The sequence below is a fragment of the Aplidium turbinatum genome, chromosome 4 (genome assembly GCF_918807975.1).
Source record: "Aplidium turbinatum chromosome 4, kaAplTurb1.1, whole genome shotgun sequence".
Classification (NCBI taxonomy): domain Eukaryota; kingdom Metazoa; phylum Chordata; class Ascidiacea; order Aplousobranchia; family Polyclinidae; genus Aplidium; species Aplidium turbinatum.
This window is the reverse complement of record NC_137475.1, coordinates 27885544-28029722: the sequence shown is the minus strand read 5'-3', so window position 1 is coordinate 28029722 and position 144179 is coordinate 27885544. Positions and strand designations below refer to the sequence as shown.

At 37.2% G+C, this 144179-nt stretch overlaps 4 protein-coding genes and 1 non-coding gene across 8 annotated transcripts; 2 read left to right on the top strand and 3 right to left on the bottom strand.

Moving 5' to 3' along the window:
* The first annotated feature begins 4234 nt into the window (after positions 1–4234).
* On the top strand, positions 4235–29229 carry LOC145768463 (autophagy-related protein 16-1-like). Of its 2 annotated transcripts, XM_082579959.1 has the most exons (17): positions 4235–4505; positions 12610–12724; positions 14645–14711; positions 14847–14956; positions 15551–15632; positions 15951–16120; positions 17024–17089; positions 17705–17788; positions 19865–19885; positions 20627–20729; positions 21410–21515; positions 22018–22160; positions 22868–22963; positions 23478–23614; positions 24076–24228; positions 25744–25890; positions 26619–29229. In XM_082579959.1, the coding sequence occupies exons 1-17, from the start codon at positions 4409–4411 to the stop codon at positions 26704–26706; spliced, it is 1785 nt and encodes a 594-aa protein (XP_082436085.1). In that variant the 5' UTR covers positions 4235–4408; the 3' UTR covers positions 26707–29229. The 2 variants fall into 2 exon arrangements, with proteins under 2 accessions (XP_082436085.1, XP_082436086.1); XM_082579960.1 differs by lacking the exon at positions 17024–17089.
* Positions 19001–19106, bottom strand: LOC145769770 (U6 spliceosomal RNA). The gene has a single exon (XR_014289085.1). It is a non-coding gene; the product is annotated as a U6 spliceosomal RNA (small nuclear RNA).
* Positions 29230–30053: 824 nt separating the features above from the next.
* Positions 30054–38248, bottom strand: LOC145768462 (homeobox protein Hox-A5-like). Of its 2 annotated transcripts, XR_014288941.1 has the most exons (4): positions 37910–38248; positions 35723–35981; positions 31661–31992; positions 30054–30703 (listed from the first exon to the last, which is right to left on the bottom strand). XR_014288941.1 is itself a non-coding variant. In XM_082579958.1 (3 exons), exons 1-3 carry the CDS (start codon positions 37955–37957, stop codon positions 31739–31741), a joined length of 561 nt encoding a protein of 186 aa, XP_082436084.1. In that variant the 5' UTR covers positions 37958–38248; the 3' UTR covers positions 30054–31738. The 2 variants fall into 2 exon arrangements, 1 of the variants encoding a protein (XP_082436084.1); XM_082579958.1 differs by having other exon boundaries at positions 30054–31992.
* An 11749-nt stretch (positions 38249–49997) lies between these two features.
* On the bottom strand, positions 49998–53013 carry LOC145769325 (homeobox protein Hox-B7-A-like). Its single transcript, XM_082580925.1, has 4 exons — positions 52699–53013; positions 52208–52254; positions 51345–51705; positions 49998–50904 (listed from the first exon to the last, which is right to left on the bottom strand). Exons 1-4 carry the CDS (start codon positions 52886–52888, stop codon positions 50600–50602), a joined length of 903 nt encoding a protein of 300 aa, XP_082437051.1. The 5' UTR covers positions 52889–53013; the 3' UTR covers positions 49998–50599.
* A 24270-nt stretch (positions 53014–77283) lies between these two features.
* LOC145769552 (uncharacterized) lies at positions 77284–140699 on the top strand. 2 transcript variants are annotated; one of them, XM_082581204.1, is made up of 36 exons: positions 77284–77845; positions 84066–84245; positions 85259–85450; positions 86185–86297; positions 88031–88201; positions 89886–90032; positions 90873–91050; positions 95097–95199; positions 97444–97631; positions 99774–99928; positions 100251–100410; positions 101549–101750; positions 102477–102634; positions 104224–104554; positions 104916–105050; positions 105534–105720; positions 106054–106314; positions 107492–107608; positions 107873–108078; positions 109626–109875; positions 110491–110787; positions 111075–111224; positions 111713–112120; positions 113204–113439; positions 113825–113942; positions 115228–115371; positions 118057–118185; positions 120373–120527; positions 120777–121055; positions 121436–121572; positions 122018–122262; positions 123595–123728; positions 126643–126790; positions 127392–127526; positions 132017–132208; positions 140327–140699. In XM_082581204.1, the coding sequence occupies exons 1-35, from the start codon at positions 77284–77286 to the stop codon at positions 132167–132169; spliced, it is 6864 nt and encodes a 2287-aa protein (XP_082437330.1). In that variant the 3' UTR covers positions 132170–132208; positions 140327–140699. The 2 variants fall into 2 exon arrangements, with proteins under 2 accessions (XP_082437330.1, XP_082437331.1); XM_082581205.1 differs by lacking the exons at positions 77284–77845; positions 84066–84245 and having other exon boundaries at positions 85366–85450; positions 86139–86297.
* Positions 140700–144179: the final 3480 nt, after the last annotated feature.

Genomic DNA, 144179 nt, shown 5'->3' with positions numbered 1-144179 from the left:
TAAAGCATGTGCAAATTAAGAATTACCGAAATGAAAAAGTGAACTTGTTATTACTATCAGGTTTCGATCAAATAGGTTGAGTTTACTTTTATCAAACAGCATCTCAATTCAATTGAAATTGCAGTTTCATAAGGCTACAATTTTCATACTTTTTTATTTGTCCTAATCTGGCTATAGCCATTTGCAGTGTAACAACAGTATCTCACAAACAGTACGGTACCTTTAATTTATGGTTGAGGCAATGCCTACAAATTGCTGTTTATGTGACATTGTCAGTGACAAAGATCGTGTGCTTTCTTTTCCCACTTTCCCACAAAACAAGGTAGCCGGCTGAGAAGAAAATGGGTCAAAGTTTTCTTCAAGTGTTCGAAAGTGGGATGGGCTATACAAAACTAGTCGTATATGTTCACTTCACTGAAGATGATTTTGTTAATACCACTCAAGTAAAAAGGCCTACAGGCATGTGTTGGAGTGTATACTACAAGGTGATGCTCTCGGAAGCAACAATCGGATTGTGATGCCGTCATGCATTGTTTGGCGAATCCGAAACAATTTTCCAGATCCAGATGGCCGTTACACAGGTTTTCAATGGCCAACTGAAGGCACATTATGAGAGAGAGATAGAACTTTTATTTATTTTTGAATAGTGATGATGAATTAAATATGAATGATTGATTCGTACGATTTCTTTATTTTTCACTTCAAGTATATTTTAGGTTTTGTAGGAACGTATCCAGTACAGTTTTATTAAACTGCAAAAAACAATAAATCTTCGAAAAAAGCAACCGCTTGTACCAACTCCGACCAAACTGTGATCCACCAATTACATCTAAGAATTAGCGTTTGTTTCATCCGTTGCTAACGACATACACTTAGGATGACGTAATACCACCAAAGTCGTCCCAGAGCAGTGAAATATGGAGTTTCGCCTGTGGTGGCGCTGCGGAGTAGTCGTTTGATTAAATTACGCCCTAACCAGTCGAGCTACGAGGTTAAGATTAAAAAGTTCGCTAAGTGTAATTCTGCGCTAGGAAATGCTTTAAAAAGTTACTATACTTGGATCCAACCTGTCAAGGGCACTTTAAGTTGTCTCCGATCATTATTTTTTTCCCTTCCAGATTTTTCAGATACGGAAGCGCAATGCTCACAAACCAGTCCTCAAAGGTTTGCATTTCGAACCATCCTGAACTAGAGCGATTATATCGAGCACCGGATGGCCCTCCAACTGTCCACGATTCATACAAATGAACTGCTTTGTAGCAAACGTATGGCGGAAGCAAAGTGCCGTCTGCACAGCCAGCGTACATTATCGATATTGATGATTTGCTATGATCCATGATTCTTTCTGGATATTTGATGCCTCGCTTAGTGATGACCTTTTTTCTCCCTGGGTCATTGCTTAAGTTGGTCTCATCGTAATTCACGATGTTGGCTGGTGGAATGCCAGCAATCGACACTGCAAGATTAGAAAAATATGTCTTGACAATGGCAGGCGACAACGATGCTCTTGAAGGCTTTATGTTTTGACAAATCCGATAAGACACAATCTCACGATTTCTTTTAACAAATGAATCGGCCCAATCTTTGCTTGGCAAATTGTTTTGAAACGTGGAATAGAAATACCACGTCTGTCTAGATGTCCTTTTACCATGAATCTGATGTCGAAATTGTCCAAAGGAAAGCCCCATGTAGCACACGTAGCTACTTTTTGTGCCATATATGTCTCCAACTCTTGATCTAAGGCAGTTTGCCCCCCTTGAGTCTTCATTTTGGGATTGTTCGCTCTTCTGCAAAGGACTGCAATCGGAATCCCATATTTTTTTGAGCATGAGCGAAAGGACATTCCACGACGGTGATCTGCCAGAGCTTGATTGATTGCTTCTGGAGTATGTTTCTTGTATGTTTTTCCTCGAGGATCCGATTTATATGTTCGTGGCATGTTCTTTTGGCGTGTTCCTATTTTCCCCGAAAATTTCGAAAATTTGTCTGAAAAAAATGAAATCCATGAGCACAAAATTTTGTTAGGATTTTAATTGAAAATTACCATGAAGCGTAAACTACTTAGGCTACTATGGCCGAGGTCTTTGGCAATATGAAAGTTCTCCACCTCTGCTCAACGTCGTCAGGGAATAGAAGTTTTTCACGGTTGCAAAAAACACTCCAAAAAGTTTCAAGAAAAAATCTCTGCTCAGCAGTAAGTCTGTCGAAGTAGCCTACAGATCAAACACTTATGCTATTCTACACTCTATATAATGCCTAACCAAAATAACATGCGAGCCTGCAAAAATATATAAACAGATATAAGGAAATATGCAAAATATTCTAAGTCTAAAATTTGTTCCTATTCACCCCCATGTTCCTATTCCCCCTGTTTTACGGTACCTAATAAATTAACATTTTAACCCATCGCTTAACATTCTCACGCGTAAAATAGGTATAACTACAACCTGACCAGTGAACCGTATGGTCGTTTCGTTGTTTCCCCATTAATAACAATACTTAAATATTGTATGTATTATTGTTTCATGTCTCTTCTGTTGTTTGAAACACGCAATATGTACCGGTACTATTATTTTTCATTTTTTCAGGTAGGCTAAACGGTAATTTTACAAAGCTACAGTGCATCGTAACATTCGTAAGTGATATGTTATGGAAACCAACTTGTTAGTTTCTTCGGAAACTTGATTATTCTCTGCTTGCTTCACGGAATTTTGTGTTTAGGCCTACGTTATCATCAATATGTTTTTTTTGTGCCTATGTTGTTGTTGAAGCGCGGGAACGTTTCAATTATTTTATTTTTTCTCTTGTAAGCTTATTTTAAATGGCAAAATCGTAATTTCCGTAGGGTGGCAATTGACTAGTAGACCGTATGGTCGTCTCGTTGTCTCCCTGTCGGTATGGGAACTTGTGTAACTTTTGTATTGTGTATATTGCATATTTCAAACATGTACCTATGTTCCTGTTACTGACAAATAAAACATTGATTGATTGAGGCTACATTTGGCATTTTTTGAACTTTGTATGTGGCAACACCGGTTCCAGTCAGTCAGCCGGCCAGATCCCAGGTTGAAGGAAAACTGATTTCATTCTGCACGTCCAAATGTATACTCTTGTTTTGCCTGCTTTATTGCCTGTGTCAGTGCAAAAAAAAAACAAGTATACCCTACAAATCTGCCAAAAGTAAGCACGTGACTGAGTCTTAAAATAAATTGATTTGAATTGTCTTAGGCAAGACACTTGACATGTCGGTTGTGGAGTGGTACGGTACCCCTTCGAATATACTGCCTTGATTTTTTTTCATGGTTTATTGGTTATGTACAGTAAGCTGCTCGAGTGAAATCCTACAGCTTTTCAGAGCTGGTATACAAGTCCCCCCCCCCCCCCCCTGGTAACTCATAATGACAAAGACAGGACTCCACCAAACATATAGGGTGAAACTACTTTACCTTTGCTTTCCTGTTCACACACTTCAGTCCACATGTTTTGGTCAATTCCTCTTTGTCATGAATTACCAAAGGGGGGGGGGGGGGGGGGGGACTTGTATACCAGGTTCAGCTTTTCTTACGGCCATAGCTTAGGCTACTGAACTAAGGATAATGATTTCCACATAGCCAAATGGTGCAATCAAAGCCTTACAGTGCCTGATAAAAAGCTACAGTCATAAAATAGTTTTTTGAAGTAGCCTAGACTAAGCAACAATCTTCAATTTAACATAGGTTCATAAAAATGCTACAAATATACATCTAAAAAGTATGGTTGAGCTGTAGATATAGGTAGATACCACTGCGATAGACTAAGTACCGGGGTACCGTAGCCTACTGCAGCAGCTAATAAAAAGAAGGCTGTGGCTATATTTACATTATTTAGTTTAATAATAGCCTCAACAGTGTTACCAGATAAAGAATTTTGCCCTAATTTGAGAAAAGTTTAAAGCTGTTAAAGTAAAAACTTGTATTTTGGAAGTTTTTTTAGTCCTGGGCAAAACCCTAATCTTATTCTTAACTCTTAACCTTTAGCCTACCTTAACCCTTCCTAACTTTAATCCTAATTCTGGCAACACCTGATTGTAACCATGGCCACAAGTGTGGAAAAATAGCCACTTCCTAAAAAGAAACTGAGCTATGGTTGTTCTCTAACTCATGTAACCATGCTATAGTCTTGAATTGAACTAACGCAGTTATGCGAGCACTGTTTGCACTTTGTAAATGTGTCAATTATAGGTTCCCGTTTGTAGGATGAACGTACATAAAATTGAAATATGAAATCTACTATGAAACTGGATGATTAGGCCTAAAAGCTCAGACAACTTGTAAACTGGATTAGACTTTGCTGCTGCAACAAGTCAACTACCGGTATCTGTTGCCTTGGTGTTGGCTATAGTTTTATCAAAAATTTCATCTAAGCAAGCATGAATAAGTCAAATTTAAATTTTCAAGAAGTAATTTTACAGCAAATAGAAGAAAGAAATATAAGTTATGGCAAATTTTCAGAATTAATTTATTCACGTAAGTTATAGGCTATTTCTTTGTAGAAACTACAAGTTTACATCTGACATAACAGGGTTGCATGCTAAAATATAACATAAAGAAATAAATTATTTTTTGCCAAATTGAAAAATAAATTTCGGTGCTGGTGTACAAGTCTCTGTCCTGGTCCAAAACACTATAACGTTATAGATTAAAATTGACCAAAAATACAGAGTGGAGTGTGTGAATTCTGAATAGCACCTTCACAACTTTACTTATTGCTTTGCTATTTTCTAATCTAAAGCCATGACAGGTTAAGTTTTATTGTGAGAAAATGGCAAAAGAAAGGTGAAGCAGTGAGGCATAAAACAGGTTTCACTTGGTTAAATGCTATTCACACACTTCACTCTACATTTCTTGGTTGATTTCAATCTGTGATGTCATAGCATTTTTGACCAGGGTGGAGACTTGTACACCATCAGCTTTTTTTTTTCGCTTGTTCTACTTTTTTTTATTAGTGCCAATTTTGGGTTCCAAAGATAACGTAAAGGGACAATAGGCTTAAGTACCATACCCTCTGTAGTTATTGTTACTATATGCGGTAGGCCTAGTCAGGAACCTAGCCTCAGTTGTAATTAAAACATGAAATGATTGGCATTATCATTCTTCTGTATAAAAATAAATTTATCCTACACTTATATATATATATATGTCTTGATTTAAAATAGGCAATCGCTTGTTTTAAATTAAACCATTGTTGCCATAAGCACTAGACAGGGTATGGGATGGAATGGAAGACGTTTTTTTTCCTTCTGCCATCCTGACATTTTCTTCCATTCTATCTTTATTCCATCATAGAAATCTACTCTATCTCAAAAATTTCCTCCATCTTCTATTTCATCTTGCATCTGCAAATTTTGTAGCTAAATTTCAGCTACAAATTTTACAATCATATTTTTTGAGGATTATGCACCGTTTGGTGTAAGAAGTTAGCTTACAACTATAAGAAGAATCCAGGGCTGTGGAGTCGGAAAACAAATATATGACTCTAACTTCTCGGTTTATAACTGGACACGCCAAAATCCTGCCGACTGCACAGCCCTGGAAGAATCTATGGTCTTGTTTTGGCTCGACTTCAACGCATGTTGTGCAGGGAGCACAGCTAGGTGGAATGCATTGGAGTGGCTCTCTTGCTTGTTTTATTTTAAGTCAACTGGGGAATCACTTTGACTTAGAAAACTTATGCTTTAGTTTTGTGACTCTACGGTGCAGCTTCCATCCATATGGACAAAAGTTATGAGTTTGATGTAGTAATTTTCTGCCATGTACCGCACCGGTATATGAAGTTATACTGAAATAAACTTCATTAATTGATTTATTTTTATTATCACAGTTTGCGTTTTAGTTTTCAAAGCACTTTGCATGCTGCCACATAATGTCATTGTTTGATTAATTGTTCAAATGTTTACTATTACACTAAATAAAATCATTCAAGAGCAAGGTTTTTCAACATATAGTGCATTTAAATGTCTAAACTTAAGGACAATCGGAAGACAATCAGTGAAAGTATGTCATTGTCATACTTACACAGTGAGAATATTGTTGACTTCACTTCCTTGAACAATCATCAGCCAACAGCTGCGTTGGTTCAATACGAAAAAATTTCACATATATACCTATTTTGGAATACTGAAAAGTTTGGGTGTTCATCAGGACAATTATCGTTTCTAGCACTAGTTGCTACGTTCATCTGATGAAATTGAAAGTAAAATTAACAACAAACAAGATGGTTTATTGTCATGGTGCGCAAAACGTCAGTGAAGCAATAAACCATCTTGTTTGTTGTTAATTTTACTTTCAATTTCATCAGATGAACGTAGCAACTAGTGCTAGAAACGGCTGTCTTTAAATGTAGCAAACCTAGCAAACCTCGCAAACCTAGCAAACCTAGCAAACGTAGCAAACCTCGCAAACCTAGCAAACCTCGCAAATCACAAAGTTGCCAGATGGTATTTTTTCTAATTGTATTTTTTTTTATTTCTTGGCGTTTTATTTATCGAGTGCATTTTTTTTAAAACCCTTTTGATTATGTTATTTGTTTAGTGTTGATGTCTTATTTTTATCAGTAAAAAGATATCAAAATCTCTGCTTTGTTGATTATGGTTAGTTTTGATATAAATACGTTTAAAGCAATGCCTTTGCGATCAACATTTGTGAGATGTTGAAACTTGAAAGGTAATATTAACGCAATTTATATTTGGTAGTCAGACATTCGAGAATCAGTACTTAATCCCTTAGACCATGGTTGGGTGAGTTCACTAATCAGTGGTTCTCTAAAAACCGGGCTGCAGACGATAAATAAAACTTAACTTTTGCAGGTGACCGTAGTTCCTGGGCTACGCCGTGTGACACAAAAGGAAGAAGTTCCTAATGACAAGTTTTTGTGTGTGTTTAGAATGTAAGGCATATTTTGTAAACGAAACCGGTTTTTCCAAAAGTTTTGGTCATTTGAAGTGTGTTTAAAATGCCTATATGCTTTGGCTCCTTTTTGGGCTACGGTACTTGCAAAAAAAATTGGTTTGAAACGTGTTTTTAGCTGGGTAATTTTGTGGAATCTGGCAACTTTACAAAGTTTGCTTCTTTAAAATAGCAAACCTAGCAAACCTCGCAAATCTTGAGAAAGGTTTCTACAATTGATGGCCGATGAGGTTTTCAACTGTTCATAGTTTGCACCAAATAGATAGGCCTAGACTACAGACAACCTTATCATTACTTGCTGCTAGTCTAAATCTATCATCTTTAGGGAGACTATGAAAACCTATTGCGGTAGGCTTTCAAATGAAGAAACCTTCTCAAGCTTTGCGAGGAATTCGGAGTTCGCGACATTTAAAGACGCCCGCTGAGAAAACCTCATAACACAAAAAATGTTTTCCCGTAATTGTACAAATGTACAAACCTTGTGAGGTTTGCGAGGTTTGCTAGGTTTGCTACATTTAAAGAAGCAAACCTTGCAGAGTTGCCAGATTCCACGAAATTACCCAACCAAAACACGTTTCAAACCAATCCCAAAAACAAACCATTTTTTTGCAAGTAGCCCAAAAAAGAGCCAAAGCATATAGGTATTTTAAACACACTTCAAATGACCAAACCTTGGAAAAACCGGTTTCGTTTACAAAATATGCCTTACATTCTAAACACACACAAAAACTTGTCATTAGGCACTTAGGCTATTCGTTTTGTATCACACTGCGTAGCCCAGGGCTGGACGTACGGTCGTCTGCAAAAGTTAAGTTTTATTTATCGTCTGCAGCCCGGTTTTTAGAAAACCAGTAATTAGTGAACTCACACAACCATGCTAATTAAGGGATGGAGTACTGATTCCCGAATGTCTGACTACTAAATATTGCGTTAATATTAACTTGCAATAGGCTATCTCACAAATGTTGATCGCAAAGGCATTGCTTTAAATGTATTTATATCAAAACTAACCATACCCAACAAAGCAGAGATTTTGATATCTTTTTATAGATGAGAATAGAACTTCTGCAACATCAACACTAAACAAGTAACTTGTTCAAAAGGGTTTTAAAAAACATGCACCCGATAAATAAAAAGCCAAGAAATTTAAAAGAATACAATAAAAAATACCATCTGGCAACCTTGTGGTTTGCGAGGTTTGCTACGTTTGCTAGGTTTGCGACGTTTGCGAGGTTTGCTACGTTTGCTAGGTTTGCGAGGTTTGCTAGGTTTGCTACATTTAAAGACGGCCCTAGAAACGATACCTATTTTTGTTTAAATAATTAATCAAACGAAAAGTTTTAGTCAATTTATTTTACAACTAAGTTTGTATCTCTTGATATGTTGGTGCAAACTTAATGATGGAAGATTGTCTTCCATACCATCATCCAAGTCTTCCATCTCCAATCTCCATCCTTGACATTTTCCATCTTCCACCCCAAGATTCAAGATGTGCCTTCCATTCCCTGACCATAAGGCAATAATAGGGCATAGTTCCAAAATTATTTGATTCGGTGCTGTCGATTCAGATATATCCCAATTTGAAGATGACCAATTCGGCGCATATATGCTGTAAAAGAGCGTTTCATGATTAAAATATAATTGACTGTAATGAGATGGCAGTTCTTTAAAATCCCATGGTGGTATCTGTATGTTTTAAAGTATATATAATTATAAGACAGGTTAGGGCTATTCAGGGGAGTGATCAACTTAGTTAATCACCTAGTTTCATTATATCGCTGATGCAGGCCTAATTATCTGTGTAATGTGTATGGACACAGTATCAAAAATCCAAAGTGGCATCTGTGTATTTAGAGCAGTGGTTCTCAAACTTTTTCAGCTTGTGGCACATTAGAAAAAATATAAAACGCACGCGGCACACTTGCAAAAGAAGGAAAGTTGCTTTAAAAAAAATTATTTTCACGTGTCAATGCGATGGATGTGCTTGTTTATACCAATATAAGCTTCGACTAAAACGAGGTTGCATTGTTGACAAACATATACCCGAATTTCATCGTCAATTTTAAGCAGTCTCTCTCGTTTACAGCTTTTAATTTCAGTCAAAACAGAAAAGCCATGTTCACATAGCCATGAAGATGCAAATGGCAATATAATTTTGATTGGTCTTGCACGGGATCATGAAATAGAATTTGGAAGCAGACAGCCAAAACGCATCTAAGTTTTTTTGTGGAAACAGCGTTTAAAAAAATGGGTCGTTTTGTAAATCAATGAGCTGTTCTTCTTCTGCAGAAAGATTGCTTGATTCATTGCTTCCAAATGGTGGGAAGTAATGTTAGCAATAGCTAACATAGCAGCCCAATAGTGACGTGGCAATTACCCTGCTGTATCGGCAATGCCATAATTGGTTTCATCGTCACATGTGCTTATTTATCAGCTATTGAAGGAGTTAAAGCGCTTTTAATTAAGTCGCATGCTTGTCTGAATGGCTTATTTTAATAAATACTTATACAGTTCTTTTCCAAAATTTCAAAAAGATTTGCGGCACACTTGAGAATCTGTTGCGGCACACTAGTGTGCCGCGGCACACAGTTTGAGAATCACTGATTTAGAGAATTGTAGAGATTATTCAGGAGAGTGATATGCATTCTAACCAATCATTTCCAAGTTGAAACCTAGTTGTACAGAAAAGAACAGTTTCAAGTTAATGTGAAGTGTTGCATTTTGTCCCTTTATAAATTATCGTTTTGCAACATATAAGGCACGCAATAACAACACAAGGTACAGATGGCGCTGACACAATATAAATCACTTTTACCTCACCGTGAAATGAAACAATTACAGCATAAACTGTTTCATTTCAATGAGAATGGAAAGTTAAACATGAAAACTGCGCGCCTAAATGTCCATACAATTTTTTTTTAAGTTAACAAAAAGAATTGCAAAATTTTCAATAATGCACCGAATTGGTTGTCTCTGGAAAGGGCCATTATTTGCAGAAGCAAAGTTCTGCATCCAATTGTTGCAGATTGGTATATATAGTTTGTTGGTTTTTCAAGCATGAAGTTAGTGGTCAATATATGCTATAATATTAAGTTTTACCATCTTTGGTTATTAAAATGTTTCATTTCTTACCATATATATATTAGGGTGTGACAGCCGCCCCGACTTTTTCAGAATTTGCCTACCTTTTTTTTGGTGGTGAGGTTTTACCTGTATAAGATTCCTGTAAAGTTTCAAAAATATTGGTCAAGGTTTAGAGGTGGCCCGTGGCCACTAAAGTTTTTAGGGGGTGCGCGATGCATTTTTAGGGGTGCTTTTGCTATATCTCGGCTTCTAGACATGATAGAAGGTCCTGCTATAGCTCAATCGATGCAGAATAAGCAAATTTGTATTAAACTTGTGAAGAAACTATTTGCCTAAAATGTGTAGTTTGCGAGTTATTTGAGAAAAACCCATTTTTTGCACAAATTTTGTGAAAAATTGTTACATATGAATTGAATATTTTATCATTTTCACTTTTTTTTCTTCTTAGGAACACCTGGAGAAGTACAGAAGCTGTAACTCTTCAAAGTTTAAACCTAAGTTACCTCATGTTTTGTTTTGTTAGAAGCATAGAAACTGAACACTAACATTATGTTTACTGTTAAGGCAATTTTTATGGTGGTAAGTGCTAATTTATATCACATGCTATTGCTATGTCACAGTTTAAAAATCATCATCATCATCAACCAATTTTGATTATACTATACAGGCCATGAATTAATCCTCATGTCGAGGGTGTGGTCAGTCTGTCAAGAACGAAGTCTTCCCCTCCACACCTCATTTATTGGGTTGGCAGAGTCCATGTTCAGGGCTACAAGGTCATGTTTTACAAGTTCTTCCCAAGAAAGTTTTGGTCTACCTTGACCCCACTGTGCTGCGATGTTAACACATCTGACCTGTGAGATCCAGCTTGATCTGCGCTCAACGAGGCCAAGCCATCTCAGTCTGCCTAATTAGAGGACTTCACTGATGTCTTTTATTTTGAGCTTTGATAGAAGAGTCTCAAACTGGATGTTGTCTTCAGGCTTGACTAGGCGAGTCCATCTTACCATCAGAGCGATGGCCAGCAGATATGAGGATCAAGAAGGAAATGATTGTGAAGATCTGCTATGAAGCCCTAGCACAGGGATTTGTGAGGGGTGATTTTGAGGAGCTAGTCAAACTAGTGCTTTTGTATCTTGGTGAGGGAGCTGAGACCTTTGGAGGTTTTCTACATCCGGGTGCTTGTCACAAAGCCAGATGGATGGCCAAGATTTTATACTGCATTAAGATCGTTCTTCTCACTAAAGTTATTACTAGAGATCTTCCTGCAGGTTTTATATGTTCAAAGCAACAGCTAAAGAAAATTCAAAAATTTGTTCCGCTTGTTGTATATTCCTATGTGCCATGGTGGCTAACCGCTTTTGTGTCAACTTCTGCTCCTTGCAACGGACCTAGAACTTATCAACGTCAACGAGTATTAAGAAATCGAAAGCAGTATGGTCAAAGCAGCTCTTAAAGCTCTAAAGGGGCACATGTGGTATCTTAGTAAAGAACTTATACCCCTTACTCTTTTCGATAGCAGTGTGTCTGACGGGACAAGCAAAAAAATGTTCAAAAGCTGACAAGCTTCGAAGATCCTGGACATTCTTTAAAAAGAGAAGGAAGTAATTTTGGCAAACCCTCCTTTTCTTTCGTTGCTACAAAACCAACAGATGACTTGAGCTCTTTAGTTGGAGAAGATTCTTGGAGCTTCTTCAAAATCTTGAGGATTGACACGACCTTTTTAAGTGTTGGTGTTGCCGATTGGTGCCAGAACGGCAGCTACTGTGAAGCAAAGAAACGGGTTTCAAATCTTTGTGTTGTGAATGATGCAGCAGAAAGGGGTGTCAAACTGTGCCAAGACTTTATTGACACTACTAGTAAGACAGAAGTTTCATTTCAAAATATTCTTCAAGTAGTTGAAAACAGCGGAAATTCTATGCCCAATCAGCGTAAACAATACTTACATCCATCTCGGTGTTGGTTTCTTACATTGTGATTTTTATCATCGCTGTTCCTCGCTCTCAAATGCATTTTGTGATTTCGTTTAACATTAAGTAAACATGTGAATTCATCATCTCATTAATTTTCCATGTGTTTTAACCCAAGAAGAAAAGGTGCAAAGAACATTTTTCTCACGAATATGCAAAAAACGGGTTTTTTTCAAATAATTCAAAAACTAAACATTTTAGACTGAACATTTGTTCACAAGTTCAATATAAACTTGCCTTTACTGCATCGATTGAGCTATAGCATGACCTTCTATCATGTCTACGTGCTGAGATATAGCAAAAACACCCCTAAAAATGCATCGTGCACCCCCCAAAAACTTTAGTGGCCACGGGCCACCTCTAAACCTTGACCAATTTTTTTGAAACTTTACACGAATCTTATACAGGTAAAACCTCACCACCAAAAAAAAGGTAGGCTCTGTGAAACCAAGTTTCAAAAATCATGGGGCGGCTGTCACACCCTAATATATATCCTAAATATATTCGTAGTTGAAAGGTTTGCAACAAATGCATACAATTAGTGCATACCATGAGCAATTTACCATAAATCAATAATTCCTTTTTAAACAAAAAAATTGTCTTGTCTTTAGATGCAAAGCTATATGAAGCTAACAAAGAGTTGCATGAATCAAACTTGAAATATCAAGAAGAGATTGAAACACTGAAGCAAGAAAAACATGATATTTCTTCCAAAGTACATTCAAGGTATGTTAACCAAAACATCTATCTAAATAGGCTAATCATTTGAAAACAGTTTTGCAAGATGCAGATATGTTAATGCAACACATCTTTTGCCTAGAAAGTGTTTCTCATCAGAATTTCAAAGACATTTTGTGAATAGAAATAGTTTTAACATTTTTTTTCTCTCTTGCCTTATTGCATTGATCTATACAAAGTAACAAATTAAACTACTGTATATATATGTTCGTTTTTATAAGCTTACAACGTAAAGGTAAATGAATGTAAATTATGGCTGCTGATTTTGAATCTTCCATTTTTGCATTTCGTATGTGTCATGTCATGATTTTGGTAAATATTGCAATTTTAAAATGTAGTCTTTGTTTTTTGCATGGACTCATTGACATGCATTTTTTTCTTTAAATTTTGCCCACGATTATAAGCATGCGAGTCTTGGCAAGCCTCATGAAATTTGTCACTCATTTTTTTCCTTGAAATCCGATAAAAATTCGGCATAAGCTTTAAGATTGTATAATGTATATATATTCAGGCTAACCCATCATGAAACTTTTTTGGTTTTATGTGCAACTCCAACTGCCTCCCAAATGGTATATGATCATTATTAAACGGATTGCTTACAAACCAAAAGTCAGGCACGTAGGCTTGTCTGTGTTATTTTGACTTGTTGGTCTTGCAGGCAATAAAAGCTCTTTATTTTGTATTGGGCTACAAGTTTTGGAAATTATGCCGCTTGAACACAAAAATAACAAAGTGTGGGAAATTCGTGCACAAGTAGCCTGGCTTATGGGCCCAGACGTGGCCGCAGATATTGTTCATATGGACCGAATTTCTGGCACCTTTGGGCTACACACAGGGTTGAGAAAAACCCAGGTTTTTTTAAAAAAGCCCAACCCGCCCGGGTTTTTTTTAAAAAACCCGGGTTTTTTTGGGTTTTATTGGGTTTTTTTAAAAAAGATGCAAAAAAGTAGATTCATGCTTATTTCACCTCAAAACTACTTTTTACGAGTGAAGTGCCTTTCACTCACAGTACATGCTTGCATAACTCAATAAAATAATGCACTAGGGCTGTTGTTGCTTGAATGTTGCATCATCCATTAGTTTCAAGATCAAGTTGGATGTTGCATCATCCACTGATTTCTATACCAAGTTGATGCTACTGTGGTAGAAATCACATTATTGCATCATTTGTTTAGATTTGAAGGCAAGGAGCATTTATGCCATCATGTTTAAATATTTTTTATCATTTATATATATATTATATATAGTAATGGATGAGCAATTGAGCGATTGCGTGGCCAATTAGGCAAATGCTCTGAAACAGCCATGCGTTAGAATCCAGAATCTGTAATTGGTAAATAGCCTCCTAAATTGCATTTCACATCATATATACAGACTACAGTAGAGTAGTACTTTCACCAATTTAACTATAAGGCCTTCTTGCATAAATGAGTTTTAGTGTAGTATACACAAAGTGACATTACTTGATTTTTGTGTACTGTGCAATATCCACTACGTTTTCAGTTTATTCTTGGAAATTACTTCACAATCACATCCTTAAGTCCTAATTTAAAGTTTGTTGTAAGTGCCTTGTTGTGTTTTTGTAAATTTTTTTAATTTTCCAATAAAAACTGGACAAATATGATGCTCTGGGTTTTTTTATGGGTTTTTTTGGGTTTTTTTAAGTGGGTTTTATTAAAAAAAACCACCCGGTTTTTTTTGGGTCGGGTAGAATACCAACAACCCTGGCTACACAGGGCCAGGGGCAGTCTTTGCTTGATATAGTTGAAAAAATTATTTTATGTCTAAATGATAAAGCACCACAATTAATGAATTTGAAAGCTATTACATTCAATATCTTATGTTAGTTAATGCACATAGGCCAAAACAATGTTTCATACTTTAAGTTTAAACTATCATTTTTAACAGTCATCCTACGGTTGAACGCAACGATAAACACTCGGCAGCACTGGAACAGAAGCTCTTGAAGCAGCAGGTATTTTGTTCTCGTTGAATGTATTTATTACAACTTCAATAGAAAGTGGAATCGACGAAAACAATTTTAGTAGCATGGTGCTGATCTTGATGACTTAAGGTGATGGATTCATCAACTCAGAAAATTTTATTTCAGGAGGAGTTAACAGAACTTCATCGAAATAAAGGAGCAAGAGCTCAACAAATCATTGATCTAAATGTTGCTCTGCAGGAGAAGGAACGTGAAGTTACAGTTGCTAATCAATTGTAGGTAGTTTTTTGTAATTGAGTCTTAAATTAAATTAATAAATTTTTTAATTTGCACCCGAGGTTTATTGCACACAAATCAGTGTAGGCTATACTGTATAATTGTGAGGAATATACTAAAATGCCTCGATAGTATGAACTTTCAAAAACAAACTCATTTACCATGTTTTCACCATGGTCTCATTCACCAATAAAAAAGCAAACATTTATCGGAACGGTTTACGACAATGACCTGAATGGCTCATTAACGTCATCCCCCTTGATTGTAAGTAACTTTAAACATCTGCAAACGTTTAAACTGTCCAAACAACAAACTTGTTTGGTACACTACTGAGAAACGCCTTATTTCCGATGAAAAATTTTTCATTTGAAATTATAACTTTTTGTAAGACTTTCTACTCGACATCACCACAGATTTTTTTCAATAGTGGACGCTAGGCGCCTCCTGTTTAGTGTATTTTGTGTTCGTTAGAGATTTGTCAAAAATGTCAAGCTTTACCTTTCCTCGTATTGACACCTGTTTAAGTCTTGCTGCCAGCAAAGAAACAGACCCAACTTGTAACTAGCGTTTACTCTTTGCTGTAATTTTTGTAGATGGAAGGAAAAGGATGTCAAGTTGAAAACGATAACAAAAGAATTTTTAGAAATGGAACAAAAAAACGTCGACTTGAAACAGGTTGGTTGGTGCAGAACGAAGTATTGATTTAAAAAAAAAAAGACTTACGACAAATTAAACAACTAATTCCCATAAAGGCGTAAAACTATCAGACCATTTTGTCAAATCTTAAATTTTCACTGCTGGAGGTGGAGGTTTCACTCCTTGACGGTTGCGGCCTAAGGTGATGTTTCGATCGCACGTGGTCGTGTTGTTGTGGAAAGAAATAGGAGTCTCATTTTGTGGACTTACTCTAACTCACAATGCAACGTGAAGTACGTTTTTTTAAAGGCAGTCACGACGTACACATCGATTTGGATCGTTGTGATTGTTTTGCAGGCAAATCAAACTGTGAACGACGAATACCAAGCACTGCTGATAGCGTATGAAGCTAACGACGTGAAGTTGCGAGACTGTCAAGTGGAGAATACGCAGTTGATCAAACGCTTGGAGCACCACGAACGGAATCTTGCAGATGCTGTCAATTCCGCAAACGCTGAACTCGAAAGGTAAAAAATCTTCACAAGCTTTGTTCGTTCTATTTTCCTCTAAACGAAACTTGGAAAACTTAATCCTGTTTCATTGCATAAACCAACAGTCCAATCACGCCGCTTAATCCACGTAACCCGAATTTTGAATTTATGTCCTAGAAAAACTTGATATAGTTGCAATTGTTTTTTAATTTTAAGTGAAACTACACAGAAATAACAAAATCCTCTCATAGGTCACTTCTCCAGCATACATTGATTATGCCTGCAAAATTTCATACCATTTTGACAAGAAATAAATGAGTAGTTGTACATTGAGTAGTTGAAAACATTAATAAATGGCTTTCGAAGAAAACAGTGTTTGAAAAACACTCATTAAAACACAAGCTACATTACTCACATTTTATCACTGGAAGTTTTGACACACAAAGACATTGAATAGTCAAAATTTTGCTATATTTAGAATCCTGAAGAAATTTACTGTTTTTTAGATGCAAAAAAAGTTTTTGATTCAAAAATTATTTCCAACTGGAGTGTCCCCTTAAGGAACATTAACTCATGCTTTATGCACTGAAAGAAATAAACAAACTAATAAACGAAATTAAGACAAACATCAAAGGAAGATTGACTGTTAACATGGTCACTACTTTCAAATGATATCTCAACTATCATTTCTATATCATCATAACCACTTGCTGAGCATGCGGCCACACTTCTGACTTACACAACCAAGTCAAGGCTGCAGTAAACTAATTTATAATAAGTTATTCAGCAGATACAGTTTTTCAGTTCTTTATTATGGTTAAAAAAACACAGTTGTTACTTGAAAAAATGTATGAAGCGATTGGATATAGTACAAAAAACAATAACAGAAAACGATTATAAAAACAACAACTATGAAGCGTTTTTAATATTTCTACTTAGGATGCTCAGAGAAAAAGCGAACCCTGTTGTTACGAATGAAATTAAAAAAGAAGAAGACAAAAAAGGGTTCGTATTGCTGGCAGTAAAAGTTTCCAACAAAATGTTATTCTTACCTTAGTACTATAGTGAAGCGCGAAGGAGCGACCTATTTTCATCAACACAAGACAGATAGGGTCGCAACTCCACCGGCTGGTCAGTGGTCACTATTGTGGCTAATCTCTAAATAATGTGTCTTTACTGCTTCATAGACTACTAAATTGACATCCGCAACCCTAAGGCAAGCTAATTCTCAATTTATTTGATTATTTTTTTAAGAAATTGCGTGATAACACGAAAAATAAAGATTAAAAAAACTACTAGTAGTCTTATTTGATCATGTAATCTTGCACTTATGCGCTCACTCGGCAAAATATAGTAGAATGAGAACGTTGTTTAACTTAATGTACAAAAACTTTAGTTCCACAACAATGAGCTTCTGCCATTACCAGAGTTGCATTTTTCGAACCTCAAAGTCTGAACCTTCACTGTACACTTGTATAGTGTACGCATTTTAGCACTTTACAGTCACACTTCGCTGAACAGTTCACGTTGCGATAGAAAGTTAATTTTGTTTTAATTTTGTCGGAAAGTTTATGGTTGGTGCAGAGTGTATCATTATGCCGGTTTGTTGATTGATTTCAGGGAGGAAAGTTCTGGTTCGGCCTCCAAAACAAGCCAGCCCGCTGGTTCGCTTTCCCCTCCTGCAAACGTAACCATTCTGGACAAGTAAGATATTGATTTGTGGGTTGATTCTTTATGATTTCTTGACTTTTCAAACTTTCCATAGTTGCTCAATCGGTGGAAACAGATTCTTGTTGTACCTTTTGCGAAGCGTTGTGCTGTAGCTAGTACAGGAGGCCAAACGTATCCCATTTCAGACATATACCCCCACCAGCCACTGACAGGGGAAAGTAAGAGATGAACAACAGGAGAGATGGATATGCGCAGAAAATATGTAACTTAAAGTGCACCAAACTGTTTAAGTTCAAGACGGCAGTCACAGTTATTTGTGCATGTGTAACGTATTCTCCAATTAGGAAATACGTTATTATTTCAATGTTGCCAGATCGTAATGAATACTTGGAGGCAAACTTTTAAAAAGAAAAAGACTAAGGTCGGAAGCATATGCAGAAAACTTTAGCCATGTCAGAGTTTATAATATTTTAGTAAAAACAACTTTCCCAATTCCATGAAATACTTTTTTTACTTGGGCATGTCAAAGAGATAAAAAGAAAGCTTAATAATATATAAAATGCTGTGCAACATCGATGTGTCAACTGTCCACATAAACTGCTTGATTCAAGGGGCGTGAAACAACGAGCCTGTGCTTCGATTCCTTCGAATGTTTATTTAAATTAGAAAATTCCACCCACTGATGCTGTAGCTTTTTAACATCATCCTCTATAGCAGGGGTCACCAAATGGCGGCCCGCGGGCCGCATGCGGCCCGCCACGCTGCATCGCTGCGGCCCGCGGAAGGTATCAGCGTACAAGTATAACAAAAAATACTTTTCTTGAGGAGTTAATGAGCACGAAGGCAAAAAATACTTTCCGGGAAGCATATTTTCGCTTTGCATACGATTCCACCGACCGACCAATCAGATTATAGTTTTAGGTGGGGGTTGCTTAAAGTTATTCCAATGCGATGTCCAGCCATACTGTCCCAGTGGTTGATTAAAACGTTTCTTTTCGAATTTGTCTGTGAGCATAGGGTTGCTTATTTTAAGTTTGCAAACGTCATGTAAACACTAGTGTGCGTTTCACCGTTATTGTGTTTCATGAGCAGTATTCCCTGTATGCAAGTTTTTGTTGGCAAAATAGGTCGGTGTGCCAACTCAATTTATAACAAATTGGCAAAATATTATACATAGATTTAAAGACTTTTTCTGATTGTATTATGAAAATATTTAGCTTAGTACTGCAAAACGTTTTTTTTTTAAGAAGTATGGAACGTTTCACGATTTTGCGTGTCACCCTTGCGCGGGGCCATGCTAATCTTCTCTGTATCGTTCCAATTTTAGTATATGTTCTGCCGAAGCAAGTACTGCAAAATGTTGTTAATCAACAATTCTTGCCATGCTGATAAGCACCGTAAGTGAGAGTTGTCAATAATAAAATAAAGACGGTTTTATTGACTCTCACAAAAAGGATGAAAAACCAACTCATTGCTTTTTTAGAGGGAAGACTGTTCATGAATTACGATTTTTTGGTGATTTCCACAAGCGTTTGTTTCATGGTACCTGGTTTCTTTTTCCCTGTTATTGGAGCCTATTTTTCGCTGATATGTTTGCAGGTCACTATTGTTGCCTGTATTGCGATGTGTCAAACATTTCCTTTTTCACTGAAAGTCTGAAACTGTTAATTGCAAGATATCTTTTGCGAAGTAAAGTAACAACACCACTCTTGCTTGGCGATGAATATTCCGATGAAACCGCTCGCCTCGCTATAAGTGCACAAAACAAGTGGCCTCGTTTATTAGGCATTGTTAAAAAAGTCAAAAGTGTTGTAAAAGGAGCTTGGCCTGGCAGTAGCGTTGTTCGATTAATTTTGTTGAGCTGCGGTATTCGAACATAAGTATGAACAACATGTAATGCTGGATACTGGGTACAAAATGCGTTCTTTTCTAGCATACGAGTCAACCTACCTATCATTTTATTAGTGCGGCCCGCCACAGCTCTCCTTAGTGCCAAAGTGGCCCGCATGCAAAAAAGGTTGGTGACCCCTGCTCTATAGGGTTTTAGCCGCATTACTTGTTGAAATGTAGGTTTCATTAAGTAATCTACACGACTATTATTGTTTGCAGAATCTCAACATTGTTGTTCAGGTGAGCTTTTATATAGAGTTGGAATAATATGCTTTAAATTTCAAACGCTTTCACATAAAATTAGTTTATACTGTGAAAAGAAATACCGTAAGTGAAACCAAAAATCGTGTCAAATCGCCATGTTGCACAAACGTCCAGTTGTTTATCAAAAGTGTGATCTGTGTGTTGTATGCTGAAGTGGGGTCCACAAGGATTCAATAATATCGTTACTGGCTCGCTTTCGTTGGTAACTGTTTTCCGCGAAACATTTACTTCAAAGTTGAAACGGCACTTGACCGCTGAGACATCAGAAATTCCCATCAATTTGTATTCGCTTAACTTGCATGCATCGCAAGAATGAGGTTTTCTGTTTTGTTGAATTTTGTCATGTTTCTTATGTAATTTAATTGTAACCATGTAACAACTCATAAGTAGCCATGGTAACTCCTTTATTATTACATAACATTTGATCTCTTTATTTCACATAATGGTCGGCCACATAGCCAAGTGGTGAGAGCCCCTGTGCATCGGATAGGGACCGCTCAAGAGCATACGGCTATGTCTTTGGCAGGACACTTAATTGCATACCTTAAGATGGATTGATTGGCTTCTTTGTCTTTCCATCCCCTTGATCTTCACCACCAGGTGTACGCTTGGGAACGACAAACAATATTAGTTTTTCCATTTTGTTGATCGTAGGCCCGCTTATGACACTGCACCATCGTGTGCTACGCTGTAGTAACGTTTTTCTTTTCACTTCAGGAGTAAAAAAGGCGCTAGTGAAGAAGAGCCACCACGTCCACATCGCTTCATGGGGGCATGTTCGTCGATCGTCCGTTTGCCCCAAGAAGTTGTATGCAAATGGGTTGGTTTGTGTTTTTATTGTTCTTTTAAATTAACAAATCTATACAAAGTATAGTTTCAGCTGTGGAAGTCGCATGACATTGCTATTAGGAAGTTTTATGGAGCAGTTTTTGAAAAACAATAGTTGGAATTTTTAGTGTGTAGGCAAATCAGGCGTGAGCTTTGCGTCGCGACATGTCCTATGCATATGTCGTCGCTCAGAATGGAGCTATTTTCGAGGTATCATCAAGATTCTTCAGCTAGAAAGCGAATATCCTTGGTTAAACTTGATATACGTAACTCTTTGAAGAAGTAATATGCAAAGGCCGGCTAATAGTATTTAGTGATGCACCGGAGGCAACTTTTTGGCAGGAGGCAGAATGTTCCGAGATGATTTATCTGGTCTTGTCTATGGCTGGAAGGGTTTACGTTTTATTGTGACTTTTTTTCAACTCAACATTACGGCGTTATTTGCACTTGGAATAGAAAATTCAATGGTTTGTAACTCGCTTCTTTGAGCGGTGTGTATGTGTTGACTAGTGTCGCCGAAATCCGTTTTCAGCCACTGCTCAATACTAACAAAGGCGATGTAAGATTCATTTCCGAACACTGCATACATGAAATGAGATCACCTACTTGTTGACTCATCATGAGAGCTGTCGTGTCCTTAAGTTACATGCAATTTGTATATTTCTCCACCAGAATGCTCATGAAACAGAAGTGACATCGACCAAGTTCTCGTTGTCTGGCGGACGCCTGGCCACCGGTGGCACCGATACGTTTATTTATATGTGGAATTTTGTCGGAGGTTTGTAAAACATTACTTTGTAAATTGCGTCGGATCTACAAACAATATGTACAACTTAAGTTGTGATTTTTTACCTTTTGTTTAATTCAGTTTTATTATGAAACGGATTTTAAATAAGTAAATTTTTTAAATCGTGTTGCTTTCAACGATTCTGCAGTCAATATCCACTGAGAACTCAAAAAAGACTTTGCACCCGGGAGGGAGGCTCTTCCAGCTTAGGTTGCCAGGGTCAGTCTAGTGAGTTTTTTTTTTTTCGAGTGAGTCGAGATGCCTGTCTTTACCTCGGCGTTATCCACCATTAACCACACTCTTACAAATAGTTTGTTTCATTTTTTCAACTTGTGGTTCTTTTATGCAGGTGGTACTGCTATTTTGCATTCATCAAATGCTGGCATTTGCACAACAATCTAACCTCTTCCAGTTTCATTTTTAGTTTCACCTTTCCTACCTTCCATTGCTTCTTTATTTATTTTTCAACCGATCACTCGTACTTCTCATTCAGACAAACCCACACTTCACTCCACTTTCCGAGGTTGCAGCAAAGGTGTCACCAGCGTAGATTTTGATCCGCAAGAGCAATATATTGCCGCCAGCTCCACTGACCTTGCCTCAAGAATATGGGCAATTGATTCCCAAAGAGTAAAGGTGCGTTTCTTCTGGATGTGCCCAGACAGTAAATCTGTCGTTTTTTACCTGGATCCAACAGCTGCAGGTGTTGAATCAATGTAAAAAACAACAGATTTTCTATCTGGGTACCTGATCGTGTCCTTTCTTCGTGTACAGTTCCGGCACTTTATTATCTGAGTTATCTCAGTTTATCAATAGAAAAAGGTAGTTTATTCAAATAATTGTAGATTTTGTTTATCAAACGCCTCAATTTTCTCGATAAAAGAGCTTTCTCGGTAAAGCCCACGTCCATGCAAACTTACAGAATCGCATTAACTGAAGTGAAGATCGATTGGTCAAACCTAGCATTTTTTGCCGGTCTGGATATAGCCCGAAAACAGCATCACCTGCGCAAACGGATTAAATTTGAAAGGCGAGCTGAAAATAGATTTTAAGTCAATGATCCTACGTTTCACAGAGAAAAATATTTGCCTTGTTGATGCAAATAAATAAATATGATAGCCTGATAGGGCACGTTGGAAGTGAAGACAAAAATATTTTTATGTAGAAGCTCTGATGGTATCCTTCACAATCGGTTCAGTGATGTGTGCAACAGCAGTTAGTGGAGTGACAATTCCAATCTAGCTGCCTATTTTGTTTTGTTGCTGAACCCCACATGCAGTGAGTTTGATAACATAACTTTTGTGCCGGGTTTGCCAAACATTAAGGGTTGTCTTTGATTGCAGCTCACACTGACAGGTCATAGAAGCAAAGTCTTTTGCAATTGCTTTCTTGGATCGTCACAGAGACTAGCCTCTGGAGGTGCAGATCGCACCGTTAAGGTGAGAATGTCGCAAACAGCAGTCAAGCGTGACGCTGAAAACAATTGCTTTGAAGTTAAAAGTAATCGTTTCATCGTACTTGCTTGCTTCAACGTGGTAACCGACGTGCAACTTAAACGGTTTTATTGAATCACGACGTCGATCAGTTGCGACACATTGATCTAAGTAGAGCATGATGCGAAGGAAGCATGATGACTACTTTAGAGGTTGTATGTGTTCGAATTGTTCAATGTATTTTCTTCTGCTGAATTATATGCTGGTGTGACCAATAGTTACAAAACAGCGACTAAAGGCCAACTCTTGAGTTGTGCATTGATGCAATTTATGCTAAAGTTTTCTTCTAATATAGTCGTGAACACTTACAGAAATCGATTTTTATACCAGTGTGAGCTAAACATGCTATTGTTGGCATGATGAGTCACCGATTTTGTAATTTTTACATCATTCGAATGCGGTCAAATCAAACGCTCGTCACTCAAATGTAAACTGGTCATTCACTGAATGAACATTGCAGGTGTGGGATGTCAATTCTGGCGCTTGCAAGCAAACCTTCATGGCCGGCTCGACATGTAACGACATAGTCGCCGTTGACTCGGTCGAATGCTTGGCAAGCGGTCACTTCGATGAAAAAATAAGGATCTGGGATCCCAGGTGACGAATTAGATAGTCTTAATGGCTACGGGTGGAGGCTACATAGTTATAGTTAGCGAATCGCAATCGCTCGCTGTTTTAGTAAATACTCAGCCTTGTGCTGAATGCCAGTGAGATCGCTCGTTTCTACATGGAGATGTCAAAATCAGTGATATAATCACCTGACCACACAAGTCAAATTGATCTTAGCCCGTGTGAAATCACGAAACGGTGGTTTTTACGAGGTCTTTCATGTTATCTTGATGTTAAATGTATCGAAATCTCATCTCAGTACCTTTATTAGATGGTTATACCTGTGATCCTAGAGATTACGCGATAATATCTAGCTGAGGGGTCAGGGTTGACTTTGCGATGCTTTCTCGGTCCGAACACAAGTGTTTTGTTCGCTCGTTACCAATTTCAAGATGTAAACATTTGAATTGTGAAAATGAGCCTTTCAATGCGTGGATATGTTCTAACAGATCGGGCAGCCAAGCTCAAAGCGTGATTAAGGTTGGAGGAAGAATAACATCCCTGGACATGCCTGCTGACAAGTCCATGCTGGTGTGCTGTACGAAGAATCACACTCTGGAGCTGGTAGATATCAGAAAGGCCTCAGTGCCGTCTGTCTTCGGGTGATTTGTTTACTGTTAAAATGTTACCTCATATCTAACAAATGTAAAAGTGGACAAAGGTTTTTGTACTGAATTTACCAGTGTTGTATTTTGTTTACAGTGATTAACCTTTCATCACTAACAATATAAAGTTAGCTTTAAATCAAACCCCTGTATTTGAAAATATTATGGAATATTTATCGGTTAATAGTATACTGCTTAAACGTATCAGTCGTTTATTAGAATCAAAACCTGAAATCCCAAACCAAATCCAATCTGATGTTAAGTAAAAACATCGGTTAAGCGCATACCGCTTAAAAGAATAAGTCGGATAAAAGCATCTGGATTTGCTTCTAGTATGCATACTTGATTCATTTAATCGTATAATTATACCTGTTAGAGAATGTCTCTTTTTTGCTTCGCATTATTGTCTGCAATGTTCAAAGGCGAAATGGAGCAATTAGGTGAAACAGACGCATGCGCTCAAAACAAAGACAAGTGTCTGTAATCCCAGGCCATAATCTTATGTGCTAGACATCGCACTACAAAGAACCAATTTTCGCACAGCTGGGCTCCATTAAAACAGAAGAGCACACAAAAGGAATAATCACACTAAAGAAGTTTAAATGCTTTTGATGTCATTCGTCGGCGACTGGCCTTTCAAGGAATGGACATGGACAAAGTATTTCGGCTTAAGAGGGAAGTGTTGGAAAGCATGTCCAAAAGTTTTTACCAGAAAACTTTGGAGAATTTTTTTTAAATTGCTGAAAAAAAGTAGCCTACTGTTGTGAAATGCAGTGCATAATTTCATTTGTGCAGTTTCATTCAGTTGAAGAACATTGCAAATTAATTATTTTACCAGACAGCGCAAAAGACTTGAAAAAAAAACTTTGTGACTTCAAAACAATGTGTGTGAGCCGTGTTTTTCTACCATACCAGTATTTTCGTAGGCCACGTTCCACACTCAAAACTACACAGCTGGTACGAGCTAAAAATAGCACGCTTGAATCAAAAACTTCAACGTCAAAGTTCGCGTTGTGACGTCACAAAGATCGGTGAGATTAAAAGAAGTCCGATTGCCGCATTTTGCAGAAAAATGCTTTGATCATACCTGCTCAGCCAAGTCAGCAAAGCTGGTCTTTTTTACATTGTTTCAACGTCTGCAGACAATAAATCAATGTAAAAGGACCAGTTTTGCTGGCTGGAACATACAGCATAGTGTTATGTAACACAGAACTAGTAAACTCTTTAAAGTTTAACCAGAATTTATTGTAAACAGTTGTAGGAAGCATCAGTTGTAATGTGCGTTGCAGCCTAGTCAGCACAGACATCTTCCCAACAATTACGCCCATTCACAATAAACCTTTTTTTTAGTAAATTGGTTAAACGAATCAATCGTATCAAAACGTCTGGCAAATAGGTGATTCGATTAACCGATTTCGTCTGTATATCAAAAAGCTTTAAACTCAATACCAACACATCACTACCATCCATGATAACTCGCTATATATAAATCCAATTTAACGTTTGGTTTAGAAATGACTCGTTTAGAGTTGCGACGGACACATCAAGGTGCGCTTTCAGTCCCAATGGTTTGTACGTAAGCGCCGGTTCTAGTGATGGGTCCGTTTTCACATGGAATGTTAAGACCGGCAGTCTAGAAGCGATTGCCAAAGAACACAGGTAGCTAATGAATGCTTTCCTGCGTTGATAAAGTTAGATTTTCTTATATTCTATACTGTATATAAAAAAATTCAATCATTTGTTTGATGCTGCCTGCCCCATGTGCAATGTGAGTGAGTGCATTGCTAATCCCAGCATCGGTGATACGCTTAGTTCAATTTTTAGCCTCATGATCGCCGACAACATAATTGAGTTTCCTTGATGTGTTGCTGGTTCGACGCCCACTGAGAACACGGGGTTGTGTTATGACACGGCGATGATGAAAGTGGATATTTAGATTAGCTTTCTTGTCCTCCCACTCCCTTGTCGAGTCTCTACTTTGTGTTGTATAGTGCCATGCACCCCACCACTAGATGCTATTAGTGTTGGTTCATTCAATTTACTGGAAAAAGTAGCAGTCGAGAGCTTTGTGGTGAATGAATTAGTGGTGCGATACCGATGAGCCCAACCTCATGGTCGAAACACGTGTTTAGCTTTGTCAATTCTTGCTACACTCGACTGCCGAGAAACGAATTTTGACTTACTATACGGAAGTTTATGTACAACAAAATAACAGCTTGCCAAGTATATGGCATAACGATGATACGATTGTAGCAGCTTCCTAACAACATTATGCTGCACTTAAACCGAATCTGAAGGCAGACAGGGCAGCAACACCATCTTCGTATCGGCCAGTTTCAGGAGAGCTAGCCTACAATCCCCCTAACCTCCGTTTGAACTTTCTTCAGCGATCCTGTGATTTCCTGCAACTGGACAGGCGGCAGGCTGGTCTCCGGGGACAAAAAGGGGATTTCTATTGTCTGGACCGAATCCTGACGCTACGACTACGTCATCGTTGACATGCCACAAGCCACGGAAACTGGGTAGAAGTCCATGCTGATTCTTTTCTACGAATGCATCATGGATTAACGTTGGACCAATATAATGATGTTGTATTGGTTGGAATGGAATAACTAATTGTTATGCGGCACCCTACGATGCAGCAGCGTAGCTGATCCGTGGCTTGAAAAAGCACCCGCACTTACAGCCACCAACCATTTATTAAAATGTTTAGTGGTGTTGCGGTATTGTATCCAGTGTTGCCAGTTGACTTCAGCGATTTTAATTTGATTTGTATTTATTCAAACTTTACCTTTTTTGACTGCCCCTTTAAACTGCTTTTCCCAAAACAAGTCAATTTATCGTTATCAGAACTCTAATGGCGACTGGTTAACGAAGCTGTGAAGTGGCATGTTTACTTATGACTCGCTCGTGGATAAGCTGAGAAAAACGTCTCAGTTTCTAACTTCCTTAGCTTTATGCAAAAACTTTTCGTTATTTCAAAGTGTTTTACTTCAAGTGATTCTAAATTTGGGTGTCAACCACCCCACCAGCCATCTATGTCATGAAGGATCTAACCCCCCCCCCCCCCCGAGTCCCCCCCTTATCAAAGGTTTTTCTTGGAGAATTATTCTAAGTTACACCGACTTGTACTTCTGTGTGTTCAATTCATCAATAAATCCACTGATGCTTATGTTTTAGCAAAACTGTGTACCCCCACACCATTTAACGTATTCTTCCTATTTAAAACGATGCATAAATGTCTTGGCCATGTTCTGTTTCATATAATTAATCACATGAAATGTTTAGTGGAAATACTTCATTAAATATTGAACTGACCAACAAGACTGGTATTTATCACTTGTGATTGTCACACATTTTTCTGCTTTTGTTTTGTTTCAATGAAACGTTTTTAAACCGTGCTGAACTAACTTAACAACATACATTATTAATTTTTTGTTGATTTACTAACATTAAACCGTATTTAAGCCGGTGATGTACTATCCCGGATGTGAAAACTTTGAAGGTTATTTTGTCTTGCCATCAAATTATGTTGACCGGAAAAAAACTACAATGTTTAATTGTGTTATATGATTTATCCATCGCCGTTGTAGGTTGAATCAATGTAAGGCTGCTGTTTCCGTCTACTAGTAAGTTAGGAAAAGTTGCCATTTTTGCATCATTCTGATTGAAATTTTTTTTCTCACGACGTGACAGCAAATCAGTCGTTTTTTGTAATTGAATCAACGTCCACCGATGTTGAATCAAAGTAAAAAGACGACTGATTTGCTGTTTGGGAAGCTGCTTAGTTTGTTGTGTTTGTCGAAGCAGAATTATGTGACAACTATTTGAATTGCATGAACTGGTTCAATTGTGTATCGATCTGTAATCAAGTGGCGGTTCAAGCTACCATTGCGAACCCACAGGCGTGTTTTAGATTAAAAATCTTCAGGCTATTATTAAAAATGAAAGACAAAGTGATAGCAGGTTATGTGCATTTGTTGTGATGTCAGCACAAAGCGATGGGGCTCACAAGGTACCTGTATTAGTGGAACCCAGCTTACAGAATCCGATTTTTTGCATATTGCACAAAGTGAATCAATGTAAAACTAGACGGAGTTTGGTGGCATTTACACCACGAGCACAACTTATCTATGGAAAGCTGGGGGAATATCGGCTGGTGGCAATTGTCGTCTACTCGTTCTGTTCTGTAGAGAAAGTTCATTTATATATTTGCACTTTTAGATGTTTAAGAGCAACTTCAAATATTTTCCCGTCTGATTCCAAGCAAAACACACGCGCAAATTTAATGTTTGATTTTCGCAACGCCACTAACTCGCCACATGGCTATCGCATACGTTGATGAAGCATTCGGTGATGTTTGTTTGATTACAATCACTCGGTTATATTATTATTGCATGTCCCGATTTTACCCAGAGACAAAGTCTCCACTCACCGATTGTATAAGTTTGGACAGAATTGGGCTAACTAAGAAACAAAATTGAATTTTGCATTTGGAAGATTTTGGGAATCTTCACTACAGGATTCAGTTCCCATGACTGGTATTCCTTGTTGAGGAGGAGCGAACTACCTGGCGTTAGCACTACCTGAGTCTTCACCATTAAACAGCGAGCGTCTTGTGGCGCCCATGCACCAATATCGACTAACAATGATGTCCATTCTTGTATTTTCAACCAGAAAATCGTCCTTTTTTACGTTGATTCAGCGTCTGCAGACGCAAAAAATCAACGTAATTAAGCCTGATTGGTTGATTTGATTAGAACTCATTCCACCACCAACCAGTAAAATGCTGGATGTCGAGGGCCGTTTAACTATCATAATGTGACGTAAAACTGACATAAACTAACGTATCTTTGTTTTCATTGCACAGTGCTATTGTGTTAAGACCCTGCAACAGAACAGACAGTGTTCTTTAATGTATGAAGCAATTCGTGTAATCTGGCATCACTATTCACACTTTCATTTGCATATTACTATATTACAAAACCTGTCGTCAATTCAGTCGTGGTTTCAAATGTGCTTGTTTAATGTTTAGCCATGAAGCTTCAGGCAACTGCCTTCATATTAAATCTAAAGGTTCACGAACAGTGCTTTTCACGTTTCTTTTTCTACACAAACATTGGGCGGAACATGGCTAGTTGGCTACCTAAAGATACGGCCTGATTTGTTACATTTTGCAGAAATTTCCAGAACACAATTTGATTTCGAAGATTTTAGTCAGACTTAATTTTTCAATAACAGTCGGATTGAGCGTTTTTCAACTTATTTTTTCTTATTTGCTACTGCTTCCCCAAGCCAGCAAAAAGCCTTTTTCTCATTAAGAGACAGCAAAAAGTCAAAACATGTCAGAAAATGTCAGTCAAACACTAGCAGTAGCTGTAATCAAAATCTACAAAATGTGACAAATCAGGCCGCATCTCCAGATAGCCATGGGCGGAAATATTTAGTCGGAGTTTGTCGTGTTCTGTTTGTGTTGCGTTGTACGATTCAACACACGGCGAAGAAAAGCAAGAAACTGTGTCGTTTGGATTTTGAAAAACCCTTGGGCCCTGAGAGTTGTTCAAAGATCATACGACACATTTTTTTTCTTCTAAAGATTAGGGTAACTTTTCGCGGCTGTAGAGAATACGGATCCAGGGGGCGTTTGGCTACCTACCCGGCACAAAAACACTTACGGTAATTGTTTCTGTTGTTGCAAAATTTTCTAGCTTTTGCTCCAAAATGTGTTGCTCAAGCATACACCCCAAGAGTTTAAACCGAGCTATTGCGGGTGACCAAATGTCAAATATATTTGCACAACATGTCGAATAAGTATGGGCCACGTTTATTGCTACGAGGCTACAAACACGGGATAAATACTGCACATGGTGTTAAGACAATTTGATTAAAAGTTTTTAAACCACACGCTTTGTCACAACCGAGCTTAGGCTAGTTCAGTTTATTTTAATTGCTGGCGTATAGGCTACATGCGGCTCAACAGTTTTGGTTGCCTTACTCCTGTGTCTCTAACACAACAGGGTTAAGTAAAAATATATTCGAACTCTCCTCACAGCCTTGTTATCTCACCAAGTAATAAAAATGTAAGCCTGATTGTACAACCTGCAGGCTACTTTTACGGGGCAAGACTTGCTGTGGGATGCTTAAAACACAAAATTACTTGCACAAAAGAGATTTTTATCGACAAACGCAACTATAGGCTAAGTTCAATACACTTTTCAATTTTTTTCAGCACTAAAAACACATCAATCACCGCAGAACTGAACAAATAAAAGATAAACTACACGTAGGAATGTAGCTGAAACCCCCCCAGAATGACAGCATAATGTAAACGTTTATGTTCAACATTTCAATTGGAAATTCCAATTCGCCCACCTTTGCTACGGCAATCCTCCCACCTACAAACTTCGAACAGGAATGTCGAGTTTTCCATCATGCGCCCGGTTCAGAAGCGATCACAAAGATGTTGATCAATCTAACCAGTTTGATAAATCAATCAAATGAACAATCAATTGTGGAGTCATAGGCTACGTCGGAAAGCACAGGTGGACAGGCTTTAACACAAATGATGTCATCACTGCGTCAGCATCTTTACAAAACTGCAGGATATTCTCGGCCATTTTGATTTTTATACAGTTAGCCAATTTGGAAAAAAAACTGACGCCATTTCGCTTTCATCGAATACGAAAAAGTTACAAAATATTTACGAAGTTATCTATCACCAGCCATAAATCAAAAGGTGGAATGGGAAACGCTCAGTTTCAACCACAACGCGTAGTTTTTCATTATGTTGTATCACGAGGAAGATGGATTCTATCACAGCCTAGTCATAAAGATGATTGAAATCAGCACCACTGCACGTGCCGAATACTTGTATCTAATTAATCTTTTTTGTTCACACATCCTACTTATCCATGCTAACTTTCAAATTTCTATGTCAAGAAATGATTTTGTTTGTAGCTTTCGTTTAGTAGCCTACGACCCCACGAAATTATTTTGTTGTCATGTGCGCACTTTACCATTTTGTTTATTCGGACGTAGCCTACTATCGTTAAGCTACACGTTAAAGACATTATACACACAAAAACCACCCGGACATACTAGTTACACCGAAATGTTCCAATGGGTATTGCAACGTGAAACTATAATAATTACTGACAACACGTTTTTTAACGCCTTATTCTAAGTATAGGGCAGGCCTGTCAGTGAATATATCAGACATGGGCCCCACTTGATGTCAGCAGTTGGACACAAGGTTAGCGTCTTTTGGGGAATAACACAGAAAATAAAACAATATTTAAAAAAAATCAGACTAGAGTAATCACAAATATAGATCCTACTTCCATATTGTTTTGTACCAAGTAAGCTTAATCGTTTATTAAGCTACGAAGGGTTATTCTATCTTATTTAGGAGAGCAAAGCTATATCTAACCTTGTTTCAATGTATTTTTAACGTCATTGCAGATCACACAATACTAGTTTTTCAGTTGCAAAAATTCATCTTATTGGATTATTTTTGGAAGGGTTCTTTATCTTCAGAACAATTCGGATGCAAGGACGTATGCTTGTTTTCTTTTTTCCACTTCATTCGCCTGTTTTGGAACCAAATTTTAATCTGTCTTTCAGTAAGATTAAGAGTTTGGGCGATTTCAATACGACGTCTTCTGGTCAGGTAACGATTGAAATGGAATTCTTTCTCCAATTCCAGCGTCTGGTAACGCGAGTATGCAGTTCTGGTTCGTTTACAAGGATCCATGGATTCACCTGAAGTAAATTAAGGATTTAGGCAGATGTATTATAGGATACCTAATATTAAATTGTAAGTAAAATAAAAAGTAGTTTTACAAACTTAATGAAAAGCCTACATCAAATATATTTAGCTACTATTAATCTACACTTTAATATATTTCAGTATGACATGTAAATTTTGGGTGGTGGCGAAAAAGGGTTTGAGAAACAATATTAGATCGAAAAGTGGGCAGTGGGCACCTTCAACTCATTTTCGAAATTTGGATATTGCGTGAACATCAAGTAGGCCTAAAGCACAGAAGTTTTGTGTTCATGTGTTGTAAATGTAATATTATAGTGCAATGTAACCAGGAAAATATTGTGTTTCTTCGCAGTCAAATGTAGCTATAGAGTTGACAGCGATTAACACATATTTCTCCCATGAGACTGGGCTCATCAGCATCGCACCAGTAATTCATGCATCAGTATCGCACGCACCAGTAATCTCAACCGCTGGTTTTGTCAGTCAACTGAACCTTTACCTTTGTGGAAGAAAACAACTAAACTAACTGTTGCCAAGGATATGCACAGTTGAGAAGAATTGATCCTTACTGGCGTCAGCACTACCTGACTACTCATTATAGAGCAGCGAACATGTTTTTGGAAAAATCTTGATGGCTAGCGTGAAGGTTACACCGGTATGGTTAGCGAAACACAATGCTCGCTGTTCTATAGTGAGTAGTCAGGTAGTGCTGACACCAGGAAGATCGCTCCTTCTCAACAGGAGAATAATTGCGGTTTTTACCGCAAATTTTATATGCAAAAATAGATGGATACGTCATGTCATGTATCCGACGTCTCACTACGTTTGAACGTTAGGCCAATGTATCTTTCTCATTAGGCTACCATATTAAGGTTATTTAAAACTTTTAAAAAACAAAAATTATTAAAATTCTCATGTCGTCATCATCAACAAAACAATTTAAAATTAAACTTCAAAGTTAAATCAAAACATTTAATTCTAACTGCTACAAAAATGAGCAACAGAATACGCATTTATAAGCGACCAAAACGTAGTTAAATTTTTCAAAGGTTTTTTGGGGCAAGCCCCTATTGGCTACCTCCTACTGCATTATTTTGTACCTTAAACCTCAAATTTTGCATTTTTACATTTTTATGAAAATTTTTTGACTTGTCAGATCTTTAGTGTTCTCACAACTTTTTTTTTCTACATCAGCCACAGCTTTAGAGGCTTATCCCTACGCGTTATAATCGCTCTATCGCAGTGGTTCCCAACCTTTTTGTTGTCACGGACCCCTTTAGACAAATTATTAATTCTGCGGACCCCTACTTAAATTTTGCCTGAAACTCAATTAACATACTATTAAGTATTGTAATAATTATGCTACTCAACTACTGTACTGTGTCATATTGCATTGCCGCTATGACTCCTGCGGTAAATATCAGATTAAACAGTTGCTCAAATAAGAAAATGAATGAATTGTTCAAGAAATGTTAGCAGTATTTGAATATCAAGATGACCCAAAGTGCCATGCCGAAACTTTTTCAACGTAAGCAAATTTAATGAGGGCTGGTGTTGCCTTTCCTGAACTAAACGACTGAACTGTGGTTGAGTCTTTGACAATGCAACACGCATGTCATCTTCAACGTTCAGGCGATTTCGATGTTTAGTTTTTATTGTAACAAGATCTGAGAATCCTGCCTCGCAAAGGTAAGTGGTTATGAATGGTAACAAAACAATAATCGCCTGCTTTGTCAAGAATGGGTACGTTTGCAGTTGTGAACACTAAAATTCTTCCATAGTTTTTGAATGAAATTCAATGCGTAATAACTCTTTTGATCTCAAATCAATTAGGTCATCTTTACTGAGATCGTCATCACTAATATTGTTCAAGTCAAAAAGAAAAGGATTTCAAATCCATGTTTCAACTCCGTTCGGCAGGTGTTCTTAAATTAAAATAACGTTGAAATGAGATTTGCTAGGTTTCCAAGTGTGCGCAAAATTTTTCTTTCATAGAGATCAAAAGAGTACATTCTCTTTGAGTTTCATCCATCAAGATAAGATCTTCTAACATTGGAACTTTGGCGTAATTACCTGCTTCCAATCTACATTTCCAAACCGGCAACTTGGCTAAAAACGCTTTCAGTTTTTCAACTGCATCAATTATTGTCACACCTGATTCTTGAATGCCACGATTACATTGTTAATATGACCGAAAATATCGGCTAGGTAGGCCATGCCGTATAGAAAACTTTTACTCTCAACAATTTTGAGAGGAGACTTCCTTTGGCTTTCAAAAGAGTTGATACCTCATTTTTTAGCTGCTGCAGTCGTTTTAAAACTTCTCTAGATAACGAACGTACCTCAGAATGATACAAAAGCAATTCGTAATCTGACCCCACTTTTTGACAGAGCGCTTTAAAAGTACGGTGGTTTACAGCTCTGCTTTTGATGAAATTAACGACTTTCACGCAATTCGTCAGAATTTCTTTGAGACTTGCTGGTAAAGTTTTTGCTGCTAAGGCGTACCTGTGCAAGAAGCAATGGGTAACAACCACACGAGGAGCTTCGTTTTTTACTAAAGCAGCAAATCCGGATTTGTTCCCAAGCATAGCTGGTGTTCCATCCGTGCATATAGAACAAAGTTTTTTTTCCAAATTCAACAAGGTTATCACGGACCCCCAAATGCTTTCTCACGGACCCCCAAGGGGTCCGCGAACCCCAGGTTGGGAACCACTGCTCTATCGCATGAAGAAATCGAAAGCATCACTTGATCTTCTATCGCCTTGCTTCATTGACCAGCCACCAACCACCATTCCCAGCCACTACGTAGTTAACGCCAGAATTCTAAAAAAATTTTGTCGGTTCTAAACACTGTCCAGTACCAATTTTTTCGATTTAATTTTAAATTTTCTGTTTGTGCAGAATTCTTATTTTGTAGATGACAAACTTGATTTTAAAAAAATAGCTCTAAATTTAATTTCAGCAAAAGCTTTCAAGTAATAGGCTAGTTACAAACATATTTTGATATGTAAATCGTAATTTATATTTTAGTTTATTTATCATTTATAATAATAAAACCCTTGTCTGTAATCTTAACCTTGCATTCCTGAGCTGTTTACTATTTTTACCGCAGTTTCACTTTTATCAGATAAAATTGAATTGTGATTGACAATTCTAGAAGGGCAATATGTACCTTTCAGTCCTGAAAACTTCGTTCCATTTGCTGGATAATTAATTTTTAAAAACAACAAGTGTTTTATGAAGTATTGCATGGTGACAACAACAATTTCTGGCTCTCCTAAGTCCTAACTCCCATCGAGAAGTGTTGCCAAATCATCCATTTTTTTCGTTAAATCAAATAAGAATAAAGTCATAAACAAAGCAATGTATAGTTCATAGATCACGCGCATCAGTCATATAGTAGCCGAGTAATGAAAAACTTTTGACAGAAATTATAATTAATGATGTGCAGCTTTCAATTCCACAACAGAAAGTTTGAGATGATGAATGGTCAGCTTGGGAAAGAAATAGTTATCTTCTTAATCAGTGTCGAAACACTTTGTACGACTAACAAAATGGCGTGTAGCCTATTTAGTTAGAAAACCTTAGAAAACTGTAAGTTTTCAAGTACCGTACCATATAGCCTGGATACCATAAAAAGCTCTTTCTTTATTAAGCGTGGCAGAATTGGACATTCTGTTGTCTAGTATTGCTCTGAAAGTTTTAAAAACATTAACTTACTGTGATGACTGTTATGTATTCTCTTCATCCATGGATAAATGATGGCATTGTGTTCCAGGCTTCTGGATCCATTTTTTGTTTGAGAATCACATGGTTCATTTATGTAAGAAGATGGTGAAGTTGAGGATGCAGACGGAAGGGAGGGATTAGAATAGGGCGATACATGGGTTACATCGTTGCTTCTGGGAAGACCAAGGATTGTGCAAGACTCCCTTAAATTGGTTTGCCAGGGCACATTGAATCTTCCGCTCTGGTCCATCTAAACGTAGCCTATATTAGTGTGATGACACTTTAAGCAAATTTATTTTAAAGCAATAAGTAGACCTGAAGGATTGTACGCGAAACCAGTAAATCAATTTCAACAAAAAGCTTTTCAACAAAAAGCAATTTCAACAAAAAAGCAAACTGAAATCAAGACACCCATTCGTGCCAACCGCTCAACTTCTTATCAACGAAGCTGATGTACAAGACATCTCTGCGGCTATTTGGGCGGACCATAAATGGAGTTCTGAATGGAAGTCAAACGCCACCAGACTCCCTTCGTTCATCCCCGACGCCGACACACGCTCCATCGGCCTAACACTACCTAAACAGGCATGGGTGAGCCTCAACCGTCTTCGTACGGGCGTCGGGCTTTTCCGCTCAACCATGCACCAATGGAGAATGGCCTCTTCCTCCTCCTGTGAATGTGGTGCCGAGGAACAGACCGCAGACCACATTATCAATGACTGTTCCATCTTCAAGTCACCTAACGGAGTGGAAGGTCTGCGTGTCATGGATGATGAAACCAAAGACTGGCTGCTCTCTAGTAGCCTTCCAGTGTAGTCCGGAAACATCGTGAATCTGGGGTAGTAAAAGAATAGACCCTCGGCCCCAGAGGCTCACACGACGACGAACAAAAAGCTTCTGTCACGGATTATTACTACACTTATGGCAGAAGTGTACAGGAACCGTATCCGGACCCGGATCTTGCAGTTTTTTCCTGGATCCGTATCGGATCTGGATCATGTTTTTTTAAAGGGAAACAGGATCCAGATCCTTACAGTTTATGAATGTTTGTAAAATTTTGCTCCTGGCAACATTTGTCAGGAAGGATGCTTGTTATGTAGGGACCAAAAGTGTTATACGTGGTTGTCAGCCAGTATGATGTACGCCTACGGTAGTGGTCTAAGTAGGCTACCACGCACTTAGCCTACTACGTTGTAAGCTACTGAATTTCATGAATCCATTTTGTAAACTGCTTTTACAAAAGTGTGAAACTGGCGTGTGGTGAAACACTTTTATAATAAAATTTCAAACATAAAATTACCTCGGATCTGTTTCGAATCCGGACCTTAGATATCTACAAATTGCCGGGTCCGGATCTTAAAAAGCAAACACAGGATAGGATCAGGATCTAAAAATCTTGGATCCGTACACCTCTGACTTAGCCTATGGGTAGAAATGATTATTGATAAAGCAATAAAGTTATTGGGCAAATGTGATTGCATAAATAACAAGTTTGCAATATTGTGCCACGGGCTGAAGAACAGTTACGGAAGCCTTATCAAGGGGTCACCAAACTTTTTTCTCTGAGGGCCAGATTGCTGCGAGATTAACAGCTGCGGGCCGGATTGCGAAAAGACATACAACTATTTAAAATCTCCATTGACTTGAATTGAGCGCAATAAATAACAAAGTCAGAGGTGGAATAGCAAAGTTGTGATGAAACTCGAATGGTTGCTAGAAAAGTTATCCCCTGCTGTGATAGGCCTACACCACAGGGCAATCGTGCTCTTGAAAAAACATTACATCTTTTCAAATTTGGCCTGGGCTGTTCCCATTTGTGGTGGCCTAATGATGAACAGCAACGTCAGTCCTTTACTAAAAGTTTGGTAACTTTTTTCCTTAACAGCTGTTATTTCCGCAGCACGTGGCGGGCCGGATGAAATCAGTTTGCGGGCAGTAGTTTGGTGACCCCTGGCCTAATCTATAGTATCATCTTCCTCAGTCTTGGCATTGGCAATAAATTCTGAACATTGTTTTGCTACCACTGAAACAAAAGAGTCTCTTTCAACATGAAAGAATCTCTTGTTTTTTATCTAACACAAACACTACATTACGCCTACCATGTAACAATTCATTTTGCCAAACGGCTTTAGGGTGACAACGCTTTGAAACAAGTCGTGCGTTCTGATGTGTACTTACTTCTTGAGTTCTTAAAAGCTCTGTTTGTTCCGAGGGTTGATAAAACATATTTAACGGTTTTGAAAAGTCTTTATATCCTGCTTGGTTGGAGTCAAATCCTATTGTTGTAAACAGGTCACGGGTCGGGGCTTCTGGTGAAGGACAGACTATTGGCTCACGAATTGATCGTTGAGAACCTTGGTGCTTCAGTGGAGCCACATGAACAGAAGAAGGAAAAAATCCGTTTAAATCCAGATTGCTGGTTTTCTTGCTGCTGAACTATTTTTAAACTGAACTTTGCAATACCGTAACTTTAAAGTCTTAAATTTTGCTGCACTACTTGATAGTTTTTTTTTATAAATAAGCCTGCAAACAGAAATTATTGTTTAACAAATGCGCAACTTGAAGAAATATAATGCAATGAGCCTGCAGTGAAATCAAGGATGAGTGAAATAGTCTGCTATGGAACAGGAGCGGATGTAGCTACGCTAGTAGCCTTAAGTAGGGTGATTTCAACAAAACACAATAATGTGTAGCCTACATTAATCCGACCTTACAAGTACACGGTAAATAAAATTACTTTTCTGTGTTTTAGGAGGGAGGGGCAAGAAACCGAACTGAAATCGTTTAAAAATCAAGCAACTTAAACTGATGAGTTTGGAAAATTATCGTTTAAGTTTGAAACTATTTTTTTTAGTAAAATTTGTCTTTAAAATTTAACCATTTATCTATAAAAAGTTAACGGTTGTTTCAAAGAAAAGATTGTGCTAGTTTCATTGTGCAATGTGCATGTAGTACAGGGGTGTCCAAAACTTTTTCTAAGCGGGCCAGATTTGATAGTGTGGAAGTTCCCGCTGGTCAACAGTCTTTGGCAATCTTGTTTTGCGTAATATAATGTCATTTTCATACAACAAATCAACGATAACATGCAGGTATACATACAGTATATGCAGATTTAACTATTTTGTTGTAGCCTATACATATCACTGGATATGATAAGTTAGGCTGTATAAGTATCTGCTAATAAAACTTTACTAATAAAACAAAAGAAAAACTAGCCTACTAAGTTTACAAGTTCAAGTCTAATTCCCTGCCGCATGGTCCTTTTCAGTAGCCTCTACTTCAAGATTGCAGAATATACTTGGAACTTCTGTAGATTCACTTATCAACTGTTATTCAAATTTTATGCAGAGAAATGATAGGCTATACAACATATTTTTGACATCAGTAGGCTATTTTTGAAGTGTAAGTTTTCCAAGGGTTAGGTTATAGCAGGTTTTCTTAACCTTTTTCCTGTTAAGTACCTCCTGTGTTGTAAAACAATCAACTCGAACCTCCAATAAGCTGACATTAAATTAATGGTCCTTTGAATTAATACTTCATTATTAAGTGATAAGAATATTGACTAACAGTTATTATCAAATTTTAATGGCAGTTATTATCAAATATTAACAAATTTTAATGGCATTGCAAAGGATATTGGTCGAAATACTTACTTCAAGCGCTTTATCCTGAACTGCGTAAAGAGTAAACTGCTCGCATCTCGTGAGCAATCCTTGAGCCTTGACAGGCGTCTGAGACATAACAATACCACTAGGATTGTACCACGAAGAGAGGCGAAACATACGCACTATTTTCAATCAACACATTTTTCTCTAGCATAGGATGTTAAACAATTAGCAACACATGAAAACTTAACTGCCATCCAAGTACCGTAGAAATTTCCTTGTGAACCCTTGGGTTATAGTGCTACTGCGATCTTTATCCCAATCCTTGTGCGAGGCTTAAAAGCAATATTTTGCTCTATCCAGAAACTTGAGCTAAGCATTTCTTCTGTAAAGTTAAAGATTTAAAATACTCGATATAACTCAAATTTTTTGTCTCTTTTTGAAGCTGTAGCTATATTTTAATAGCCTACTCATCTTGCGATCTGTAAGGCACGACAAGAAATTTGGGTGGTATTAATTTCCTGGCGAACTTTTTAAGCATTGATGTTCTTATTTCAAAAGTGGGAAATTATAGATAAGTATAACACCAATCAATGGATTTTAAACTATTTTTGAATTTAGTTCATCACCACTATTACTTCATAACGGCAAAGAATACTTTGATACTTCTTGATTTAAGTGAACATCGCTCATAATTTCAATGGAAAAAATAATACTTCTTTCAACATAACTTTGAGGCCACCAAAGTACGAAGCTTTGATGAGTTACCGTATCTTGAATGATTTACATCAAACTGTCATCATCACACGCCATTTTGTTTCTACTTTAGTAGAACTTTTTTTCATAAAGCGTCTGCTGTATTGTAAAAGCACTGAGCTGGCAACCAAGTACTTCATCAATGGGTCAGCTAAACATTGAGGATGTCAATTAACTGTGGAGGTCTGTTACCAAACTTTTTTCTTTCCTTTGTCATTGTCTTCTTCGATTCATGTTTTATCACAATGTGAAGACTACAATCACTATCTTGTCTGATGTTAGCTTCGAATAATCTAAACGTGAAGAAACTCCACACAACCTCGAAGCGACAACAATTGCATAGGATCATAGGCAACCGTTCTCATCCAGCAGTGGATGTTGCGCAGAGCCGAGAGCCGAGGCAAGACCTCACAACAATATCGTATCTCTTAGAAGTACAAAGGCAACTGAATGAATAAGTTGAAGTAATGGACACTACCCTGAAAATCCATCACTCTCTACACTGCTTCTACTGCTGCCGTTGTGGAATAAAAGAAGCCACTTTCCTTGTCTCATTTGCACCTACGCTTTACAGCTTAGTCTATAATTTTATCAAACACTATGCACCAAATTGTGCTTATTTTGAGTAGAGCAACAAGTTTATGCATATCAAGCATGATATAGATCTCCTAACTTCTTTGCCAAGTAAGACGAGCACCAACACCGAATCCAAAATTAAACTTGGAGAAAGGAATAAAAACACACAATTTCTTTTTAATTTTAAATAGCCTTGAAGTAGTCACAATACAAATAATTACACTAAAATATATTGCTTGAATTTTTTTCACTAGTTAGCTTAATTCACGTTTGTACCTTTAAAAATCTCTGCTCTTAAAAAGCTTTTTTATAAACTATTACGTCTTATTTTCTCCTACGTGCAGCATGCGCATCAACTATTTTGGAACACAAGATTTCGTTTGAGTTACAGTAGAAAATAACTTAATTTCAACACTACTGTAATTATTGACCGCGAAATCTAATCTGCTTCAATATTATCTACCCCCTTGATTCGGGTTATCGAATTATCAGATAGAAACAAAATTAATCTTTTCTGCAACGGTTTCCTTTGCAGAATAATCCCGATGAACCAACAACTGACTAACAAATGATGATGTTTGTTGCAGGCTAATTTTTCTACTAATTAAATGCCACTTCACTAAAATGTTACTTTTCTGAAAAAAAGTTGTTATCTAAAATCAATCAAATTTCTTCATGCAGTATATTGACAAAACAATTAAGCTTCTTTGAACTCCTTCAACCTGGAAATCTTGTAAAAATCACATGCACATTTTAAAGCCTCAAAAGTTACAATTTTTCTCCGAATAGAATATAATAAGCTGTAAGCCTACACACTAAAATAAAATCAAAAAAGCTGAGTAGGCCTACTACATCGAATTGACAAATTCATGTGTATTGTGAAGCTTTTGTTACACAGGTGTAGCATGGTGTACTATAGCTTCGTCAGTACATATAATTCTTGTTCAAATAGAACAAAATACACTTTTTTCTTATTCAAATTTGATTCTACTTTAATAAGCATGATATGTACTGACAAAGATGCACTTATGTGGCGAAAGCTCTACAATACACTGTCAATTTGTCAATTTAATGTGGAACTCAGCTTTTTTGATTATTTTTTATCGCACTACTGCCCTTTATATCATAGGTAAGTTTAAATGAAGATTTTTTATAAAATTAGTGATGAAGTTTTATGTTGGAAATCTACAAAAACATTAACACGCTAAGACAAATTTTCAAGCAGTCAAGGTTAAAAGTTCAGATTGTTACGTATTGGTGTCTCTTTGCTAGACTTGGCACTTTTACGACTCTCTTGACTATTCGAAAGAACAATTACAACTGCAGCATTAAGCAAATTCTTTCCTCGTCTAATTGCATGGCATCGGTTAATGCTCGGCACTGGATGAATTGCAATTAAACTGAACGATTTTCTAAAACATCAGCGCTTTTGTTGGTAAAACAAATTGAAGAAAATTTCAAAAATCTGTTGTTTTAATTATCCCTTTTAAAATAACGTTTCAGATCAATGATGATTGAACACCTTCATTAATCTACGACGCACTTCATTCTGCTGCAAGATGCGAAGGCTTTACGACGAAGGCCTGTCTAAAGCACCGTCTCAAAATCTTGATCTCAGCGTCTTGTTCGAGCTTCTTTGTGTACCATGCTTGTTCTAGACTCAGGCGTTCATGCATAGTTCTTTCCATTTATCCCAGTATTTGATTGTATTAAAAATTGTTGTGGTTGTAACGTGAATATACCTCAAGATGATCCTTGGGGTAACTGCAGGAAGTGAAACGCTAAAAACCAACCGGTTTAATATCCAAACATCTCAATCAATCCGTGCAAACAACTTATTGCACTTGTTATAACACACCTGAACATAACAACTACGTAAAAGCAATAAATCAATTATTACCAACTTATTGTAGTTTTCTTAGAAAATTATTAGCAGAAAGACTGCAAAACTTAATCCTATTTTGTTCGAGTTATTCAATTTTCATGTTGTTTATTTGAATTTTTAAAAGTTTGTATTTGGTCATTTTGTCGGGAAGATCTACCAGTGGGACACTGGCATTTTTTGAACCGCGGTGAACGTAGACTGAAATTAGTACGTAGAGTCGAAATACTGATCAATGTTGTTTAGCATAGTTTGATGGCAAAATTTTTTGTAGTTCAAGAAGAACATCAAAAAGAATGCTTTTCAGTTGTTGATATGAACAAGAGTGGTCAGATTTCTTTTGCATTTTTCAACAGTAACTTTGCATGAACTAGTTTTTAGATTGAATAAATCCTTACTTGCACTTCTATTGAGAAAAAACTGCAAAGTTATTTATTTCAACGTTTCTTTAGTGTAAAGTGTCGAAACAATGCCTTGTAATACTCAAATGCATGCATGAAAGCGATGTAAAATGTATTTTGTATTTGCAACTAGTTTCTTATTGCATTAAATGCATTTCTGAAGTGTCCCACTGCTCTTTTAGGTTAGGTACGAGTGGGACACTTTAGTGCGGCATTTAAAAATTAAAAATAAACATCAAAATAATTATTTTATTTGTTGAAATGTTTTGAAGATGTGAGTAAAAGGTGGAACTTTATAAAAAATTGGTTTTGTACACATTGGTTTGTAAATTATTTAAGTTATCAAAGAAAAACTATTTTGTCCCACTGGTCCCTGACCTCCCCTATTGATTTCAGCTTTGCATTTAACCAGATATGAAGTTGGGAAAATAAAAAAAACAAAAACAACTTAGTTAGTATAGCCTAAGCCTACAGATTTGTATTTACCCTTAATCTTGCCATCATTGGCGTTGTAGTAGCCCAGTTGTGCTGTGGTAGAACCAAAACATCTTCAACTGCTTTCCAAACTTACTGCTTCTTACAAGCTCTGTAGTGTAATGATTTTTGCAATGCACTGGTAGGGCTATTGCAGCTGCGGCGAATTGAAGCGTCCTAAATACCGTAGGCATCTAAGAGAAAACATCTTTTTATGATGACAAAACTGACGCATGACCAGGTTCCTGGAAGGTACAATAATATTTCTCTTTACACTCGCTGAAACTTCTGCTGTGTTTTGTCTCTTATTATGTGTTGCGTTATTTGTAGAACGGTTAATACTTAATAGTCCTTTGGTTGTTTGACACCACGCACTGTAAACATGGCGCCACTCATTCGAACTTTTTGCAATCCAAAAAAGTTGTGTGATTGATTGTGAGAACGATTTTTTCGAAAGGTGATCGTGGCAGTTTGGCAGTGAGGCTTTAAATTCATGGCGGTTGAAAGGTTCCAACTCGCAGTTGATGTGTTGTTGCCTACAACATTACTCAATTAACCAAGTTCCTTTGAATAAATTTGATCTTTAAAATATCTTGCTCCCATGTTCACTTATGTTAAACAATTGCCGCTTGATCTTACCATATTTGCAACAGGCCAAGGGTGCTCATCGATCAAGCAGTGCCACTACGATTTGTATGTGGTCATGGTCACGCGGAAAATGGTGGATCGAGACATAAGCCTATGCACAAGGCAGAATCGGTGACCGCATCCAATAATAATTGAGACAGCTGATAACGGGCACAAGTAAAAAAAAAGTGATTTTAAGATCATCGAGTTTTAAAGACTCATACTAATATAAAAATGGTCATTAAAGGTTAGAAATCTTTATTAATCTTTTCTAAGGTAAGCAATCTTTTTAAAAATATCAAAGAGAGGCAAGACACAACAATACAACAGGGCTGTGCCTTATAACAATATATTTCATATATTTACAAATAGTTTTAACAGTCGAACAAGTTAAAACTATTTCTAAATATGTAAAATATATTTACAATGCCAAGAAAGCAAACTCTCTCCCGAAACTATATTTTAAAAAATAACAAGCCTTCATTAACTTTTTTCACTTTTTTTGACTTGTGCTACTTTAGAATCAGCTGTCCCAAATGGTCAAGCAAATTTTTTTTCCCACAAACTTTTTGTCTCATTTGCATATTTCTGTAAGTGTAGCCAGTAGGCTACTGGTTACCGCGAGGCGCGCTTAACTGTTTTTACCGATTTTTCAAAGTCAGCAGCCAATTTTCGCCCTCCAGGTCCAAATCTAAACATTGAACTTGAAAAATAACGTAGCCTGGAGACACATCTAGTCTAGTCAGGTTTAAAAAAGTTGAGAAAAGAAATTGATTCTGGTCACTCTAAAAGTAAAATTTTCCGAATTGGTTAAGAATTAACCCTAACGCTAACCCATTAACCCCAACCCAACTTTTTTTGAAAAGCTTTTGTGCAAGGCAAAAAATAGTTTTTAAAAAGAAAAAAAATGACTTCGATGGGCGTCGAACCGTTGTCCTCACAAACATAAGGCACAAGATGAAACACGCCAACGAAAAATGTTTGCATTCACACTGGATTAATACAAACTCTATGCGAAGTAACAAAAAGTTTGTGGAAAAAAAAATTGCACGAGGCCACATGCTTCTTTCTTTAGTGCAGGGCTTGATGCCGGAAGGTGCACGACTCAAATCTCCTTCGACTCAATTTGTTCTTCTACTTGGTGCTAAGAAAAACAAGGGAAAAAAATGTGGATTCGTCGTTTCGCACAAAAAAAATACCATGTAAAATCCATCAGGAAAAATCATTGATACACAAAATATCCCATTGAAAATATTTTTCATGAAACTGCTTTCCTGCGAAATTCACTTTCAGTTCACATCTCAAACAATTGATAATAGAATTAATACTGCAGCACGGGGCTGTGGAGTTGAGCGAAAAATATACGAGACTCCGATTTCAGTGGGTGGCTAGCCATTTTAACACGTCAGTTCTTACTAAGACTCAGTGGCGTAGGAGCATATGCTGCCGCCCCATACATATACCATACAGCAAAACAGCACACAATATTAATCACTACGACAGATTATTATATGCTGTGATCTGCGTAACCCTGTTGCACGTCACATCTAAAGACAGGCTACACTGAGTTGTAAAATTTCAAGCTTTAGGCTTAGCTTGCCTTAGACCAAAACCTAACTGACATGAGGGAAGGAGTGAACCACTCAGAGTCATGCTAGTAAGTTATAAACTCTAGTACAGTACAGCCCACCCTTTCGTAATTTTCTATGGTTCCGTCAAAAATTGGTCATTCTGTCTTCATTAAGCATTAAAGTCAATGTACAATGTAGGTTGCAAGCTTTCATTCCATGATGACATGTTAAACCTCTATAGTTATAGGCTACAATTGTTGATGGTTTTAATAAAAAAACTCAGACTTTACCTTTATTTTTGATATGGTGCTGTTAATAAAAAAGATATCTGAAATGCAACGATTATCGCCTAAAAGTTTTAAATTCTGAAGGTAGACCAGAAATGCAAAACTTCTACTGTAGTTCTACACTCTACAGTGTACGTGTACTACAGTTCTACTGTAGTTCTTCAGACCCTGAAACGTTTCTTGGAATTTCAAAATAGGCAAATTTCTTTAACCGTTGTAGCTTTTTATGCATTCTCTTTTATGAAATATTGCAATTATCGTCAGTAGTTATAACATCTCACCTCAGACCTAAAATAAGACGTATCCTGAAGAGTTTGCATATTGTTGCATGCCTACCTCAAAAGTCTCACAACCAACGTTGGCCAAGCAAGTGCAAACTTTTCTGTCCAGGTAGCCTATGCCGATTTCTTACAGCAAATTTAAGCTTTCTGAATGTGCGAGTTTTTTAAAGTTCGTTTGATGTAAAAGCAATTTACTTTGCCGTACAGCTAAACGTTGCCTACACCTTTAAAAACTAGAGAGACTAAAAGTCGCCCCCTAAACAAAACACAACGATAGCGGACCAAGTTTGCCATAGATTCGATGGGTATGGATTGCTTACCATCAATCTCAATCTATGACAGTTTTGCCTCATACGTGTTCAGCATTTAAAAACAAGAGTTTTTCGGTAAAGAAATATTTTTTTTGTGTATCTTTAACATCTGCAAGCATTGAAACAACTCAAGTAATTCGTTTATGTTAACACATGTTCATCATTTTCTTCATGATATGGAAGCAAAACATCGTCTATGTAGGCTACATTGTACAGGAATGACACAAATCGATGTTGGCCTGCAGGAATCTATTTTTTTAATGAAAGGAGTCGGGTGAATTGCTTTTTAAAGTTTTTAAAAATGTTCGTCGTCGTCGTCGTCGTGTGAGCCTCTTGGGCCGAGGGTCTATGTCCTTTTACCATCCCACATTCACGATGTTTCCAGACTACACTGGAACTTTAAAATTAAAAAGGAGCTTAAAATGTTGATTTTGTATATCTTTTAGTTGCAGGAATTATTGTAACTCACTCGCCAAATGCAGCAAATGAGTTTGCAATTTAGGGTATAAGTAGCATTTATAAAAAGCAGTATTTTGAATATTCACATTATGCAAAAGTATCATCTCATTCTTTGGCGAAAAAGTTGTAGTTTAAAGTAACGTTAACAGTTAGAAACATTAAACCAACTTTGAAGTTAAACCAAGTTTTGAATAGAGCGGTATGGGTGGTAGCTTCACTTTCTTATCTAATAACAACACAAGGCAATCAATCATCACAGATACAATGACAATATTATTATAGAGGAACATTGAGATAAATCTTTTGCTGACTTAAATTGATTGAACAAAATACTGCATGTAAAGGGTGCTAATGCGGTCAGAGGATATTTCATTTTCTTGATCATAAACGCAAAATCACCGTTTCATTGAAATTTTAGCAAAACTTAACTGGACCTGGTTTGTTTTTATGAAAGCTGTTTTAAATAAAGAGATATTTGTTAACTTTTATGCTCGGCAAGTACTTTTTTATTAAATAACTCGTACCTACGATATAATGTGTTCAAATAGTAGTTCTACATACGTTTGCAAGATTTTTTTAGCTTAAATTTGAATTTACTTTCTTAATAGCCTACTATGGCCGCAAAATCAAACAAATATTATTACTCTTTCATTTCCCGAATGAGATGTAATTTTGCACTTGTAATCCAATACAGATCATTTACTCTTGTTTTGGAGGAAACTTGTGAATAGGGAAAACATCTGGTTAAGATACGTAGGTTACGCAGAATTTAAACCAGCAATGACAAGTAACAGTCGTGATTATATCAGTCTTTCATTATTTCTTATCATTTTATTTTGACACCTTATTTTAGTTTGTTCTTTGAGCACATAGGTTACATCACAAAAACAATTTTTGGTTTGCATTTACTCATTTCGTGGCTGAAATTTGTTTTCCCGTATTCATTTATTTCTTGTCTCAGTGACGTAAGCAGAACATTTTCACAGGAGGAGAGGGTTTGAAACAAAATGACATGAGATCATGTTGAACTTTGGTAGTAGGCTAACATAGGGACGTAGCCACGGGGAGCTTGGGGGAGAAATCGCCTCCGCCCCAAATTTATATTGTCCCTCCCCCTCAAAAAAATGTTTCGTATTATTACAGAGCGGCCCAGCAATGTGTGAGCTAAATTTCATATTAAATTTAAACACATTTCTCGACTACTAAATTATTTGTATTAATTACAGATTTATAGTAAGTTATAATCATCCTAGATTACTAATGTTCTGTAAATTTTCTGAAAAATTAAAGTTACATTTATGACGAAGACTTCAAATGAGATTATTGAAACGCGCCGTCATAAGGGGTTATCACCTGCTAATATTTTCAAGGTTATGAAAGGGATTGCGAGTCGTTCTGGTGTGTACAAGGAAGTAAAAAGGTTCAGGGAGAGTGGCAGCTGCTTACCAAAGGTCAAGAGCACTCCAGAGATGTCCGTAAGAACCAAAAAACTCATTATGAACATTAGAAAAACGTTGAAACTGAAGCCAGGAAGGAGCAACAGAAAACTTGTTAAAGAGGCAATGTTAACTGCTCAACCGTCCAGAGGCTGGTGGTAAGGGTCTTAAGGTCAAGCCCTACAAAATTACCAAACGACAACTTCTTTCCGATGCCACAAAGAAGAAGAGGTTTGAAAGTTTAAAGATTCTTCTGAATAAGCTCCTTGATGGCACGCAGCCACAAGTTTTCTGGACTGATGAGAAATTATTCACCGTTCAAGTCATGCACAACAGCCAAAATGATCGGATTTGGATTAAACTTAAAAATTCACTGCCTGTTGAACGTCGAACTTCTTTCAAGAGGTAAAAACCAGCTTTGGTAATGGTTTAGAAAGGGGTTACGTCCACGGGTCTCAAAACCCCTTTATTTTCATGGAGGCTGGTGTCAGAATCAACCAACCTGTTTACCTAAAGATGTTAAAGGATGAAGTTTTTCCTTGGGTGAGGACAGGCAGTGGAAATGAAAGAATTACACTTCAGCAGGATGAAAGATTCCACACAGTTAGATTGGTCCAAAGACAATTTGTAGTCGTTTTGGCCCTAGGAACTAGGGCTTCCATCTTATTCTGATTTAAATCCAATGGACTTTTGGATATGGTCTATCTTAGAGCAACAGTCCTGCGCGGTATCCCACTCGAGTGTTGAGGTTTTGAAGCAAAAACTGACCAAATCTTGGGCAAAAATTGTCGCTCAAACTGTGCGTGTCACGTGTGATCAGTTGATCTCTCGTCTCCACCAGGTTATCAAGGAGAAAGGTGAATATGTTAAATAATTCTTGGATGTTATCAAAGACAATACATTTTCCTTTTATTTTATATATGAGTTGTTTTTGTTGGCCTTTATATAACTGAAAGACCTAACTTTTATTTGTCCACACTTTGCTCGGCCACCTTGTACAACGTTTTAATATCATTGCAATTCATGTTAAGTGACGTTTGCCCCCTTCAATGTTTCTTGTGCCCCTTTAATATTTTTTTTCTAGCTACGTCACTGGCATAATCTACATTTTCTTTACGGCAGAAACCACAGTAGACCTGATAGGTCATAAAACGTAGACTTGTAGTTGTGATATTGATGAAGGCTACAAGATGGTCGAGTAAGCTTCGCTAACTTTACTTTTTTCGTTAAATTTTTTTGAATTTGTTAGTTGAATTCAATGTAAATTAATTCTTAATTATTATCAATGCAATCCATTGTCTACAAATATTGCACGCTGTATTTGGTCGGTCTTTCCTGTGCTGTAAGACTACGAAAATGTTTTTCATGTAGGCTACGTAGGTTTAATTACCTTAAATGCTTGCATCTCGTAGTAAAATGGCGTGTGGTTTATTTTAATTTACGATTCTCATGCATTAGCATTTTATATTTAATTCCAGTGCATAACGAAACCAAATTGCTAAGATCTCGAAATAAAAGAAGAACAAACAATTTTCGGTCAAAAAGAAATAAAACTTGTTTTAAAAATGTTTCAACGAAAACCTTAGTAATAGTTGCCTTTGTCAGCGAGCTGTCCCAACAAACGGTGAAAACTGTTGATTGCTAAAAGTAGGCTAGCCCATATAGTTCAGTTCAGTTTGTTTTTATTTCTGACCATCACAATGAAAAAACAATATATGACAAACATAGCAGAGGTCTAGAAAAGGGTAGAACCGACAAAACGCGGACGTTATAGCGTGCATGATACCAAAGCAGGACAATCAGTTTAAAATATGGCACGGTCGCAACATATACAATACATGCACCGGAATTGTCAAAATCTATTTTACCAAACATTGTATAATGGTTACGTTGTTTGAAATAAATCCATAAGTTAATAAATGTTTCTTACTATGAACAAACCCACTAATCATCTACACAGAAAAACATTAGTCGCAACAATTGTTCGGTGACGGTTGGTGGTTTGTATAGTTCTTTATGCTTAAAAAAAAACGCAGCTGACATTTAGCTTATTGAGTACAATCAGCTGGTTTTAATTTATTCCCTTTCAATCACAGTGTGTTGCAGTTTGTATGCATAACAGCTTCGCACTTGAAGAAAAAATGCGTCTTTAGTGCAAAAATACATCTTTAACTGGTTTGACATTTCACCAATGTTAGGTTTCTAGTTTCCCGTAATCTTGGCTTTTGAGTGTGTACTTCCGTCGATCTCCTGAAGTTTTTCCGAAATAGTTTTTCTCTTTGAATTTAATTTATCTTTATCTTCTCCCACGACATCTTTGCTTTCTTTCTTCCATTTCATCCTTCTATTTTGGAACCATATTTTTATCTGTCTCTCGGTCAGACAGAGAATGTGGGAAATTTCTATACGACGTCTCCTGGTCAGATAACGATTGAAATGAAATTCTTTCTCTAATTCCAGAGTCTGGTAGCGAGAATACGTTTGTCTTCCTCTTCTCCTTTGTGATCCTGTATTCGAATGTTAAATTTCAGTTTTTATCTTACAACATCGTTTGGTGACCTAAATTTTCTGACAATGTTGTAATTAGAATACCATCAGGCACTAGAAGCATATCACTCTTATACAAAATAGGTTAATTATTTTCAAGAGATGATAGAGTGTTGAAGTCATAACCTACCGCATAGCCTATTTAAAACTAAAATTGAAAAGAATTGGCTTGATACACTGCATTCTTGAAGTCTTGTTTGTCAACACCAATGAACAAAAGTCTATTTCTTGAATAAAAAAATCCGTTCCTTTTGACTAAATCTCTTTTTGTACTGTACGATAATACCCTTTTAAAAATAGTCTAAGAGATTTGATCAACCTCTAATTTATACAATGTTTCATAATTATTTAACTTTATTTCCACTTTCGGATAGGTCAGACTGGCTCAGCAATGACTTACCATGCTGTCTCATCCAAGGATACACCGGAATTGAAGACTCATTATCCGCGTTGTCGAAATCTTCCGTTTGTTTAGCGCAACTATCTTCTTGTGATGTCACTATACGCCCAATTTGACTCTCTAGCAACCGTTGGTGAGCAATGATACTGTCGTTCTGGCATGCTCCATGGCCGCCAGGTAGTGTAAGAAATGGATAGCCTGAGTAGCCAACGGTTGGATGGTTGTAATAATGCCCAGAGGAAAAACTTGAAACCGAATTCGGAAAATGTCCATACGGGGCATAACTTGAAAAGTCACCAATCAAATTGGATGTTTTATGCTTGCTTGAGCGTCTGTTTTCCAATGCGGCATGAGTCGTCGTCTGGAACACACAGAACAATGTTTACGTGTGGCTGTTAAACTTTTGTATTTGCTATTGATACACCATAATTGGCAGGTGAAGAAATGAAAATTGGTTGGTTTTGTTTGCTGACAAATTAGATGCTCATCAAGCAGCTTCTAGTCAATAAAAAATGAAATTATTTACTTAATGATAATTTATTGCAGGCAAGTGTCATGTTTACAACCGCTTTTAAAATCATTTTCTGCTTAGCGTCGTTGAGGAAGTACTTTATAGTCCACGTCAAAATCGAAATGCTTTTCAGTTTCGAGAGCGCAATAATAAGATTGAAGTTTACTTTCTTTCTTGGTCAGTTTATGATTAAATAAGATCAAAAATAAGAACGTGGTTCTGCATTTAAATTCGCGTCAACCACACGAGTCCAGATAACCATTTCCTCATACAGTAGGCTATATGAACTGTGCGTTCACATCTTTAAATTGAACTGTTTTGTACGATAAGTACTTAACATTACGCTTCTTACCCTGCTTTTATCTGGACTTGCAGAAATATGATTGGAACGAGTTTTTCCTGAAAATTAAGAACAAACTTAAAAACACAAAGGAACATTTTAAGCTAAATTTAGTGTTACATGCAAATAACATATTTTGATTTCAATCCAAACCCAGCGTAGACATAAAAAAATAAAAAGCTTTGTTATCAGAAATAAAGTGATAAAATAGAAAATACATGTTATTTATCCAAGACATGCATCACAATGTACAGTAAAACACAAATAGCGTTCCATCATCAATTGATGATCTGAAAAAAAGCGAATCATTACGCATCATTACAAATTAGTAGTGCTCGACTTTGCTGTGTTGTTCACTATTTTATAACTCATACTTTCTGATAATTATTTTTATTTTTTATGAATAATCCACTGTGCTTAGTGTTTACTCTTGCAACACTTTCGAAGTAACGTATCAAGTTTAGTTGGTCGCAAGGAAATATGTTTGAGATTTCATTGCTTACCTAAATCCTCTTGCGTATGATGCACCCTGCCATTGTGACCCTCAAAACATGGATAGATAGTGGGTCCCTTCACAGTAACTCCAGGCTGACCCCAAATATTTGCAAAAGAATTTGTTGGGTTAAGGAAAGTTGAAACATCGCTTCCAAAATTGAAATCAATTGGAGTTGGTAATAAGTATGAAGATGCCATAGGAACGATTAATTGGAATTATCAATTTGTCATGCAATTGCAGTTAACAGAACTAATTTTAAGTATTCAATGACATAAACCCACTAAATACAGTCTATGTTGTCGTTTCATCAAATAAAATAGAAAACAAATCTTGACAGACAGAAACATATTGATCAGAGATTTATTGCTAAATGCATTATTACTCAAGATTTGTTACTTAAACTTTACATCTTAATTAAGCACTTATAATGTGGGCTAAGTAAGGGGAAAAAATCCTTCTCTATGAAAACAAAATTGTTTTAAAAACTTTTAAATATAAAACTAACTTTTAAAAGATAAAACTAGTCTAATTTAAGCCAGCTGTCCCAACAACGATGGAAATGCACTAAAAAATTCGAAAAGCTTTCAATTAAAAACAGACCGGTTGTTCAAGCGGATGATTTGTCCGAAAATACAGAAGCATAGTTTTGTGTCAAACAGTATTACCGAACTTTTAAACTACAAAATCGTCCTATAAAAGCAGGCAAAAATATTTTATACCAACTATTCAATTTTATGCTGTTTTTCCCGTCACAGACACTTTCTTAGCTATACTTGCAGGAAGGTAACAAAATACGAGTTCTCTAACTTATATTTACACAAAAACAAAAACCATTGATAAACTGGGCTGATGAAGAGAAATAAGCTATGCATTATGCAATAACGCATGTAAGAAAGCCGTAATAGCATAAGCTATAAAATAATAAAAAGTTCAGGTATTAAGAAAACAAGTGATTGAACCCCACTCCCTTGGAATTAAAAGTTATGATTCAACTTTTGAAGTTAAATTTAAAACCGTTTTGTTTCTGGTGACATAAATTTTTTAATATTTTTAAAAAGTTTTGTTTGGACTGTATGGTAATGAGAGTAAGGTTTATACAGCTGAAGCGGGGTGATAAGACGGACACATGACACACAGGCCCGGCGCAAGGCTATTTTCGCCCAAGGCAAGGTTCCATTTCTGCGCCCTCATTGGCTCTACATTTTATTGTATGCTTTTAAAACAATAACAGTTATGACTTTTTTCGGTTTCTGCAACTCAAATTTTTCTTGGTTAGATTAATTTACAGTGGTTAGTAGCAGTAATTAAATGATAGTGAAAATTTATACAATGCTGGTAGGCTGCACTAATAGCCTAGAGCTCTACTTTAAAATGTCACTTTTCATTCTTAGGCTACGCTTCCATTTGCAAGTTTCGTTACCAACTTTGCAATGTTGAGCACGGAAGCATAGCCAGGCTCGATGTATATCCTAGCCAGTGAAGATGACAAGATCGTCTAGTGAGTACTCTTGGACCAGGGCCCGTGATTATTTTAGGTACCGTACCCAGAAGTTTGTTGAAAAACCAAAGATATTTTTATAAATGTCCTCGTTTTTGCACGCTACTAGTTGAGGTGTTCTGTCTTACAAAACAAACAACTAATTTTTTTTTTGAAATTTTTTTTTAAAGGCCTTAGGTTATTCAGAGAAGGTCCGAAATTACGCTGGGTACTGGTCCCGATCTGTTTTCTTTGCGACCTTCATCGTAGTTACTGTAATTCATCATACAGACAGCAAATCGATTACAGTCAAACTTCGATACTATGCTACCTTGCTATTATGCCACTCTCGCTACTATACCACTTTTGATCGTCACCAGCTAAATTCAATAGAAAATATATTTACTATGCCACCCCTTACCCTCGCTAGTATGCCACATGAGAGTACAGTATTACTGTATTAACGAAACAATTAACGGTACGAACGAAACGATTAAACGGTTGTAAAACGGCAAAAGTATATGTATGTGGAATGTGCATGTAATGTGTTCTCTCAAGTTATCTACTGTAGGTCAGCCCAAAACTATGACGAATCATCAGCTGGCGCATGTTCTTTCGGCAAATTTCGCACACCTCGTTGTCTAGCTAACCGATCGCATCACACTGGGCTTCCCACTTCTCTGCTGCATGAACTTCCAGACAGTACTTCATGCCCGCTGGGCATCCTCGAACGAAACGATTTCCTCCTCAACAGTTATCTCATCATCTTCGCTTTCAACCGGTTCCTCGCTGCGCAACATCTCCTTCGCAATCTCATCCAGTGTGAAAGATCCACCAGTCTCGAGGCGCTCATCAGCTTCAAGAAAGTCAGACAACTCGATCTCTTTGTTCTGGTGCATCTTTTCCTCAGCAAACAGAGCTTCCAAGATCTCGAGCAGACTAACATCATCTGGCTCAGATTGGATTTCCTCGTACAACACATTGTGGCATTACATGGTCACGTCACAAGGCTGTTTTTACAAACTCTCGCTACTATGACACCCTCGCTACTATGCCACTTTCTCTCGGTCCCAAAGGATGGCATAGTAGGCTATCGAAGTTTGACTGTATTTTTAAATTGACTAAACGTCTGTAGACGTTGAATCAGTGCAAAAATGAACTGGTTTACTGACTAAGCAAGCCTATATCCTGAACCAATGTAGAGCATAGAATCGTTTTGATGAGTTTCAACTTTGAAAAGCTTCGCTCAGCGCTTGCCACGGATATTAGAAGCGTCAGTGGAATAGACAAATCTATGAAGCTTTTGGTACAATGTCTGAAAGTTTTTATTGCACCAAAAACGGTATAGCACATTTTCAGGTGTCATAGATTTGGAGATTTTTTAGTTATTGTTGTTGGTTCACAGCTCAACTCATTGGCGTCAATGTTTCTGCTTGTTGCATCAACATTTTGCAAAAATCTCAAGCTCTTGCGACGACTGCAAATGCAAGTTCGTAGTTCCAGATGAGCTCATCAAACTTGTGGTTTTAAAGCATCAGAGCTACTTTCTGGTTTATTATCTTATAAAGTATAGGTTAGGCTTGGAGTTCATACGACAATATTCGGAACACAAAAACATCTTTACTAAAAAAAAACTCTAAAAAAGTTTTAAAAAACTGCAAGAATCAGAAAGTTCTGCTTCCACTTGAAGGCTGCGCCCTAGCCGACTGCCTAGTTCGCTTAATGGACGCGGCGGTCCTGATGACACATCTGTCTATTTTTCGCATGTTAAATTTGTCAAGAAAGCTGCAAATACTCTGCTTGTTATTTTTCACAATAATATTACAACACATTAGCAGTTGAGCGCGAACATTTTTCTGTGCTTTTCTTGATTTTTTGTGTTTTAGCTTTGTACTTAGTTTTACAGAATAGGTTTTGCGGCCATGGTTTGAAAACCACTATCTTATACACACAAAGTATACTTTACCTCATACCATTGTTATTAACTGGAGTAGGTTACTTTAGTCGTTAATTTGTTGTAGGTTAATGAGCAATGTTTTTAGTTCGATACAGGGATTAGGCCTAGCCTATTTCATTTTTTTCAGTTTTTGATAAGCACATGAACAAATTATTTTCCCTTAGAAACCGTTGGTAATTTATTTAATTAGCTAATTATTTGTAACACGTTTGCGGCATGCCCTATGCTGCAAGTTTAGTTAATGCTTGATTTATTATGCTTTTTTAATTTTTAGAAATGATTCGTGCAATTATTATCTAACTGCTGTCATTTAAATTTTTTTTGCATGAAGATGTTGGTTTTAATAATTGGTGCACAATATTTGACACAACTCTTTAGCTTAACCTTTTCTGTTACTATTCAACTTTGCAAATCAAAAAACAAATCAACAAAATTGATGTCAAATTTACTTGCTAAAAATGCAGTTCTGAACATAGTTTCACTCATACATTTTATTGAACAGAAAGTCTATATATGGCTGTTTCCAGGGCCTCCGAGAGAAGTCAGCACTGGTCGGGAAACAATACGAAAAATGGGCCTCATAATATTTTTTAGCAAATATTGCGTTGCATGTTCGTGTTAAGCTGAAGTTAGCCTACTTTCCTCAGCATGAAAAGAACTTCGTTCAATGTAAATATCATCAATAATCACTGGATTACACTTGCAGCAAAAATGCCATTGAGGCTAACTATTTTGTCTAGAAAGCTTTGTAAACACACAATAGGCCTACAGGCAACGAAAATAGTTCAACCAAGCATTTAATTCAGGAGTGTCCAAACTTTTTCCCACGCGAGACAGATTTGACAATAAGTGTTCGCGGGCCAACAGCCACAATAATTTTTCTGAAAACTGCAAGTTGAATTTATATGATTTTTGTGTGTTTGCAGGCCAAAAACAACACATTGTACAATAACAGGCGCGGGCCATATAAAAACGTCTCGTGGGCCGGAGTTGGCCCGCGGGCCAGACTTTGGACATCCCTGATTTAATTCAACCCTTTCTGGACTTTTTTCAATGCAAAGTTACGGATCACAGCATCAAATGATAAAATTTTGCGACGTCTGAATTGATGCACAACATGTATAGTTAGGCTTTTCAATCGGTTTTGAGTCATAGGCTTACTGGAGCGCAAACAATTTTTTACCAATTTCAGTAATTGCTAAAACCACGTTCTCAAAGCGCAACCGTTGGAGGTAGCTACCGGAACACAAAAAAAATCATAACAAAACTATTTGGAAAAACCTGACGAAAGTTGCAATCAATGATTCCTTGTGTGGACATTATGGGGTGGTTCGTTCTGGTTTGCAGCTGAAGTTTGCTGTGTGGCTTTCTGTCAAAAGTACCAACTCATCCAAAATGTCTTGAAAAACGTCATTGTTGTAGCCTACAAATGGTTTAAATTTGTCCCACATGCCGCAACTGCACTACAGACATACGATGAAATTTTCATGGAACTTCAAACTCATCGACGATATGTTTGATTTTGTTGATACATTTGTCAATTCCAACAACTATCGAATCCTTTGCAATGTACGGTAGAATACATTTCCTTCAAATGATTCAGCTATAGTTAAGTGGAGTGATAAAAGCGTTTTGTCCTCAAGAAAAGAAAATCATTTTCTTTTAAATTTAGAATTGCCACTGCAACTTTAGCTTGCGAGTAGTAACCTACTCTTCTCAGCTTTCTCTTACTTAGATTACATCTTTTAATTTCATTAAAGTCATCAGTGAATCTTGTTTAGGATCGTAATCCACATAATGCAAAGCAGTCACCAATTTAAAACCGCTAGTTGTAGGCTACTTTAGCACTGACTCAGCTTCCGATCAAGCTCTTGTTGGTTCCAACTTGATGAATTTACGAAACGTCTTTAGAGCTTCAATTGCAAAAGGGTAATGTAAAGCATTGGGTTTGACTGCACCACGCCTTGATTACCCTCTCGAAGTCAATTTTCTTTGCAAGATGATAGGACAGCTTTCTTTAGATTTTTCAGAATTTTTCCTCTGACTGGGCTATAACTTTACAGATGCCACTAGCTCACAGATAATCAATTACTCCAAAAATGATAAGACGTTTGAACAACGCTGTCTGTAGGCAACATTATGAATTCCAATAAACGATAAGTTTCTGGGCAGCCGATTGTAGCATCGAATAGACATCGGCTGCCCAGAAACTTATCGTTTATTGGAGGTCTTTATGGCTAGCGTGGAAGCTACACCGTTCTGCTTAGCGAAGCGTTACTGCTGCTCGCTGTGCTAGCGAGTGATCAGCCTTGTGCTGATGGCCGGGAAGAACACCCCTTCTTCACATTATGAATTCCAATTAGATTTAAGCAACAACATCCATAAACAAAAAACTAAAATAAAGAAAAAACTCACTTCCTTCCAAAATCATATCATGAGAAGCAAGACCAACAAAGGGCTACTTGACCATAAGAAAACAGAAGATCTTTTAACTATGACAAAATTATATCCAATTGCAGCAATAACTTAATAAAATCAAAAGTTTTAAAACTGTTCGGCCACACTAAAGGATCACAATTCGGAATCAGCAAAGTTTGCACAGAAGGCAAAGTAGAAGGAAAAAGAAAACGTGGCAGACAACCAAAACGATGGCAAGACAACATCCAATCATGAACCGGACTCAACTTGGCGACACTGGGCGAGCTGGCTCAAAATCGCCAGTCTTGGAAGCAAATAACTCATATTGATGCGCAATCTGCTGCAGGCGGAGATGATGACTGATGATGATGATGATCCATAAACAAAAGATATACAGGATTTACTTTCTTTAATTGTGCTTGGACTGATACCTTTAACTTTCCCAGATAACTTATGTTGGATACGACATCCTATGCCTGGCCAACGCAGATTTTAAAGTTAAGGTTCAGTTGCCAAGCAAAAATAGTTCCCGCTTAGCTAAAACAGCACTAGTTTTCAAGTTGACACTATCAATACAATCGAAACCGTTCAGTGGTACAGAAATCATTTCAGCTTCAGATTTTACGTCTTGAATCTATTCAACATCGCCTACCTTAACACGAAAATGATTTGTTCTTGATGAGAAGCATCGAGAGTGACATTTTCAATGATTGAGAAATACTTGGAACTACCCACTTCATTTAAGAATTTGTTGATTATTTAGTTGGTACATTTTTACTTTAGTACTAAAAATGGGCCCCCTCAAAAGTGCAAAAACAAAAAACTACTCGTTTTTCCTTTACAATGTTTTGCTAGGGGGGGAAACTGGCCCGACTTCCCTCCCCCTCTCGGAGCCACTGGCTGTTTCCAGCTTTCACTTCTCTGCTGGCTTATCCGCTATTTCCTCAGATGAAAATTGGTGAGGCTACTTCCTCGAAGGTAATACTTGCTAATTATTGTGATATTATGTTATGAGCCACTAGTGAAACTACTACTTTTAAATTGAGGAAAAATATCTTTATTCCTTACAACAATCTAACTAAACTACAATAAACTGCTAAACCTTGCGAGGCCAGATTTCATTCTGTCTAACGTTCTTTCAACTTCTGTAAGAGGTTTGCTTGTTGCGACTGAAAGCAAAGGTAGCCTTCTCACCTGGTTAAAATAATTCAAAATGGCCGGAGGGAGCTACTTTTTTTCTTTTCAACAGAAATTTCGCCATTTTTTTCTGTTGGCTTAGTAAGTCTGGAGCTAAGACTGCCAATCGGTGTAAAAACTAATGAAGCGTTTTGAATGAAATCCAACTAGCTGCAATTAGGAAGTTGTAGCAAGCATAATACACGTGGCCGTTGATGGGATATTTTGGGTCCGGTACCAAAGAGATCCTCCGACTCCAAAATAAGACACCACTAAGAAAAACGCATTATATGCAAAGAGTACGTGATGATTTCTTCAAGGCTTGTCTGATGCCATATTAGCATTATTGCTATGTATATTTATGCAACGCGTATTCAATTGATCTGCATGATTGATCAACCTTTTAAGACTGATCCTTACCCCTAACTGAACTTCAAACACCAATAGCTCTAACACTAACTCGACCCTTAACTCTAACTTGCAGCAATCAATGATATCACTGATCAACAAATTATGCAGATTGATCAAATACGTGTTACGTATACTGTACCTGCAGTCCTGCACACACATTTTGTGAGCATGTTTTATATACTGTATGCTATAGGCTAGTATACAGTAGGATAAGTGAAAAAATATTGCGTAGCCTATTGCCATTGGTCTTGTGCTTGTTTGATTATAACAGTTCATTTCTTTTCAGATTCCACTTCAAGGTTTGTTAAAATTAAATTGCAATAGATTGTTTCAAAAAAAGCTTTTATCTCTGTAAGTTTTTTACTTTTAGACTTGCAATGCTAATTTATTGTCTGATTCAACTGGATTTTGAATTTATAATGCTTGTAATTTAGATTTGGACTTAGATTTAAATTTTAAGTTAAAATCTAGAAGTGGATTTGGATGTTAAATTTTAAAATTCGTAGTCTGCGGTAAGTATCCTACTGAAGATGATAAATGTCATACAGAGGACCAGAAGGGGTTGCTATCAATGCAATGCTTTAGGACCAATCGAGTTTAAAAGAGGTGATGCACGAGGGTGATGAAACGAAAAGTAGCCAAAAAAGTTAAATTAAGTAAAAAAAATAAGTCGGGTAAATACTGTCATTTTACTCTTTTCCTACACTTAGGCTACTAACTCGCTCAACGGTGCTGCATAGGCTACATTAGCCTATGCCATGACTTTGAGTTGAAACTCCAAAGACTTTGAGACTTATTTTTCCTTCATGCACTCCTTGTCAAAAATGCTCATCGATGGGGCTTTGTAGGGCCATTCCATTCTGTCGAACTTCAAGTCAACAATGAGGAAATCATGTTATTGATTGACATTCTGAAGCTTGCTCAATTGTAAGCTCAATCGTAATTGTAAAATTGATAAAAAGAATTTTGCAAGCATTTTGACTTTTCTATTGTGTTTTAGAAAATTCATCCTTCTGCTGAAATGAAAAAAAAAAATTGATTTGTAGGGCCTGTTAAAATCATATTAAAATATTTCGTGTGGTTTCGCTGCAAAATCCGTTGTCTTGGTTTCGTTTTGAATTATTATTTTTTGTAAAGAGTTTCCTTTCATTTCGAAAAAAAAAAATGCTTCGAAGAGCCCGACCATGTTCTTGAAAGAATGACCAATTATTCAGGCTTACAAGTGATAAAAACAAACATATACCGGTAGCCGGTAATAAAATTTTGAAACGAACTTGAAATGGTTTCTAAGTTTTATTTTCTTTTGATGCAAAATTTTTTTCCGAGATTTTGATTTTAAAATAAATTTGCAGCGAAAATTTTATTCCATTTTTAAACCTCTTTTCATGGACTAAAGTTTAATTTCATTTAGATTGAAAAAGACCGTTTTCAACATCTCTAGTAATTTTTAAATTTTATCACAGCTAAGATGCGATCACATTTCAGCAAGAATTTTTGTCGCGTTGATAGGCTACTGTCTGGATGACACTTTGTAAACTGCAAGATCATCATCAACATCTAACAATATCACAAACTAGATCAGTTGAACATTTTTTAAGTTTTGTTGCCTACCGCTCAGTAGCTGAAATACTTTCTAAACAACGATTTCGTTTCCACCATCAGTGCTGCCTGAAGCTCTTGGAAGAAGAATGATAAGATTTTGTGAGGTCAACTCTGTTATGGAAAGATGGGAGAAAACTTTTTCACGTTTTGCCCGGAAACCGATGGAAAAGTGGTTGTGTTATTTCTTTCTTGGTATTAACTCCCAGTGTTTTTCTTTTGCGGCTTATCAAAGATGGCAAACAATACAAAAGGAGGAAGTCATCACAATCTGGTGGCAATAAATAAAAATCATTTTTGAGAAAACGCAATCAATGGTTTATTAGTCAACAGTGACACAAGTTCAAGATAGAAACTGATGAAGTCCCATCAACGCAATCGCGTTGGAAATTTAATGCAATTTAGCTATATTGGGCGGAGACAATTATATTATTTCAAAACATGACATGTAGTCAAAGCTGCTTGTCAAAAGAATGTCGCCGGAATGCCAACAGTGATCGTTTAGAACGGTAAAACCAAGCAGGAGGTGTTTCAAACTTTACAGTACAGTAGTGAAAAATAGTTAAAATCCCGTGAAAAGAACAATCCTGTTCATAACATAATTGTTTACTCGACTGTGTTTTTAAAAAGAATGTCTGATAATACTAATCCTTGATACGAGTTCAAAGAACTAGCCAACAGCATAGCTTTTAAACACTAGCCGGAATGTAACATTTTTGTTCTGACGTCATTGTTGACTGAGCCCACTTAATCAAATTGGAATCAGGGTTGCTGATCGCTCAAGCAATCAAGTTAAATAGTCTGATCTGGACAAGAACAAGTTATTCAATCTGAAAAGATAGAAAAGACGAAATATTCCGACTTGTTGTGCAGCCGTTTTATGAGTGGCGATTTTTTCAACTAATTCAATTCAAGTGAAAGTTATCCCACTTTTCATCAAAAAAAGACGCCAAGCGAATGATAAAAATTTGAAAATTTCAATGAATTTATAACTTGAAAACGTTTTCTTGAAACAATTTAATGCCACGTCCCTTCATTCAGATATAAAAACGTGAAAACAAGTTTTAAAACTTGTTTCAAGCTATTGATTTCCAACGCACAAGTTAAAACACCTGTTTTTTGCAAAGAATATCGCCCTGGCGTTTATGTAACATATAATCAACGTGGAATTAACATGAATTGAAGTGTCTGGCCCATCAGTAGCGAACTTATAAAGTAAGTTAATTACATTTACCTTTGGTTTTCAATGAAATGTTTACTATGCTTTGATCGCCGCTTCAAGATTGTGCTTGGGCTATAAAAATGTCATTAATTTTGCTTTTTTGCTTTGAACTAGGCCGACTGAAGGATCGTAAACATACCATTTATAAACGTCGCCAGTCGCCTGTTACAATAATGGGAGTATATAATAGGTTTTTAAATATGAATTTTTATTCTTTTATTTTCATTTTAGTTGTCAAGATTTGACTGCAACATTTAAGGTCCTTTGTGATTTTAAGATAAGTGGTCATATACATGTTGAAGAAGTCTAATAAATTTACGTCAAAGCCTCATAAATAATAATATATTTTATTCTACACAAGGTTGTAATAGACATGTCATCACAAAATGAATATAGTTACGGATAGGAAGTACGTAATCGAAAAAGACTTCGGTTCATTCTGACTTGCAAATGCTATTCTTATGAAAACATAGAGATAAATGTAACATAACTCTATAGCTAGCGGACACGATTCTGTTAACAAAACTAAAGGTTGCAAATGGTATTTTGTGTAGACTTTTATTTGTCAGTTTAAATAAGATTCAAAGTTTGAATATGATTTTTGGCGGTGCGCAGTCCAAAATGTTTTGAATACTGGTTGGTATAAAGACGTTTCAAGTCATGTTGAACAGATAAGTCGTTGTAATCATTACTACAACTTTTCTAAACTGCTTGAATCAAAAAAAGCTTCGCACTGCAGCGTTTGGATGGAAGCAGTTTTATACAGTAGGCCTAGTCCCCGCCAATTAAGCCCATGATTAATAAAATAGAAGTCTGTTTTAGTGTAGCCTACTCTGTGTGTACAGAAATTTCATTTTCATATGCTATGTCAGTGAATATGAGTTGATTGCAATAATTATGCGTGTTTTACACAGTGTAGCGCTGTATCCAGCGCAGAATGCGTTGCTCCACAGCGCTCACTGGCTTCACAATGCAGCCGCATAGAGGCGCAACTGCCTAAGCCAGGGGTCACCAACCTTTTTTGCATGCGGGCCACTTTGGCACTTAGGAGAGCTGTGGCGGGCCGCACTAATAAAATTTTGGGTAGGTTGACTCTTATGCTAGAAAAGAGCGCATTTCGTACCCAGTATCCAGCGTTACATGTTCTTAAATCTTAGAATACCGCAGCAACAAAATTAGTCGAACAACGCTACTGCCAGGCCAAGCTTCTTTAACAACACTTTTGACTTCTTAAACATTGCCTAATAAACGAAGCCGCTTGTTTTGCGCACGTATAGCGAGGCGAGCGGTTTCATCAGAATATTTATCGCCAAGCAGTAGTGACCTGCAAACATATCAGCAAAAAATAGGCTCCAATAACAGGGAGAAAGAAATCAGGCACCATGAAACAAACGCTTGCGGAAATCACCGAAAAAACGTTTCTATCGTAACTCATGAACAGTGTTCCCTTTAAAAAGCAATGAGTTGGTGAGAGTCTTTTTGTGAGAGTCTACTGTATAAAACCGTCTTTCCTTTATTATTAGACAAATGTCACTTGCGGTGCTTATCAGCATGGCAAAAATTGTTGATTAACAGCATTTTGCAGTACTAAGCTAAATATTTTCATAATACAACCAGAAAAAGTCTTTAAATTTATATATAATATTTTTCCAATTTATTATAAATTGAGTTGCCACACCGACCTATGTTGCCAACAAAAACTTGCATAAAGGAACACTGCTCATGAAATCCAATAACGGTGAAACGCACACTAATGTTTACAGGACATTTACAAACTTAAAATAAGCAACCCTATGCTCAGAGACATTTTCGAAATTCGAAAACAGACGTTAATCAACCACTGGGACAGTGTGGTTGGACATCGCATTGGAATAACTTTAAACTACCCCTACCTAGAACTACAATCTGATGGGTAGGTTGGTGGAATTGTATGCAAAGCGAAAATATGCTTCCCGGAAAGTATTTTTGCCTTCATGCTTTTTAACTCACCAAGAAAAGTATTGGTTATAGCCTACTTGTACGCTGATACCTTCCGCGGGCCGCACAAAACAGCGTGGCGGGCCGCCAGTTGGTGACCCCTGGCCTAAGCTATATTATTACCCGAATTCATTCTACTGCTGAATGCCAAGCAGGAAAAAGATTCAGTATTATTTTTAAAAAGTCTTTGGGATGATCGACAGAGTATCGAACCCATGCCTGCCGATTCAGAGGCGGACACATTAACCACTAAGCCACCAATCGCGAACGAACAGTGTGGAGAAGTAAGAAAATTATGCCGAGAAAGAAAAATGACCTGAACATGGTGAGCACTGAACAACACATTCTAATCAACACAAAACAATGCTCAATAGGCCTATAGTATTTTCAAACTAATTGCATACCGTACTGGCAGTCAAGTCTTTAGCTTGCGTACTCGTAGCTACTGCAGCCTACGCGTTGCCTACCACAGTTTGATCATCACTAGCACTAGTCCACTAGCATTATCCCAGTGTTGTAGGCGTCAATGAAATAAATTGACGGCGTCAGCCATTGGCGTAGCCAAGGGGGGGAGGGGGCGAAATAAGCCATGGCCCCCCCAAATTTTCAAAGTTTGGATTCCGAAGTTGAGCCCTTTGTTGAAAATATAATAAAATTTGTAGAAATTTATATCGTTTTCCAAGACATCTGGCAATTAACACCCCCAGAACTTGTTTTAGACACACAGAAAGATACCAATAAACTTTGTAAAAGCAAATGAACGAAGTATTTTTAAGTTACATTCAGACTTTTGCCGATTGTGTCATTCCACTATCGTTCTAAACTCCTGGAACCTGCGATTTTGACTTAAAATTTAATTGTATGCAGGACCTCCAAGAGCCCTGCCGGGCCCCGGTGCAGATGTTGCTGCCGGGCCCCCCAGCGCGACATGTCGCGTGATATCTCACCAATTACAAGCAAAATTTGCGGTGCGCGTTCTTACAAAGGATAAATTAAGTTAAAGTATTAACACTCCATTATTTCACAAACAATGCACTATTGTAAATATAACTTTAAATTCACAGATACACACTATAGTTATACACAAAGATAAAATGCTGTAAAATGCTAAAACACTACATAGTGTAAATATAGCCTCAATAGCATTGTCAGATATGGAATTTTGCCCTAATTTGAGGAAAAGTTTATAGCTGTTGAAAACAAAAACTTGTATTTTGGAAATTTTTTTTAGTCCTGGGCAAAGATCAAAACCCTAACCTTTCCTAACTCTAACCCTTCCTAACTCTGGCACCTGATTGTAAATATGGCAACAAGTGGGTAAAATCAGCCATTTTGAAGATAAAAATTGCAATACTATCCGACATAGCATTGCATATGTTTACATTAACATACAATACCATTTCTGACCTTGAAATCTGCAGAGACTAGGGCAGCAAACTTAGGATGAATGCATTGCTATTGTTCATTACATTAAGAAATACCAACTTCATATAAGAAATACCAACTTCAAAATATAAAAAAGATTTTATGCAAAATTGACCTTAACATGCAAATTTAAACAGTTTATTGGCCCCCTGAACGCAAAAAAATAAAAATGTTGTTGTTCTAAAAAAGGGCGTACCCATGAGGGGGCTCAATCAAAATACAAAACTAATATTCATATAAAAAACAATATTTTATGCAAAATCGACCTGAGCACGCAAATTTAAACATTTTGTCGGGCCCCCCTAAACTAAAAAAATTGAAAATTCTATAATTTTAAAAAAGGGCATAGCCTATAGGCTACCCATAAGGTGGCCCCATTCAACATACGGAACTAATATAAAAACAATATTTTATGCAAAATTGTTGAAATCAATCTTTTTTATCTCGTAAATTTAGACATTTTGTCGGGCCCCCTTGAACTCACCGGGCCCCGGTGCAATGCACCGGTTGTCCTCCCCTCTTGTGGGCCCTGATTGTATGTCACGACAAACAATTATATTTAGGGTTAGATTGCTGGTTTATGTCTTTTCAATTAATTCAAGGTCATATCTTGAATGTTTTCTTTGTCGCTTTTGGCGTCGCCTACGACCTACGTGACTTTAAGTTTGGGACGTTTCGACGAGTTTCTACGCTTTTCCACAATCGTATGATAATGTTTCAGAATCGCTTACTCTGTTGGGTTTTTGTGTAGTTTTTGAGTTTTTATATAGCTGAGCTTTTGGTGTTCTCTAATTTTAGCCGCAGTTTTTGTCCGCTTGTGTGTAAGAGCTGCCATCAATAAGTTAATAGCTGTTTATCTGCTAATAAATTTCATACAAATATTACCCTAAAAGTATTTCCAGAAAGCACTATAATCCATTGTTAAATGCAATTTTGCAAAAAAAAAATTCCGGGGGAGCATGCCCCCGCACCCCCTAGAATACGCGTGCCTTTGGCACGCTCTAACCACCCACTACTTTTATTGCTTCTCTTGCTCAGCCCATCAGGATACACCACAGCACATCAGGTGGCAATGTCTTAAATCAAACACTTTGTCGTTCTCTTGAATTCATCAAATATTTGCCCCCCCCCCCAATTTTTTTTCTGGCTACGCCACTGGCGTCAGCGCGAATTGTCTAAAAACTTTACGGCGTAAAGTACTACGTCAGCTCTTAACCCTTTGAGGACCATTAATTTTTCCCAAAAAAATATATATGTAGAATTTGTTTGTTTACTCTTCAAATGTCATATAAACAACACCTACGCAAACGTTAGGGTATCAGCAGTGACAAATTTTTATAGTTAACTGGGGGGTAATCGGCCTAATTTCATGGGACACATATGTCCCAGCGGTCTTCAAAGGGTTAAAGAAATTCACGGCGTCAGCGCCAAGTATTTCATTTCAACCAAGTTTAAGCTAACAATAACTATGAATAAAGAGCAGGTATTATGTTTTGAGACTGTATTGTAATTAGCTGCTTAGCCTATTAGTTATTTCCTTGTAGAAACACAAGCATTTCAGAACATTTGTCTGACAATCTGTTGCGTTTGGGACGCATAATGTTCTTTCCAAATGAAAACATGTGTTCCACAGCCATAGGGATTACACAGCCAGTGGCGTAAGAGCATATGCTGCCGCCCCTGGCTTTCGTTGAAAATGCCGCCCTAAGTAGACTGCAGCAAATCTTGAAATAGTTTCATGTTCAAGCAATCTTTTCAATAAAAATACTTACAGTAGAATTTGCCTATAGTCAGTGATGAGCATTATCGGCGATAATTTATCGGCGATAATTATCGGCGATAAATTTTTATCGCTTATCGTTATCGCTCAATTATTTTTTCAGTTGTCGTTTATCGTTATCGCCAAAGGCAATATTTGATTATCGCCGATATAATTAATCGCCGATAAACTTTATTTCGGATCAACACACGTGGAAAGACCATGAAAAGTAATATTTTTACTAGCCACCTAGTTAGTGAAACTAAAATTAAAACCTGTTCTTCTTCAGTGTCTGAAGTGTATGTGCACAAGTCGTTGTCAAGGGAGGGAGCATGCCCCCCTGCAGCGACGGCCCTGACAACACAATAATTTTTAGAGTTGCAAATTGCAATGCAATGAGATGCATGCAACAAGTCTCTTGTTGTTTTGCTGCAATCGGCAATCAATGTAAGCGCACAGACAGTACAGATTCCTTTGAAGCGAAGCGAAAGAAATTGGCAAGTGGTTTGTGAAAGTGTCGCAATACGAGGCCGCTTTTACATCGGAAACATGGTCTTTCGCGCCACCTCACGATCAACTATTTTATTCTTGTGTTTTCTTTTTTCGTTGGAAGTGTTAGTTTTTAGTAATTGTCGTAAAAAAATAAAATTCCTCTCATCAAAACCTCTTATTCCAATCTCCCGTCCAGTACGTTTCTAAATCAAATAAGCTGAGTTTTTCACATCCGGGCTATTATTTTTTTTTTCTTTCAAGCTGTTCAAAAATATTGACAAAACGATTTTTATTTTTTGAGTTAGGGGACTGGTCCAAATTACACACTGGTCCAAGTTACACCACTTTCCCCTACAGTAGAATTTGCTTATAGTGACTTTGGCTATAGTGACACTTCGCCTATAGTGACACTTCGGCTATGATGACACTTTTTCTGCGGTCCCTTCAGGTGTCACTATAGGCAGTGTTGGGCGCGATAACTCATTTTTTAGTTAAGCGATAACGATAATCGATAAACGAAAAATGCCTAAAGCGATAACGATAAGCGATAAATTATCGCCGATAATGTCCGATAACGATAATTTTTTTTCTTGATTAGCGCTGCCCCATCTGATGCAGCACGAACTGTTTTCATCAACATGACGAAAAATCGAACATAATATACTGTAAAGGGACAAAACTTTTTGTAAGTTATGCATGAATAGAATCACAACAGCGGCAGTAAGTATCGAATCTTCAACTTCTTGATCCAGAATCAAACCACTGAGGTAACCGCCGTGCTTATAATTATACCTTCAGATACCAGTTGCATGCTTTTATCAATTGAGTTACACTGCCGCTTACGTGCAGTAGGAAAAATAATTAAATCAAAGGAAAATACCATAAAAAATTCCAAACTTTGTATTTTGCTTTCTGCTTGGGCTGTTTACAGCAAAGTCAGCAATAATTGAAAAAATTCCAAAAAACGCAAATTGCTTGAAAATTTATCAGTAATCTTAAGCGTTATTAGTAGTAAAAATGTGCATACTGTGAAATCCATCAAGCTTGTCACATTAGTCGTGTTTGTTTAAAAACAATAACATAATTATCGTAATTTACTGATAATTTTTTTTGTTTTTTTTGTGAACACCATCATTAAAGCAATGGCAGAACGCTGAGTTGTTGAGATAAGAATTACAATATAGCCTAGGCACTGTATTAGTGGGAATAAAAATATTTGATTGAGGTAGGCTAGGTCGCATAGGTAAATGAGAAAGGTTATACTGTATTTAGCATAATTTTACCACGCAACTCGATGCGCCTATTGTCATGCAAAAACTACTACAAAATGCAAAAAATGTGATGTCGGTCTGCATGTCAAATGCTTCAAGCAATATCATATTCTGCAATGACTTGTTTCAGTGATAATGTGTTACTTTGCTAATTTTCATCTTCTTATTTTTTGAACTTTTATTTTAATAAAATACTCGATGACAATAATGACATAACAAGACATTTCCCATTTATCACTTTGAGCGATAAGTAAAATGTAATAACGCTTAAGCATTACGCACAAGAAACTTGTGAAATTTGATAACGGATTTGCCTAGCGTCTTATATATAGGACGTTTTTTTTCTCAAAAAGTACAAACACAATTAGGAAAAAAATAATTGTGATATGTTCCTTAGGTCATAATTATGCAATATTTAAATTTTCCGAAAAAATTTGTTAAGTACTTTCACTTTCGGCACAAATGGGTTAACTTTTTAAGTTAAATGGCACTTACGAATTTGGTTATTATTTTTGGATTAAAGTTATATCGCCAAGCTAGAAAAAAATCGATCTTATAGTCTATAACCGATCTTGTGTTGTTATTGTGTGTGAATTTTGTCTTTTAAACTGAGTTTGTGACGTAACCGCACGTCTCAAGGCAAGTTCTTGCAATTTTAGTTAATCTACTCATCTAAAGATTTAATGCGCTTAAAACAATAAGTTTCAGGTTTTGGGTATGCTGATGTTATTTTGGGGAGTTGGTTGCTAAGCGCTCAGATGTTATTGGCATGACGTTTGAGTCTGATATGATGTTGGTATTATCTTTAACCTATAAGGAGATGTTGTGATCAATTACAAGACTTATAACCAAGTATGGAAGTCATAGTTGGTAATTTTTAACAGTGCGTGACAGTGTGTAATTTGGACCAGTCATCTCACCTATGCAGCATTGCGTCAGTTCAAAATTCCCAAAGCTACATTGTTAAGACATGTCAATAATAGGCTACCAATAAATATGCTACACAAGGGTCAAAAACCATTGGTCGACAACTTGATCTTTCCGAAAATATTGAAGATCCACTGGTCAAACATGTTTTGGAAATGGAGTCAAGATTTTATGGTTTAAGGGCCATAGACTTAAGAAAGCTTGCATATGACATTGCGTCTGCCAATAATATCAATACTCGCTTCAACAGTGAAAAGGGTCTGGCTGAAAAAGATTGGCTTAAGGGATTCTTGAACCGTCATCCAGAAATTTCATTGCGAAGACCTCAAGCAACTTCAATTCAAATTACATACTCCAACGGTCCAAAATACACTCCCCAATGGTCCAAAATACACACCATATGTGTAATTTGGACCATTTTTGAACATTTTTTATTGCTTAATTATTCTGTATTTTTTTATTGTGTGTGATTTATATTTTCTACACTGGTTTGCAAGTACCTAGACTGTATTTGGGTGAAAAATAATACACATTGACAGGCAGTTGGCTAAGTTGTGCCTATTTTTCTTTAAGGGGTTCAAAATACACACCTTTCCCTACAAATAATGTGCCGCGTCTCAGAAGTTCTATATTGCTTGAGAAAGAAGCCTCACTTGTCTCAGCGTTAAGGCCAAAAATAAAAGACAAAAAATGAACAACAAATGTATTAGGCAAATAAAAGATCAATAGCCGCCTCAAAATTGAACTTTTCGAGCTTTCGCCGAAGCAAAATCAGCAATAATATCCTCAAAATCAGGTTTTTGAACGTAGTCTCTTTCTATAGAAAGAATCGATAGAGCTGATAGCCGATCATCATTCATGGTAGAACGTTAAAACGACTTTTTCATTTTGAGCTTTAATTTGTGCTAGCTGTCTCTTTGCAAATCATTTTCTTGTTTTACTTTTTATTTATTTTTGCATTACTTCATTTCTCGTGCTGTGTGCACTGTGCACTGTGCAGCCTCATTTTGCCGCCCCCTTGAAGCCTGCCGCCCCTGGCGCAGAGCCAGAACCGCCAATTGGCTGCTACGCCACTGTCCACAGCAGCGCTGGATGGCATTGGTGAGTTGTATTTCAAAAACAAGTCTTAAAAACGTTCACTCGGAAATGTATCACTGTTCCAAGCGTGCTGTGATGGTTTAGCACAGTGTTTCCCAACCTGGGGGTAAATTACCCCCGGGGGGTAATTTGCCTGTTTTCGGCGGGTAACGAGACCGGAGGTTGTAAACTTTATAAAAGCGAAGGAATGGAACAGTCGTCTTTACAAGGAACTGTGCAAGAAGATGGGAGAAATATACGAAGTATTACTGTACCACACAGAAGTACGATGGCTGTCTCATGGCAAAGGATAACCCGCCTGGTCGAACTTCGTGAGGCTGTCCATGTTTTTCTGATAGAAAAGAAGTCCGACTTGACTGAATACTTCTCTAACCAACAGTGGATTTCCCAGCTGTGCTACCTGGCTGATATCTTTGGTGAATCGAACAAAGGCAATCTTTTAATTTAAGGCAAGAATGTAACTGTGATCGACACCAAAGTAGCCGGAGCAGCATTTATCGCAAAGGTTAAATTGTGGAACAAGCGAGTTGGAAGAAGCACAGTTTTAGACGTTTGACATGTATCTCGGAGGCAATGGACTTGAGTTGACAGCGGCGTTGAAGAAGGACATAGCTGACCACTTAGGCCAGCTAGCCAAGAAGATGGACAACTACTTTCCGAATTTGAACACGGCTAGTTTTCAATGGTGCACTGAGCCCTTCACATGTGATGACAGCCAGGTGGATGATGACGACTTTTCGGCCAAAGAAGAATTTATCACTCTCCGAATTAACAAAGCGTTGAAACTTGATTTCAATGGGAAAGGCTTAGAAACCTTCTGGTTTAGCAGACTCCAGGACGCACCAACATTAGCGACACGGGCATTAAATATCCTGACATCTTTTTCAACAACGTATCGCTGTGAACAAGGATTTTTAACTGTCTTGGGAAGGAAGACAAAGAAGCGCAATCGCCAGGATGTCGAAAGCGACACAAGAATTGTCCTCAGTAGCCTACCACAAAGCCCAGGATCACAAAGCTGGTGCCTGAAGTCCAGGCCTGACCTTCGCATTGAATGTTTACCACGCATTGTTATCTTGTATTCAGTATTGTATTGCATTTTGATTGTCATAGTTAGCCCTTTGAAATACATAGCAATAAACATTTTTGTTTTTGAAAATTGATCGTGGGGGTAATTGGCTCACTTCAGGGTGGAGATTAGGGTAACAGCCAAAAAAAGGTTGGGAACCACTGGTTTAGCATATAAAAATCTTTTAACGAGGTTCACTGCAACAAAATCGCTTTTTTTCAGGAGCATAGAGCTATTGAAATAAAGTATCTTTAACCCCGCGATGACATTCATTGATTTTTCGCTTTCTCTCTCTGATCCCTCGATCTCGATAGGCTACTGCTCACGATATGAGTGACTGATCAATCATCATAGGTGGGCAAAGTTACTTTCAAAAGTAACTGAGTTACAGTTACAGTTACTTGGCCAAAATAGTAACTGAGTTACCGTTACAGTTACCGATTTTAAAAAGTAACTAGTTACCGTTACTAATTACAGTTACTAGTTACTTTCAGTTACTCACAAATCTGAACATAAAATTCTGCACCTGGCCAGCTCTGCATGCACGTCCAGTTTAACCGCAATGTTTGGTATAGTGTTAGAGCCATCCATGCTAACATAACAGCACAAGTACAACACCAACAAGGTTTTATTTAAAAAAAATAGGCTACTCAGTGGCTTGTATGTTTATCTCCTTTGAGAAATACGAGCATTTCAAAGTGCTCGTCACTCAGGCTTGCCTATTTGGGCTTTAAAATGTCCTTGCCCAATCGTCGTCGTCGTGTGAGCCTCTGGGGCCCGAGAGTATATTCTTTTACTGCCCCAGATTCACGATGTCCCCGGACTACACTGGAAGGCTACTAGAGAGCAGCCAGTCTTTGGTTTCATCATTCATGACACGCAGACCTTCCACTCCGTTAGGTGGCTTGAAGATGTTACAGTCATTGATGATGTCCGCCCCGATAGTTCAATTGGTTAGCGCGTCACTTCTGGAACGAAGAAGCTTCAAGATCAAGCGGCACTGGTTCGACTCTCAGGGCATGCGCTTGAGCAACGCACGTTAAGGACTGCTCTCCATTTAGCGGCATCTAATAGATGGAATAATTTCCTGGCAACGAGACTTCAACAATCGGAAACTTCACTCTGTCAATCTCGGTGACCGGGCTTGCGTCAGTGATTTAAAGCCTTTAGTCTACAAGTATGCGAAACTGCCAGGATTAAGTTCTGCAAGAAGCTTTCCCAGTCCGAGGATAAAGATTTAATCAATCAATCAATCACTGATGTGGTCTGCGGTCTGTTCCTCGGCACCACATTCACAGGAGGAGGAAGAGGTCATTTCCCATTGGTGCATGGTTGAGCGGAAAAGCCCGACGCCCGCATGGAGACGGATCCACGCCTGTCTTGGTAGTGTCAGGTCGATGGAGCGTGTGTCGGCGTCGGAGATGAACGAATAAAGTCTGGTGATGAACAAGTGCTGCAATGAAAACAATATTTCTACTGCAGCACTTGACGGAATGGGAGTGTTATGTTTTTAAAACAGTTTTTTCATCGGTCCAATTGTGAATGTGGATCCGCTTAACTTGTCCTCAGGGTCCGCTTCTAAATACTCCTGTAACAGATTCAACGCGCATTGCTTTCTTTTCTTGGTTTTTGCGTAAAATGGTGCAAAAAGTCCTCCGTGGCTCTACCTACCACCATCCACTTCAGTGTCGCTGCTACTCCCCTCTTCAGCAGAGCAGTTTGCTTCTTCAATTGCTTGAAGCATGTTCTGTTTTATTTTGGTCTTCAATTCTGAAAGTCGCTGTCCTCGCACCAAAGCATGTTCTGTTTTATTTTGGTCTTCAATTCTAAAAGTCGCTGTCCTCGAACCAATGACCAAATCTGGTTTGAATTGCTTCCACAAGAACGTCCACCAACGGCAAGCAAACAGCAATGCCGTTGCTGGTTTTAATGCAGACAATCTTTTTAGAAGCATTGTAAGCGTTACACTAAATGCAATAAATTTCAACTTCTTGAAGGTAACTACTTGATGTTCTTGCCACTAATGTAACTAACTGACTATAAACATCAACAACTTGCTTTTAATCGCTGCGTGTTTCTTGAAGGTTATAGTCAGTTAGTTAGTTACCTTCAAGAAGTTGAAATTTACTGCATTTTTATAAATATTTTCAGGTTCCTGATGAGGGCTTAAGTTAAACCGAAAACGTTTGACTGTTAAACTCATTTGTAAATATGTAAAATATATTATTATAATGCTCAACCCTGTTGTATTGTTGTGTCTTGCCTGTCTTTGGTACATATTGATTAATCGCCAAAAACAATTAATTTAGCCAAATCAGTTATCACAAATCGCCAAAAAAGAGCCAAATCATAAATATGCAGCTAAACGTCTTAAAATATCGCCAGATTTCTGGACTTTGGCGATAAATTCGCCAATATGGCAACCCTTCTCCACCAGACCAAAAAACAAAAGTAGAACCGCGCATGCGCAGTGCTGCGCCGATACATCTGTGAAAAAAATGCATTATTGCGCAAAACGCAGCAAACACGCACTAAGCAAGACACAAACACGTGCAGAGAAATAAACGGCAATTAAAAACTGAAATTTCAATACAAAAGTAACTTGTAACTGTAACTGTTGAAAAAGTGCTAAAATAGGAACTAGTTACCGCGTTTCGTTACTTTTGGAAAATAGTAACGAAGTTACCGTTACAGTTACTCAAAAAGTAACTAGTTACAGTAACTAGTTACAGTAACTAGTTACTGCCCACCTCTGTCAGTCATCAGTGATCACCATTTGACGAACTTCTTCCGCTTGTATTCAGTGGCGTAGCCAGAAAAAAATTTTGGGGGGGGCCAAATATTTGATGAATTAAAGAGAACGACAAAATGTTTGATTTAAGACATCGCCACCTGATGTGCAGTGGCGCATCCTGGTGGGTTAAGCAAGGGAAGCAATAAAGCTGGTGGGGGTTAGAGCGTGCCGAAGGCACGCGTATTCTAGGAGGGTCCGGGGGCATGCTCCACCGGAAAATTTTTGCAAAATTACACTTAAATAATGGATTATAACGCTTTCTGGAAACACTTTCAGGGTAATATTTGTATGACACTTATTAGCAGATAAACAGCTATTAACTTATTAAAGGTAGCTCTTATCTACACACAAACGGGCAAAAACTGCGGCTAAAATTAGAGAACACAAAAAACTCAGCTACACAAAAACCCTACAGAGTAAGCGATTCTGAAATTGCTTCCACAGATTAGTTAAAAGAAGCGTAAATCGCGTAAACTTAGCGCGATTTACGATTTGCAAAATTTATTGGTGTCTTTTTGTGTGTCTAAAACAAGTCCTAGGGGGTGTTAATAGCCAGATGTCTTGGAAAACAATATAAATTTATACAAATTATATTATATTTTCAACAAAGGGTTCAACTTCGGAATCCAAACTTTGAAAATTTGGGGGGGGCCATGGCCCCGTTCGCCCCCCCCTGGCTACGCCTATGCTTGTATTCCAGATAGCCTTTCCAACCAACGCGAAAGACGGTAATTCGGTTAAATCGCGCTGGCCAAAATACATTGTGAAACGAGATACCGGTAACAAAAAATGACGCATAACGGTTGACGCTTAAAATCGGCAAAATAGTTGACGGCGCTATCACTTCCGTTAAGTAAAAAAAAAAATGACGGCGCTAGCCTCAGCCTCAACGTACAACACTGCATAATCCATTTATGAGTAGAGTGACCGAGCGTCGATTTCAACTAACCAAATTTTTTTCAACTCAATAACTTACTTCGATCACAAGCACGTTTTAACGTTCGCGTTTTGTCGCTTCTACCTTTTTCTTGACCTTTGCTATGTTGATGTGTATTGTTTTGATATGATGGTCAGAAATAAAAAAACAACTGAACTGAACTGAACTGAACTGAACGAATTACAATGGTGAACTCACCACGTAAATTACTGTATGTTGTCTAACGTCAAAATCGAGAGCTTTGTGAAGAAACAATCAACTTTTATTTGAACGTTGTAGCACAGAACAGAACTACATTACCGTAGGCTACGTTATGGCTATTGTGTAATAGATTGCAGCAATAGGCTACTTAGCATTGATGTAATTTCTGTTTTTGTGTTAGTATTCAGTTCGATATGCTCTATGCTTGTAAAATAACCAGGGAAATTTTTTCATTGAAATCAGGCCATTTATATGAACGGTTGAGTAAAAAAATATGCACTAGCATACGTTAGCCGTACTGCTGTTGTACGGCACTCATGTGCAGACTTTTTTGAACTGTAGTGCAGCTTTTCAAGGGCAGATTTTAGAGCTCTGTGATATTATGTCTGATGCAACTATAGAAATCAAACATGCAGATAAAGAAAAACGAAAAAGGAAATTGCAAAAAGCTAGAAGAGAGAACGTTAAAGCATGGACTCTCAATATCGAAGCTGCACGAAGTGTATTTGAGCTGCAAAAAAGTGGACATGTGGATTCTTTTTGCGGTGTAACAGTTTCAAAATTTAATATATTTCTGAGATATTTTCAAACGGTAAGCTGCCTTGTAACAGCAATTAGTCTGTATCTTGCCCCATATCAGTATTTCTACAAATCTACAACTGCAATATTTAGTTTTAACTCTGGATCCGATTTGGTATACTTGCTCGTCGTACTTTTCCGATCAAAAACAAGATTTATGGTTGAAGGCATTGAAGAATTAAATCTGTTGAAAGTTAGAAAACGCTACCAATCTAGTTTCTCTTTTGCTATTGACATGGTGACGTTTCTTCCCATTCCACTGAGACTAGTGACATTTGCAGCAAGCTATCCACTGATTTATACGTTGATCCGTCAGACGACCTTTCTTCGTATACACTACGTCTTGTACTATTTAGGTTTGTATGGTAGCTACGCAGTTTTCATTTATTTATAAGTTTTTATAATGTTCTACTAATCTTAAATGAATAGTTGGTCTACATAGAACAATATGACTTTACTTATAGTAACCTCAAAGCTATGAAATCACTTAGCACAAAATTGTTAGCCTATTGTAAAGTGGACGATAAATGCCACAAGGCCAATTGGAAAGTGTTTGTTTAAAGAAAAAGTGAGTTTGTACCAGATAAAAAAGTTTAGACTAATATTCTGAAAGAAGTATACTTTACTGTAAAAAAACCCATGTTATTTAGGTTTGATTAAATGGGTAGCCTATAACTTTGGCAAAAGGCTTCTATAATTCTGAAATGTTATTCTTTTTGCTCAGCAACTCAATGTTGTATAGCTCTTTATTGACATTAGTGGATGTTTTTTTAAATTTGCTATTCACATGCATGACTAGCTTCAACCAATTGTAACTAAGAGAATTGATCAGCTGAAACTGAAAGCTCTGGTTTCAAAACAATGCATTCCCGGACAGTAAATCCGTCATTTCTACATTAATTCAACGCCTGCAAATGTTAATTTAATGAAGTAATGACAGGTTTCGCTGTCTGGGTTGTAGTAGTGGGCTATGGGCTAGCCGCAGAATTTTAATTTTCAGCCTATGTTGTTGTAGCTCGCTTAAATATATGTTATATACTAATACATAGCAGTAGTGTTACCAGATACCTTTGCCTTAATTTGTGAAAAAGTTAGAGTTGTTGAAGACAAAAACTTGTGTTTTGGTGTGAAGTCCTGTGCAGAGAACAAAACCCTAACCCTGACAACATCGACCACAAATACTCTTTGATTGCACTCATCTGCAAATATATTGCTGGGAAATATTGCATTTATTGCTAGACACTGATGTTGCCTAGAGCCTACATGCATCAAATTTGAACACTTTCAGCTTTGCTAGCTACAGACGTATAGCCTACGACTACGTAGCTCACTATGCAAATATCCATTTATATATTCTTCATTGAATAATTGTTGAAATCTTTTTTTGATGGAAATTCTATCCTTATTGTTCTTAATCTTTTTTTGAAACCGGCGGCTCTGGTTTGACTCTCAGGGTGTGTGCTTCGGCTCTCCATTCAGAGGCACCTAATGGATGGAATAATTTCCCAGCACAAACACGTAATCGGCCCTGCGTAAAGAGCCTCTACAAGTGTGCGAAACTATCAGGAATAACCTATTCAAGGCTTTGTCAGTCGATAAAATCAGATTCAAAAAAAGATTTAAAACCAAACCAACCAACCAAAGCTTAATCTTGGCAGTTTTGCATACTTGTAAATGTATATACGGACACGGTAGAAGTTTGGACCACTGGCATTGGCACAGACCACTGGCACAGTCACTGAGATTGATAGGTATGTTCTAGTAGACTATTGTTGTTTGTGAATTATTTTATCTACTAGTTGCTGCTGAATGGCCAGCAGTCCTTGAAATGTGTTTTCAAGCCAACACCCTGAGAGCTGAACTCATGCTGCAACATGATAAATCTTCGAAGGTTTCTGCCTTTTATGGGCAACAAATAATGATAAACTGGCTATATCTTTAATCACACAAAGTTTGTTTATTGACCGGGGCAGGCCCGTAACTAGCTTGGAGCAGCAGGGGGAGCAAAAAGTATTCTAGAGGGGGCCCAACTTTTACTTTCCGTATCATGTACGAAAACAACGTTTGTACACAATGTGGGTATATTTACGCAAGAACATTAATCGTAGGCCTAATACAACGTTTACATTAGACTAGTTTATCATAGAACCAGTCAGTGGCGTAGCCAGGAATTTTGAAAGGGGGTGGGGGTTGACGGCCGACGGGCAAAGACCGACGGCGTCTTCGCCAAAGGCGACACCCAGCAGCTGGGGGGCCTCCCCCAAAAAATTTTGAAAAATTATTTTGAATTTGGTGCATTCTGAAAGCATTTTCAACAAACATGTGGGTATAAATATTCCTGTAAAATGGTGCTGTCCGGTGGCATAGCAAAAGGATAAGATCATGTTTTCTAGGGCATTTTTCGGTAATAAAGCTAAGTCTCTATGTTTTCTTGTTGCTAATTCCTGGCTGAGATATTTGAATGTTTGGTATTGGCAAAACTCGCTCTTTTAATGCAGTTTCGTTTAAAATTAGGCAAACTTTGTTTTAGAGACAACATTCTACCACACCCTTAAACACACAATGTTTACAATTAAATAACACAAGAAAATTGAGTATAAAACTGAAAAGTCAGCGAACAGAGCTAATTAACACAATTTTTTCCAGGGGGTGCCAACATTTTTGCAGGGGGGCTTCGCCCCCCCTGCGCCCCCCTAGTTACGGGCCTGGACCGGGGGCATCAACTATAGGTTTATGAAGTAGGGTGTCCCAACTTATACAAGCGATTTTGACTGACCTGTCAAGAGTAGCAGACTGTCATCCAGATAGACGAAGTTTCACTTTGCCATATGCTGTGTAAGCCTATATAGGTTGCCATGCTCTGAACCAATCATGAATTGCACTGACCACTGACTAATAACCTAGTATGTATTAACAGTTTATATTTCATCACCTTGTTTTCTTGCTAATGTGCTCTGGATGAGATGCAATTGCCAAGAATATGTCCTGCCGCATTCTTTCATCTTGTCTATATTTCACAAAACTTTGAAGCAACTCAATATATCTTTTAGCAGTGTCATTAACAACCGGAATGTTCTTAATGAAATTAAGAAATTATTTGAAGGAGCCAATTAGTTACCAGCTTTTACAAGACAACTGAAACCATTCCACTTTGTGTTCTATATTATACAATATACATATAATTGATTTTTGTTAACTTTTTTTTGTCAATTTCAAGTTCTGTTCACTTGTTTCTTGTTATGCAAAAGCAGATGATACATGTCCATTAGTAAATCTGTATTATACAGTTTGGAAATGTTCTTGATATGGCATTTTTAGACATAGTGTTTACATGCTAAAGAGAATATATAACAGTTTTCCTACATAATCGTTACTAATTCTGTTATATACATGCACTTTTTGCTTTGCCTGTGTTTGAATCGATTGTATCAAGCACAAGTTGTTCAATGTTATTGCTCATGCCAAACAATTCCTATATAATGTTGGTAAAATTTCTTTGCTTTGGCATTTTCCGGTTGAATGTTATTGTTATACCTGGCTTTGTTTAACTTATGCGCAATGAGCACTGAGCAGTGTTTATTTGTTTATTAAATACTCATATTTGGTAGGCCCCAATTTGGTGTAACTGATAAAACTGATCAAATTAAAAAAGCCAATAACAAGATTTCCTCTTTTTTAGTATAAAATGCTACCTTTACCTCTATGGCTCTATATTAGTTGTGTTTCAATCAATCAATCATTTTATTTTTCGTCATTAACGCGTCCGGGACGAAAAAGATACTAACTACAAAAATCGATATAAACCTACCAGCACGTTAACGAACAGGAAAAGGTGGCAAAACCTTGAAAGGTTTAAAACGTGCCTGAATGAAAAATTATGTAGTAGGCTATATATCAGTAGTTAGCACGGCCACAAAACCCAAAAAAACAAATAGAAAAAATAAAACAAAAACAGAGAGAAGCACACATGTAGTAATAAATGACAGCCTAATGAAAAGTGTTGTGGATTGAATTTGCCAGTTCCAATATTGATGTGGATGAGCAGTCATAATAATAATAATAGGATGGAGAAAGAAAATCGGACATAAAAGAAACCCATCCTCAGGCAAAAGCCCGTTTCAATGTGGCCCAGGAGAGCAGGTGTCGAGCTCTTTCTATGGTTAGACTGCACATCACACAGTAGCCTAAGACGATTGAGGTTTGATATCCAGTTTAAGTTATTGTTTCTTGTCCTGGTGGGTGATGGAATGGATGAGCTGGTAGATGATGATGTCCTGATGGTGTTGATGAAGCTTTCCTCCCCTTTTGCGACGTGTCGTGTTGATTATGGAGTATTGCGTTTGCTGTTAATATCTACAAACATAAAAGTACAGCACAAGCAATCGATATTATTGTTAGGTAAGCCTAGTCTTTTGTAAATAATTTCGGATTTCCACTAAAATCTTCACAAGAATGCAAGAAAGCCTTTCTACGTTGTCTTTCTATTCAATCTATTGCGTGTCCGTTTTGCTTAAATGCTGTTTTAGTTTGTGAATAAAAAGTGACTTTGTATCAATCTTTCTAATTGAAGAAGGAAATTCGTTCCATGTTTTCGCACCTGTGAATTCTATTGAATGTTGAGTAAGCGCTTTTGAGAAGTATGGAATGTTTAGAGAATCATCATCATGGTTTCTTGTAGACAAGCTGTGAACCTCTTTGACATATTTAAAAAGGTTGGTGAAGCAATCTGGTAGTAAATTGTTGTGAAATTTAAACACAAAAACACCAATTTCCAGTTTGAACAATTGCTCAATTGATATCGGGATCTTGCTACAACTATCATTGTTGGGACGGAAAATACGATGAAATTTGTCACAGATTTTTTGAAGTTTTTGTATAAGTCCTTCGTTGCCATATTTCCAAGTCGTAATGCAATACCTCAGGCTACTTTCAATTAAAGAATGGTATAAGCAAATCAAATTTGACAAATTAAGACAGGGTCTAATCTTGGTAATTATTCACAAAGTTTTGATGAATGCTCCCAATTAAGATATGATAGAGTAAGAATGAAAGAAGACATTGAATTGATCAAAAAATTGAAGTAAAACATCAAACGCAGAGGAGTCCTCACGTACTGGTAGCTTAAAAAATGTAGATACTTTTTTAGTAAAAACTGTCTAAGTTTCAGATTATTTGAGAACCCTTTAAAAATTGAAATATTGAGCTAAAATTGTACATCTGCAATATCCTCACCAATAGGCATCTCAATCTCATGAAAGGTGTGTGCAGCAATGCAGCATGTTTGTAATAATTGGGTGTGCTGTACAGTGTACACCTGCTAATTTTTGACTAATAGTTGCCAAAATTTGATGTTTAACTTGTTAATTTCTGAGTTTAGCAATTTAATACGTTTGTTCATATGTTTTGCATAAAGCCTATCATGCAGCCCACTACCTGTGAAGCAGAGTGTGTCTTTAGTGCACTTTTCCAGGGTAAAATGGATGTTTGATTGATCATGAATCAACATACATGTGTGCTAAACACTTTTTCTGCTGTCACTGACAAGTGTAACATTTAAAAATATGGAATATGGATGCTTGGGTTCATAAGACTGTTGTTTGCGTAAATGGGATACTTTTTGGTAGCCTACCATAAGTTTGTCTTGAGAGGGGTTTGTATTCTATTTTATGATCTTAAGTTAACATAAAGCTTATATTCTGTAGTGTTTAACACATAGAAAAAAGATTTAGTAGTAAAATGGCTGTTTCCACTCAGATACTTGTACTTTCTTACAATCTTCTAACAGTTTGCCAGTTATACTGGTTTGAATAGTTTTATTTGGTTTTGGGAGAATTTAATCAGACTTTGCAGGCTTTTAGGCTGTTTTGGTGATAAATGGCCTCAATTTATTAAACTACCGACTAAACTACTACTACTAAAAGTAGGCTCATCTACTATAACACTGTAAACGTGACCTTGTTCATCAGCCATATTTTTGCTAATTAATTATCAATTAGTAAACCTAAACTCCACTTAATGCTTAAAAAAATTTGATGCAAGTTGTGAGCTTTGTCAAATTTTACTATTCATTAATTCTAATAGGCATACGCATACATATGGCATGCTGTTGCTGGTATTTCTTTCTGGTCCTAGATGCATTAACGAAAATCATAAACAAAATGGCAAATGATAATATTGTTAAACTTGGGAATTAAACTTTTAAAATCACATGTTTTGTCATTTTATGTTAGTTGGTTTTAAGTTTAAAAATTCTGATTTTACTTCTGGTATATTTATTTTCTTATGTATGAAAACATACAGTAGAAGGGTGCAAACATGCTCTGCAAGTTCAATAGTCAAGAACTTTTACTATATATATATCAAAGATTTCAGATATTTTGCTATTATACCCAAAAATGGAGACACCCTGTAAGAGTTTTGGATGTTAAAGATTTGTCTATTTTTAGACATAAGTCAACCCAAAACAATTTGATCCCAAAATTTGTTTTATGGTAGGTCCTGTAAATTGTTTTTTGATGTCTGTTTTTTTAGCTTTAGGATTGTGTTTTATCTTTACTTTTAACACTTCTTTTGCAGCGTCGCGAGAAAAAGAATCTGGCTCTAGTACGCTACTGTATCGGACCACTAGATATGCTTTTCTTTCTACACTTGTTATTCATCTTACAGCATGCGGTTGGTATGGTTTGGCATGTTCACAAACCGAAAATTCCATCTTTACACTGGATCTTTGTAAAGAAAACAGCTGGATAAGATTTCTCCCACAAAGTTTGTAAATTTTGAAACAATTATATGTAGATAAAACTGATAAATTGCTTGTAAGTTGAATGCAGATGTCTTTTGATCGAACTTCATAAACTTTTCCAAGCCATTGCGGTATCACCGGTCAATAAAATACAGTCAGACCTTGTTGATTTGGACCATAATGTTTTATCATAAAAAAAGTCTGTTTAGCAAAGTGTTAGAAAAGACAGACTACGGTATTAGAAAAAGGGGTTGGTAAACAAGAGTGCAGAAACAAGAACTGTTGAATTTGAAACAACTATGTTAATTGTGTCCGGGTTTTCTCAAATGGATGATGGTGATGAAGTACGCGCTTGATGACTGGTTCAGGCAGAAATCTAAGGGGCTATTCAAATATGATAGGAGACCATTTTATTACTTTTCTCCAAAAGTAAGCAGTAGCGCACTACGTTTATAGCGCCGCTATTAGTGCTTTATTTTTTCCCAATGTAGCGGAGTGTGTATTTATGGATGTAGTGGAAAACAATGAATCATTTTAGCGATTTTTCATGGAAAGATCTGAGCATAAGAATATAACTTCACCTAAAACTTGTTTTTCATAATGATGTTGAAATGGCAGTGGAAGCAAATGTGATACTGAAAAGTGATATCATTCATTTTCAAGGTCATTTTGACGTTACAAGGCATTTGAGTAGAGGTTTTCAGTGTCAGCTTAAGCCAAGTGTGGTGGTAACGCATTCTACTTTTTGTATGAGTACTGAATAGTGATAGCGCATTAGTTATCATCGACTGGTAGCAAGCAGAGGCAGTGCTGCTCTTTTGGCATATTTTAGAGGTAGCAATAGCAGATGCCCACCTCTGCTTTTCTCCAACCCATATGACATGAAATACAACAAACGGTTCGTTGCTAATCACCGCTATTGGAACAGTCCTTAAAGCAGCACTTAATTACTGTAAATGTTCTGGTGTTCTGCATTGACCACTTTTATTTATAACTACTATTATTTCTGTCTTCAACAGTATGTTTTTATTCACAGATGTTTTGAAAAAAGTTTTAGCCGCAACAGTGGAAAATGACACTGTGGTTTCCAGTGATGTGAGTTTTCTTCACAACACTTACGTTACCAGCCTTTACTGGGCCTCTGCAACTGTGACATCAACTGGTTATGGAGATATCCATGCATACACAGTGTCAGAAAAAGTTTATTCGTTGTTTGCCATGATAATCGGTAAGCTCTAATTAATCGGCATTTTGAATTTGAACTCAATAGTAAAACGAAAAAAAAAACATTGTTGGTTGAGAAAACGTTTCTGTTGTTGTAGATCTAATAATTGTGTGATGCCTTCTTCGTAACCACTTAAGCCTACAATTTATCTGTTAAGTGTTTCAGCAATGTTTTCACATATGTACTTGCAAGAAAGTCATTAGTGATGGTTCAGTAGGCGAACTTTAAAGTCTTGCCAAGATGTTTTAACTTTATCATGACACGATGAACACGCGCATTCGCGCAATGAACATTGAACATGATGCCATTAATAACAAACTTTGTATATTGTACAACAGCAAATTGTGAACCTCTTTAGCCCAAGATTTTCAGTGATATTCTCTTCCACATTAATGCTTTCAACCAGTCGTTTCCAGTCATTGTTGCACATACGTTTTTTACCATTTTGAAACTTTATTATTCTTCGCCTGTACAATACATGCAAAACTGAATTCACCATTTATATCTATTTAATACATTTTTCAAATCAATGCAGTGTCAAAACTTATCCCTACCTGTTCATCACAAAGTTACTGAAGATAAGATTGCGAATCATTATCTTTTAGAATGAAAAAGCTTTGTTACATATACGCAGTCCCAGATACATTAATCCGTCAAACGGTCGCTTTTAAAACTCTTGTTTCATGTTTAGGTATTGAACATGATACCGGCAATCTAAATTGTTTACTCCTATTCAGGTATGTCAGTCTTGTATGGCATGACCATGGGTGGCATGACTTCTATGCTTATTAACATTGACGCACAAAGATCAGCGTTTGTACATCGTTATCAATCGTTTGAAAAGGAAGTGGTAACGTTTGTTTCTTTCTGTCATATTTAATACTTATGCATGTGCGCTTCGATTTTGTTATATGCAATATTTAAGGTTCTAATTCTCAATTTATATACAATCATAAACGTCGAATTGACCTCGTGCTCTGTTTACTATTACGACGACATGCTTTTGGAAGAATCAGTTTCTCGTATTATGATTTTTGTATATGATTTTTTTTCAAATAAATAACCTTTATTGATCTGAATACAATCACAAATGAATGAAAAAAGTATCATCTTCTAACACTAAGGGTCAACTAATTACCAATGTAGTTGTACCACATCATTCATTCTGTGGCCATATTTGCTATGTTCTATGTGTGTTATAAACGTGACCATGTTTTAACCGTGCACGGACATTTTGCCGTAAGGACTAAGGTTGTGAACGATAGACTAAAACACACTGTGGAGAATATCGATACATATACCACAAAAATGAGTTTCGGCAAAATGTCCATTCAGCAAAATGTCTTTCGGCAAAATGTCTTTTGGCAAAATGTCTTTCGGCAAAATGTCCGGGTACCGTTTTAACATAGTATAGTATATTGTATAATACTAATAGTAACAAGAATTTTAAATGCTCATGATTAGATTTGTCACCGCTTTATAAACCACTGTAGTCCAAGTAACATGCGTTGAACACTCGTTTGATTTTATGAAGTCTGAAGCAATGAGGAAATGAAAAATACAAAGTGTTTCACTGGTTTATGCCTCAGTCTTCGAAATTAGCATATTTTTACTTCGGCAAAAACGTTGCCGAGGCCAAACGGAAAAAGTAGAAATTGCCTCGGCAATTGCTGTGAACAGTTATTACGAAAAGATTGTCACGCGATACGCACGCTGTTACCGAAATTCACATTAAATAACTTCAGGGGGGATGGAGTAAGTTAATTTTGGGTTGATCCAACGTTCTAGTCAGCACAAATCGATTTAATTTTCCTGGCTGGTTATATTGCGTAACAACAATGCCCAATAAGAAATTTACGTTTGTTTTGCATTAATTCGACATCTAGCGACGTTGAATTATCATAAAATAACGTTAATTGCTCAACCGGTAACAAATTAATAACTCCCTACGAGAAGATTGCCTCGGTTTACGTGTAAGCTAACATAATTTCGGCACAATTGGAACACTGCGAGCAACACAAAGTCTGTTTGATAAAGAACTATAGTCGAATCGGAATCATCAGATGCTGTATCAGCTGGACGAGATAACGGATAGCGAGGCGTAATAAGGAGTAGATGCTTACAATAATTTGACGTCTACTAGCGTTAAATCAATTTTCTTCTGATACTTCGGTAAAAGATTGAATTTTCCCAGCTGAAAACATCCAGCAATAGTAAGATTGAATCAACATCCTAGTATGGTGTAGTCTAAGAAAATTAGTTTTTTTTGTAACCTTATGGTCCTTACAAGCGCTCGTGTGGCATTGTTATTGCCGACGCTAATGCGCCATTCAAGCATCTGCATCAATCGGCAATTGCCGATGTGATTGCCGACGCTAATTTCGAAGACTGTGCCTTTTCACTACACTTTAGTCCAAACTAACCAAGATAACTCAAAATTAACGCTATATTTTTTATTGGTACAATATTGGAATGCAATTGAATAATTAATAGTTTAATTTTCTATTTTCTATCATTTTAACAAAGTAGATCACAACATCGCATGAGTTTAATAGTATTATAATACTGTATTTTATCATGTAGAATCGCATGGGAGTCTCAACAGAGGTAAAAGATTTGTGCTTGAACTACTTTGACTATCTATGGAGGAGATGGGAAGGCGAAGATGTTCATTTCAAAGCTGTTCTTGACGTTCTACCATATTGTGTGAAGGCATCTTTTGCTGAAAAACGCTTTTCCAAGTTTCTTCATAAAGTAAGATAATCGTTTATCGTAAAACGATTATCATAAGATAATCGTTATGATAATCGTTTATATGTTGTTGGGTGCAGGTGGCAATGCGATTACTGGATTACAATGATTACAACTACTTAAAATTTTAAAGTAATCAATTACAATTGCTTCAATTTCACAAAGAGTTTAAAAGCACGTCGCTATGATTATAAAATTTGAAATACATTAGTCTGATTAAGGTGTAGAAGTGGCAGGCTGACACAAGGCTACTCGTAGTAATTTTCATACAAACATGTTTCGAAAGCTGCGGCAAAAGATATGAAAGTTGTACAGAAAACCAGTCGGAGAGATTTTGACGTGTCCGAAGTCGTTATAAAAGGCCGATTCCGGTTTGATACAAGATAATGATCAATAAAAAAATTTTGCAATCTTTTTCAAAAGTACTGTTTCTTGTTGTCTGTGTTGCGCTCTAAAACTTTGCCAGACAATGAAGGTTTGTTCTTTTCAAGTTTTGTGAAAAATCGCCATTTCAATATCGATTGCAACTTGAGTGAAATCAGGGACATCTATAACTGAGTGAAATTAAATAAAAATAGTGAAAAAGACAAATTTAAAAAAAAATCTGGCAAATCTCAAAACTTTGGCAACGCTAAAATCGGAGTCGGTCAGTTATAAATAGTGGAGTCGGAGTCATATATTTTCACCCGACTCCACAACTCTACAGAATATACAGACCAAGAGTGGGAACTTGTTGTCAGACAGCTCAATGTTTAATTTAGCCCAAACTTTCTTAGCCTACTAGGCCTATAGCTTCTAGCATGAAGTAGGGACTTTCTTGGAAGCACGTATTGTCACTGGCAGATATTTTCAAAAATATATCTCATTAACAGTCGCTTTGCTCTGGAACTTAAAAAAAACACATGGAAGTACGGTTTCGAGCATCATCGGTTTGACAAGTTTCTGCCATTTCACTATGCGTAAAATATATGTTGGATTTGCTAGAACTTTGGAAGCGATTGTTGTTAGATCAAAACGAAATTTGACTCTGAAAAAGGTGTAACAAAGTATTATTGTTTGTTTTAAACGTCCTAATACAGGTAAAACATGTCATGAAATTTGTTTTTTCAATGTCAGATATTTTTGAATCTATATTTTTGCTGGTCGCCTATACTATTTTTTATACAACTTATATACGTCCCGCGATACGAGGCCCAAGTTGGTTTGCTACACCTGTAACAAACGTTAGAAACAGTCAAAGAAACACGCTGACATTAAGCTTCATACCACAGTTTAAAACAGTATTGAACTTGCCAAGTAGACGTAGTGATGAAGCCGTCCCTATCAAATATAAATATAGAACACCAGTTCCACGGCAAATCGGTGTAGGCTACCTTACAATTTGCCATTGTTAAAACTGGGTCGCGGGAAAACCTAATTGGGCAACTATGTATGCACTTTTCAAAAAACTTAGGCTAAATGAAAAGTCCTCTATAGCTTAATTTTGCTTAGTTTAGTCTCGACGGCTGCCAAAATCAACTAAACTTTTTCTGGGTTATAATGCAAAGTAGGCCACCTATTGAACATTTCTGGCTTCAAAAAGCTGCTTTTTTCTACGCTACTTTAATCAGCAATGTTACGTGGTGTGATCATGTGCAGTTGCATTGCATTGGAGGTTTCTTTACCTGTTGATCTCTCTGATTTTCAGGTTGACTTGCTGGCCGACACAGAAGAGGTGTTTTTACGAAATTTATCGTTATTTTGCAAGCCAGTGGTTTTTCTTGAAAGCCAATTTATCCAAAAATCTGGGGAGATCTGTAGCACTATGTTCTATCTTCATACCGGTATCGTGGAGGTAACACGGTCGTTTCTAGACATTATAAATAAGCGTACGGTTGGTATAAAACTTACGTTTATTGACACTACATTTTTACCCTTTTTTAAGAAATTAGCGTATTTTTTTGCTGTTAAATGTTTATTATTTTAAAGCTTTTTATGTAGAATTTTTAGACATTGGAAATCGATTGTTCATTGCCACACACAATTCACTTTTAGTTCACAGTTTTTTTTACCTTTTTATTCAAACAATTGTACCTTCGGATTGGAAAAGTACAGATAAAAAATCTTAAGAAAAAAACAAAACAATAAAGCAACAGAGTTTCAACTGATTGTGAATATCGTTATTGTGTCAAGAGTTTGGGATTTTTAAAGAGCCCGTAGCAGTTAAGCGGTTCTAAGGTAAATTGTTTAGAGAGTTTAAAAACGACAGCCTGGTGCTTGAGGCATAAGAGCGCGTATTCAACCCTGGCATGGTTTTGCATCCGTTCTATATTCTGTAGAGGCGCAGCTGAGTGCATTTCACGACATGCTGCGATTTTAATTTTTACAGGTTATTTTTAACTTGCAAATATTGGGACCTAGCGCATCAATCTTGGCTAAAATACGGCTGATCAGTGACCAGCTATCGCTCATGATGTTATGTATTAAGGATCAAGCAATTAAAACAATCTGCAACACATCGAAAGACGTTTTTTGTTTACTGGATAAAAAGTTGTTGCTCAAAACATAAAAGAAACATTCCTTGGTTGCGAAAGAAGTTTTTGTGTGGTGTACGGTATAATATATAACTTTGCATTTTGTATGTAAAACTGGCTGTATTTGAATCTAGACAGACGCGAAAACATTTGTTTTAAAGGTTTTAGATGAATCCGAGTCAGAAGTGATAGCACTGATGCACCCGGGAAAGATTTTTGGCCAAGTCATGTTGGTTTATGATCTTCCCAGACTTAATTCGATCAGATGCAGAACTAACTGCGATGTGTTCGTCCTTGAAAAACATGATTTTCGAAACATTCTTTGTGATTATCCCGAATGTGAGTATTTGGTGCCATAGGCGTCGAAATAGGGTGGGCCGGGTGGGCGACGCCCAACCGGCCGTGAAACGAGGGTGGGCAAAATATGTTTCGCCCACCCTGTTTTCATGACACTTACGAAGTGCTCGTTACAATTATTTCCGTTTTTGTTAAACGTAAACACGTTAAACGTAAAAAATTATCCAACCAACTGCAGCGCAACTTCTTGTTTTACGCTATGTCTCTAGCTAGGTATCCGACAGAACAAAGCAATTCCGCAACAACGCTGCGTTAAAAAAAATGCGATACTTTCTGCACTGTTGTTGCTACGGCAACTGCCACACACTGGCAATTCCTGGTGAGAGAAAGCCACGTTTGATCTTTTCTCCGAATGGCCTCGCTTTCGTTATGTCACAATCAAACTTCAGTTCAGGGTCAGCGTAAGGGAATGTGAATATGACATCATAATGAACATGACCGATACAAACTAAACCCGTACTGAAAGTACTGAAACAGTCGATTTTTACAAATCTTTGCTTTTTACAAATCAAAGTGCGGCAAATTCGAAGGCGCCACTTCAAAGATAACAGGTCACGCGCTGTTTAGGTCACAAAAGAAAACATAAAAGTTTGTTTAGTTTAGCAGCGCTCATAAGATCGCAAGGCCCAAGAAAGCAGAACATTAAAGGGATACTAAAGGAAAAACCTGACTTGGCGATTGTACACGTTCTTTGTGTTTAAGATGCTCCCATAAAACAAATTTGAATAAAATTTTGCCCCATTGCGGTCTGATCAGCATTCCGCGCGTGCTTTTGTCAAAGCTTTCAAAACGGTAATGCGCGTGAGCTGCGAAGCGTGCGACTGTACAGTCTACGTCACTATCGACTAGCAATCAGCTGATCGGGCAATGTTTTTTATTGCGGGCGATTTAACTGTAGGCTATGTAATATGTATGTACATCAAAACATCAGATTTCAACATCAAAACATCAGACGGTTTGCTCAAAACATCAGATCTGACGTTAAAAGATCAGATGTTGTGACGTGGCTTTTGTTATTGCTGTCGATAGTGACGTATTCTCGAGCAGTGTTTCCACTTTTTGGTCATTTTGAAAAAATGAAAAAATAAATGAAACATTCAAAACATTTTTTTTTCGGTAATTCTTTTTTAAATGTATTCTTGAATGTTCAGTTTACGCATTTTAATGCTTCATTCCCGTTTGAAAATTTCATTTAGTATGTCTTTAAAGCTTAATTGCTGCAGCGACGCTAAACGCAGTCTTTGTGAGAAAGACTAACCATTGCGAATTTGCGAACATACACATTCAATGAAATCTTTTTGAAAACTCTCGCCCACCCAGAATTCCTTTCTTCTAAGAGAAAATCGACGCCTATGTTTGGTGCCATTCAAGTTATTTTTTCTTTTGAAATTTGAAAAAAAGCGTTGGAAAATTAATTTAAAACAAAACACTGTTATTGTCTAGCTCAGGGATCACCAACTGGCGGGCCGCATGCGGCCCGCCACGCTGTTATGTGCGGCCCGCGGAAGCTATCAGCGTACAAGCATAAACAAAATAATACTTTTCTTGAGGAATTACAGAACATGAAGGCAAAAAATACTTTCCGGGAAGCATATTTTCGCTTGGCATACGATTCCACCGACCGACCAATCAGATTGTAGTTTTAGGTGGGGTCGCTTAGAGTTATTTCAATGCGATGTCCAACCACACTGTCCCAGTGGTTGATTAAAACGTCTGTTTTCGAATTTCGAAATTGTCTGTGAGCATAGGGTTGCTTATTTTAAGTTTGTAAATGTCATGTAAAGACTAGTGTGCATTTCACCGTTATTGTGTTTCATGAGCAGTGTTCCCTTTATGCAAGTTTTTGTTGGCAAAATAGGTCGGTGTGCCAACTCAATTTGCAATAAATTGGCAAAATATTATATATATAAATTTAAAGATTTTTGCTGGTTGTATCATGAAAATATTCAGGCTAGCTTAGTACTGCAAAATGTTGTTAATCGACAATTCTTGCCATGCTGATAAGCACCGTAAGTGACAGTTGTCTAATACAATCAAAGAAAGACGGTTTAACTGGCTCTCTCAAAAAAGATGAAAAACCAGCTCATTGCTTTTTAGAGGGAACACTGTTCATGAGTTACGATAGAAACGTTTTTTCGGTGATTTCCAGAAGCGTTTGTTTTATGGTGCCTGGTTTCTTTCTCCCTGTTGTTGGAGCCTATTTTTTGCTGATATGTTTGCAGGTCACTATTGTTGCCTGTATTGCGATGTGCCAAACATTTCCTTGTTTACTGAAACTGTTAATTGCAATATATATATCTTTTGTGAAGCGAAGTGACGACACCACTCTTGCTTGGCGATGAATATTCTGATGAAACCGCTCGTTTCGGTTTAAGTGCGCAAAATAAGTGGCCTCGTTTATTAGACATTGTTAAAGAAGTCAAAAGTGTAGTTAAAAGAGCTTGGCCTGGCAGTAGAGTTGTTCGACTAATTTTGTTGCTGCGGTATTCTAAGATAAATATTAACAACATGTAACGCTTAATAGGCTACTGGGTACGTAATGCGCTCTTTTCTAGTATAAGAGTCAACCTACCTAAAATTTTATTAGTGCGGCCCGCCACAGCTCTCCTTAGTGCCAAGTGGCCCGCATGCAAAAAAGGTTGGTGACCCCTGGTCTAGCATATGGCAAGATATTACGATATTATATATACTTTTAGTACCTGAAAGCTGTTTGTGTTTTTGATATGCTATTTATGTTTTTATCACGATTACTTAGCATACCATGCTCTCATTTGACCAACAAAGTTATGCGTAGCCTTTGTTACTTTTCTTTTGAAGCTTTATTTGTCCAAGTGCAGTGAACATTACTATCCACAGCTTTTCACTACAGTATTCCTAATTCCTCACTGCTAGTACTTGAAAATAGCTGTCGGGTAAGCGGCCGACTTTGTAAATGGAGAAGAACAAGACGAAGAACCTACTTCAATCTCGGGGTGTGCCCTAGAGGAATGCATTTGAAGAATAGTTCTCCATTTAGCCGCTAGAATAATTAGCGGACAGCAACATTTCAACAACAAGTAGTAATGACGGCACCTGCGTCAGTTGTTCAAGTTGTAAAATTACCAGAATTAAGCTCTCAGAAGCCTTCTCAGTCCGAGGATGAAGATTCCAACAATGAAAGCAATCAAAAGCTAATTTCTACCATAAATAAACATTTCACAATATACCTATTTCATATGGTCGTCGGACCACTCGGCATGCGACAACTCAGCAAGTTCATTTCGGCCACTTTTAAGTCAGCAAATGAGATTTACGTGCTCACGTTGGAATTGCTTGGTCATCGTTTGTCAAACTCATTTTGCTGACTTGTGGCATTCCAAGTTTGAGTTGCTCAGTTTCTCATCAGTTACCAACTTCAGCCACTTGCTCAAATGTTGCTAGCTCAGTTGTCACTTGCTCAGCTCACAACTGCTGATTTGTAAGAGACTGATTTTATATTACAGTACCATTGTTAGGCTGTTTTCAATGACAGTGAAAATAAGCAGCCAAATTCTTAACTAATATTCATAAAGATTTCTCCACCGTAAAGGTGGCTTCTTCGGTATTTTGATTCAAATAATAATAGTGATTGAATTTAATTGAATAAGAATACTAATGGAGTAGCTGTTACGGTGGCAAGAGCTCTAAGAACAAAATTAACTTGTTGCCAAACATGGCCGTTTATTATTTACTGTTTGGTTGCATCCTGTAGTTGATGGATCCTAATAGTTGACGGATCCTAGTAGTTTATAACTTACAATTCTCCGAACATCGATCACCAGAACAGTGGTTAAGATCAGCATCACTTTATGAGTCACACTGTATACACGCTACACAGTGTAAACGTGATAATCGTTACCCCTGAAATCCTCAGGTAGCGCTTCTTTTTGTGATAGATTGTATTTTGATTGACATTGTTCTGACCTTGTCTCGAGCCACTGAACAGTCTTTTTTGCTACTTTTGAGGTCTGTTTCTCGAAGATATTTTCATAATTTCTTTGTATATTCAGCGGCCGTGAGGTTTTCAAAAGCCGCGAGGCAAAAATGCACCGCATCAGATAATCAGTGGCCCCTCCCTCCCCCGAGTGATGTGCAGTTGCGCCATTTTGTTGAGTAAGTAAACTTTTTCGGTTTTTGTGTTTATCTTGGATTGAATATCGAAGCTTAGGTTTTTATGAGCAATGCTCATTTGATGGTATTAAAAGTTATGCAAGCCAAAGTTTTCAAACATTTTTTAAATGTTTTATATGTGAAACAATGTTTCCACTAACAGACGTTTTCAAAATGGGCATAATACATGGAACATGCTTTGTGTGAAGCATTCCTGTTTGTTGATTATGAGTAGCTTTTATGTTGATAATACAAAATATCTTTCACATCTTCTCTATTACTGCTGGGGCAGGTTACGTGGATTCTTTATTAAGTGCAATTGAATGAGATTTTTTGGTTTAATATAAGGCGCGTTTCTTTTCAGTTTTGAGTGGTCTTAGCCAATTTCTCCCTTTTGCTTTGCGCCGCTTCTGGCTAAAACCACGCTTTGCTTTATCGTTCTATATTATTCCATGGGTTAGGATAATTTGATGTGAATGATGCAAGTTAGAAACATCTTTGAGTGTAAAAAATGACTTTTTTGCTGCTTGAGTGTTGGGGTCGTGACTAAGTACTCCCTTGGATTCATTACTTATTATGGAGTCACGATCATGGTCTGTGCGGTACCACATCTCAGTAGAACCGGGGTTCTTAAATTTTTTTTAACGCGGACCCCTTAAAACAAATTTTGGTTTGCGTGGACCCCTCTGTGGCCTAGTCCGAGAAACTTTTTTGATCAGCATGAGTTGGACATAACGCATTAAAATGAATTGATAACAAAATTTAAGTTTTGTTTTGAAATTGCGAATGCAGATTGTTTTTCAATATCTTGAATTTAATTTCATTATTGTGAAGGATGCTGCTGTTTGTTTTTAACAAGAACATGAAATTGTGACTTCGTCTTTGTTATGGCAACACGCATGTCATCCTTTGCATCCAACCGGTTTCGACTCTTTGTTTTGATAGTTACCAAGGATGAAAATTCTGACTCACATAAATATGTAGTCGCAAAAGGGATTAAAGCAGCCATGTCTCTCTTTACCAAAAGAGGATATGCTTGTGTCAACGAACTCCAAAAATCGCCAATACTATTCGAACTGAAGGACATTCTTAATGATTCCATTGCTCTTAGTTCAATGAACTCATCTTTTGCAAGGTCCTCTTTACTGATAGATTCCAGTTCAACGAGGAAAGAGTAACGTATCCATCTGCATTTTTATTATGCTCTGCGGCTAAGTAGTAACCTCAGAAAGAGTTTTGCAATGCTTCCAAATGTCTTCACATGTCTGCGTGCAGTAAAGAACCCTTGAATAAACTCTTCACTGTTAAACTGGTTTAAGAGTTCAATATTTTTGTCTCTTAGAAAAAAAGTAATTTCCATTCGAAGTTCAAATAAGCACTTCAAAACTCGTTTCCTTGACAGCCAGCGAACTTCTGTATGGTAGAGGAGAACTTCATGTTCCGCTCCCATTTCTTGACATAACCTCTCGCATATTCGATGGTTTAAAGCACAAGCTCTGATAAAACTTACGATTTTCACACTACCATACAAAATATCTTTCAAATTTATTGGAATAGTTTTCGATGTTAATGCATGGCGATTTAAAAAGTAATGAGTAACGATGACCTAAGAAAATCATCAGCGTTGTTTGAACGTAATCTCTTTTCTCTTGAAAAATTTATTCCATTTTTGAAATTATACACTAAGACTTTCATTGGGCCTTCATGGACCCCCTAAAACTAGTCTGCGAACCCCTTTGGGGTCCACGGACCCCAGTTTAAGAACCCCTGCAGTAGAACATTGACTATTGTAATACAAAGTTATTTTACGTTCAGCTGTCTTATGAACTATCCTAACAAAACGTTTTGCCATAATGAAAATTTCTTAAGTAAATGTATTAAAGACCCTTAATTAATAAAGAGTCGCTATTGCTTTTTATGTCATCCGACGAGTAGTGCTGGTATAAGGCTATGTTATCTTGATAACCATTCAGGCATTCATACTACTTTTCAGTTGTAAATGAAATAGCATTTGCACGCACCGACTTTCACAAGTACAGTATGTTTGATGCTAGCACCTTAGCCTACATGTAGTTTTTAGATACAAAGAAAGTATTTTTTGCTTGAGTTTTGTTCAATAAGTTTCGAGTTGTACTGACATGTGTCGTTGTATGAGTAGGAAAAATAAAGTGGTTGTCTTGACACAACAGCAAAACAAGGTATGCTCAAGTTGAGTGAAAATAACGATTCTTTGTTTCTAATTCGCAGAAAAACGAACACTTCTAGACATCGGGAATCTAACTTTTCTTACTATGGAAGTCCGCAGCAGTCGACGGCTTCCTTATCGATGAGGCACCGCTTGACGACCGTCCACTCAACTAACTACACCGGTGTTGGTTTATCTCGAGTCCCTATGAGGAAGAAAAGTACCGATCGCGAAGACATCGGCAGAACAGGTAGACATTGTTTTAATTTTATTGCTCAGAGTCGAAACACCATTGACACAAAACATATCTTGCTACTTTGCACCGTTGTTGTATAAACAAACAAAACAAAATTTGCTAGCGTTTTCGGCTATTCATCCAGCCTTTGTCAAGCATCTTAAAACTTGGCATACTATGCTAAATTTCACTGAAAGAATTACGTAACATTGGTTGTTTGAATGCGTTTTGTAAAACAAGGTGTTCTTTCGATAGCCGAAAACGTGCACTAGAATTTATGTTTTACATTAAGGTGAACGTCATGTTGCTGGGTCTTGTCTGCTTATTGTTTAACAAAAAAAACTTTCTACTGAAGTTGTATCATAAAGATGGGATATAAAAGATATATCCAAGGGGCTTTTCAGAATCAATGCGTTACGTAAACAATCTTGCGTTTTATAGGTTGGCGACACTTGGCAGGGTAGCGAGAAAAAAGTATCATATGGCCATATTTGTACAACCTCAAAATCAGTGCTTTGATTTAATAGCTGAATAAAGCTTTTGAAGTAAATATTGTTTGTGTTAAACGTAGTTTTCCATCATGAAACAAATTTGAAATGACAAACAAATTTGGACAATGTTTTTTCGACCAGCCCTACCCAATAGTATCGGATGCGATTAACAAAAGTTATTGTACTAATTGAAAACTTGGTCGCGATTTACGAAAACTTGATCACTTTTAAATACATTGAACTGGAAAAATTGTGTGGAACTTGACGAGTGTGCATAAAGCTGGTGAAACTTGGCGAGCATGTGGCACTGCTGATCAATATTGCATGGTGACAGTGACAGGCTCGTTTGTCCTTTTGTGTTATGCTTTTTAACTTGGGAAATTGCTAATTCAATCAGCTCCAGATTCTGAGCCCTAAATTTTGTAGGTCCGAGTTTCAGTACCAAGAAAGGTTTATAGTCTGTCAGTGTACAATTATAATTGTCATAATAATGACAGCAATGGCACAATAAACAATTGTTGAAGTATAATAATTATAATACAGTACCGCCAAAAAATAATTTTACAGTTACTTGGCAAAAAAATCTTTCCATGAATAATCCTATGTGTTTAACTTGCTGTTCCCGCCATAAGTATTGTGTCACAAAAATGCTAATACAGTAGTTCAATGATAATAGACTGCCTGGCTTGCCTTCACCTCACAGACATTGCTTTGAGTGCTTCGTGTTGTGTCACATGGTGGTGAATGTGTGGTAGGTCTGTGAAATCGGACAATTATTTTCATTTTTCGTAAATTTTTATTTTACAAAATTTTTATCAATAACCAAAATGGGTCAAAAGAAAATGCAAATAAAAGAACAATCTTGTGCCTTGATTTTGTTAAAAAAAAAGGGACGTTTTTCAATTAGTGTGACTGGAGTTGTTGATGTCTCAAAAGAGGGCAGTTTATCGGTTAAAAAGATAGGGAGTCGCTTTCCGCCTGGGATGGTACCGAAGAGTAAGAGCTCTAGCGCACCTAAGAAGACCTCGCCAAGAACGTATAAACGTTTGAAGCATGAAGTAACTTCATATCCATCTGTTACTGCACTTGAATGAAAAAATAAAGCACCCACAGCTTCTCAAATCCCGACTTTCTCTTCGATACCATCACTGGGGCAACGAACCCCCGATCTTATTAACCGATAAACTACCCCTCTTGAGACATCAATAACTTTACACGCGTTAATTTAAAAATATCGCTGTTGTAACAAAGTCAACGCACAAAATTTTGTTCTTCCATTTGCATTTTCTTTTGACCCATTTTCATTTTTGATAAAACTTTTGTAAGTCCTCAAACTTTCAGCAAAACAAAAATATTACAGTAGTCCGATTTGACAGACCTATATATTCACCATCAAGTGACACAACACGGGGCACTCAAAGCAATGTCTTTGAGGTGAAGGCAAGCCAGGCAGTCTATTATCATGAAACTATAAGCATTTTTGTGACACGATGCTTATGGCGGGAACAGTAAGTTAAACACATACGGATTTTTCATGTAAAGATTTTTTTGCCAAGTAAATCTAAAAAATTTGCCAGCACTGTACAGTGTAATAAAATATAGGTAGCAATTAACTATTATGTCACAGTGAAAAACGCATGTTAAAACATAAACTATACATTCGTAGGGAGGAGAACTTCTTTGGTTGATTTCTTGACTCGAAGCACGGAAAAAAACGTTGTTTCAATAGCTCTTCTGCAAGATGGAACTAAATTTTTTGTTAATTCACGTAGTAAAGAAGCGGAAGTAAAAGATGCTGTCGGCTCCAATGCTGGATACAGTGTAAGGGAGATCTAGAGTACTGTAATTCTTAAGTCCCATTGTTGTACAGAGCCAGTCATTGTTACATTGAATCAATGCGCAATAATTCTGCAGTGTAGGAGATGGCCTGCGTCAAATCTCTGATCAATCGAAAACGCTTTCACATTGTACTGCAGAAGGGTAAAAATGATATACATATTTTTTCTGCATTGAAGTTGATTCTTTCGAAAATGAATCGCTTATTACAGTTGTAATGCACCAAGTTTTACACTTTCACGCTCGAGTACAATATCACCACAATAATCAACTGATCTTAAGTGTCGTTCTGAAAAACTTCTTGCAGATACCCGATAAACCGACGCTAGGAAACATATTCAAATATACCACTATTAACCCAAAGGGAAGGTTATACCATTTGTGGTTGGATTACTTATTTTTGATGAGCGTAGTAGCTGGTATCTATACAACACTGATCGCTTCCTTCACCACCACACCAGGAAAAGGTATGTATTTACTGTACTAGAGTGTACATGCTTTTTGATTTTATTTTGTTGTCGTCTATCCAAGTTTATATCTGAAAGTTAAAGATCTAGAGTTAGTGGCACGCAAGCAGCAAAGAAACTAATCTTTTTCTTTGTACCTTTTTACAATAAAGCCTATCTTTGTACTATCAAGCATATCATTAGTGTACTGCCACCATACAGACGCATGCTCTCGATAGGTGTCCAACCAATGTGCTTTTGAGCTTTGTGCAGACGAGTTTGCTATTAGGCCACACAATGAACAAGACAAAGATATTTTGCTGTAGTTTGTTCAATAAAGTTTCGTTTCTTACTTCACAATGTTGACACTAACGGCCTGCATTATCCTGATGCTGCAAACTCGCAGCATCAGGCTAAAACAGGTCGTTAAGAATTACATTGTGAAGTAAGCAACGATCATGCTGCTATAAGCGAAACTCAATCTATTGCAAAGTTTTGTTTGTTACCAGCACTCTGTCCTTCAACAGATAGCCTTACTTTCAATAAGAAATGACATCGTAGTGTTAACCAAAGTACCAGACAGTTTTGTTCAGTCTCTTACTAGACTCACCTGTTGCTAATTTAAACATTTACTAGACCTGGTTGATGACGACTACATGGGGCTAAGCTGCGATAAATTACAGAATAAATTGTGTGAAGATGTTGGTAGATCAAATTTGTTAATATTACTAGTCAAAGTCAAATCAATAGGCTAGTTAAATAAATAATCGTGAAACTAAATAAATAACACAACAACAAATAACAACCAAAGAAATGGCAACGTTGAAACTCGTGGGTTGTATACAATTGAAAATCCTTGACTGGTGATGAGTGAAACCAGATCTTAGTGACTGGATTAAATATATTCGCAAAGAAGTTAAATTGTGTTTACGCGATTGCATGTAGTACTAGCTGTGCTGTTTGCTACGAAATTTTCTTGTCGATATGTTTGGTTGAGATTGCCAATCTATAGCATGTTTTTTCACACGTGTGGTTTTGTTTATATATCCTATTATTATTTTAATCTTGTTCAAGACTTCAATTTATTTATTGCGAAACCTCTCTTCTTTATATGGCAATTACTTTATATCTCTTCTTTTCAACTGTTCCTTTTTTAAAGAACATTTGTTTACTCCTTTTGGAGATGATGATTTATTTGGAAAGACCATACTTGTGATGGCGACTGACTCTTGCAACGTCACTGAGAATAACATCTACAAGGAGTGCCCGTCATGGCCGTTCAATGAGACGGCCATGTGTTTGAAGAACTCTGGTGGTTCGTTTTCAAGCAGGGTACTTGGGAATCAAACGGAAGGGTTTAGGTGAGTTCCATGTTTTATTAGTGTCAAATACTATCATTTTGACAAAGCGATGATTTTAGAGTACAGTATTATATTGCAAATGATAGATAGTGATGAAACTGAGAAGCCTCGGAAACAGAACTTCCTTTTTTATTAATGCATTGCTTTGTGAGATTAGGTCATTTATCTTCTTTTTTGTTCTTAACGTGTTTGGAATGAAAAAAAAAACTAGTTTCCAACCTAGTGCTGCCATTGTAATGAACGGGATATGGTGGCAAATTCTTGCAAAGGTTTAAGCAGTTGTTCAAATAGTCTTCTTCTTCGTCGTGTGTCACACACGGCCGTCGCCCAGAGCATCACGCAAGCTCTTGCTCTATCGTTGATTTAGTGAAGTGTTTAAGTAGTAGGGTACATGTTGTATCTGATACCGCAACAAATATCCAATGATTTAGAAAGGTGTCTACAACTAGACGTGATTTAAACAAAAAAAGAAATGTTAATGTTTTTTGACAAGTGGACAAAACAATAAACAATTTTTTACAAATTTAGCTTTTAAGTTTTCTACCATTAAAGTCATTAACTAGTGTAAAGCAAGCAAGTTTTTTTCCAAAATTTGATAGGAAGTAAGGAAGTTAACTTTAAGTTTTGGAATCGTAAACGATAATTAGAGAAATGCAGTTGTACCTGTATTAGCATATCACTTACATGTGTTTTGTCTATTTCTTTTACAAATATTTCTATCATCAGGGTTCAATTGCCTTCACGTTTTGACCTCAGCAGCAGTGCTTATAATTTCGCAACATCAACAGGACAAGTCCATTATTTCTTCTCATTTCTTCTTATTGACTTGTCGTTTTATTTGAATATAGTTATCAATTTTCGCACCCAAGTTTTCACTCCAAACGGTAAGTATCACTTGAGCTACTTTCCAACTGTATGTCATGTGCCACAAAGTTTTAAATAGTTTTTACTCACAGAACACCAAGTCATTACTTTAGTGCACGGAACACCGTCACCATTTTAGCTCACGGAACACCCAGTCATCATTTTAGCTCACAGAACACCAAGTCATCTATTTAGCTCACGAAACACGAAATCATCGTTTTAGCTCAAAGAACACCAAATCATCGTTTTAGCTTATAAAACACCAAGTCATTATTTTAGCTCACGGAACACCGTCACCATTTTAGCTCACAGAACACCAAGTCATCATTTCAGCTCACAGAACACCAAGTCATCATTTTAGCTCACGGAACACCAAGTCATCATTTCAGCTCACAGAACACCAAGTCATCATTTCAGCTCACAGAACACCAAGTCATCACTTTAACTCACAGAACACTTAGTCACAAAAAATTGCTCAACACATAGTTGTCACGCATAGGGTAGTCTTCCGAGTAAACCCGAAGCCAAAGCAACCCTCCTTATATTTGCGTATAAAGCCATGTTTATTGGAAAGATGCTTTGACTAACTGGCGGGTACAGCAGGGTTGCTTTTCACTAGCAAATTATCACTGTTTTCAATAAAACCATTATCTTATACAAGTTCAATTTGTTTTTCATGAGTGAAAGGCACAACTGGATTATCACAAGTCATTTTGAGGCTTCCATTTTTTAGCCGGCCATCTATTGAAAGGGGTTTCGATTTATAAAATATAAGCTTATGTAGGCTATGCTAAAATGTACAAGTTAGCATCTATAAACACTGCATGCGCACACGCAAGTTATTCAGTAGAACTGGTAACTCATTTAATGATCGAAATTACTTTGTAGTATTCTAATAAGCGACATAATTAACCAGCTTCAAGTTTCTACCTCAATTAGTAGTAAATGTTAATAGATAAAATGACTTCTGAAACACGTTTTTCAACAAATCATTTTTTACTCCAGAGTCTAGTCTAGAGCCTGAGAGCCTTCCCTGGCTATTTATAAAATCACTTTTTTTAAGAGAATCTAAAAGAGAATATACTCGATAAAAACAAACAAGAAAAATCTCTAATTATGATGTAACATTTATAACGCGCATTCTATTACGAAATCTCAGAGGAAGATCGCGGAAGACCTGTGTTCCGTGGAACACAGTTTGTGAAACGCTGTGGTAAAATTGTCTTTGTTTCACACATTCCTCTGTAAATGGTTTGTTTGGGAAAGAAATATTTTTGTTTTGTTTGGGCAAACAAGATTTGAAATAATGATACAATTTTTAAGAAACATTTTTAACTCGTTCCATTATTTAAACTTGAAAGCAAACAAAAATTAAATAAATTTAGAACCAATTTTAAGAAACTTTGATTCGTTAAAGAAAATGCAGTCATCCCTGGTCTTGATCGAAACTGATTTATTTTCCGAATAGTCCAGATATCTATCAGTTGGGTTCCATAAATTTCTTACCAGTCAAGCTACAACGTTATAGTCTTGCAAAATCGTTAGAGAACATTATCAATTGTAACTAAGACGTATCGCTTTTAACTGTAATGGAAATTAATTGTTTCAGGTTTTTTAACAAGCTTCAAGGATATTGCACGAAATTACAACAAGTGGAACAAGCTCTGGCTGGATATATTAGGAGTCTTTCCTTTCGAAATTCTTGCTGTGTTTGTTAGTTGTTCTTATATTGAACAATACCATTTGATCGCTTTCTTCCGTCTGAACAGAATGCTTTACTTTTTTCGCTACGTTCGTAGCTCATTTGCAAGATGGGAGTACAGCTTGGATGTGAAGATCATCAGAATCCGAAGCATCAAGTTCATTATTTACATCTATTCCACCACTCACTTGTGTTCTTGCTTGTTTTATTTCTTTTCCTGCAGCTACTTCGTTCAAAGGTAATATGTTAATAGGGTCTGCTACTATTCGGTGTCCGATTCGGTGAGTCCGATTCGGTGAGTTCCTAACTTCTAACCCCTAACCCTAACCCCAAACCCCTAACCCTAAAACGGCAATGATAATTAGGCTACGGTACCCAATAATTAAAAAAAAAAATTGAAAAAATCCCCCGTTAAGGGATCGGACTCACCGAAACGGGCCATTCCGATGTTAATATTGGTCTACACTGGGAGCATTTACATTTACCATAATATTTTAAAAGAAATTTCGAATGATCATGTAAGGGTAATACTTTGGAAGGGCGTATATTTTTATCTTGTTTGTGGTATTCCAGCTGTTGATTTGTTAATTTCGTTTCAGGTATGCAGAAAATGTGAAGTACAAATGTGCGTTTGGTACTTGGGGTTGGGTATTTGATATTTCTTATTTGACAAGCTACGTCAGCGACTATGCGAAAACAATGTATTGGGCTTCAACCACGATGACAAGCACTGGGTCAGTGTTCAGTTATTTAAAAATCTTGTACCCTAATTTCTTGGAATCCTGATAAATTGATGTTTTTCGAAAAACAAGTTTGTTTTTTATGCAGCTAACAAGTAGAAACAAATGCACTTTTCCTGTATGCAAAGGAAAGTATAAGGCAGCTGAGCCAGGCGTAGGTTGGCATAATAACTTTCTAACACTTTTATTGCTGGCAGGTCACAATCCTAATTACACTTTTCAAGTGTTTGCCTACGTTCTACCTAAACTTATCGAAAAACAAATTTTGAAAATCGTAAAAAAGCCATTATTAGCTATAGATGCTGTGCTGATATGAAAGAACGCTATGGTAAAAATGCTTAAACTTTTAAGTGTTTTCCTTTGCATAAGTTAAAAAGTTGTTTGAGTCTTAGAAGTAAATTTATATTTCATTTTTGTGTGTAACAAGCACGATCGTGTAGCAAAAGTTGATCTTTTAAAGCTTTCTTTGTTTTGCAGATATGGAGATATTTCAGGTACTAACACCGGAGGAAGGGTTTTTGCTTTGCTTACAATGATAATTGGCACAGTCATGTATGGCTGGCTTGTTGCTGTGATTGCTTCCACAGTCTCCAACAGTGAAGCCGCTGGGGTTAAGTTCAGTAATTTCATGACAGACTTGAAGAATTATCTTGTTGTTCATGAGGTATTGGAGCAGATCAAATTATTATTTCTTGGTGACTGCAAATGCCTAACCATCGTTTGAGCGTTGTTGCTGGCTGCACCGTAACTAGAGCTTTGTACCTGATGTAGGGCAAAACTAGATAAAAATGATTTTATATAGTCAAAGCTGTTATCCCAATGCTATGTTTAAACACAAAGTATTATGCAAAGATCCTAGTTTTAATATTTTTTATTCTGGTTTTGATTTCTAGTCCTGCTGTAGATTCTAATTGTTAATCATTGTTAGTTATGATTGAATAAGCAATTCTTACCAATGAAGTTTGTAAAGTTAAGCATACTCATCATTGCCTTTCAGGTCTCCCACAGTTTAATACATCGAGTGATGGCCGTTCGTCGGATTGAGTGGGAGAGATACGCAGGAACAGCAATACCTGGAAAGCAGACCATAGGGAAAGAGTTGTCTGAAATTCTCCATACCACATTGTTTTATGAAAGTTGGAGTAAATCCTTTTCACGGCTTCCGTTCTTCCATAACGTGGACCCTTCATTCATCGCAATGCTTTGCAAACATATCAAAGTTTTTCATTATTCTGCAGGAGACATAGTCATTTATGAGGTAATCTAACATTGTGTCTAGTGGTTGTTGAATCGTAGATTGGCGGTCTGAGGAAATTCAATTCCTCACAAAGAATGGTGTGAAGTAAACTAGTGCGAAATGAATATTTCTATATATCAATGCTGCAGCCATAACAACCTTAGATAGCATATTGGAGTAATGATCTTTTCATTGCGAGAGTTGCTACATTTCCATCTTGAAAAGCCAGTGCGTGAAACCAGAAAGTGCCATCAACTTGCAAAGCAACATTTGTTGCTGTTACTTACAAATTGTTCGCAGATTTTGTAATTAAAACAAAACGATACGTTTTATTTTAAAATGTTTGTTTATCTTGAGATTGAGTAACGAATCTTTTCGCTGCAAATTTAACCCCAACACTGATCATACATTTTGAAATCCACTTCAGTATTTCATCTTCTCTTCAGCACTGCCTTTTTCTTTATGTCAGGCCTCATGAAATAGGCTATGGTCTGTAAAGTTTTACAATGCGGCCTACCAGAACCTTTGAAAATATTTAACACTTCATACAAAAACATATACGAGCAAGAGGATGCGTAATGGAGTTAGGTCCGTGCGGGTCCGTCTAACCTACATCGTGGGTGTTAAGCCATATTTATTGCGCCCAGTTTAGACTTACTTGTTTTGCATACATATTACGTTCCTCTACCTTCTCTCAATGGTATCTTCTTCATGGTGTTTGTTTTGTATTTTGGTTTATTTTCGTTGAAATAATGTACCTTGCTTTCGTTTTTGTTTATCAGCGCTTCTCGTTTTGTTTCACAATATATTTTGGGTGCATGCCATTTGAAGCATTCTTGCGATTTTGAATACAAGTAGAAAACTTTTCTATGACTCTTGTTGAATGAGTGAAAAACACAACAGTGTTATTAATCATTGGATAATCACTTACTTGTTTCATAGTAACTTTTTGGCAGCAACCGATAGCATGTGGTCTTTTAAAAACATTTTTGTTTCCATCATTATTCTCTTTTGAATTTTTCAAGCCTACTGCAAATTTTGTTCTTCCGCTATCTTTGAGAGATGTTGTTTTTGTTGTTATTTAGAAATATTATTTTTTAAGTATGACTGTTGATAGTTTTGTTATGGTGTTCTATCAAAGTCACAATTGCATATACCGTGTATCATACCTTTTTACCTATGTACCTTTTTATTTCAGGGTGACTTGTCCAGAAATTTGTACGTCATATACCAAGGATTATGCACAGTTGCCTCAGAAGATCTTGAAAAAAAAGTCAAACTACTCAGGGAGGGAGATTATTTTGGAGAGTGTGAAGTAATGCAGTGAATGTTAAGAACTTCGTTGCAAAACTTAATGCAGATTTAAAATCAATCGCGTTGTTGTACTTGGCTGCAGTGGCCGATGGGTGAGAACGCTGGCACGACGTTCAAAAGGACGTTCGGTTGGTTCTACACCTATCGAGGGCACGCGGCTGTGTTTTCGTAAAGGCACTTAAAGATATGCTTACCGGAGCCATTTACGTTTAATGTTGTTTCTTTTTCATTTAAGTCTATATTTTTTAATCAATCACACACTCAGATACTCTTCGGATGCGGATCACCGACCACTGTGGTTGCTGAAACCACCTGCAAACTGTTGATATTGGGTCGTAAAGATTTGGATGAGACCTTGGATTCTTTTCCTACGCTCCAGTCTCAGATGAGAAGGATTGGAAGCAATCAAGAATACGAAAACAGCATCTTGGAAGCAATTCAACGTAGCAATGAATTGGATGTCAGCACTAGGTTAGAAATTCGTTCTGTTTTATTGAAGTTTTCTCTATGTTATCAGTAATGTATTGTATATGTTTCTCGACCCTAACTTTTTATGGTTAAGGTAGGCTTATATAATTATTCTATTTATATGTTATTCAAACTGGGTGTAAGGGCTACAATATGGGTCCAATGTGTGCAGTCGAGCTATCAGGGTCCGAGAAAACTAAAAAACACAGGATGTTGTGATTTGGTAAAAAAAAATTGAATTTTATTGATTACTTTCTTGAGGTCCAAGAAGATAGATGGAAGAAGTTGAATTCTTCTGATATTTTTCTTGGAGGTGTACAAAAGATCATGCTTAAAAAGTCATGTCTACAGTGTCGCGAGAAGATTTAAAGCCATATTTAGAATTGCGTTGATTCACAATGGAAAAACTTGCTCATAAATTCCACGACTGATTTGTACCTGTACCTTGATCTTGTAAGAAGATAGTCCAATTTGATCCACAATTGTCATAATCTTTCCAGCTGCTTGTCTTCTGCGGTTAGCCAAGGTTAAAACGTACGGCTTCTGTGGAGCTCGTTGCATCGATCTGCTTCCTACGTATCAATGCTGTCTCCTCGATGTCCTCTTCCGCTGAAATAATGAACACCGTTGAGGGCTTTACGTGTGTCCACTGGCCAGGAAGTTGCTTTCAGTCTGGCTTCTACAACCCGGTTGAGGCATCTCCATAAATGGGGTCACATCCAAAAGCAACTTCTCAGTCAATATGGTTTTGTAGAGGGTTATATACCATGTAGGTTCGGAATGGCCCGTTTCGGTGAGTCCGATTCGGTGAGTCCGATTCGGTGAGTCCGATTCGGTGAGTCCGATCCCTTAACGGGGGATTTTTTCAATTTTTTTTTTTAATTATTGGGTACCATAACCTAATTATCATTGCCGTTTTAGGATTAGGGGTTAAGGGTTAGGGGTTAGAGGTTAGGAACTCACCGAATCAGACTCACCAAATCGGACTCACCGAATCGGACTCACCGAATAGTAGCAGACCCGTATAGGTTATATACAATACAGTATGCCTCTACGCAAATTGGAGTGTTCACTGTTCAGGGAGCTGGTTGATACTCAACTGCCATCTCTGAAGATGCCGTGGTGTACGCTAAGGGTTAGCCCAGGTTGAAATCTAGGTATATTCCTGGTAACTTCCGGGCCTATAGGCACGTATCAGCCCCCTGCACCGATCTTTATTTTTAGCGGCAGTGGGCAGTACGATGGACAGGCACCCTATGGGGACGGCAGCTCGGTGCATCCTCCATGAAAGTTGCACATGCACAACACGTGGGCAACGGTTCACCCATCTCAATACATCGCCTTAAAAAAAGATAAACCAATGCCTGGACACGACCATACACAATACTTCCGGTTTATGTAGGGTGCTAATGCAGTAATTTAGATAGATTAAACTTTGCTTGGACCACCAATTAGATTTTGAAATGATGGCATTTTAAATCTTATTTTATAAAAGTCTTGGCGTTAGTAAAATCGTTACTTGAAAACTTTATTAACGACCCTTTTTTCAGCCATCGTATGAGTTTGTATTACGACACGGAAGTCTTAGACTTTGGATTGAAAATTTGCGGTCAGAGTGCGCAACAGAAGCCAGCTATTATTATAAACGACGTTTGTTTCACTCGTCTGGGTGTAGTTGAGCAAATGCTTTCCTCTCTCCTCGGCCATTTCTCATTTGACCCCCACAGTCATGGCTATCTGGTCTATGAAACAGCAAGGATTTGTTTTATCCTCATTTCCCAAGTGATTATTCCTTTGCAGGTTTGTAGTGTTTATAGGTTAACTTCTGTGCTTAGTTTTGAAACAAATACAATATATTGCTTGTTTGTATGAAACCGGTGAGCAACCGCATTAGGCTTGTTTTTAAATTGTTTAGGCTACCTATATTTATTGGAGAACATAACACGACTTGTTTGCATCGCAGAGTGATTGGATAAAATACCTAGACCGCAAATCAATTCTTTTTTACATGAAGCGCGTAGGTCAGACGCGCACGCAAGACTTGAACCAGCGTTGCTTGGTCAAGCTGTTTCTTCGTTGATGTTAATTTACTGAACATCAAACAATTTTATAAAAGCCAGTTGCAAAACGAGCAAAACATCGTAAAAACATAAAGTACTAGGCCTACAATCCCTACATACTACACGAGCTTGTGACAATGTGACAGCGACGACATTCCAAGGTGCTGCGACATAGTGATCGGTATCTTTATTTAGAACAAATTTTATCAATTTATGTGCTGTTGTTTTTTATTCGAATGGAAATAATTAATTGTAACCTAAAGCAACTGAATGAAGTAATTTTTGACAAAAAATTGCCAAGATTTTTCAGACTTGCCTTCGACCAGGAGAACACATGTGTGATTATGTGTTTCAGTTTGCGTACTTGCCAAGCAACCTGGTGCTATTGGTTTTGATTTACTTTCTGGACTTGATCAGCCTATTTGATCAATACGTTAAAATACACACTTGCTACTACACCTCCGAAGGCGTTCTGGTCAGTTACCCTGCGAGATGCGCTCTTCGCTATTTCAGCTCAAGCTGCTTCGTTGACTTTTTGTCTTGGTTTCCCTTTGAAATTTTTCCTCTCTTGAAGATGCGTGGTACCATATCGGAACAACAGTTCCGTTTTCTTGGTGTAATTAGAGTGAACCGCTTGCTTCAGATGTACAAGGTGAGTAGTCTGCGTATGTTTTCTTCTTATGTGGTGGGCTACTGTATTTTGCGTTGTACGTGCTGCTTGGAGAACACATCAAATTGTAATGAAACATTATACTAATGTCACACACACACCATGACACAGCAAGTGAGCTCATTTAATCTACCTCGAATATTTATGGCTTTACTGAATTAAGCTACAGTTAATAACCTGTTCAAAATTAAACTGTATTGATTTATTTTAGACTACTAACGTGTAAACGGAATTGCTTTATCACGACATTTTTTTCTCCCAACTTATAGGTCCATGCGTACTTTTCGTATTGGCTTTCCGGAATGCGAGAACACAAACGGGCTATAAAATCTTTAAGGAACACGATATACGGGCTCCTTATTCATCATTGGTTTGCCTGCATACTCTTTGTTGCTGCTTGCCGACCAGAACTGTACAACGTAATTGTAACCTTTACTTTTAAAGTTTTGTAATTGGATTGAAAAAGGCCAACAACGTTTCAAAAATTTGTCAAAAGAAAAGCGTCGCATTTGGTTTTTGTAAGAAGTTGGTCAGTGATAACGTTATAAAACTGCAAAACTCTTTCAGCTACGAGAATGCTTTGCTGCTTCAACTAGCTTGGAATAATATAATCATGTTTTTATTTGCGCCCATTGCGATAACATACAGACACTGCGATCACAGATGCGATACACCAAACGACAGGAAGCAGCGAAGTGACATATAGTCTTCTAGTCAGCTACTTCACTTATTTTGGCATGCCATGAAGTGTCTTTGCCGAGACACAGCCAGCGACACAGCAAATAGTTCTTTTTAGTCTAATATTATCTTGTAATCCTACGACAGTTGGCAAAGTGAAAAAATGTTAATCGCTGCTGGAAATAATCTTTTTTTCTGAATTCAATATTTTCCCGCCTTTCTTATTCAGAAAGACGCAGTCTACTCACTTGATCCCAGCATGGTGGTGGTGAATGCGTCTGGGGGTATGAGTTATTGCTCTAATACGTCATGGATCCACGACATAACTGCCAAAAAGTTATTCCCTTCTATGGAAGTTTTGCATTCTGTGAGCGATCAGTACGTCATCAGCATGTATTGGGCAACTTCCACCTCGGTTTGTGTTGGCTACGGAGACATTCACGCCAACAACCCTATTGAGATGCTTCTAGCTTCATTGATCATGGTGTTTGGAACTGTCTATTACTCGTATGTCCTTGGTGGGATGTCCGCTGCTCTTCAGACTGATGACGTCAAACGGGCGAACTACAAACGACGATTGTCCGATATCGCCAAATTCTTTAAAGTTTATAACGTCAGCAAGGAAACTGAGAACCAGGTATGAATTTTATAACGTTTCGTTATGAAAACACTTCTTTTTGGTTGTGTTTCAGAAATTTTTTATTTCGAAATACGTTTGCTATGTTGTAAGTTACTGTATTCTAATGTGACCCAAGTTTTGTAACCTTTTTATAAGGTAAATTGTTGAAATATTCAGTGGGTTGATTGTTAAAGACGTTAAATTAGGAATTAATCTCATCAGAGACTTTTTAAAAAACGTGGATATTTTCAGAATTGGGTTTTATGCTACTTAAAGAAGAAAGTTGGCAGACCTTTTCTTTATGGGTTGAGCTTTTTAAAGCTACCACCTGCACTAATATCAGTGCAACCATATTTATGAAATGGAAACATTTAAAAAAGTCGTGTCGTAAGCTACCATTGCGGAAATGCGTTCGTAATGTTTTATATGTCTGCAGTCCCTGGACACATTACTGCGGACCAATCCCAAATTAAACCCCGGCCATCTGCTACACGCAACCACGCTGAGATATCCACCAAAGCAGCGGCTAAATTCAAGAAAGCCATTTGTACGCGCTTCACAAGACCTTCTGGCAGCCTCTGGTGGAAGCCCTAGCAAACAGTGGTGCCACGCGGCGTGGTGTGAACAATGGTCAAGCAGCACATCCCCACTTCGCCAAGTATTCAGATCCCCGACCGAAAACCAGCTGGGACATGGCCTCTTTAGACTTGCCTCATCAAGGCGTAACCGTTTGCTCACTGGTGTTGGACGCTATGGTGCAGACATGTTGCGCTGGGGCTTGGCAGAGAGTGCTGCTTGTGAGTGTGGTGAAATGCAGACGGCAGCCCACATTATCAAGGATTGCCGGCTATACAGACCACCTCATGGTATGGAAGGCCTGGTTTCTATCGACGATGACACCAGGCAGTGGCTAACCAACGGATGCCCTGACATGTAGTGACAACACGAGAAAGAAGAAGAATCCCAAATCCTTGTAAAGTTGATTTTAAATTGTTGAGCTATCATAATTTACACTTGAAAATATTTTCTGTTGATAGAATTTAAATCGGTATATTTTCCTTCATGACAAATTGTTACGTCTTGCTGTGTTTATTTTATCAGGTGCTCGATTACTATTGCTACCTTTGGGACCGAACCGGGGGCGTCAGTCCGAACAAACTTTTTTCTGGCCTGCCCTATTCGTTGCGCACCAGTGTATGTCAGAGCATGTATGGCCCCATGATCCGTCAGGCCTTCGAACGAGGTGGGATGACTGACAAAGAGACCAAAGCGTTTTTTCGATTACTGTCAAGACACGTTATGCCGGCCTTGTTTATGAAGAAAGGGGTTATTTGCAGGTAAAAAAGCGGTTGAGTGTTTACGTAGGTAGCTGTGATTGTAATTTCAGTAATGGAAATATCTGACATGGCCTAGAAGGTGTCAATCCTGCTTGAGAGTAATATATCAAAACAGCATTTTCGTTGGCTGAATTTCCCTGAAGATACAGCGCTTTTATTGAATATGTGATGAGTGGGCCACTTTTACACACGTAACAAGCTCAAATCTTCAGTTACGCCACTTGTTTTCACTTTCAAGATGTTTTGCTTTAGCTAGACGGCAAGACGTTCTTGCTGACTGTCTTTCAATATTACGGTAAGAATTGCTCTATTCATACCCCAATATTTATTCTTTTATAAAATTTGCATACGTGTCGTTGAATAATGTTTATCTATTTTATGTCAGGCGAGGTGATATTGGGACTGAAATGTTTTTCATACAACGTGGAACTGTGTCTATAATAGACGAAGATGACGATGAAACAGTTGTAAAGTTTCTTGGACCAGGACAGTATTTTGGAGAGGTATCTTGAATACGTTGTTGCAATTGTGAAAGAACATTTGTCATGATATACATTTCAATTAGTCTGAATCAAGTTATCATTGCACGGGACATTATTGCACATTATTCGGCTGCATAGCCGAGATGTAAGAGGCCTGGCTCGACTTGCGAAAGGGCGCTGGTTCGACACCGCTCAAAAACATGTGGCTGTGTTTTTACCAAGACACTTAAAAGGTGTAGCGGACGCTGCTGTTCAGCATACACGCTCATACATAGCCATCAGTAGGACGGCGACATTCCTGGGCGAAGTCGGCAAGGAATGATCGGACACGAAGTCGTCTTTACTGCTGTATCGTCCACTGACTCAAATTCAACCGAATAGTGCTTGCCTGTATTTGTTTATTGATTTTAATCTTTGACTGAGTAGGGCTTTCAAGGAATAGAATCCAGTAATATAAAAAGTAAGAAAAACACCCGAATGACTAACGCTCCACCACCAAAACTGGATACAATCTATTGTCGCTTCTACATTGTTAACTAGCTCGATTAGGCCTACAACCGGAATCGACTTGAGAATTGAGTCTTGAGTCAGAAATCATATTACTGCTGCACCAAAATCATAGCATACAAGTTCTAAACATAATACTATACTGATCCAAAAACGTTATACTAGCAGCAGCAGCAGTAGAAGCAATAGCAACAATAATACTGATTATATAGAATCATGGTTTAAGCTTCTTAAGAATGGTTCTAGTTTGGAATAGCGAGCTTTACACACGATCATACAACGCAACACGACGGCAGATCTACGTAACGATGAACTATAGTTGGAATTCGGCAAGGCGCCTTACAAAAGGTTGATTGCTAGATTGAATTTTCGAGACGTGAAGAGCAGTCTACGGTATGCGCTCAAGGGCCAGAATCTTCTGGAATACAATTCTAGTGACGTGGAGCGCATGACGTCTGAGACAGAGCTCTCTGGCGCTACAAAGGCATGCCTGAAGGTGGACACGAAGATTGGCTTCCATGCCTTCCAGTCCACGTAATCTAAATCTTCAACTCCCGGGCGTAACACTGGATACGACAAAAATTGCACTGGGAGTAGCCAATCCATCGTATTGTTTGTGTTTGTTTTCAACCAAACTGACATGTGTCCCAAATTAACAAGTAGACTACTCTTGCATGAAGTCACTGCTGAATAATTTGGCATTGGAACTAAGTTGAAGTTTTCTCGTGCATCGTTTAATTAGATTATTGTCGACGCACTTTGCACTGTGTCAATAAATAGTTGATGTTGCTTTTTGAAGGTTGCACTGATATTCGAAACACCAAGAAGCAACACAATCATAGCGTCTACCAACTGCGAGCTAAATACTTTGAACAAAAAAGATATGGACGGTATACTCAATGTGTTCCCACAATTTCGAGACAGGATGACTGCCATTGCGCAGGTGTGCTTGAAATGGTTACTTTTTATCATCAAGTTATGTTAACAATGCTCAAATAGTTTACAGCAGTGGTTCTTAACCTTTTGCCTTGTCGGCAATCGACACCACCTTGAAATTACCAACCAGTTTTCGTACCCCCTCATAGGATTGGCTGAAAAGTAATAGTCGCCTACAGTTAGAAATTTTTCTTGAAACCTGGTAAAGACAACTTTGCTTTTTACGTCGTATTATAACAAACCTTAATAATTCAGCATCCCCGCACTGCCTAGGCACAGGTCTCGCACCCCTTAGTGGTGTCTGCATTCCTGGTTAAGAACCCCTGCTTTACAGCAATACCAGACAGATCTAAACTAACTTCATGCTAATCTGTTCGACAAACATGTTTTTCTTTCTCATTGAACTTCTAAACTGACTGCTGCTTTTGCAGATAAATGTCAATTAATGCCAAACAACAACAATATGGTGTGCAAAGATTTATCAGAATTTTTGTGCTCCGTTTCTTTGATATGACACGTTTGCAGTTATATACTTAGAAGAAAACCCACACACACCTTTGTCATGTTTTGTGTGCTGTCTTTGGACAGTTTCGGTGATTACATGATGTATGTTATGTGGCGTATACTGGAGGGGAAAGTTAGGAGTAAAAAAACGTTGAGCTAATTTTTTTATTACTTATTATAACTTTGTTTAATGTGTTATCCTCTGTTTTTCTCTACCAACGCTACTTGTTATTGGTATTTGCATAAATCCAGTTAAGTGAACACGTATTTTTGTTTTCAAATAGCAATTACCCAAGAAATTATCTGTGACTGAACAAAGAAGTAAAAAAATGAGTAGCTGGTATCGAAAGTCTTATTTTTTGCCTGGTTTGCGCTTTTGTTGTTTATAAACCTATTAGGACTACTTGAAGCAGTGGTTGGTTTTGAATCTTTATCCTCGGACTGACAAAGCCTGATTGGTTGTTCTTGGCAGTTTTGCATACTGTACTTGTAGAGGTTTTTGACGCAGGCCAGGCTAACGAGATTAGCAGAGTGAAGTTTCCGATTGTTGAAGTGTTGTTGGGAAATTATTCCATCCATTAGCTGCCACTGAATGGAGTGCAATTCTTAGAATGCGTTGCTCAAGCGCATACACCGAGAGTCGAACCATCGACGCTTGATCTTAAAGACCCATACTAACTACCTGCTTGAATAACCGGTCTGATTTCGCATGGCTGGCCTAATTTTTTGCAGGCAACATTTTCACCGTTTGAAAAATGAATGAGGCTGTTCACCAGGCATTTAGTTAAATAACATGATGCATTGATGCGTTCTACTGGTGAAAATTAAGCTAAACTATTCATGCTAGACAGGTAGTCACTACCTGGTCTAGCTCCCTGAAGAAGTCAGTCGTTTTTGATTGACGAAACGTCGGAATAAAAGCAGATTGTCAGTTTATATATCGTGTGATAGTTTAGCTTAATTTGCACCAGTAGAACGCATCATGTTATTTCCACCGTTTGTTGGGACAGCTCGCTAAACATGACCAACTTTGCTTTTTCTTTGAAACGTAAAACAGCAAGATTTTGCTTCACTTTTGACAGAAAATTCTTTTTTCTTTATTCATTTTGAGATTTTAACAATTTGGTTTCGTTACGAGCTTGAAAGAAATATGAAATGCTCGTGCATGCGAATACTACAATGCAGAAAGTGTCGTGAAGTAAAAAAATCCTAGTCTTGCGTAAAAAAGTGTAAGCTATAGTGAAATTTTATGCTTCTGAATCCCTTGTGTGGATTCAGGTTAACTAGTCAGCGCGGTAAAATAATTAATGTTCATTTTAGCTCTGACGTTTATGACAGTATTTTAACTTGATGTTCATTATACAGCGTTCATTTAAGATCTAGACAAAGGTCTACATGGATATAGTCCACTACTGACTATTTTCAATTCGGAGTGTTTTCAACAAGACAACATTTTCAAAAATTTGTTTCGTTTAAATCACAGGGTTTGTGGACATTTTTATCCTTTTTGACTTCCTGTTTTCTGTCGTAAAGCAAAACCAAACCACGACAATTCAGTATTTTAGATCGGTATTTAAGACACTTTTTTGTTACGAGATGCAATCTTAATGTAACTAAATCTACCTATATATGAAAAGCGTCTTCGTTCTCCGCAGGAAAAACTGGCCATTACCGCGTGCAATGTTTGTGGACAGTGGATTGCATTTATAGTTTACGTTGCATTGCCCACTTTACCAACAAATTTACAAATTTTAACAAAAAATAACATAATTTTTGTGAAGCTACCATCTTGTTGCCTCATCATTAGCACAGTTGCAGGCCTAAACCCTAAGGTTTGTGATCTGTCATAGGTCTACTCTCGTTTCTACCGTGAACTAATGTAGGTTACCATAGTTTAACATGGGTCATGCCAATTTTTTTGACCCCCTATTTTAATTCGGAATGGCCCGTTTCGGTGAGTCCGATTCGGTGAGTCCGATCCCTATTCTGTAATTTTTTCAATTTTTTTTTTTAATTATCGGGTACCGTAGCCTAATTATCATTGCCGTTTTAGGGTTAGGAGTTAGGGTTAGGGGTAGAGGTTAGGAACTCACCGAATCGGACTCACCGAATCGGACTCACCGAATAGTAGCAGACCCATTTTAATTCTTTGTGTACTACTGTACACCACTGTGTTTATCTTTTCTAGGACCGGCAGCTACACGGCACACACTCCTCCACCTACGATTGTTCATCTGTCCACAGGAGAGGGAGCGGCTATTTGTCTTTGTTACGTGCAAGAGATTTGAAAGCTTTTAAAAAAGCAAGGATTTTTCGGGTATCTCATTGTGATTTGTTGCTTCTTGGTTCTATCTTAGGTCACATCTGATGCATGCAAACTCTTTTCATTTGTCTATGTCCACTGTGCAGTTGTCTACCTTTACCACGCTAAGCTATGTGGGTGATGCTATGCTACTAGAAGTTAACGAAACATTTCATAATGTTGACTTAAATGTTTGTTTGATATATCGCTTCTTGATGTCAGATTACCATATTATTTTATTGTAGTTTTTGTGCTATTACGCTTTGCTGTTCTAACCACGAAGATCCGGTTTGTCATGTTGTACTTCTCCAAACGTCTACCCCCGACTTTGTGTTAAGGAAAGCATTTCATTTCATTTCAGTAGTTTGTTGATTGAGAGAATCTTTGTTTCCGTACTGAGAAAGTAGCATATCTTTAGAACCTTACAGTGCCTCTGACAGGTAAATAAATTCGCTAAATTTACCTAAGATACCAAAAAGATGACACTAACAAACTTTCTTGACCAGCAAATCGTAAAAAATGTCAACAGGCTACTAAGTTACACGCTTGCAAACTTTCGTTAATTTCGGTGAATCTGGCACTCATTCAATTGCGAAAATAAAAATGGCAACACCGCTGTGACGTCACCATGGGTGGGAAGGATACATTCTTTCTCTGTGGTGACTTGGTAAGGTATGGTATGACTATTGCAAAACGTAAACGTGTGGGGCTCTGTTGATCTAAAGCATTTGCAAAATGAGAATTACCGAAATGAAAACGTCCATTCATTATTACTATCAAGTTTAGATCAAATAGGTTGAGTTTATTTTTTATCAAACAGCATCTCACTTCCATTGAAATTGCAGTTTTTTTAAACTCCTGTAGGGCTACAATTTTAATAATTTTTTATTTGTCCCAATCTGGCTATAGCCATTTGCAGTGTAACAACAGTATCTCACAAACAGTACCCTTAATTTATGGTTGAGTTAATGCCTGCAAATTGCTGCTAGGCCTACGTGACAGTGTTAGTGACAAAGACCGTGTGCTATCTTTTCACGCTTTCCCACAAAACAAGGTGCTGAGAAGAAAATGGTCAAAGTTTTCTTCAAGTGTTCGAAAGTGGGATAGGCCATACAAAACTAGTCGTATGTTCTTTTCACTTCTCTGGAGGTGATTTTGTTAACACTACTTAAGTAAAAATGAGCTTGAGCGAACTTTACATTTTGAAGAAAGTTGTTGATGATAATTCCAGCACTTTCAAACAACAACGTTTGCAAAAACGTACCTTCTTGCACAGTTAAGGTAGGCTTTTACATGTATAGACTCTGCTATGCACGGTAACTGTATAACTAAGATTTTGTTAACACCGGCACTGACAGCTTGCATTGCGCAAAGCTCACTACTTGCAGTTTCAGCACTTTGGCAAGGTTGGCGAAAGAACCATTTCTGTGGCTCTTTACGTTAATGGAAAATCACCACACGGAGGTATATACCTTCGTGGTCATTTTTTCAACAATTTTCCAAGTCCAGATGGCCGTTACACCGGATTTCAATGGCCAATTGAAGACACATTATGAGAGAGAGAGAACTTTTATTTATTTATGAATAGTGAATATGAATGATGATTCGTACGATTTCTTCATTTTTCACTTCAAGTATATTTTAGAATTTGTAGGAACGTATCCTGAACAGTTTTATTAAACTGCAAAAAACAATAAATCTTTGAAAAAAGCAACCGCTTGTACCAACTCCGACCAAACTGTGATCCACCAATTGCATCCAGGAAACTATTTGTTTCATCTCTCGCTAACGACGCCCACCCAGGATGACGTAACACCACCAAAGTCCTCCCAGAGCAGTGAAATATTGACTTTCGCCCGTGGTGGCGCTGGGGAGCAGGCGTTTGATATAAATTTCGCCCTAACCAGTCGAGCTTCGAGGTTAAGATTAAAACGTTCGCTAAGCATAATTCTGCGCTAGGAAAGTAAAAAAGTTACTATACTTGGATCCAACCTGTCAGGGGCACTTTAAACCTGGTAGCTTCGATACTTGTAGAGGCTTTGAACCAGAGCGAGGTTGAAGCGTTCTTTAAGTGCACACCCCGAGAGTCGTACTCGTGCCTCTTCATCTTGCAGTTTCTTCATTTACAAAGTCGAAAGCTTAACCAACTGAGGTACAGTTAATTGCACATCTCGACAAATTAGCGTATAACATTTTACGTAGAGGCGAGCCATTGACAAGGACGCTGCGTTCAGTTTGGTTTGGAACCACCTTTCCATTATTTTTTCATTCCTATCTGGCTTGATCACCGTTTACCAAGCTTGCTTCTTCAGCCACAGCATAGTGCTCTACACGATCAGCTACTTGATGGATGTATGGTGAGATCATTTAGCATTCAACCTGGTCTCAAATACGTAACCGATCAACAAAACATTACCATAGTTCAGTGCATAATAATTAGGCCTATTATTAATATTTGTAATTTGAAGAATCATTTCAGTTTTGTTATTGTCTGATTATCAGAGATTTGTAGTATTTCGTGTCGTTATTTTATGAAGCAAACATATCCTAATAGTTACGCAAATTTAATTAAGATTTGTCGATTTAGAAAAATGTTGCTTTGGCAGGTTTGTGGCAGACATGGTGGTCAGCTTCCATACGACTTTTTACGATCAATTTTGCACCAATGTTGATTCATTAGAAATGATTAATATTCGCTATGCCAAGTCTCTTGATCTTTTTGCTCTGGATTTGGTTGCTAATCTCCCCATGGAAATTGCATTTGTATTCACCACAAATTTGAATTTGCAATTGACCATCATTTGCTATGCAAGGCTGAATCGGTTGCTTCGTTTTTATCGACTCCACCATATTTGCAAAGACTTGTCTCAGGTTATAAAGAACAAGTGAGCGGTTGTTATCTTCAAGTTAATATTACCTCGATGCAAAAATGCTTGTCCATACGCCGAGTAAAACTCTCCAGCAGCGCAACCTTGGTGGATTTACACGTTCATAGAGCCGATTTGACTGCCAATATTATCGTTATGAAGTTATTGATTCTATTTTAAATTTTCAAGTTTTACTTTTTTGTATCTTTGACTTGGCTTCTGCAAAACGGAAGAATTTTAACTATTTGTGTGATCTCATCAGCTTTATAAGATTTGAACGCTAGTCATCGAAGGCTTACCGTGTTGTCGAATCGTCATGTATCGTGGGGATAACCTAATGTTGAAAACAACATGGTTATTTTATATACAACCGACTTAGCCATAACAAAATTTCACAGTGTGCTGGTGGTCCGCTTCTACCAGTCCTTGCTCTACATTTGCTTCACAATTAACTTCGTTGGATGCGTGTGGCAAGCGCTCGCTTGTCCCTCGGGTGATTGCCAGGCCAACTCATGGGTGCACGGGGAGAGCACAAGTGAGCTATTAGGTTTAGGCGTTTCTTGCCTAATTTATTGCGACATCCCTTTACTGGGTTGAACTTTGTTGCACTCTGTCAGTTGCTTGTTATAAAATATTCCTATTGTACAGCGATAAACATGGGTCAACGCATAACTGTGAACTAACGGGAATTTCTCTTGTTACTAATGTAATACTTTAATACAACGATGAAGAATCCATCTTTGCATCGCATGCTACGTTTAAAATGCAAATATTGGTCTAAATTTGAAAAAAATTGCCTAAATATTTCCAGCACCATATCGTGCAATAATTTGATTCAAGTTCGTCGGTTTTGTTTCTAATGAAACACCATTTGATAAGGCTTAAATAATTTACTTACGCATATCATTAGAAGATGCCTGGTAAACATGCGATTTATTGACCACAGCAACGAGCAATAAAAAGACTAATACACTTCCCAGGTATCCCGGGTGCATCCTTTGTAAAAAGCCAGGCCGCCTCTTGGGTCGACTGTCTGTATTGGGCTGTTGCAACGATGACATCGACCGGCTATGGCGATATTAAACCTTTGAATGGAACTGAAATGCTCTACGCTTGCTCAGTGATGGTTCTTGGTAAGCTGATATTCGGCTACGTGCTTGGTTTGGTCGCAGCTACTATCGCTAACGACGAGAGACTTAGAGTTATGTACAAGCAGAATGTGTCGGTAAGTTTATTCTTTTTCCAAAATGTACTTGTCTTTTTTTATGTTTCACAGCAGTGTTTCAAATATTCTACAATAAAACGCCTGATAGCATTCTGCCAAGCATTGAGTATTTGCATTAGTAATATATGTATGTACGTACATTAGCTGGGCCGTTGAGAGAACATTTCGGGCCCGGTACCAAGCAAAAATCTTGGCCCTCAAAGCTTTAAAAAGCAAAGCAACTCGCAAAATGACCTTGCATGACCGTCGCTGAAACCTGAAATGCCCTTTCACATCTTTTCAAAATTACTTTTGCTCATAAATATAAGGCATTTTTGGGCGTTTTTACATTTTAAAGTAATTGCACTAACATTAACATCATATATATCTAGCATTGCACGAAAATCTCTAGCCAATTAAGACGAAATGCTTATTGTGAAGGGCAGGAAGGTAGAAAAATGACCGGGCTAGGTGTAGAAAATGTGCAAAGAATAAAAACTAAAAGTCAAGAAATTTCACATTTCCTGCATATTTTCTTCTGTGAAATATTTCACTACTAGAGTGTGGCGTCCTCATAAAACCCCGTGTCGCTACAGATAGGATTAATACTACAAAACGTGCTCCATGCCTACTGCCCAGCAAACAATCCAAGCAGAGCAAATTACATCAAATATAATGTGTTACTATCTAAAACCTCGACAGCCTGTTTTACCCTAAAAAGGGGATCATCAGAAAGTCCAGAAAAATATGCAAAAACAATAAATCGGTAACACCTGAAATGATATTAAACATTATAGCTTTAATGTTAAAAAAAAACACCTCAAAATTACATCGGACTACCTCCAACGGATGCCACAAAAGCATCAATTAAGACGTTTAACAGGAAACCAACCAGATTCTCTATGACGTCACAAATGTTGCAACTAAATCTGGTTGCTCTCCATTTGGACGTCTTACTTGAGGCTTTTGTGGCATCCGATGGAGGTAGTCCTTTATAATTCTGATGTTTTTTGTTTGCAAATTAAATTAAGGTTACTAGCAATAACTATTCCCTTTTTCTTTTATTTTTTCGTCTCTTTCGTGGTTGTTCATAATTACTTGGCTCACGACAGCAAAGGTTGTTCACTTATTTAATACGCATCTAACTGAAGATTTTCATCGAAAATGAACTCTGCTTCCTTTAATATCACAAACAGCTTTAACAGCTCTCCATTAAAGAAGTTAATACAGTATATCAGCACTGATATAAAAAAACTGACTTAAAATAAGCTGTTTATTTTTGAATCGACTGGAAATAGGACTTTGGCAGTTGAAAGCTATTATTGACGGGTAACCTTTTTCAATATTTTATAGGCTGTGAAAAGTTGCATGGTTGAACACAAGTTTGGAAAGAAGTTATTCAATCACGTGCTTCACTATTACGAGTACATGTGGATGAAGAACAGAGCTGTTAACGTCATAAAGTTGTTTCACGACATCCCATTCAGGTGAGAAAATCTTTGCTGTCTGGGTAGTAAGGTACCAAAACCCTGCCTTCTGTGCCATCTTAAAACAGTGGCGATATAGTGGTGTGGGTAAGTGTGATACAGTTACTTTTGTTGAAATAGATCATGATTTCAACAGTTAAATTTGCTACAAATTTTGTGGTATTTGCTTGATCAATAGTGACCGAACATACAGACATTCTGTATTCAGGAAATAGAGTAGGTTACCACATTAAAGTGATCCAAGGGTATTGCACAGCTTTTACCACACAGCAATGACTTCGTCCAGAGATATCATTCTTACAAACGCATAATTTTAAACCTTCTTCTTTGATGAGATAGATATATAGGTCTAGTTACTACTAACCAAAAAGTTAAAATACATGTAGATATAACCATATCCACTTAAAATCTATTTCGAAACTTTTACAGGCTTTTTGCTCTTTCCTGCTGTGCAGTGCATGAATATTTCTGTATTATTTGCGTGCGAATATCTGTAAAATCTACTTCAGGTCAAAGTCCCTGGTGGTAGACCTAACATGTTTATAGCCTAATAGTAATAGGCCTAGCCTATGCACATGATACAGCCTATTCTCTCAGAATAGAAATAGCCTACTTTCGGACGAAAAATAATTCCCCCCACAACAAATGTCGGATTTTTCGTTGAAATATTTACCTGAAAAGTTTTTTTAAAAACTACATCAATTTGATCATGCTATATGTTGTAACATAAAATTACTTTGTAGACACTGTGAAAAGTTTAATGACAAAGTCCGATGTAGGTCATGCCAAGGAGTATGCCTAGTGTACCATGTAAATTAGAGATGGTTGCAACTATTGCAAGAAATGATAGTGATGGGCAGTGGCGCCTGGTGCTGTTTGTGAAATTGAAAAATTAAAAAACAAAAAAAAATTGAAAAATTGCATTAAGTTTGGTGCGTTCTGAGCATGTTTTTACTCCAAATTTTGAAAAAATGCATTCAATCTTTGTTGAAAAGTTGATGTATCCCTAAGCTGTATTAAAAAAAAAACTAACAGTATTGCTTTGGAGACAAAAACTTTACTAGTATTGAGCTTAGTCTTGACTAGCCTAGCCGTTGCATACAAGGTTCAAGGGATTTTGAGATGCCCTAGCACTTTCTATAACCTGTTGAATACCCTAACTCTACAGCTAACACTTCTATATTTATGGCTCATTGCTACTCTGCGAAATAAAAACTAACTTCAAAAAGTCTTTAAAGTTATTCGGTTAGGTGGGGCTGTTTTCCATGCAGCCCCAACAGATTCAAAAATTGCTGTAAAATACCGTAAGAGGTGGAGCTTCAAGGATAATTTTTGCCAATCAGAGCGCTTGAAATCCAGAATCTCGGACTGCAAAGAAGTTTGCCCAAAATAGGTGTTGCTAAACGAAACTTTTTATATTTTAATTTTGGATCCGCAATTCTTAAGTGAAAAAAGTAACAGGGTCGGACAAACACAGAGGAAAACATATTTTCCCTCTTCTCTTTCTTTCAGGTGGGGCTGCAGCCCCATGGCACGAGCCGCCACTGGTGATGGCAATTGCCTACTTACAATAAAACAAGTCAAATTTGCATCTATGAATACAGGATCAAGCTAGTCAATATCAACCACTGAGCTATTGAGCGGGGCGGACAACGTTGATGGCGATGATGTGTGATTATTGTGTCCTTTGTCTAATCAAGATTACTGATCACTTGATAGCACGACAAATGCTTATGTTTACCTTCCTGTGGTGGTGATGGAAGGTTGCCGTGGCAATGAAGCTTCTGGGTTCATTCATGGTGTTGTTCTAACAAAATCATCTTGCATTAGCTAAGCAACAATTTAAGTTTTGCTTGTTCGTTCTTGTCAGTGCAAATCGGGGTTGCCAAATTTTTGGCAAAGTACAGTTCCAAAAAAGTTGCTATTTTGTCTAGTTTGTTGCAAATTAATGTTGCCTGACGTTTTCATCAACATGCATTGCACTATTTCGCTGTAGATCTTAAATTGATGGTTACTGTACGTCGGAAAATAAGTTTTTCTTATTTTTCTATATAATCTATAAGCTCTTGCGCGTCAAAATTTCTATGATGTGGCAAAAACGTCGCTTGCCTTCTGCTAAATCAAGCGTCTGTCTAATCAGTCTAATGATTCTATTCAATACTTTACAGGTCTTTAAACAAAATCAAACCAAATTTGAAATAAAACAACACAACAGACTAACAATAAGTAAAGTGGAGGTTGATTGGTTGTGGTGTTATAAACTAGAGTAGAGGTAAAAGCGGATTAATTTTGGTGTTGGGGGTTTAATGAAGCAACAGGTCAAGTTGGGCTATTGGGAGTCGCGCTAATGATCTGACAGCGTTATCGCGACTCTTTTACATTGATGTCATGACCATACATAATGTACTACAGTACCGGTACTGCATTTAGAAAGCCTTGCTCACTAGGTAAATAAGCAGTGAGGAGCATGGCTGTGTAGTTTTTTGGCATGTCCAATTTTACAGAGTCTGAGTCGTTAAAAAAAGAGCGACTCCGACTTGATACAAAACGATGAACAATAAAATTTTTGTTTGCATTCTTTTTTCAAAATATTTTTTCTTGTTCTCTGTATTGCGCTGTTAACCTTTACCAGAAAATAGAAGTAGCCAGTTTTTTAAAAAAAGTTCCCGTTCATTTTCGCTCGCAATTTGAGTGAAATTAAATTTTAAGAAAATGAGAAAGGACAAAAATTTAAATAAATCTGGCAACACTAAAGTCGGAGTCGGTCAGTTGTAGGCCTAAATCGAGGAGTCGATGTCGTATAATTTAGCCCGACTCCACTGCTCATGCCATTTTTTTTCTTGAATGTTTTCCGATCGCTTACCTTGTGCGATGTTCATAAAGTTTTAGATGGTTATGGTTTTCTTACTTTCAGTTTACGAGCTGACATCTTCAGTCAAATTTGCGGAGACATGGTTCATAGCATGGAATTGTTTGCAGGCTGCCCAGAGAACTTCATCCGCCATCTTTGCATGGTGATGGTGCCCACAGCCTACATGCCCGGCGATTACATATGCTTGGAGGTACACTTGCCAAATGATTTAACAAAATTGCTAACTACGGTTGGCTATATCTGGAGTAAGCAAGAAGATTTTGTAAGGATAAACAGATTTAACTTTCTAGATCAAAACTTAAGTGAGGTGATTGTATTTTAGAATTGAAGTCTTAAACTAAAAGTTTGGATAAAGCCAAATAACGCTCTAAACATTTTCTTCTTCTTCTTCTTGCTTTATTCCCACTTCAAGTGGGGTCGCCGGTGCAGATTGCAGTCCTCCACATCACTCTGCCAGCAGCATTTTCTTCCTTCAGTCCCACTATTTCCATATCTTCTGTGACACAATCTCTCCATCTTCTTTTCGGCCTTCCTCGCTTTCTTTCACCAACCTCCAATTGTCTTATTCTTTTTCCGACATAATCTTCGTCGCTCCTTACGACCTGATCCATCCATTTAAGACGTGTCTTTCTCAGCTTGGTAACGCTACAAACTAAATGCACTTTAAGCTTCAAAGTAGCCTACAACTAATAGGTTTTGTTAAAGTGGCATATTTGGTTTCTGACGAATTGATGTCTTCAAATGTTTTTCTAAGCTCTAACCACGGGATTTAGGAATTGAAATCATTTCAGGGCGATATGCGTCCTGAAGCATTTATTCTCTATCGTGGGGTGGCTGAAGTTGTTAAACGAGTAAGGAGCAATAACATTACCATTCGTTTGGTCATGGAAGGAGAAAACTTTTTGTGTGAAAGTTTGATATGTCGGGTGAGTTGCTAGCCGAGAGTGTACTGTAGGCTACTAGGATGGGATTATACGCCAAGCGGTCATTGCTAACAGGCCGAAGTGAAACAAAACTGTTTTTTAGAGATAAAAAGAAATTTTTGAGGTTCATTCTTAAATCATCTAAGGGTATATGTATCAGCAGCCTTGTTTTCTTTCTACTGGCGTGTGCATATCCAATTATCCATGCCATTACCATAACTTTTATAAGTAGCCTAGGCAATTTGCATAAATTAATTTATTGCACTGTCAGCCTGTCACTGAACAGTTTTTTTTTTTTGTTAGAAAATTGAACTTTCTAAACAGAAACATGTCACTCAAAAATTCAAATACTTTTAAACTAACCATGATTAAAGTTTATAATTTGCAAACATTTTGAAGTGAATGTGTTGTGTTTTAGTCTCATATCTGTGCAGTAGAGAATTTTGGCGTGTCCTAAATAAAATTGATTCATCATTGCCGAGTCAGACTCAAAAATATAAGTCCAACTTCCATGGTTATGTGCAAGGCTGTTATTTTTCCCGAGTTGAAATCTTTCCTGAAAAAATGTGGGTGTCTGGTATTTTAACTGCGACATCACAGACCGGTTTAGACCCTCTCCCCACACATATACGAAGAAAGCGGGGATATAGTGAGCTCGGGATACGAAGTCACGTGACCTCGCGAGAGCACTTCTGCGCACAGTAGTGTCACTGTTTGGCAAGTATTCAAAGTTTAAGCAGGGCTGTTGGTGGTTGAGCTGCACGTTGAAGACTAGTTAGTAATGAAGTTTAGTTGTGCAATAGGGACAGAAAGGCTAATGAACGTCTTTTGCATGCTGGTTATCTGTAGGCTATCTGCAAATACACATCTAAATACTTTACAAGTGGATTTAGACTAGGTTTATAAAACATTACGGTATTTTGTATTGTCCATTGAAGCAAATTAGTGTGATCAGTGTTGTTTTCTGTGCAAAGTGGAATAATAAGAAACAAAACAGGCAGTTCTGAGATTATTAAGGTTTCTTTTTTGTATTAAAAACATGACTGAGGTCTGAGGATACTTTTTATACAAAAGATTAGTTTGTGGGCCTACGGTTGGATATGTAACCTTGTCATTGTAGTGAGAGCTTTCAAGAGTTAATTTGTCAGAACAAGAGCTAGTAGTAAGTAAGAGTATGGGTTAATTTCAATACATCACACCATCCATACACTGACTAGTATCATTGACTAATGCAGTTGCCCAGGGCTCTATCATCAACAAAGTCACTGATTTTGGCAAAAATGTATGTAGGCTAATTAAGCAATGTTTGGGAAACTACAAAACTAGCACAATCTGATAAAGTAGGCTATATTAATTTGTTGTTTGTAGGCTACAACTCCATAACAGGATAGCAATATTTGTACCCACAGACATGAAATCATTTGTAAACCTTTGTGCATCTGCCCAAAATAGAAATTGCAAAAACCTGTAAACATACTGAATAGGCCTACACTTTTTGCTACTTCATGTCCACCTGAAGAATTGTTTACTTGATTAAAAATGTTAAAAACTTTCAATCACTCCTTTATGAAACAGAAACATTTCTTCAGTTTAGGAATAAGAAATATGTATATATTATGGAAAGACCTTGTTTTAGAGAAAATTGACATGCAGCTCTGCTCATCAGTTTTGAATATATACTTTGTTAGCTTAATAGACAATATGATATATACTTTGTTAATATCATACTGACCATAGTTATTTTTTTATTCTAAAGGACAAAGGTCTTAGTAGTCTACTGCATAACAGACAGAGTGAACGTAAAGTGCAGAGTTGGCCAGTTTCACAGTAGCCGTAGTTGTAATATACGCTAGTCGCTAGGCCTATATATTCTTAAACTCAGCCGATGGCTGTTTTGGTATTTGGGCACTTTCATTAAAATTGCACACATTTTTACCCCTAAAGTGGCTCTACAGATATAGCTGTAGGCCTATGCTATAATATGAAGTACCGTACATCAGTAGCCTATAGGCCAACTAAAGGGCTAGCTTAGTAGTCCAGAAAGTTATTTATAAACAAAAGTATACATATTACATATGTTAAATTTTAGTAGCAATCCAAGGTTTTAATCTGATCTTTCATTTAGGTTTTATTGTGATAAATTCAGTGCTTTAATAATCTATATTTGTGAAATGGGGTTTGTGTGTTGTGTAACAAGCTGTAAAAGTGGGTACAAGTCTTGCAAGACTGTAGTGAAAGTACCAATGTTTTGATTTCTGAAAGATGAAGAAATGAAAAAAAGATGCTGCTTGTTTCATAAATTTAATTGCAATGTGTGGAAAATCATGTCTGTTACAATACCTACAAAAGGTAAGAATAAGATCAAAAGAATGGCTTGAGTTTGGTTGTTAAATTTATTAAATTAGGTTGAAATTGTGTAGAGTGACAACAGTACTTATTACGGCCTAGCAAATAAGTTTTTTTTCTCATTTATTTACCGTCTTCTCACTTTGATTCTAGGCAAAAAAAGATTCGTTCTGGCGAGGATAGTAGGTCTAAATTATATGTTGTGTACCAATGGGTTGGTTGTACAGTAGCCTAGTACACTACTCAGAAATTGCTAATGTGCACTGCATTTTTTCAGCTTTTCGAAAAAGAGATGAGATGTGTTCTCCAATTGAAGCTGATGGAATCAAACAACAACCAAGTTTGATCTTGGGAAAAGCTAGAGATCTATTTATACTTTGGAAAAAAGAAACCTTTCTGGGCTCACTTCACAGATATTTACTGCATGCATTTAGACCATGGGTGCGGTTCCAGAGTTGGCGCAACGTTGATAACCAACCATCATTTCACCTATGTTCTCACTGGAAAATTTTTGTCCAATTCAATAGAAGGACGGTTTGGGTGGTATCAGCAAGCCAATGGTGGTAATTTTTTCATGTTTGTAAAACAAGTTCTGGAAGCTGAAAAAAAATTCGCACTCTTAGTTTGTTGCAGCAACATGATCTTCTTGCAGCAGGTAACCTCACAACCCTTGATGCTTTTCCACTCGGCTTTGACGTTTCGATGTCAACTGTTCCGTTTACAGATGTTTGATGGTTTACTTTTTTTTTTCTGCGGTTAATGTGAATGACCTCTCCGATGCTGATGCTAATGTGACGTATTTCGTGAGCGGATACATTGGCCACAGTATCTCTCGAGCGCTTGTAAGATGTTATTGGTAAAAAATGTTCATGGGCCGAGTCTCCTTGAGTCGGTACCACATTATCGTGCACATCTTTTTGAAATAGCTGACCGTGGTGGTTTATCCGCTCCCACAGAATACTGCTTTGCAGTGACAGCGCTGGCTGTTCAATATTACACTGCTATATTGTGTGATGACTTGGCTAAGTCGAAACTGTTTAGTTTGTTGAATTAGCGTTTTATTTTTACTTCTTCAATCTTGAATGCCGAAGAGTTTTGTGGTATTGGCGATTTAGTTCAGCAAAAGTGTGGTAATGGACATTCCGACTTTAACTTAATTGTGTGCACTGCATTTAACTGTTTCGCTAAAAATGAACTGAAACGATTTAATGCCCCGGAGATTGCACCTTCCACAATGGTGACTAATCGAAAGGTTCGAAAACTTACTTTAAAAAGGCACACACAAAAGTTATGTTTTGTTTACACGTTTTTATTGCTATATTCTTATTTGTTATACCTCACAGCCAATAGAGTTGCTACTCTCATAAACACCTGAACAGTTTTTCAAGCTTGCTTGGTATTGTACTGTAATGTTTATTATATGCTTACTTCACATTTATTTACAACCAATCGTATGAAGTGAGTATTGGTGAAGTTGCTGTTGTATATTTACGTCTACTTGTCTATATTACGAAACATAGTGTAATTTAAATGGCGATATAAAGTAGATATTTACACTGAAGAATATTTGACTTGGGTAAATTTGATCAAGGTGTTGGAAGCATTAATTACGTTGTTCAAATTGCTTGTATCATCAATCTTATCATTTACTTGCTTCCTTGATTGTCACTATTGCATGGTATTGTGCTCTGTCATGTTACACCATCTGATGTATCTTCTTGAAGAAGTCAATTGTATTGATTGACGAAACGTACGAAAATAGATGTTATCGTTTTCATTACTGAGTAGCTGTTAATAGTGTTAGGTAACATGCGTAACTATAACGTGTCAATGACAGTAGTCTATGTACATGCTTTAGTGCATTCAATGTTGTGCTGGACTAGTGCGCGTATATATTAATACCGTATAATATATGTTTACAAACCTGCAATAAATTTATATTTTCAACTACAATAGTCATGTATGCTTTTTGCGCATTAAAATGCAGTGGAACGGTTACGAGCAACCTATTTGTGCAAAAATAGTTGTTTGCTACAATCGCCCTTCTCCTAACAACGCCTGAAATCGCCTTCGCGTCCCGATACTCACTATGTCCCCGGAAGAAAGTCATTAATCAATTGTTTTTCCTGACGTGGTGTTTTGACTAGGTACGTCGCCCTTGTTCTCTGAGAGCTCGCACGTACGTTGATGCATTCAGCATGACCATGGATGGGATGCAAAGCGTTGTGGCTCACCATTCCGGGGTTTATGATAAAATACTTGAAAATGCACGAAGATTGTATCCTGAACTACTTCTATGACACTTAAAGCTTTTGTAAAAGCTTAAGTTCAGTTACATAGTAAGTTATGACAATAATTTCAGCATGGTTTTACTTTATTTACGTTTTCCTTGCTGTATCAACTTTACCACACTGCATGGTTGTAGCCTATTTTTTCAGTGACTTGGTTATAATATATAATTATATATAGTGATTTTGCTGTCTCTCCGCTGAACTACCTTGTGCCTATTTTTAGCTGATGGATAGTTGTAGTATATTAAAGTTTAGTTTGTTAGTGCTAAATTTATTGTTATTATGCTCAGGGGCGGCTCGCTAGTGTGTGCTGTGGTGCTGCAGCACTCCCACAAAAATTTTCACAAAAAGTTTCTCAAATATCTTATCGTTTATTCTGCCCAAAATGTAGTTTATGTTTTCTGTTCACAGAATTGCTGACTATGTAAATTATATTTGGCAACTCTGCGTGCTGTGAAATATTTTGCGCAAGGTTACAATAAAACAAACACTCGATCGTGACGTCAGCGAGGCGCGTGTATTCTTGAGTTGCCTATCCAAACGAATAGCAAACGCTTGTGCTGCGTTACAAGCAGCGCAATTCAGAGTTGCCGGGTTGGCATTTTTTATGTTGTTTGGCATGAAAAAATCCTGTTTGGCATTTTTTCAAAATTTGGCAGTTTTTTAGCCTTTTTTGTTGTTTTTTGCCCAAAAAAATTTTACTTGGCATTTTTTAATTTAGCCTTTTAAACGTTGTTCACATGACTAACCACTTGTTTGGTTTTCAGCTTTGCAACTGTTGTTTATATGAATGACCAGTCAGGCCTGCCTCCTGTTCAGTGCTGTGTTAAACCCTTTGTGGGCCCCGGGGCCAAAATAATTTTGGGCCCCTTATCGGCAAGCAGACTTATGATAATATAGTGTGTATGTTAACTGCACTGATATGGAAAGGTGGTTCACTTCACTAGACTTTCTCACCAGTTGAGAAAACAATACAAATGTAAATAAGAGCAAACACAGGTCTATCAAGTCATAGCTACACCTTTGCTTGCAATGACAGCCAAAAGTGTTAACGATTTCTAAACATACTGGCAACGGTCATGAAGCGTAGGGGTCATTCAACCCAGATCTTATATCACACAGTAGAAGTTAGCATAAAAATTTGACATGCTTATCACATTGAGTTCATACAATTTTTTACATCGAACAAGAATTGACAAAATTTTGAGAATTTTAAATTGGTTAGTTATATTTGAAAGCAATTTTTTCCAAAAATTACAATTGGCATTTGAAATTTCACTAACTTATTATTTTTAAATGTATAGCCATAACATAGCAAAACCGTTTAGAAGTGCAAAAAAAAAAGTGAATTCACAAATGCTTTAACAAACATTTTTGGAAAAGTCTTGATGGCTAGTGTGGAGGCTACACCGGTATGGTTAGCGAAACACAATGCTCGCTGTTCTATAGTGAATAGTCAGGTAGTGCTGACGCCAGGAAGATCGCTCCTTTTCAACAAACAGCATTTTAACACTTTCACCAAGTGGTATAATTATTAGGGTGTTTCATTTTTTCACCATTTTTGAAATTCAAAATGCCTGGGGTCCCATCTGGTGGTATTTGGGGTAAAAACTTTACACCCCAATTTTTTTTCAATTGTGACGTCATATTGAGGTGGTCCACGAGGTTTGAAATTTTTGGGCCTCAAAATCTCAAAATTTGGCCGTATCTCCAGAACCACTTGTCATAGATCGACAAAATTAGTGTCAAAGTGCGCAGAAGGGTCGGTTTCCTATACCTGATGTAGAGAATATTAAGGTCTACCTACTTCAGAAAAAAAGTTATTTAAAAAAAATCTGATTTTCGGTCTATTTTTTCCTGATGAACAAAGATCAGGTGATCAAGATAAAGTTTTTCTGTATTTTTTCACTCTTGGAAGCTGCTATTGCGTAATAAAAGTCCTTGTTCGTTTTGCAAGAGATGAAACGTTGATAATTGAGGTATTACTATTATAATGTAGGCCTAACCGTTGAGGAAGAGGTATGCTGCTCACCTGCTTTAGATTTTTATCTATCTGTGTCATTATGGCAAAAGGTCAAGTATTAGTAAGTCGATGTAAAACTTCATGGAATTGGAGAGAAATGTGCTTCTCCTTAATTCAGACATAGTCAGTCACTATTTTTACTTGAGGAAGAAAGTACTAGCCGAAACTAATCCTAAGTTTTTGAAGAAAATACCCCATTCGAAAGATGAACTGCTGAAAGATGCAGTTGGCATATGGAACAAAGCTGGTCTTCCAGTGCTTAGCAAACAGAGGATTGAAGCGAAGTTAAAAGACGTGATAGAGAAGTACAACACAGCAAGAAAGAAGGAAATGAAACGCAGAGGTAATGAGGTTAATCAAAAATGGTAACAGAACTTGTTCGATATTATGTGCATGCAAGTGTTCGATCTCCGAAAATCCGGTTGTTTTTCCAAAGAAACTCTCTTGCAGCTGTGAACTCGAAAACTGAGTCCAGAAGAAATTGCTTTCTTGAACAATAAGAGAAAAGATTGAAAAATGTTTATCGGTGGCATAGATGTCAACCATGTAGAAAAGGCTTCGGAACGGGAAAATCATAAAAGGAGGTGGGAAACAAGCGGTGAAGACAAACGAGCACTTCCGGCATGCAATCTGCTTAAGCATCGGCACTACTATGTTCGAAACAGAGAAAAAGATATGAAGCAGTTAGATATCTACACCGTAACGAAAGCGAATCTGATGGGGATATGAATTGGGAAGATGATAAGGAATACGAGCCTCTGAAACCAGCTGTTGGGGGAAAATGTACAAGAAAGTACATTCTTTTACAATAAATGATAGAAGTTGTGTACCTGCTGATCGTAGGACGACTTCGGTACGCCAGCAGTCAGATCTTATGAGGTCGGTTCTTGAAAAAGATCAAATAGCTGCATCACCTTCGACAGTATACCGCCAATAAGAAAAAAACAAGAGAAAAGTCTCTGATCAAAAGTGAGAACCTTCTCAACTCAGCTTCTGCCATGCAGTTATGTTATTTTGGGCGCGTTGTCGATAAAACAGATCGATACGTTTTCTTGGGTCAACTTGTTGATGATAATCGCATGAAGCACGAAAGTGTGCTTGCTGTTAAATCTTTTCCCAAAAGTGTGTCGGTTACTGCAGAACTGATTTTTGACACTATCATCCAGGAGGCTTGCAAAGTTCATCTATCTCAAGTATATTCAGTCATGGCTGATACGACTGCTCTCAACACAGGAAAAAAGTCCGGAGTCAATACTCGACTGGTCAATTATTTTAATGATGAAGTTGGTCATGATATTCATACCCTTGAACGCATGTTCCACATAAACGAAATATATCTTCCTCATGTTATTTCTTTTGTGGACGGCGCCAAGAAGGGTCCTGGAGCAATGCAAGATGGGGTGTTGCTTAACCAGATAGTGAGACCAGACAAGCCAAGTGCTGGAACCTTAACATCAACTGACCAGTTGAACGTTCCTTCAATTAATACCTCAATTATCACCGTTTCATCTCTTGCAAAACGAACAAGGACTTTTATTACGCAATAGCAGCTGCCAAGAGTGAAAAAATACAGAAAAACTTTATTTTGATCACCTGATCTTTGTTCATCAGGAAAAAATAGACCGAAAATCAGATTTTTTTAAATAAATTTTTTTCTAAAGCAGATAGACCTTAATATTCTCTACATCAGGTATAGGAAACCGACCCTTCTGCGCACTTTGACACTAATTTTGTCTATCCATGATGAGTGGTTCTGGAGATACGGCCAAATTTCGAGATTTTGAGGCCCAAAAATTTCAAACCTCGTGGACCACCTCAATATGACGTCATAATTGAAAAAAAAATTGGGGTGTAAACTTTTTACCCCAAATACCACCAGATGGGACCCCAGGCATTTTGAATTTCAAAAATGGTGAAAAAATGAAACACCCTAATAATTATGTTTTGCCTTATAGGATTGCCGGGGTGGAGGCTGACTTGGTGACCTCATAAGGTCTTTCGCTTCTTTCCTCTCTCACTTTTATGTAATGTACCAGTGCATTTGATGTAATATTTTGTGAAAAAACATAAACCAGTGATTGATTGATTAAACCACTCACCATTACAATACTTTCAAAAAGCTACCCAAGTACCCATTCAAAATGCTAACATGAAAACTCAAGTGTACTCAAAACTCAAATGTGCATAATCAGGAACTTTAGTATGATAAAAATAGTAGTTACCAATCTAGTGATATACTTTCAATTCACAACAGAACAGTGTTAATTTATAACAGCACAGAATGGCGTACATGGTTTATTAACTAGGCCTACTCGAACACAATATACACTATTATTAGAAACCTGTTGTTAATCATGCTATATTTCACTAAAACATTTTTTTTATTAATTGCTTTATTTTTGGAACATTGTGGTTGTTGAATTTAAGAAGCACAATTATTATGAGCAGCAGTTGCTGTAATCCAACTGTTGAATTAACTTTACTACATGTAATTATTTTTTTCATATGCAAACACCATTGGTCATGCTAAAAACAGCTGTTATTGGAGCATGAATGCTGACTTATGTAGATGAAGTTTAATAACTTTATCACATGTTGCAACTACTTCACAGGAATAACAGCATAGCCTACATAAGAAAATTACTATGAACTTTAACAAAACGGAGCAATATTTACAGTGCAACACTAGTTAATAGATTTCTAGGTAAGGTCTAACAGCTTCATTACTCACTGACAACTTTGCAGTACTCAGAAAGCCTTCATAGGTTACTGGTGCTTAATGAAATGTTGTAATGCTTACTGCACAATAACTACTACCTAGTTAAACTTTTATAACTTCATAAACAACCATCAACCCAGCAGTATACAGAACACAGCAGAAATATAACTAATAGTAAACAAAAGTCTATCAAGTTATAGCTTCATCTTTGCTTGGAATGAAAGAAATGAAATATAAAGGAGCAACGATTTGAAATCACAAACAAAATCCTGGCAACTGTCATAAAATACTTATTATACTGGTATCTAAATGTATGCTGGTTGTGGTTACACTTGCTGATAGCTACCTCTGTAAAGTCAGGGATATTTATAATTACGGGATTGTAAGTGCTAAAAATGAAATGCTAATTAATCTATGAGAAATGCTATTTTGTTTACTGTTCACAATTTTTTAGCAGTAAACAAAATATGACTGCACAAATGGAATAGGCTACAAATACGACAAACATTTTTATGACCTACAGCTAAAGGCAGGTGAATTGATTATTACACTACTCAATGTCCGCTGTCCGCTTATTACTTGCTGACCTTTGAGGTCAGTTTTTGAATTGTATGCCTCACTTTTGGTGGTAGTTCTTCAGCTTGTGGCCTGCTGGTCACTTTATCTGGTTCTTACCACAGCAATTAAAGACATGGGTAAAGATCGCATTAAATGCTTCATGGTTTCTGGTACATTCAAAGCTTAACATTTGGCTCAACATAACTTTTGAAAAAAAAACTATGCAAAGAGCTTTGAGAAAAACATTCCCTTGTTTGGAACATCTGCAAAACTTTTGCAGCATGTCTGCACCATTGGTAATCATAGTAAATAAATGTACTTCAATTGCAATAATGGCAAAGCAAAGTTTGCTTGGTTCTGACAAACCTCCATGGTCAGCCATTTCAAAGAATTCCTCTTTGAGAGTTTTGTTTATCTGAAATGTTCAAAACAAGAATGTCGCTAGTTCAAACAAGACATCTTCTTTATGAAATGCTGAATGAAATCTTGGTACATAGCAAGGTTACACCATTCTAGAACTAGGCTACCAGTTGTAAACCAGTAACATTCACTTTGAAGTTAAGCTTAAGAAAACAAAACACCCTGTAAAACCAAAACGTTAAGCTAAAAGTGCAACAGCCTTAATGCAGCTTATGACATTTCAAAAAAGACTTACCTTGCAAGTTATAACAGTAGATGTAGAAAAAATACTTTATTGTTAAAAGGGATATCAATAGACCAACCAAACTTTCAGCTAGTCCAGTATTACAAAAAGTATTTTATGTGTCTTGTTTAGTTATTGGCAGACTTCAAAATCAATCGTACCTCACTCTTAAAGTTTATGCTAAAGAGAAGCTAACCTACAAAACATGAACGCTTTCACCTTATGCTAAAGAAAGGTTTCAATCTATGCTTTTGCAAAATTTAGACAATGCATTGCAATTAAGTTATGCAAATGTCTTATATAATTTGCCCATTTATGACAATCATTTTAAAATGAGCTGTCTACTTCGTGGTTTAACAGTAGCTTACGAAATATGGTGATCCTACCAGTGTATAAAGTGGTTTCAGTTCAACAGTTGCCAATTCCAAAGTTCTACCACAAAATACAAAAAAATAAACAACCAAAATAATTAAAACACATTTATCTTAAACACACCTTTGTGGGAATTGGGCCCGTCTTGACTTCAAGTATTCAATTGCAACCAACCTGTTTTATTTCAAATACAGGTAATTTTACTTATGTTGTCGTATTTTAACTTTTCTTTAAGATAATGTGGTGTTTTTAGAGATGTTTTGGTATAAGGGCCCAGCATCTCATTGGTACTGGGCCTAAATTATCTTCTCAATGGACAAGTAGGCTACACGCAGTAAACTTTAACAACTAAAAAACACATTGTTACTGAAACGCAAAAGTCTATTACCTGTGGGCCCCCTGAAATTCCATCACAAAATAACTACAACACATTTATTTTAAACACACCTTTGTGGGAATTGGGCCCTTCTTGATTTCAAGTATTCAATTGCAACGAACCTGTTTTGTTTCAAATACAAATGATTTTACTAATGTTGTCGCACCTATTTTAACTTTGATTCAAGATAATGTGGTGATTTTCGAGATATTTTGGTATAAGGGCCCAGGCCCGGCATCTCATTGGTACCGGACCTAAATTATCTTCTCAATGGAAGTACACGCAGTAAATTTTAGCAGCTAAAAAACATGCCACTGACGAGCAAAAGTCAATTACTTGTGGGCCCCCTGAGATGGTGGGGCCGGGCCCCCCTTGGCCCCCCCTTGACACAGCACTGCTCCTGTTACTGTAATGAATATTAATATTTTACTAATAGGCTACTAACATTGTTTTACCATGTGAGTTACATTACCCTGTCGTGCTCAGATGCTGTGACAGCACAATAGTTAGAACGTGTTATTCACATGTTTGTTGATCGGCCCCTTCAAAATATTACACATTTGCAAAACTCTAAAATAAGCCAGTTTTATCTTAAACTTTTATCACAATTTAGAGCTGAAATACGCTCAGAATGCACCTAATTAAATGTAATTTTTCAAAATTTCTGGGGGAGGCCCCCTAGACCCCCCGCTGTTGAATTCTCCTTTGGCGAACACGCAGCACCCCCATTTCTAAAACTCACCAGCCGCCACTGATTATGCTCGTTATTTATTGTTATTATGCTATTAAAAAGTTATTATCTTCATCTTTCATATGATCTTTCCAATTTAATTGCACATAGCCTACCAGTAAGTTAGTATTGACCTATTTTTGGTGATAATCAAACACGTAGGCTAATTGAAAATTAATTTGGATGTGTGAGCTTTTGCATGTCAACTGCATCTTATGCATACCAAACAAACAGGCAACCTTGCATTAATAGGCCTACAATAGAGATTTTGCTATGTTAGCAGTCCATCACTGATGATACAGTCTTCATTCGCAGGAATCTTTACGTTAATTAGATTTTTCATTAAACATTTTGTTTATTTCATTAAATATTACAATTTGATCAAACAAAAACTATTTTTAGATAATTAGGTGAAGATAATTTTAGAAATTTCAAAGTTTCACTTTTAGAGTAGGCTTATAGGTAGGCTATTTTGTCACAATAGCCTAAACTCATACATAATACAATTAAGTTATGTTTTTGTAAAGATTTTTTTCGTTGAATCAGCTTGAAATCTTAGTAAGTAGCCTAATTCCACTTGGTGACTTCCCAATTTAGATTATTGAAAGTAGTCAGCTACTTCTATATATCTTCTTGCGACATAGCCTGTGCAATACATGTGCTGTGTTGTTGTAACACAAGTTACTGTGTTTATTTACATGATCTAACCTAAGGATACCCCCACTACTACTTCTTTATATTACAGAATCAACCAGCAGTTGATCGTAGCGTTTTTTGGGGCAAAGAAACGTATTTGGGAAGAAAGTTAAAGTCTATCCAGGCTTGAAGAATTGGATATTTGACAATTATATTTTACGAATAGTTTACGTCACGCATGCAATGTGATGTAATACTTTTGTCCTGAGACAAAAAAATTAAGTTTTTTTCTTCTTTTTAACCGACTTTTATATTTCTAGAATACAACAAGTTTTTTTACGATTGTTATTATTTATTCTTTTTATAGCAAAACGAATCTTTTGCAGTTAAACCATTGAACGAGCGCATTGTTCTCATTCTCGTTAGAATTGCATCGTTTATTTTGTTGCGATAAAATAAAATATTTTATTGGCAACTTCTCACGTTAAATGTGTAGCCTATATTCCTGAAACATTAGACAGCTATATATGTAATTATGTATGGTAGGCTATACAATATACTCGCACTCTCTCTCTCTCTCTCCATTTTGCTTCAAAGAAGCCTGATCTCTTCATCCCGAAATATTAGGGGCGACGAGTTGTCTGCAGTGACTCCACCATTTCTCTGTATTGTTAGGGTCTTTAATTTGTAAGTTCCTTTTAGTCAAGTCATCCACTCATCCTTCACAGTGTATTTCCATGTTTTTTGGTCTGTACACAACACAAGTAATGTAGTGCAAAACGTTCTATACAAGCTTTCGATGAAATGGGTTACGCACAGCCAGGGCCTCCGAGTAAAGTCAGCACTGGTCGGGAAACAACACGATAAATGGGCCCCAAAATATTTTTTTAGAAAAAATACAGCTATTAATTTGTATCTTGTATTGCATGTTCTTGTTAAGCTGAAGTTAGCCTACTTTCTTCCACATGAAAAAAACTTTGTTCAATGTGAAAATCAACAAAAATCACTGGATTAGCCTACACTTGCAGCAAAAATGCCATTGTGGCTAACTATTTTGTCTAGAAAGCTTTGTAAACACACAATACAGACAACGAAAATAGTTCAACAAAGCATTTAATATAGGGGCATCTAAACGTTTTTCCAGGCGAGTCAGATTTGATAATAGGCTACTGTGTGCGTGAGCGCGGGCTAACAGCCAATCAGACAGTATTCGCGGCCAACAGCCTCTGACAATCTTGTTTTGAGTAAAGGAAGATACATACATAGCAATAGGCTATTGCATTTAATGTCATTTTCATGTAACAAACCAATCGCGTATGCAAATTTAGTTATATTGTTGTAGGCCTATAGGGAATGCTGTAAGCGGAACGAGAATGCTGACGTCATCACAAGCAATCCATACGTCAACGTGAAAATGAAGGAAGTTTTATTTGAACAAAAACCAAAAAAAATATTTCAAATAAAGTTCTTTTGCAGTGCCAAGTTTCAAGTAAATGCATACAGTCATAGCTACGCTGTGAGTCTTCAAACATTGTTATGCACCGCTGAGTTTTATATCTAACTTATTAGTAGGTCGATGCTGCATAAACCGGTAGAGTTTTCCGTGCGAACGAGCTACCATCATTGCGGCGCATTGGTTAATTAAGAAAATTAGGACAATTTTCCTTATAAACTCAATTGATTACAATCATTATAAGGTCCTTCTTGCACTCAGTTCAGTTGCAGAAGAAAAAAGAACATTAGCAGAGGGTGGGAATCGAACCCACGCAATCGAAATGACTATTCCCTTGCCCTAACCTTAATACATTAGGCCACGCTGCTTGTGGCGATACATTGACTTAATTTTTTTTGTATCAAAAATCTTTCGAGTAGATCGGTCAGAATATCACGTGCTGAGTCGCATGACTGAAATCAGCTGATTCGCAAGAAAAACTGTCCTATGTCAAAGTGCCTACCGCATAAACCACTCTTCGAAAAAAATAACGCAATCATGCGTAACGTATACCCGAATCAGCTGATTTCGGTCATCTTCATCGTGTGTCACACGGCCGTAGCCCAGACCATCACGCAAGCTCTTGCTCTATCGTTGAACTCGGCCAAATCCTGTGCAGAGCACCTTTCTTTTCGGTCAGGGCATTCGAGTAGATGTTGCATTGTTTCAGACATGTGACTCAGCGCGTGATATTCTGATCGTCTTTCTTCAGACTTTGATAGATAGAGAGAGAGAAACCTTCTATTTTGTCTGTTGCGAAAAATAGTAGGCTATAGCCTACGGTACAAATAGGCCTATATTCAACAACAGACAGGAAGCAGCGAAAGACTATATTAGTCATCGAGTCAGCTGCTTCCCGTGTTTTTAATGTGACAAAAGTAAAGCATCGGCATTAGCCTACGTTGAAAACAGGATAAGCTTAAGTTCCATGAAAACGAAACGGTGAATTCCTGTGGTTAATCCCGGCTGTGGTTTTATTCAACCACCAAAAAATATCATGCCCTACAAAAAGAGTATGAAAAAAAAATAAAGAAGGGAAAAACACCGATGCAAAAGCACACGACTGATAACTGCTAGCAGAGAGGACGAAGCAAAAACACTAAAAGTAGGCCTAATCATAGTTTATAACTTCGAAAGAAATAGAAAGAAATTTAACTGAATGCATCGCCGCAACCAGCGTGGCCTAATGGAATGGGTTACGGCAAAAGAGTAGGAATTTTGATTGCGTGGGTTCGATTTCCACCCAGTGGCGTAGCCAGGAAAAAAATTTGGGGGGGGGCCAAATATTTGATGATCTGAAGAGAACAACAAAGTGTTTGATTTAAGCCATCGCCACTTGATGTGCAGTGGCGTATCCTGGTGGGTTGAGCAAGGGAAGCAATGAAAGTGGTGGGGGGTTAGAGCGTGCCGAAGGCACGCGTAATCTAGGGGGGTCCGGGGGCATGCTCCCCCGGAAAATTTTTGAAAAATTACACTCAAATAATGAATTATAGCGCTTTCTAGAAACACTTTTAGGGTAATATTTGTATGAAATTTATTAGCAGATAAACAGCTATTAACTTATTAAAGGTAGCTCTTACACACCAACGGGCAAACACTGCGGCTAAAATTAGAGAACACCAAAAACTCAGCTACACAAAAACTCAATAACTAGCCTACACAAAAACCCAACAGAGTAAGCCTTTCTGAAATTGCTTTCACAAATTAGTACAAAGAAACATAAATCGCGTAAATTTTGCGCGATTTACGATTTGCAAAATTTATTGGTGTCTTTCTGTGTGTCTAAAACAAGTCCTTGGAGGTGTTAATAGCCAGATGTCTTGGAAAACGTTACAAATTTCTACAAATTTTATTACATTTTCAACAAAGGGCTCAAGTTCAGAATCCAAACTTGGAAAATTTGGGGGGGGCCATGGCCCCTTTCGCCCCCCCCTGGCTACGCCTATGTTTCCACCCTCTGCTAATATTGTTTTTCTTTTTACTGAACTGAGTGCAAGAAAAGATCTCAATGACTGCGATCAATCGAGTGGGAAAATTGCAGTGATGTACGCCTACGCACATACAAAAAATATTGACGTCGTCAGCGTAAACGTTCGAAAAACCATACACCGTATGCGTCAACGTAACTTGTAAAAAAAATTGGCAGCGTCAGCGCATACACTAGCGTAAACCCATTTTGTTTGCTAGGTGCCAAACATTCACACGGTATAAACCACTCGAAACAAACAAGTTTTATTTTGAATTTCCACGAAGAAACACAAGCATCTGAAAGCGTTCATCTGACATTTTGCTGTGTTTTGGTTCCAATATGTCTTTGCCCATTGCAAACATTCTTTCAACTGCAGCGCTGGAAGGTATTGGCGTGTTGTAGCGAAAAAAATACATTAAAAAGTATGCGTTGACGCTATGCGCTAAAAAACCGAGAAAACTTTACGGCGTAGCCTCAAACGCAAACTTTCCAAAAAAATGT

Bases quoted from the DNA above. Each gene is read 5' to 3' on its own strand.
- LOC145768463 (XM_082579959.1), top strand. From the start codon at position 4,409: ATGAATAAGTCAAATTTAAATTTTCAAGAAGTAATTTTACAGCAAATA. The intron at 4,506-12,609 runs GTAAGTTATAGG...TCTTGTCTTTAG, and splicing joins TTCAGAATTAATTTATTCAC to ATGCAAAGCTATATGAAGCT. The intron at 25,891-26,618 runs GTAGCTAATGAA...AACTTTCTTCAG, and splicing joins GCGATTGCCAAAGAACACAG to CGATCCTGTGATTTCCTGCA.
- LOC145768462 (XM_082579958.1), bottom strand. From the start codon at position 37,957: ATGTTTTATCAACCCTCGGAACAAACAGAGCTTTTAAGAACTCAAGAA. The intron at 35,982-37,909 runs GTAAGTACACAT...GGCTACGTTTAG, and splicing joins AGCTTTTAAGAACTCAAGAA to ATGGACCAGAGCGGAAGATT. The intron at 31,993-35,722 runs GTAAGTTAATGT...AATTTACTTCAG, and splicing joins AATACATAACAGTCATCACA to GTGAATCCATGGATCCTTGT.
- LOC145769325 (XM_082580925.1), bottom strand. From the start codon at position 52,888: ATGGCATCTTCATACTTATTACCAACTCCAATTGATTTCAATTTTGGA. The intron at 51,706-52,207 runs GTAAGAAGCGTA...TGTGTGTTCCAG, and splicing joins CAAGTCCAGATAAAAGCAGG to ACGACGACTCATGCCGCATT. The intron at 50,905-51,344 runs GTAAGTCATTGC...ATTCGAATACAG, and splicing joins TCCTTGGATGAGACAGCATG to GATCACAAAGGAGAAGAGGA.
- LOC145769552 (XM_082581204.1), top strand. From the start codon at position 77,284: ATGTCTGATGCAACTATAGAAATCAAACATGCAGATAAAGAAAAACGA. The intron at 99,929-100,250 runs GTAAGGGAGATC...AACTTCTTGCAG, and splicing joins GCTCCAATGCTGGATACAGT to ATACCCGATAAACCGACGCT. The intron at 104,555-104,915 runs GTAATATGTTAA...ATTTCGTTTCAG, and splicing joins TGCAGCTACTTCGTTCAAAG to GTATGCAGAAAATGTGAAGT.